The 144,179-nt window shown below is 40.2% G+C and overlaps 5 protein-coding genes, 2 long non-coding RNA genes, 1 other non-coding gene and 1 pseudogene across 12 annotated transcripts in view; all 9 read left to right on the forward strand.

The window, feature by feature from the left end:
• Nucleotides 1-14,074, forward strand: part of LOC131255249 (oligopeptide transporter 1-like) — a 25,404-nt pseudogene extending 11,330 nt beyond the window's left edge.
• Nucleotides 14,075-15,965: 1,891 nt separating this feature from the next.
• Nucleotides 15,966-18,526, forward strand: LOC131255250 (DNA polymerase delta catalytic subunit-like). Its single transcript, XM_058255942.1, has 4 exons — nt 15,966-16,034; nt 17,931-18,005; nt 18,098-18,187; nt 18,269-18,526. Exons 1-4 carry the CDS (start codon nt 15,966-15,968, stop codon nt 18,431-18,433), a joined length of 399 nt encoding a protein of 132 aa, XP_058111925.1. The 3' UTR covers nt 18,434-18,526.
• Nucleotides 18,527-42,779: 24,253 nt separating this feature from the next.
• Nucleotides 42,780-42,886, forward strand: LOC131257264 (small nucleolar RNA R71). Its single transcript, XR_009177272.1, has one exon. It is a non-coding gene; the product is annotated as a small nucleolar RNA R71 (small nucleolar RNA).
• Nucleotides 42,887-60,549: 17,663 nt separating this feature from the next.
• LOC131255874 (oligopeptide transporter 1-like) lies at nt 60,550-74,454 on the forward strand. The gene is made up of 7 exons (XM_058256775.1): nt 60,550-60,703; nt 63,935-64,377; nt 68,067-68,164; nt 69,723-70,295; nt 70,655-70,922; nt 72,343-72,525; nt 73,548-74,454. Exons 1-7 carry the CDS (start codon nt 60,634-60,636, stop codon nt 74,169-74,171), a joined length of 2,259 nt encoding a protein of 752 aa, XP_058112758.1. The 5' UTR covers nt 60,550-60,633; the 3' UTR covers nt 74,172-74,454.
• Nucleotides 74,455-79,142: 4,688 nt separating this feature from the next.
• On the forward strand, nt 79,143-81,109 carry LOC131255876 (pentatricopeptide repeat-containing protein At3g62890-like). The gene has a single exon (XM_058256777.1). It carries the CDS (start codon nt 79,181-79,183, stop codon nt 81,062-81,064), a length of 1,884 nt encoding a protein of 627 aa, XP_058112760.1. The 5' UTR covers nt 79,143-79,180; the 3' UTR covers nt 81,065-81,109.
• Nucleotides 81,110-83,424: 2,315 nt separating this feature from the next.
• Nucleotides 83,425-95,461, forward strand: LOC131255879 (uncharacterized). 5 transcript variants are annotated; one of them, XR_009176500.1, is made up of 11 exons: nt 83,425-85,732; nt 86,028-86,099; nt 86,442-86,765; nt 88,448-89,254; nt 89,406-89,454; nt 90,496-90,614; nt 91,173-91,248; nt 92,163-92,214; nt 92,295-92,784; nt 93,459-94,951; nt 95,169-95,461. It is a non-coding gene; the product is annotated as an uncharacterized LOC131255879 (long non-coding RNA). The 5 variants fall into 5 exon arrangements; XR_009176502.1 differs by having other exon boundaries at nt 88,448-89,225; nt 89,406-92,784; nt 93,500-93,593; nt 93,778-94,951; XR_009176501.1 differs by having other exon boundaries at nt 88,448-89,225; nt 89,406-92,784; nt 93,500-94,951.
• Nucleotides 95,462-95,501: 40 nt separating this feature from the next.
• LOC131255880 (uncharacterized) lies at nt 95,502-99,339 on the forward strand. The gene is made up of 5 exons (XR_009176504.1): nt 95,502-95,617; nt 95,744-95,907; nt 97,301-97,713; nt 98,005-98,166; nt 98,254-99,339. It is a non-coding gene; the product is annotated as an uncharacterized LOC131255880 (long non-coding RNA).
• A 25,778-nt stretch (nt 99,340-125,117) lies between these two features.
• On the forward strand, nt 125,118-128,685 carry LOC131255875 (receptor-like protein 7). The gene has a single exon (XM_058256776.1). It carries the CDS (start codon nt 125,126-125,128, stop codon nt 128,426-128,428), a length of 3,303 nt encoding a protein of 1,100 aa, XP_058112759.1. The 5' UTR covers nt 125,118-125,125; the 3' UTR covers nt 128,429-128,685.
• A 15,133-nt stretch (nt 128,686-143,818) lies between these two features.
• The window catches only part of LOC131255251 (receptor-like protein 6), a 2,031-nt gene continuing 1,670 nt past the window's right edge, over nt 143,819-144,179 (forward strand). The window contains exon 1 of the mRNA XM_058255943.1: nt 143,819-143,884. Coding sequence (XP_058111926.1) covers nt 143,819-143,884 — 66 coding nt within the window. The remainder of the gene's footprint in view (nt 143,885-144,179) is intronic.

Raw genomic sequence — 144,179 nt, forward strand, 5'->3', positions numbered from 1 at the left:
AACAAACTGGGTAAGTGCTATATATAATCAGATTTTTGATCTGGGACCGTCTTTCAATGATCCAAACCGTTTATAAAACAGCCCTCACTTTGGATGGAGGAGAGAAAAAAGATGAACCTCTTAGATTAGTATATTTCAACCCTTCAATTATTTGAATCTTTACCCTTAAAAACGAACCGCATTGTTAACTTTAAATAGTCAAAAGGTTGAAATATTTCATTGTGAGAGTTATTTTTGACGTCGTACATCTACAATGAGATCGATTGTATAAGTAGTTTGGATCATTGAAGATATTTTTTTAATGGCCGTAGCAATCATATGACACTGTTACTGTTATTGAATACCTTGATTTGATTTGGGTTATGGCCCAATTCAAAAAGTTGGCCATTGATTGATAGATAGCTCAGATCAATGACATTCGACACAGGTTAAGGTGTACGCATGATTCAATGTATATTTTTCTTTTTGAAGTACTTTTTCTATTTCAAGTTTCTTGAGACACTTTTGCCCAGCTAATGTTCGAATATCATGTGGACAGACACCTGCGCTAAACGTAATTACGGAGTTAATTATAGGGCACATGTACCCAGGCAGACCTCTTGCGAATGTGGCTTTCAAGACCTATGGCTACATAAGCATGTCACAGGCTATTCTGTTTCTCGGAGATTTCAAGCTAGGCCACTATATGAAGATCCCTCCAAAGTCTATGTTTTGGGCGCAGGTAATGGTTTTTATACTATGAAACCAAGTATTAGGGTTTGACTCACCTAGGGAAAAAAAACATAGTTCTAGAAGTATCTAGGCTCTCTCCTAGTCAATGGTTGTTATTTGACCAAATGGAAAATCATTTGGTTAAGGGTTATCTATGTAAAATTATCGTTGCTATAAAACTCATTGACTTGACTAAGGACTCAGACAAGTCAACTTGACTTGGCGGGTCGAGTTGAGTTGACTACATGAAGATTCCTCCAAAGTCTATGTAATTCATTCCCAAATCTAAGATTATTTTATTAGATTTGTTTAGGTAAAATCATGATTATAAAATCATTGAGTCGACTAAAGACCTAAGAAAGTCAACATGGCTTATCGGGTAAAGTCGAGTTGAGTTGACTACACGAAGATTTCTCCAGGGTCCATGTTCATTAATTCTCGAATCAATGGTTGTTATTTAACCATATTCAAGATTATTTGGTTAGATTTATCTAGGTAAAATCATAGTTGTAAAACTCATTGAGACCAGGACTTAGATGAGTCACCTTGACTCAGCAAGTAGAGTTGACTAGATGAATGTGGATCCAAAGTGCATATGTGCTACTTAAGTAGTGATTGCTACTTGGAAAAAGAAAAATTCACTATCTAGGTTCAAAATGTTAGTTACAAAAGTTACTGAGTTGACTCAGAACTCAGTTCAGTAGAGTTAATTTTATTTTTTTCTATGCAGTTGGCAGGCACGTTGGTTGCCTCGTCCAGCTACTTCGGCACATCATGGTGGCTCCTCACATCAATCGACAACATATGCAATCCGGCAGCATTGCCAGATGGGAGCCCTTGGACGTGCCCCGGCAATGACGTCTTCTACAATGCATCCATCATATGGGGTCTAGTGGGCCCACTAAGAATGTTCGGGCGCCTAGGCCTGTACTCGAAGATGAACTACTTCTTCCTGATCGGAGAGCTAGCGCCTGTGCCGGTGTGGTTCCTGGTGCGTATGTTCCCAGATGTGAAGTGGATCAAGCTCATCAACATGCCCATCATCATAGGGGCGACAGGGTCTATGCCTCCAGCTAGAGCAGTCAACTACATATGTTGGGGTGCTGTGGGCATCTTTTTCAACTTTGTGGTGTATAGAAAGTACAAGGCATGGTGGGCCAGGCACAACTATGTCTTATCAGCTGGGCTAGATGCTGGGGTTGCTTTCATGGCCATCCTTACGTATTTTGCCCTTCGGATCCAAGAAATCAATGGGATGGCCTGGTGGGGTTTGGATCTTGATGATCATTGCCCACTGGCCAAGTGCCCCACTGCCCCAGGGATAGTGGCTAAAGGGTGTCCTGTAATTCATTGAGATAGTGGCTAAAGGGTGTCCTGTAATTCATTGATAAACAGATAAACGTATGTTGTGTGACAATCTTATCTTATCACTGCTGTTGCTGTTGTTATTCATGTATAAAAGACTCCACGAATCGATTTGACTCATTGGGCCCTGAGACGAGTCACGACTGGACTGAGTTGGGGATGAATCAGCTAGAATCACTTCTGATGATGCAGGGATGGACGTGATGAGGTCGAGCACCGTCTTCCTCAATGATAACTACTCCGAATCCATGGAGTTTCTCTGGACTTCTCATGGAGTTTCCTCAAATATCCATGAGGAAAAGAAATAAATTCTAACATAAAAATCGAAAATAATTTGATTGATAATTGTCTAATGTGTATGTGTCCCTATTACACCATTAATAAAGAAAAAATTAAATCAAAATTCGTAATTACCAAAAATAGTAAAATTCTAACTCTAATCAAGATCCTAATTCTAGTAAAACTCTTATAAAATCTAATTTCTAAAATTAAAAATTCTAAATAAACTTTTGCTAGAAGAGTCCTAACATGATTACAAGTTTTTTTTTAAAAATAAAAAATAAAAAAAATCTAAAACTCTAAAAATAATAAAATATTACAAAATTCGGAATTACTAAGAACATTAATTTTTCTTTAAAATTTTGTTTTTGAGCTGACAGCGTATGTATTTTGGCAAAACGAACAGACACAACCCACGTTGTGGGTCCGTTCACCCTGGATGGCTCGTTATAGTAAAGATCGATAGGTTGTGTGTCCGGTAATAATAACCAGAGATCAAAAGTTATGGTCAATTTATGGTTCACCTTCTTTTGGTCATGCTTGGAATGTATATGTGCCACGTCCTGCATCAGCTTCCAAGTTCACTCATGTAAAAACTGGGTTGGGTGTGATTGAGTCTGATTTGACTTGTATAAGTCACAACAGGCTCATTCAAGTTTTAAAACCAGGTTGTTTTTGGAAATATACCACTCGATATATTTCATTTATAACCTTCTGTTAAATGTCCAACAAGCTGAGTATTTTTTGGTTAATGATACATCTAAACTGGTACCAATAATGTGGTATTTCTTTTGAATTACTTGTAGGTCATATATTTGTAGTCATTTCTACTTGCATGCTTATCATCCATCACACTTTAACAGATGGGGGTGTCAACAGACCTAGAGAAGGTTAGGGATTCAAAACCAACATTTGGCACTGGTGCCCGTGTGGCCCTTGGCCCACGCATTCCCCGGCCAGGATTGGGTCAGTCTCATCAACATGCCCATCATCTTTGAGGCCACCTCTGGCATGCCTTCAACAAGGACAGAACTTTCTGGCGTGGGGGACGGTGGGACTCTTCTTCAACATGTATGTGTACCGTAGGTTCAAAAGACGGTGGGCCAGGCACAACTACATGCATCCTATCAGCTGAATTGGATGCTGGGGTTGCTGTAATGGGCAAACTGACCTAGTTTGCTCTTCAAGTGCATGATATTAATAGGGTGAAATGGTGGGGTTCGGATTTGGATGACAACTGCCCCCTGGCCGACTGGATAGTGGTTGATGGGTGCCCGGCGGTTTGCTGAAATGTTCAAGGCATTGATGGATATTTGGATGGTTTAGATCTCGCGATGACATGCGAGATGCACGGTGATAGAGATGATGATTATTGGGATGGCCATGATGATTATTGGGATGGGCCATGGTACCATGTCAGTGTTCACATACCGTGATGGCAGTAATTTGTTTGGAGAAGGATTGATGAGGATGAAAATTAATATGAATCACTTCCCTGAATGAGAAGTCATTCCTATTTACTATAGATGAGGATGAATCTTGATCTTCGGCACATTCTATAATTTTAGGAACTTGTGATGGACGATAGGTTTTCTGTATGTACAGGTGAAAGGAACAAAACTTATATATTTGAAAGGAATGAGAGCTAGAGTTTAACCCATCACAGCTGCTCCACAGTTTCCACAATTAAAAATCATCCATCCAAAATTCCCTACTTATGTAGGATTAATTAGGAAAAATGTACCCCTTATTTATTTAAACTGACCACAAACTATATTGTTGGGAATGTCTCTAGGATTCTTTACATCTCACTTTTTCATCAGAACTATCTCTCTCTCATCTCTCGTAGTAGTTGTATTATATACAATTACTTCTCTATTTTATTCCTCTACCGCTTCTATCAAATTTTCTGTATTTGTCTTCATGTTATTTGAAAGAAATTAATGATAAAATTGGAATTGCTCTTGTACCTATTTCTTCACACGGTATCAGAGAAATCCTTCTGATTTAGGGGGTTTGAATGAAGCCATCGAGCAGCCTTTGCTCACTTCGCTGTTGCGTTCTGTGAGTAGTTCCTGCTCCACCTCGGCTCCCATTGCCGCTTCTAGCTGCAATCACCAACAACCTCTATGCTTCATACAAACTCCATGAAGGAGAATAATGTTTTTATCGCCGCCATCTTTGACCGCCACATGCACTAGCACTGGCCTTCCTTGATCGACCCAAATCATTGATGTCATCGCTGGAGCTTCTTCTTCATCTTCCGTCCATGTAGCCACCACCCAAGATTTCAACGCCAATCGATAACCATCTCTATCAAACGTACAGCACCCATCTACCATTGTTTCCAGTGCATGCCATCTCTATAAGCTTATGCCAAGTACACCATATTCGGTTTTTCTTCTCCATCACCGTTTGGCCACTAGGGCCTGTTCTGAACCCATCTCTATTAATTTTGGCAACCATATCTCCATTAAATTCAACAGTTCTGACATCCATTGCAGCACACCATCGCTACACTTGAAGATCTTAGTTTTTAAAACTAAGCTTTTGGCAACCGTTTAAGCTCATAAATTGCTTTCTTTAACTTGTATATTTACTATACTATAATCCCTCTCATAGAAATGTTCATGAGATAGTTTTATATATACTTTCTCGTGAAGATCTCTATATACATAAAAAATTAAAAAAATTAAAAAAATTTAAAAAATTTAAAAAAAATTTAAAAAAGAAGAAGAAGAAGAAGAAGAAGAAGAAGATTTTCTTTCATCTAATAGATATAAAGGCCACTCTCGGCTAGCTGTAATGGACAACAACATGCATGAAGAGCTTATCTTCGCCATAGGTGTGTAAAAGTTTCTTCATAATTAATACTAAGTTTGTATAAATCCTTTTGCAACCAATTTAGCCTTATACCTTTCAATAGTACCATTACTTTTGTATTTGATTTTCTATACCCATTTACAGTTGTTTTTTATTTTTCCCCTTTTGAGCAAGTACACTATTTTTCAAGTGTCATTTTTTATACAAAAGTTGTTATAATTCTTCATCTATCGCCTTCTTCCATTCATCTTGTGATTATGCCTCTACAAAGCTGTTAGATTCGACATGGGTGGAGATGGAGCCTAAGAAGGCTCGATGTTACTTAGAATATTTTTCAAGGAAAATATAAGATTAAATTGGATAAGTAACTTGATACAAAAAATCAGATACGTCAGTCGGAGGACGAATTACTTTTTCTACTTTTCGTAAGGCAATTGGGATATTAAAAGAAGATATACCTGGTATGAGAGCAGCTAACATAGAGGATGGATATTTATGAGAGGAACCCGAAGTCACAGAGACCATGCTTGTAGTTTCTTGTATATCTTGGTTATCTTGATTCTTAGATTGGATAGGATAAGCTGGCTCAAGCAAGTCATTCTCTGTTTGACCTTCATCTTTTACTTAGTTGTGACGTAAGATAGGTTGAATATATCCATAGAAGGATTTAAAGACCAATTACTATCTTTCACCCCCTCGTTAAAAAATTCTGGTGGTTTGTAATCTTTGAATTGAGTAGCATAGAACATTTTCAATGGACTGTATGTTTTTGGTAATATGAATTTTTCTTTTTATTTGATTAAAGCATTTGTATTCTTTTTATGAGATAAATAACTGGCGAAGATGCACTTTATTGTCATTCTTCAAATTTCTTCCAACTAGATTATGATATGTGAATACAACATACGCATCCAAACATAAGTGTGAGATGTTAGAACATTTTCCAATTAAAACTTGAAATGCACCTTTTCCATTTAGAACCACACTTAGCAGCCTGTAAATAACATAGCTAGCTGACACTAATGCATCTAGCCATAAGAAAATTGGAACATTTATTTGAAACATAAATGACCTTATAATTTCAAGTGGTAATTCTTACGTTCAGCCACTCCACTTTGTTGTCGAATATCTGGATAAGTCATCTGATGGATGATCCCATTATGTCTAAGGTAATCGTTCAACATTTTACTCATGTATTTTTATTTTTATTTTTCTGTTTAGGGTTGTCAATGGGTTAGGCTTGGGGTTGGTCTTGGCCCGGATTTTGAACTGTTTTGGACTGGGCATATTCAAAATTCAGATTTTGGCAAGCCCAAGCTCGGCCCGTTGACACTCCTACCTCTATTATCAGATATTAGAGTTCCAATATTGGCATCATACTAACTATCAATTATCTTATGAAATTCTTTAAACATTAAATATCTTTCCTTTAGATTTTAATATATAAATCCATAATGACCTTGAGAAGTCATCAATAAAGCTTGCAAAATACTTAAAACTAAATAAAGAATCTAGCAGTGCAGGGCCCATCTAAATGAATCAAACTAAAAGACTTGTCACAAAAAATTTCATTGGGCTGAAGGGGCACCTTGGTTTGTTTAGCATAATGGTAGATTTGATATTTATTAAAGGAAGAAGTAATAAATGCACATATACGATGTAGCATTCTATCTAATGAATGTCCGGGCCTCTAATACCAAATTTAATCTTGTTTTTATTTGTTTCATTGCTTAATAGAGTTCTTGTATCTCAACTCTACAAATATAATCCATTGTGTCACGCTCCAAACTCGGAAACCGGGATCACAAAATTCTCGATTGCCGAATCCAATGCCGACAACATCCGTAGTACCCTATTCTCGGCTCCTAGTATCCATACACCAGATTCCGATCCTGAGATCTTACAAGGAGGATTTTTTAGTACGAATTTTTTTTTTTATAATGGAGCATAACCACAAGTTTACCCAAATCACATAGGCAACATCATCATCACATATCCACTAATATAAATATTTGAGTACAATACTAAAAAGGGAAAGACATATTAAAATCAAAGCTCCAAAAGACCGGTGCATGCTCTAAGCTCAATGCTTCTTCAACCTATTGTCACCTGTACGCATCTATCGTGCATAAGCTTATAAAAAGCTTAGAGGGTGGTGTAAGTGTGTGTATGAGGAAAGTGTCAAACATACAATTATCAGAGTAAGCGAAAATATTGACAGGTTCATAAATCACACGATATCAGAGTAAGAAGAAATACTGACAAGATCAAGAATTATCAAAGTAAACAGATATATTGACAAGGTCACAAATCATACGATATCAGAGTAAGAAAAAATTACTGACAAGTCCATGAGTTGTACAATATCAGAGTACGCAATACAGATCAACTATGCAAATGAGGAGTCATAGAGAGCAAAATATCAGATGCCGAGGGTATAATGCAATATGTAAATCCTGCTAAATCTGTCTAGGTCATATAAGTATAGAAAACATAACAAACCAAAATGTTATATGCATGCGGATGCAATATGCGATGCAAATGAAGTGACCAAGCTGGAGTATGAGGTCGGGATGATAGTACGTAGTATCGCAGGCTATGTGGTCCATCACAAGGAACTTCTATCCAAACCAATCCCATACCTAAATTTGGATAGTCCGATTCAATGTGATAAACTCCTAGTCTCAGGTTAGTCGCGCGCCCAACCTAATTCCTGGCCATGCGAAGGTACACGTAACAAATAGTTACGCACCACCAGCCCGAGTGGATAGTGAATGCATGAGTGAATGAATGTGCAATTCCTGCTCAACAAGTCCACATATCAGTACGGTTCCTCTCTGGGATTATCACCGGGGTCTAGTACACTCCACACCACCTGTCGCCCCATCAAGCGCACAACTGGGTAAGTGGAAGAGACCTCACTATCCGCATGTCCAGTAGTCTGCCAGTACCTTCCAGTAGTCTGTCAATACCTATCCCAGCTCGTCGATAGCAGACCCGGCACTACAAGAAAGAGGGTTTTTAGCGACGAAACTTTTAGCGACGAAATTTTTTTTCGTCGCTAAAAGTGACTTTCAGCGACGAAATAAATTTTCGTCGCTAAAAGAGTATCTTTAGCAATGAAACTTTTAGCGACGAAAGTTTTCGTAGCTAAAAATCGTGGACGAGACTTTTAGCGACGAAAATATTCGTCGCTACAGGCTCCAAACATTTTTTGGACGATTACTTTTAGCTACGAAACTTTTCGTAGCTAAAAATCGTGTATGGGACTTTTAGCGACGAAACAGTTCGTCGCTAAAAGTAATTTCGTCTCTAAAACTTTAGTCGTTAAAAGTGTTGTGTATTCCAGGTTGAAAAAGGTGGCCTTAACTTTTAGCGACGAACCAAAACCGTCGCTAATAATTTTTTTTTAGCAATGAACATTTTCGTTACTGAAAGTAATTTCAAGAAGAGTTTTAGCGACGAATATTTTCGTCGCTAAAACATCTATCTCAGTTTGAAAATTTTGGCCCTGACTTTTAGCGACGAACCAAGACCGTCGCTAATAATATTTTGAGTGACGAAAAGGTTCACGAGTGAAAGGAGTTTCTAGAAGAGTTTTAGCGACGAATATTTTCGTCGCTAAAAAACAAAAATTTTGGCCCTGCCTTTTAATGACGAACCAAGACCGTCGCTAATAATTTTCCCTCTCTTTTAAAAATTTTCTCGCTAAGAGTTTTAGCAACGAATATTTTCGTCGCTAAAAGAGTTGTGAAAATCTTAGCCCTGACTAATAGCGACGAAAAATTGCGTCGCTAAAAGTAATTTCCCGCTTTTTTAAAAATTTTCCCGCTAAGAGTTTTAGCAACGAATATTTTCGTCGCTAAAAGAGTTGTGAAAATCTTAGCCCTGACTAATAGCGATAAAAAATTGCGTCGCTAAAAGTAATTTCCCGCTTTTTTAAAAATTTTCCCTCTAAGAGTTTTAGCAACGAATATTTTCGTTGCTAAAAAATAGAAATTTACTTTTACCGACGAAACTTTTCGGTGCTAAAAGTGTTTGGTATTTCCATTTTTGGCCCTGACTTTTAGTGACTTTTAGTGACTTTTAGCGACAAACCAAAACCGTCGCTAATAATACTTTTAGCGACGAAAATATTTGTCGCTAAAAGTAATGTTGCTTTTGAAGATAATATAGGAAATTTGAAATTTTTGAGAAAAAATTTATAATATGAGAAGTTTTTTGAGATTTTGAAAATAAAAATTCTAATTTGTATTTTAATTTTTTTGAAATATTTTATAATAAAAATGATATTTTATTAAAAGAGTAAAAAAATATACATTTTGGAAAAAATGTTATTTTTAAATGTAAATTGAAATTTATCTGTGAAAAATAAAATTACTAAATTATTAGGGAGATCCACTAATTGAACCTTTAATCAACTCTTTTTGGACAATTTAATCAGTTCAAATTGAACAGTAAATAACTTCAGATGTTTAAATCAAATTCACCAATTTCTCCCAAATTGGATCACCTGCCCTCAAATTTTGAAATCTAACGTTCAAATCCTTGAATTTGGTAGAAAAAAAATGAAGAATCAAGCATTTCTCACCTATTGGCACTAATTTGGTACGATTTGAACAAAAAAATGGAGCAAAATGCAAAAATATGACATTGAGAAAAACTTTGACAATGTTTGAGAAAAAACTTTGAAAACAAAATGATGTTTTTGGAAAAAAAATCAACATTTTGAAATTTTTGAGGAAAAAATTAAAACATAAGAAACTTTTTAAGATTATGAAACTAAACATTCAGAATTTGTATTTTTATTTTTATTTTTTGAAATATATTATAATAAAACATCATGGTGATCCATGGGTTTGCCATATCCCGGGATAAATTCATCGAGTTTGTTTGGCTCGTTTGGCATATCATGGGATTTTACCATCCCATCCCTCCTAATCCCTCTTAATCTGCTTGGCCAAACAGGCCCTGAATGTATTTGGTCTATCCATGTCATCCATCCATTTTTCTGTCTAATTTAAGGAGTTGAGCCCAAAAGATCAAGTGGATCATATCACTGGAAACAATGGAGATAATAATTTCCACCGTAAAAACCTTTCTAGGCCCCACAGTGATTTTATTTGTCATCCAACCTGTTCATAAGATCATACAGACATAGATGAAGTTAAAACACAAATATAAGCTTGATCCAAAACTTCCAGGGCTCCCAAGAATTTTTCAACTGTAGATGTTCAATTCAATTGTATCCTGTTGTGTGGTCCTTATGAACATTGGATATGCCTCATTTTTAGTCTCAATCCGAAAATTTATCTGTTAAAATTAACGGATGGAGAGGATAAAATACATAAATTATGGTGGACCTCACAGAGTTTACTCATAGTGAGTTACTCACTACGCAATCCGCTTCAATGGTAATAAGCTATATGGGCCAATAGAAGAGTTCAAAAATCAGGCAAATCTAAAATTCAAGTGGGCCACACGTCAGACAAAACGGGCAGGATGGAACATCCACCATTGGAAACTTGGCAGACATCGGGATGATATTTGTGCCCATGGTTTTATTTGTGTGGTGATAACCTTATTAACGGTTGAGATGGTGTATAAATATCATAATGGGTTCTAGGAAGTCTCAATGGTGGACGTTTCCATTCTCAGTATTTCACTCGGAGTGGCCTAACTTAGTTTTGAACCTGCCCGATTTTTAGACCCTATCCCATTACGAGCTTGAGAAAATCATGAACAAAGTGGTTTTGTTACTGCATTTCTGTGGGCCCACATAGCTTCTGGTCACAAGAACTTCCCATGATGCATTTCGTCATCCATCTCTTGGCATGCATTTTGCAGTGAGGATTTTGACAACTCACGGTGCCCCTTATCAGCATACATTGCTGGGGTGGGTTTTCAATATGTTTTGCTTCCTAAACTATTATCTCCCTGTTTTTGTTATAATCATGCCATAGATGCTATGGTAGCAATGCTTCATTGTTGATCCTAACCTATCATGCTTGGATTCGAATATGAGCCATTTGATCTTTAGTTCTCAATGTTCTAAATTTTCTGTCCTAGACAATCATTAGTTCAGCGAATGCTTCTTATTATACACTAGAATATGAACAATTTATTTCATCATCTAAGATGTATTTCGAGTTCTAAACCCATCCTCGATGGCTATGGTATGGTGGGCACCATTCTCTATCAAACCCTTATAGCAACTGGCGCAGGTATGGACGTGATGAGGTCGATCACTGTCTTCCTCAAAGTGGATAATTATTCCAATTCCATGAAGTTTTTCTATATTTTTCATAAAGATTCCTCGAATCCACAAGAAAAAATAGAAATAAATTCTAGTAAATTCAAAAATAGCTTAATTGATGATAAAAAAATGGAATTACATGGGTTTTTAATTGTCACTTGCACAATGTGATTCTTTACAATTATAAGCAAACCATGATAATCCTAACAAATGGATGAATCGAAATGTTGATTGGACCTATTTTTGTGTAAATGATCTTGACCGTCCATTTTTAATTCCATTTACCGAATGGTCAAATTCACTAAATCAGTGTGATATTTTCATGGTAGTTCTTGAAATATGGATTATACCTGATGAACCGTATTGATCAATGGTTTGGACTGTCTATGTTCTGAATAAAAATGGGTACACTATAACTAATTGTGTTCGTAGGCACCGGAGCATTTCTAAATAAATAAATAAAAGAGTCCTTGTGAAGCAACAATATTTATGGGAGATGTGTTGGTGTTCTCTCACATAAATTTTTTTTTTTAAAAAATTAGGGCTTGATACAAAAATGAGAGGTATATAAATCTCAGGTGGACCACACCACATGATAACAATAGTGATTGAATATCCACCATTAAAACCCTCCTAAGGTCCATTGTACTTTTTATTTGACATCAAATCTATTGATTAGGTCATACATGCCCGGATGATGAGAAAAAGAAATATCAGATTGATCCAAAAATGTATATGGCCCCCAAAAGTAACTTAATGGTCGACGCTCATTCAACACTGTTTCCTATAATGTGGTCCAGTTGAGATTGGGATATACCTCATTTTTTGTCTCATACCATAAAATGATATGGAAAAATAGATGGACGGCAGGGATGAAACACATACAACATCGTGGGGCCCACACAACACCGACAACCAGCCACGGGCGTTGGTGTCAGCGCGAGTAGAGAGAAGGAGATATACTCTCCTCTGTCTCTCACACTCTGTCTCCTCTCCCTCGCGCACCCTCTCTCTCTCTCTCGGTCTCTCACTCTGTCTCCTCTCCCTCGCGCACCCTCTCTCCCTCTCTCTCCCTCTCTCTCTCTCTCTCTCTCTCTCTCTCTCCGTCCCTCTCAACCGCGCCCTCTCTCTCTCTGTCTCTCTGTCGCTCTCTCTGTCTCTCTCGGTGCTCTCTCTCTCGCGCATCCTCTCTCTCTCTCTCTCTCTCTCTCTCTCTCTGACCGTTCTCACCGTTGACGAAAATCCCCAATTTCTGGATTTTGGGATTCGAAATCCCTAATTTCTGGATTTGGGATTCGAAATCCCTAATTTGCCTGTATGGGATTCGGATTTGAGGATTCAGAATCGAAAATCCCTGATTTTTTGATTTTTTGGGGATTCATATCTGAAAATCCCTAATTAACAGATTTATTTGGGATTCATATCTGAAGTGGACGCAATGTACTTTAATTTGATTCTTCAATAATATCTGTTGATCTGTGTTGCGTCATAATGAGTGGTGTACCTTAGCAAGCAATTTTTACCAAGGTGGTTTTATTCAATGCTAGCATGCTTTCAAAATTGTTTTTTTGTTTGTTAGCCTTTCCCCCCATTTACAGGTTCAAATCAATCTGTTGTATAATGACATTGGTTCTTTAGGTCTTTAAGAATATATTTTCCTTGAAACTGTGGCTATTTGGCACAAATAATTTTGAGCAAGAATCACATATGTCCAGCCTTTATTCATATTTCAGGTATATAGGTATGCTGTCTGATGTTCTGAAATCTCAACATGAGGAAGGGGAAGCTTACTTGTCTGAAATTGATGTTTGGCTTTCCTCCTTTTCTTTGCATATCTTCAGGTAAAAGATGATCTAGCTCCATTTGTTTGTGTGCCCGCACACATGCAGGAAGGAGTTAGAAGATGTGTTGTCTATAGATGATCTCGAAAGCCTTAAAAACTTGCCAATGGCTAGTTTTGAGTCAGAACTTTGGAAAGTAGTTGGCCAGAATCGTTTGCCTGAAACAGACAGAAGAAAGGTGATACTTCTTGTTTGATAACTGTCATTCTCATTTACATGCTATGTCGTATCCCATTAAGACTGAGAAGTCAATCTCAGCATTATTAACCTTGTGAGGATGTTCATTATGATTTTTGTTTTTGTGTATTTGCTAAGTTGTCCATTTCATTGTTCAAGTGAGCTTGCTTTGGAAGCTTGTTAAAGTTCCACATCCTGAAAATGTAAGAGCTCAGGAAGTGCTTGTGCTCTTCCTTCTGTCTACTGGAATCAAGAACCCAAGTGTTGAATTGGGTGCAAGCAGTTTGAAGTCGAAGAGTGCACTACACCAAAATCATAATCATTATTAAATTCTTTTTTTTTTTTTACAAACATCATGTCAGACTTCTTTTTTACTCTGTTCCATTTTTCTGTTTGATTTTTTATGTCCAGAGATACAGGTTCATCAACGAAAGAATTCCATTGATACATTGCTTGCCAAACAGGCTGTCCTTGTGGATATCTGTACTATGGAGGTTCAAGGGTGGACCTCACACCCCCCAAGTTCAATTGGATATGTTAGAATGGAAATATATAACCATAGTTTTTCTTTTCGATGTTTTCACAGCTGTACGGATCTACGGCACCATACAGTTATAAGTAGATGGTACTTCAGCAAATTGTCTCTAAATAATTGATATCAACTGAGTCCTCTTTTAGAGGTTGTATTTCAACCATAGCAGATCCTGTCAATAGGCTTAATATATAAAGACCCATGCATCTGTTATTCAAGAAACATGGTGGAAATCAAAGCCTTTGGTAGTATTAAATGACCATAAATATCAGTCAGGTGGTATTCCGTAGTTGCATATTTTGAGGAAAATGCTCAACCAGGTTCTTTAGAGATGGTTCAGGGAAGATCACTTTTTGTTTTCCAATAGGCTTTGTTGAGCTGTATGTATGGACTTCTGGAGTAGACTATGATGATATTTTGACTGAATTGAGTCAGTTTTCTTGTTTCCTTTCATAGATTTGATTTTCTATTGGCGTGATGGCTTTAGAGCCTCTTTGGTGCAATGCCTTAAGAGTTTTGTGGCACAATTCCACATATTTATCTTTTTATTTGTTGTTTTGTCATTACTGTTGGCTGTTGCTTCATGGTAGATTTGTAGTCAATGTCTAGTATGCAGCCTGAAATTCGGAGAAAAAACTCTGAAAAGATTCCTTTGCATGTAACTGTTAAAAAAAGATTCCTCTGCATATGAGATAAAAACAGAGAGGGGCTCCACTTCATCCAGTGTAGGGTATATGAAAGTGAAAAAACCAGACATTGGACATTAGAGAAGTAAACTTGCTTTATAGGGCCTTCTCTTGTAAATGGTTAGGTAAAATTTTGATCCTGTGTGAATGGTTGGGGCTACCAAGTATGTTGCGAGGAGAGTTTGGTACAGAAAAAACATTCGCCATCATATAATATTCTTCTGGAAGGCTGTTGGAAAAAATTATAATGATTTTTCTGCAAGTAATTTTTCCAACCTGCATTTCCCACCCCTGAACATTTCCCCAAGGAAGCCTTGAGAAGTGAATGAGATGTTCTATGGCATCTCCCATCAACATCTGCCTCATCAGATGATTGTCAAGCCCAACTTCTTTCCCTTCTGAGTCCCGATTAGAATACTCATAACCATGACAAATTGGAAAGCCATCCTTAGTAATTTCTCATTTCCATTGTATCATGATCCGATCATTATTGTTTTGTGCACATTGGCTTGTCTTTTGGACACCTTGTGATCTTTGCCGTGATGCAGGGTGGCAGACAAGGACTGGGGAGCTGATTTTAGGAAGCTGTCTGCTAGTGCAGCTCTTGTTGGCCTTACTTTATGGTTTGACCATATGCAGGCAAGTCTTCTTTCACTAGCTACATCACTAAGCTTTATTTATTGTCAAGGAAACCAGTGGTGGATGATGAAATGATTAAAATCATGCTTTCTTTAAACTAATGATATCTATCAGAACATCTTCTCTTGCATTGAGAATGGCCTTGACTTGATGCTTTTATCGTCCAGAATCATGTAGATCTTGCTCATCTGGATGATATTTTTTCCCCTTTAAATATCTTGGAGCTGATCTTTTGTGTTGCCTTGCAAACTTTACAGGTATCTTATTATTTTAACAATCCAGATGTCACAGAGTGATTTTCAAGGTTCCTCCTGCCCTGCAGATATGTTTTTTTTTTTAATCTCATACTGCAATACATCTTAAGTAGCAGTTGTTGCCAATGGAATGATATGCATGACTAGGACCCTATAATTATGATCATGATACCACTATGTGCAGGAAAAGGGTTTCAGCTCAGGTGATATCTTTATCAAAAGAGTTGTCGCCAAGGTAGGGGACTTTGTCGATGTGAGTTTCCCCTCCAGCTAATTTTTTTAAAATCACTTTCATTGATCAAGAATGATTCAATATGCATTTGATTCCATACTTCATTTTCTAATGCTAAGCAGCGGACATGCATGTGTTTTGCCTTTTGATAGGTTCGTGATGGAAAATTGATGGTGAATGGAGTAATCCAAGATGAAGATTTCATTTTAGAGCCACTTGAATATGAAATGGATCCTATGGTAAGTTCTCCTTTTGAACTTTGCAATATATATAACTTAAAACTTGGCAAGAATTTTCAGATTGTCTCAACGATTTTTTTTTTTTTTTTTTTATAAAAAGAGAGGAAGAAACTAGATCAGTTTTTGGTGTGTTGCTCATGGGAATTCAGGAAGCAATGGTTCTGTGCAGATTGGTTTTTTAAAAAGTGATGAGCTGAAATGCTTTGAAACTTTTGCTGACTTCTTGTAACTGATCCTTGACCTAACATGTATGATGACTGAAGCAATCATGCTGCTGAAATGCTTTGGAACTGTTGCTGATGTCTTGTAACAGATCCTTGACCTAACATGTATGATGGGCAAAGCAATCATACCACCTAAATGCGTTTAACTTATTTACTGTGAGTTGTATCCGGATTATGTGTAATGAGTAGTATTATGAGTTTTGACTAGGAATTATTTTGTTAATAGGCCTTTACTACATAACCGAGAGCAAATATTAGACACTGATTCGGAACTAGAGAGTTAAAAGAGGAGGAAGTTGATCATGGGATATGTATCATTCATTTAACAAAACTTTGCTTAGTTTTTCATGAACTCGTCCTTTTCTTGACTTTGTTTGAGAGTGATTCTATAGGCCACATGAAGTGATTTTTTTGCAGGTTCTTTGGGTGATTTGCTAATCAATCTGTTTGGTAAGATAACCTGCAAATCTATCAGTTGTGTCCACACCACTGTTTTGAATAGTGTCGTAGCGTAGCGTAGCTACGATGCTAAAGTTAGCAAATAGCGTAAATCCCTTGTGGCGTATGCTATAGGGGTCGCAGCCTATGTAGCGTCATAGTGTACACTAGGTTTTTTTGTATTTATTAATGATAATTATATTTTGTATTTAATACTTGATTTCTTTTCATACTTGTGACTTAGTACTCAAGAAAAAGAAGTACCATGGCATACCATAGCATTCACTCGAAACTAAACAGCCCCTAAAGTTTTTCTTATTTATATAATATGAATGGCGCGTTTCCTAATATTTTCTTGTTTACTCCAAACCTTTGCTTAGTTGTTCCATGTAATGGCTCAATAGGCCCCAAGGTTGAGGGTTTGAGTTGGTGCTAACACCATCAAAACTTATTTAATATGAATACAATCAACTAAAAACTTTGTAAAATTGTCATGCGATTCTTGCATAAAACATATCTAGATTCTAGACATGCAGGCCCATTTATAGAAACCCTCTTTATGAGCAGTTTGGATCCTTGAAATTGGAAACTAAAGATTTGAGTATAAATAAGTTTTAGTAAAATATTTCACTTTATAATTTACCAAAATCCACAATCTTGAAGGGCTAGTGGTTTGATGCTTCGACATAAAATAAGAAACCAATCTGTTCATGGTTCATGATATATGACTTGTGAGAGAAAATAGGAATAAATGGAATAAACCTGTAGTGGAAGACATGATCCATGTGACAATTGGAAGCTGAGGCAATTATTACACCATATCTTGATCAGCATGCCTGTAGATGTGTGGCATAGTCATTTCCTGAACTCAATCCATGTCAGGTAACTTCTTACATGTATCTGACCAAACTTAAACATGATAACTTTTTCCACATTCCTCTAACCCCAAAACAAGCATAAAACCAACTCCACTTTCTAATTTAGGAGATGCATGGATGAGAGGATCTCTACCCTATGCTTCCCATCTTAGTACTTCATGCTCATCTTCTTGCTCTTTTTTTAATATTGAAATTTGGTCTCTGATAAAGTACAGCTAATTGTTCTCATGATTTCGAATCAGTATTTATTTAAACAAATTGGATGTCATTCCTATCTTTGTTCTTACAGCAAGATGCATTTTTATTTTCTTTTATTGCATGCTCTTATTTTCTGCTTGTGTGGTTGTCATGAAAAGCGGGATGCTGCCACTGCTCCAAATGTTGGGGATCGTGTTCTGTATGTTATTATTAAAGCTGCAAAAGGTGCCAAGGTAGTTGGTTATGTGATGCTTGTTCTTTGTGAGTTGTTTTTTCCTGTGCTCATTGGTAACGCTTTCAAATCCACTGGTTCATAATGAAACAGGCTTATGAAAGGTCGGAGGATCCTATCTTCGTGCTAGAGAATAACATTCCAATTGATTCCCATTACTATCTCGAAAATCAAATTAGCAAGGTGTTATTTGGTATTTCCTTCAAGATTTACTTCACTACTTTCTTTGATTGACCTGGTTATTGAGTATTTTCCATGTTACAGCCGCTTTTGAGAATATTTGATCCCATTCTGAAGAATGCGGAAAAGGAACTTCTCCATGGCAGCCACACAAGATCAGTTTCCATTTCAATTCCTTCAAACAGCGGTATCATGAAATTTGCTAAGAAACAACTTTGTTGCATTGGCTGCAAAGCTCTAATCAGGTAAGTTTCCTACATTTGCTAAGTTATGGTCCTAGTGCATAATTGTCAATGTATCGTGTGTATGACATTCACCCCCTCCAATAGGTTGGTCCGGCCATGAAGATCACCTAGCACATAAATCGGGTATATCCACTCATCAGATGTGCCACACATGTACTTTGGATCGGCTGAGCGGTTGTCCATGTTTTTTGTGGTTTGGCCTACTTGATTATTTGATCAACCTGAAATTTGCATCAGGTGTTTTCATGGAGGTGCCAACCTTTTTGATTGGTTGGATGTTAGACACGCTTGAAACATTGAATCTTATGTGCTGGTTGGTCAATAACCAATAGTCCAACTAGTTGCACATGAGACCTCGTGTGTATCATCGTCATCATCATAGCCTTCCCTCAGGTATTTGGGTCAGCTTTGTGAATCTCATTTCACCAATCAATCCTAAGGCTCTATGCTATGCAACTGAACAAGCCTTCATATACTTCCTCACCACCTTGATCCAAGACCTTTTTAGGTCTTCCTGTCATATTCTTTTTGAGGCCTTTCAACTCCTATCATTATTCCTTGCTGGAGCTCTCTAGTCTTTGTTGCACATGACCGATCACCTCAACCTGCTCTAGATCATTTAATTTCTTATTGGAATTATTCTTATGCTGTTCCAATTAACTCATTTTTAATTCTATACTTTCGTCCCAAGCATAGCCAGTCAAGTAGCTGTCTTATGAAAATTTTCTAGTTTCATTGACATAGGAGCCGATCAATTTCCTTGTTTCATAGACATTCCCATGATGAAGGGCTTGATCCAAAATGACATAGGAGTCGGGAGGAACACTTGTTTCATAGACATCCACCGATGGATAAACGAACTTATATGTATTTATGCGTGAATGAATGTGATGTGGATAAGATTGTTTGTGTTTGGATGAATGTACTTTTATGTTTGGATGGATTTACTAGTTTGGGTTTATATGAATGTGAATGTGAATATGATGCATTATACTATATAACAGGTGTATATCAGGAAAAATATGATGAAATATATTATAACAGGTGTATATCAGGAAAAATAATTTTTTTGTGAAATTTTGTGCCGGAATATTGATTTTATAAAAGAGACTTTTAGCTACGAAATTTTTCGTAGGCAAAAGTTTTGTAAATATTACTAAAAGTGGAACGAATATTTTTTAGCAGCGAAAATTTTCGCTGCTAAAAGTCTTGTAAAGTTTTTTTAGCGACGAAAGTTTTCATCGCTAAAAGTGGACCGAATATTTTTGGCAGCGAAAATTTTCGCTGCTAAAAGTCTTGTAAAGTTTTTTTAGCGACGAAAATTTGCGTCGCTAAAAGTGGAATTTAAATTTTTGGCCGCGAAAATTTTCGCTGCTAAAAGCCTTATAAAGTTTTTTTAGCGACGAAAAGTTTCGTCGCTAAAAGTGGAACGTACATTTTTGGCAGCGAAAATTTTCGTTGCTAAAAGTCTTATGAAGTTCTTTTAGCGACAAAAATTTTCGTCGCTAAAAGTGGAACGTATATTTTTGACAGCGAAAATTTTCGCTACTAAAAGTCTTGTGAAGTTTTATTAGCAACGAAAATTTTCGTCGCTAAAAAGATTACCTTTGGCGGCGATTTAAATTTTTCGTCGATAAAACCTTTTTACGCCGGTGTTTTAGCGACGAATTTAGCGACGAAAATTTTCGTCGCTAAAACTTATTAGCTACGAAAGTTTGGCTTTTAGCGACGAAAATTTTCGTTGCTAAAAGTGGGATTTCTTGTAGTGCCCATTCCTCAATCTGGTCAAACTCAGCCTAGTTATGCCTACTCCCTCGGGCGGGTAAGGCCACAACCCCTTCCAACTGACCACGACACAGTGGGAGACGTGGCCTCCTGATATCCAGCACTTGGGCACTCATATATATCCACTTGGTCTCGACGTTGGGGCGTCTTTTGAAACCAAGAGGGTTTTAGGAATTTTCACCCAAAGCCATCTATGACAGCCCGATGCTCGAACCAAATATTTTTGGTGTCCCATTTGGCCATCCACGATATGCATGTAGAGGTTACGGACCTGATGTCGCTATGGCGTAAAGTAATCACAACACACAATGCAAGATGCATGAGTCATACAATCCAGTCATTCATCAATCCAGTGTATACCGTGCGCTCATATGAGATAACCTCCGCCTATCAGGGAGTCTCATAACAACTTGCTCAATGACATATGTAATGGTCAACCACATCTTATAACAAACATGCAGATGATGCGTATGGGCATGTATCATGATGCTATGCTGTCACATACTCATAATCGGTATCAATAACCGGCATCGATAATCAACCTCGACAATATGGACATTTAACCAACATTGCCCCCAAGGAATGACCCATATAGAGCCTAACATACAGTGGACTCATGGCCTCCCACAAGGGCCAAATATATAACACCATGGGCTTCACTCAAGAGCTTAATACACATCACGATGGGCCTCACTTATGGCCGGTCTCTACAGGAGGTTCCTTGTTGATTTTCCCTATATGTGGTGGCCCAATAACCTTGTTCAAGTTTCCATCTTCAGGTCTCTCTCTCTATCTCTCTCTCTCTCTCTCTCTCTCACAGAAATTCTTGTCCTCACATCTACGTTCACACATGCACAAATGAATCAGCTCATATACATGTCGCTCGCCCCTTGTGCCTCACCAAGGCCCCACGTTGGAAAATAAAATGGCATTGGTCAGTAATCCTCACTCTCCATATGAAGGTGTGAAATTCATACCATTGTTTTCAACCATCAGTTTAATGGAACTCAAAGATCTTTAGTAGCTGATCTTCACCATTCAACCAGCTCGTCGAAGCGGGACACCCTAGACCAACGGCCCTGATGGCACAAGGGACGATCAACAATGTTTGAACAAGCTTGACCAATGTTAGCAAACATCTACACACCCCCGCATACCAAACTTCATTTAAATCTCCACCGTTCATTGTAGGGCATTGCAGGATGTGGAAGTAAGGCCCAAGGGAAGTTTCACAAGGCTCCAGTTCTTCCTCATAGTCTTCATTTCAAGCTTCGCCTACTACGTTGTCCCTAACTATTTCTTCCAATCTATCACTGCCCTCTCATTCATCTGTTGGATCTGGCCCAGATCCGTCACAGCCCATCAGATCGGGTCTGCTTTAAATGGACTTGGTGTAGGATCCTTCGCCATTGATTGGTCCACCGTGGCAGGCTTCTTAGGAAGTCCTGTAGCCACCCCAGGATTCGCAATCATCAACATAATGATTGGATTTTTCATATTCCTTTAGGGCTTGTTTGGGCGGTGGGATTACAAGGGGTTAGGTGGGATGGGATTCAAAAAACATAATTATTACCTATGGCAGGAATTGTCCCCTGTGACCATGGAATAAGATTAATTCTATGCTTTGTTGGTAAAAGGTTAGTACATTGAATGCATGTACCCACCATCATGAGAAATTAATGAGATATTAATGAGAATAACACACGTGTTATATCTAAACCGTTCATTTGTTTTGTAACCTCATTTTATGGCATGGGCCTAAAAATGAGGTAGATCCAAAACTTATGTGGCCCCAAAGAAGTTTTCAACGGTAAGTATTCAATCCCTGTTGCTTTCTATGGTGGGGTCCACTTGAACTTTAGATTTACCTGATTTTTTGGCTCATGCTCTAAAATAATCTCAAAAAATGGGTGGACGGTGTGGATATAGCCCACACATCATGGTGGGACCTACACAGCTTGCTAAAATTTAGTGAAATTGGCACGGACCCAATGCAATTCCATCCGATCTACTTCCAAGTTTTTCCATTCTTCCCAAACATGGAGTGGAATTGGCACAGGACTAGATGAATCCCATCCCACCTAATCCCTTCTAATCCCACTGCCTAAACACGTTATATAGTAATCCCGATCGCGTACTGGACTAATTCATATCAGGCCAAGCGCTTCCCCATCATCTCACCGCACGTTTTCGGCTACGATGGGACACCTTACGACGTCTCTAAGGTTTTGAATTCTACAGCATTCAAATTCAATAGAGAAGGGTACGATGACTACAGCCAGGTCAACCTCAGCATCTTCTTCGTGTATTCCTACGGCCTGAGCTTTGCTACATTGGCAGCTACTCTCTCTCACGTTGCACTCTTCCATGAAGGTAATGTTGTGATTTTCTTTCTTCTTTAAATATTTTTATTAAGGTTCTTATATTTAGTTAAAGTTGGTTACTGACTCACATGCCATAGTGGTGCGTGTGAGATCTTGGCCATTTATTAGTGGACCACACTCTAAATGACGTGGCCCAAAGATCAGGAATATGGTCTCTGGTCTTTAGGTGGGTCACACTTGCACAGAAAATAAAATGGACCGTTAGAGAGAATGACACGCAGGAATGGACGTGATGATATCAATCACCCTTTTGCTCAAGGGGATAATTACGCTGAATATATGGAGCTTCTCTGGCCTCCTTAGATATTCTTCAAATCTATGAGTGAAAATAGATATAAATTCTAATAATTTTGAAAATAGATTGATTGATGATAAAAACGAAATTACAACCCTTTAAATAGTAATCTCTAACAAGAAGTTTCATAGTCAAACTCCAAGTCAAACTCCAACATTTCTACTAGCTAGACTTTATGGCTGTCGGCCAAAAATTTTAACTGTCCAATTTGGCTTAACCATGTTATTCTCTTAATTTTTCTAAGCACTTTTCATGTTAGGATCGACTCCTAAAGCTCGAAGTATCAAGAGTTATGAATAGTAAAATGAAATTAAAAAGGATTTTTGACTGTTGATCCGATGTAATCTTGCAAATCTAGCATACGCAACCCTTTTTTTTTTTTTCGAGGCAATGGCATAGGCAACCTGCCTGGCAAGTTGGTTGGCTAAAGTAGATTCTCCTGCACCAAAATCATATTTTGTACCTCGAATAACTCATTCCAGTATACACGATGTGCCTATTTTAGGGTTCCGATGGTACTAATCACTTTCTCCTCCTATTGGGCCTTCTCTGGTCCATCTTGGACATGACTCTACATCAGATAATGTACCAATTGCACATGATCAACATGTACTGCAAGGTGGGTGTTACATAATGAATGGCTTGGATCTACCATACCAATATCCTGTTTCCACGTGTGACATGCTACTCGGTTAGTAAAATGTAGCAAGGAATGGTGACTCATCTGAGTCCACGGTAACGTAAGTCAGTAGTTGGAATAAGCTTAAGTTGGATGAATCACCTCCTCGAGTGGCCGAGTCTTAAACCATGGAATGTAGTGATGCTGAACAGTCTTCGAGTGTCCATATTTGTGTGGTTTTTAATGCAATCAGCATCATCATATGAGGCTGGCCAACCATGATAGGCCCATGTGGCTTCTTGGATGGATGATCTGAACCATTGATCTGATTTGCTCGGCAGTGGATGGGCCAGGTATAACATTAACCAAACAGTTCCATCGATTGGATTTATGGCCCTTAAATGTCCACTTCCGATAGTGAACGATCTGTTGCTAGGATTGTCCCAGTAGTGTGAATTTACTCTTGACCGCCCATAAACAATATGGATAACTAGAACAGTGGTTTGGATTATCTAACCATCCATTTACATGGGCCCACTTGTACAAGAGGATCTGTTGCTGGGATTGCCCATTGGATTTATGTGGGTCCCACTTCTGCAGTTCCATCATTGGATTTACGGTCTTCAAATGTCCACTTGCAGTAGTGAAAGATCCAAGGATTGTGGTGTGAATTTATTGCAATCGCCTATAAACAACTTGGCCCACTAAAACAACGGTTTTCATCATCTAGCCATCCATTTTGTGGGCCCAACTTCTACGGGACGATCTGTCTCAAGGATTGTCAATCGGCTTTACGTGGGCCCCACTTCTTTAGTTCCATCACCGGCCCTCAAATGTCCACTTCAGGTAGTGAGCAATCAGTTGCTAGGATTGTCCTAATGGTGTGGATCAACTGCCCATAAACAGTATGGCCCTCTAGAAATTGCCGCACCTGATCTAACCTACCTGCCACACCTGATCCAACTCGTTGCTGACTCGACCCGACTCGGTTCCTCTGACTGGGTCGAACTCGGTCTGGGTTAGTCCAGGCCAGACACGGACTCGGATCGGGTTAGGTATGTGGGACTCGGTACCGAGTCGGGTCGAGTTCAGGAAAGATCTATTTCAAAACCGGATCAGGTCGGGTCAACCCTAACTCGGTCTGACTCGACTCGATGCCCATCTCTACCCATAAACAATATGGCCTACTAGAACAATGTTTTGGATCACATAACCAACCATTTATGTGGGGGGCCACTTCTACAGGATGATCTGGCGCCAAACGAAGGCGGCATTCCGTCATCAAATCGGTGATGTCCACACAAGGTTGATGAAGAAGAACTATGAAGTGGTCCCTCAGTGGTGGTTCTACGTGATATTGGTGGTGGTGGCATCCCTGGCCATCTTTGCTTGTGGAGGCTTTGATAAGCAGCTACAACTCCCTTACTGGGGAATCCTATTCGCCTGCGCATTAGCTTCGTTTTTCACCCTCCCTGTTGGTGTAATTACAGCTACAACAAATCAGGTAAATGCCATATATAATCAGCATTTTGATCTGGGGCTGTCTTTCAATGATCCAAACCGTTTAATCAATAGGCCTTACTTTGGATGGTGAATAGACAAAAGAATAAGCTCTTAGATCAAATGGACGTTTCTCGCTCATCCTTGAAGGATAGATGGTTGGGATCATTGAAAATGACTCCTATCCGATGGCTAAAGTTCTGATACACCCTATTGCAATAGGTGGGGATGTATTCTACCACACACACGTTGCCACATGGAAAACACATGCATGATCTGAGCAGTCCTTCAGGTGAAAACACATGCATAATACTTAGGGCCCGTTTGGCCGGGTGGATTGGAAGGGTTTGAATGGTATTAGGGTGGATGGCATGGATTTCTAGGTAATAATGGCGTTGTCAGTGGATTGTCTGGAGATCCATGGGATTGATATATCCCTGGATTGCTATATCCAGTCTGTTTGGCGCGCCCGGCCAATCCCGGTTTTAAACTTTCTCATCCGTTCTAATCCCTCAAACCAAACACGTCCCAGGCAAATTTGAAGGATTAGGGTGGATTTGATGGGATTTAAATGTAATGATGGTGATGTTAGCGGATTGTCTTGAGATACCTGGGATTGGGATCAGATCATCGACTCTGTTTGGCACGCCAGGCTAATCCCAGGATTTGACTTCCAATCCCTTCCAATACCATCCAATCCCTTCCAATCCAACCGGCCAAACGGGCCCTAAGTATTATGCTCGAGAAATCATGCCAGTTCACTAATCAGGTGGGCCACCGTGTATGAAAATGGACAGATAAAGCAAGTCTATTGTGATTTGGTTTATGGCCCAATCAAAGAAGTGGCCCATTAGATCAATGACATTGGATACGAGTAAAGAAGCACCCATGATTCAATGTATATTTTCTTTTATAAAGTATTATTTATTATTATTATTATTATTTTATTTTTTAAATGAGTCCTCTAGACACTTTTTCCCAGCTAACGTTTGAATATCTTGTGTACAGCAACCGGGGCTAAACGTAATTACAGAGCTAATCATAGGGTATATGTACCCAGGCAAGCCTCTTGCTAATGTAGCTTTCAAGACTGATGTAGAGTGGGTCGCAGACAATTACATGGCCAAGATGGATCAGAAAAGGCCCGGTCGACGACAGAAGTGATCCAAACCATCGAACCTTAAATCGGGCGTATCTTGCAATCCGGAATGAGTTATCTGACGTAAAATATATGATTTTGGGGTAGAACGAGCTACTGAAGCCAACCAACCCCGCTACGCCAGGTTGCGCAGCCCGGAATTGCGAAAAACCCCTGGATTAACGGTCGTTTCCCTGTTTTAATTTCGTTTTTACTATAAATAGTAAGTTTTAGTTTGATTATAACTCTTCATCCGTCGGGCTTTAGGAGTTGTGTCCAACGTGAAAAGAGCTTAGAATAATTAGGAGAACGGTTTGGTGAAGCCAAATAGGACACTTACTATTTTTGGCCGAAAACCTTGCGCACTAGTAGACATCACGACCGTCTATAAATAGTAAGTTTACTATTTATAGTAAGTCGCGGATTCTAAGAGTTTGAGTTGTAGTTTGCTTCTAATTTCTTTCCCATTGCTTGGTAGCCCTATTTAAAGGGTTGTGAACTCATTTTTATTGATCAATTAATCAATTTCGAATTTATTAGAATTTATTTCTATTTTCTGCTTTCTTTTCCTCGTGGATTCGAGAAGTCTCTGTGAGGAGTCCAGAGAAGCTCCGTGGATTCGGGGTAGTTATCCTCATCACGTTCATCCCTGCGTCAATGACCTATGGCTTTATAAGCATGCAACAGGCTATCATGTTTCTCCAAGATTTCAAGCTAGGCCACTACATGAAGATCCCTCCAAAGTCCATGTTTTGGGCGCAGGTAATGGTTTGTTTGTTTTTTTTTTTTTTTTTTTTTTTTTTTTTTTTTTTTTTACATGGGAAAAAAAATAAAAAAAGAACATAGTTTCACTGAGTTGAGTTATAAGGACTCGGAAGAGTACAACTCGTCTCAGCGGGTTGGTATAGGTTACCAACGGCAAAAAAGAACCATAGTTCTAAAACTTACTGAGTTGACTCAGAACTCAGAAGAGTCAACAAGTAGAGTTGAGTTGACTGATTAAATGAAGATTCCTCCAAAGCCCATGTTCATTGGTTAGTCAATCGTTGTTATTTGACCAAATTCAAGATCATCTGGTTAAGGGTTGTTTGGGTGAAGTCATAGTTCTAAAACTCATTGAGTCGACTCAGCACTCAGATGAGTCACCTTGACTCAACGAGTGGAGTTGACTACATGAATGTCACTCCAAAATCCATGTGCGCTCCTTAGCCTTAGCCAGTAGTTGTTACTTGAAAAGGAAGATTTGAAAATAATGGTTAGTGAGGAGTCTCAAACACAAGACCTCTCGATCTAATACTAATTTGGTGCAAGACAATTAACAACTTGCTCTAAAAGCCCAAATTAATAAGTTATGGTGAATTAATCCCTTTATCCCTTTATCTCATATCTTAGGCCCCACGTACTATGGGTTAGGACTTCAGCCGAACCCATAGGACATAGGGCCCTCTTCACATGGGTTGGCCAATCCGAGTGTGCCCTTGCATCTCACATGCCACCCCAATACTCGAGCACAGTATGAAAATGCTCCTGCATTATGGGTCCACCCACATCCTGCGTATGAATTCACCCTATTAGTTTCTAGTCGAGTCGGAGTTAAGCCGGCTCAATTGTTATTTTATTAAATCCATGAAATCTGTTATTTCCATAGATTCCCAATGTAAACTTCAGATACTTGTCTAGACAACACGGTAGGCACGAGTTAACTCAGTGACCAGAACTGAGTCATGTCATTCAAAGTGATTTCTAAGTCAAGGTCCCCAAGTTCATGTGTTCTCATACATTCACGGGCTTTTTTTTCTCTCGATGCAGCTGGCTGGCACGTTGGTCGCCTCATCGACCTACTTCGGCACGTCATGGTGGCTCCTCTCGAATATCAAAGATATCTGCAACCCAGCGAAGCTGCCAGAAGGGAGCCCTTGGACGTGCCCAGGCGACGATGTCTTCTATAATGCATCCATCATATGGGGTCTTGTAGGCCCACTACGAATGTTCGGGCGCCTAGGCCTGTATGCAAAGATGAACTATTTCTTCCTGATCGGCGCGTTGGCGCCTGTGCCAGTGTGGATCGATCCTGTCACGTAAGTTCCCTACAGTGAAATGGATCGGACTCATCAACATGCCCCCAGCTAGTGCAATCAATTACATACGTTGGGGTGTGGTGGGCATCTTTTTCAACATCGTGGTATATAGAAAGTATAAAGGGTGGTGGGTCAGGCACAACTATGTCCTATCAGCTGGGCTAGATGCTGGGGTTGCTTTCATGGGCGTCCTTGTTTATTTTGCTATTCAGTTCAAGAATATCAATGGAGTGTCTTGGTGGGGTTTGGAGCTTAATGATCATTGCCCACTGGCCAGTTGCCCCACTGCTCCAGGGATAGTGGTTGATGGGTGTCCTGTATTTCATTGAGATGTTTGAATGGATAGATAATCATATGCTGTTTGAAAATCTTATTGTTGTTTCTGTTGTTCCTGGTTAAAAGACTCGAAAGGCATTTTGTAATATACATTCCTTGTAAATCCACCCCCACCCCAATCTCTCTCTCTCTCTCTCTCTCTCTCTCTCTCTCTCTCTCTCTCTCTCTCTCTCTCCAACCAAACTAACTTGGCCTAGGCTCAGGCCTATGGTGATACCGGGTCAAGCCCCAACTCAGCTTGTTGACACCCTAGTGTTGACTCATGTTATGGAACTGGGGTTGGGTCCAACCCAGTCCAAGTTGACCCGGATGAGTTATGTTGGGGAAAAAAAATATAACAAGTCCTTGAGTCAACTTGAAGGTCAGAAGAGTCAGTAAAGCAATGGCTCGGACTCGTCGGGCGCCGAGTTCGGATAAAGCCCAAAGCCCTCAAACACTGAATGGAGAAACATAGCTCGGATCGTGAGGCACCTAGCCCGACAGTAGCCTGAATGTCCTGTGTAAGACCCGTATCCTAGCCCGTACTGTTCTGTCAACTCCCGCGATCCTTCCTGTCGAATTCCGGCAACCTGCGATCGATAATCGACATTTGCGCCCGACCCTAAGTCTTATCCTATAGATTTGAATCGGTTTAATCTGAGACTTGAATCATTGCGACCGCACCGTCGCCACGGTTCCAACGCCGCGACTCACGCACTGATGCGATACGCTGGCCGGAAGATATGGGCCGGCGTTTATTTCGAAGAAAACGCCGCGCGTTTGCAATTCCAAGAGAATCTCTACAACATATCAAATCAATCCCATCAATCACCTCATGTCAAGTACAAAGTAACCTATGCTTTCTTTCTCCACAAGTCAAGCAAATCCAAAAGTCAACCAATCCATCACCTCACCCATCACTCACATCCATCACCCATCTCCCATCACTTCTCTTTCACCACCCTCTCTCTCCTCTCTTTTTCCCTTCACAAATTCCAAGCAACCAAAATGAGCTCATGTCCAAGCCTTTCCATGGAGAGAAAAATGTGATTTGTGTGGCCCACCTTTTCATCCCAAAAATCCATCATCATAGCCCTTCATTTCTCATCCTCTCCATCAAAGTGAAGCACAAGGAGACCGACGTTCCAACGGACCGAGAAGATCGAACGGTGGGTGTTCATTAGGCTAGATTTTTCATGTTTTGATGATAGGCCAAGTGAGGCCTACCGATTGAAGGTATGCATCTCACTTTAGACCTTAGGTGTGGCCGATGGCCCACCTTGATGCTCATGATCATTCCATGATGGGGCCATTCTCCATGGACCTCATCATGATGTTTATTTTCTTGTATAAATAGGGTTATCTAGACCATTCATTTTGGTGGAGAAAGGATCTCCACCGTTGATTTTCAATTTGATGGGCTCACGTGTAATGGGACCCACTTGATGTATGATTGATTTTAAGGGAGGGCCCATAGTGTCGGGGTCCCTCCATCACACGCGTCCCACTCTATTTCTCTCTCTCTCTCTCTCTCTCTCTCTCTCTCTCTCTCTCTCTCTCTCTCTCTTTTCCTTTTGTGCGATGGTATAGTTGAGTGGCCCACTTGGATGTACCCCACTTTGATGTATGTATTTCCCATGCCATCCAACCCTTTTTTTTGGTGGCCCACGTCCATAGGTGGAGCCCACCTCAAATGTATGTACTATGCCGAAACTGTCCAGCGTCCGTTGAAAGGAAAACATAAATATTAGCCTTAGTTCAAGGCTATTTGGGTGGGCCGCTTGTGTAGGCCCCACCTTGATGTAAGTATTCAATCCACGCCGTCCATTCCCTTCCACGGCTCATTTTAGGCGTTGAGCCGAAAAATGATGTTAATCCGATTTTTCTAGTGGGCCATAACATAGAAAATATTGATTTTTACCATTAAAAATCCACTAGGACCAACCTTGAGCTAAAACATACTGGATATTGGACTCCTTTAGACGGTATCGGGCCATGGAATCCAGTGGCTGGGGTGAATTCAACTTAAGCGGGCCCCATGTATGGAAAACCGTGATAAAACACGATTTCAAAAAAAAAAAAAAAAACAACATGCAGCAACTGACGCTGCTGCTGTCAGAGGCGCAGGCAGCGCCTGTTGCTGCTGGCCGATGGCGAACGAGCAGGGACCCACAGTCTCAGCCGTGGGCGACTTCCTGAAGTTGGCCCCCTCCAAGGCTCAGACCCATCTGATGCTCAGGTGGCCCACATCACAGGAAACAGTGGGGTTGAACTCTCTGCCATTGAAACCCATTTTTGGGTCCACAGAAGTTTTGGATCAAGATGAAATTTATTTTTCCTATTCAACCAGGTCCATGCGACCTTCTTAACAGGTTGGATTGCAAGTAAACATTATGGTGGGCCCCATGTGGAGCCCACAGTGATGTATGTGTTTTATTCCCACCGTCTAGGCGGACGGTGGAGCCCATAGTAATGTATGTGTTTTATTAACACCGTCCACTGCCGTGGACGGTGGAACCCACCTTTAATGTATGTGTTTGATCATGCCGTCCAGCTATTTTGCTGACTGCTGGACGGAAAGTGGACCCCACCATGATGTATATGTTGCATCCAAACCATCTATCCATTTTGAAAGACCATTTTATGGCATGAGTTAAAGAATGAGGCAGATCTAAGTTCAAGTGGACCCCACCATTTTAAGTAGTGGTCAATGACGCCCACCGTTCAAAAACCTTTAAGGGCCATAGTAGCTTCCCATTAAGTTGCTATTTGTTTCCCACTTCATCTATCACTATGTTAATTTATGATTAGGTTAGATGGGAAACATATTTTATGGTGGGCCTTAGGAATTTTAAATGGTGAAATTCATTATCACCACTTATCTTGTGTATGGCCCATTTGATATGCATAGGGCCCAGTTGGGGCGGCCCATTTAATATAAATGGCCATGTTATTAGGCCCATCTTGATGTAATTGTGGCCCGTTGTTGAGGCCCACCTTGATATGGATATAAGGCCCATTGTGATGTATTCTAAGGCCCATGGGTTATGGCCCATTGCAATGTACTATTGGTGCGGCCCATTGATGTGGCCCACTTAATTATATAAGGCCCATATGATACGGCCCATTTGATGTATTTGAGGCCTATGGGTCAAGGCCCAATGAGATGTATATAGGTTCATTGCAATGTGTGATTCCTTCATGGTTTGTGTAATGATGTTTTATGGCGGGCCATACCTTGGGGGCAATGTTGGTTTGACGTCCATGTTGTAAGAATAATGTTGGTTAAATGTCCGCATTATAACTCTCCCTAGGGCCCATTGGTAAGCCCATATTTGTTGATGGTTCACCACTTTGTAACACGCTTAGTATATCTCCATGATTCATGCCCATATGCATCATATGTATGCTTGATATGAGGAATGTTTGATCATAGTATAAGCCGTTGGGCTGAGACATTTACGGGACTCCTTATGAGACGGAGTGCCCCACATGAGCGCGTGGTACGTGCGAGATTGCTGCATGACTGACGATTTGACTCATGCATTTCGCATTGTGTGTCGTGATTCACTGCACGCCCTAGCAACATCAGGGTCGTGGCCTCCACAGGCACATCGTGGATGGTCGTATCGGATACCGAAAATATTGGTTCTAGCATTGTGGGCACTTAGGATGTCCTTGGGTGAAAATCCTAAAACCTTTTTGGTACCAGGAGATACTCCAACGTCTAGACCGAGTAGATACATGAGCACCCGAGTGCCGAATACCAGTAGGTCACGTCTCCCACTGTGTCGTGGTCGGTTGGAAGGGGGTGTGGCCTTATCCGCCTGAGTGAGGGGGCTATAAGCTAGGCTGAGTTTGACCAGCTTACAAATGAGTCCGCTATCGATGAGCTAGGTAGGTATTGGAAGACTACTAGTCAAGCAGATAGTGTGGTCTCTTCCACTTGCTTGACTTTGCAGATAGGGAGGAGGCAGTCAGTGTGAGGTGTATTAGACTCCGATGATATCTAGAGAGGAACTGTACTGATATGTGTACTTGATGAGGACTGGCATGCTTGCTTTGCATCTCGCATATGACATAAGTCTCACATCACATGGCCTTGGTATGGCCGATAGCATTCATGCCTTACATCACATCGTTTTAGTATAGCTGATTGCATTCATGAACTTACCCGCATATTTCCGCATTACTCTGATATTGTACACTTGGCGCTTGCCTTGCGCACACACTTACACCACCCTCTAAGCTTTTGTAAGCTTATGCACGATAGATGCGTGCAGGTGGCGTTAGGTTGCAGCAGCATTGAGCTTGGAGCGTGCGGCCGAGCTTCTGGAGTTTCTTTTACTTTCATTATATTATATTTCTTTTTCATATGCATTGTACTTAAAGTTTTTAATATAGTGGATATGTGGTGATGTTGTTTTGTGATTTGGTTATGCTCCATTACAAAAAAAATCATACTGAAAATCCTCCTTGTAGGATCCCAGGATCGGAACCTGGCATATGGGCGCTAGGAGCTGAGAATGGGATACTACGGAGGCTGTCGGCACCGGATTCAGCGATCGAGAATTTTGTGAGCCCGGTTTCTGAGTTTGAGGCGTGACATCCTGAGCCATAAAAGCGAAACCTCTAAGAGAGGAGGTGCACCTCAAGGCTCAATCGAAGCCTCACAGAAGAAAGCCCGAACCAGCCTATGATTAGTCAGCCCTAAAGTCGCCCGAGCTTTAAGCCAACCCATAAATTGAGTCGATCAATAGTGGGCGGAGATTAGCCGTAAAACTTATCTCGGCACAACCATATTAAAGAGATAAGAGTTGGCTGAGTTGTATTGCTCCATATCCGGAAGTTACTTAATAAAACTCTGGATCTTCACTCGAGATTTTTGGGAGATAAACTAAGATCCCCGAAACTCTAGGAATATCAAGGATCACGGATCCTAAGATATTGAGATCTACTCTAATTGCGGAAGCCCTATGGGGTACGACACCATTATAAATAAGAACACCTTCATGGAGAAAGGTATGCGGAAACTCTCGCCCGAAAACCTTTATTCTAAGACCCAGATTCTAACTTAAGCATCAGAGGGTCCCCTGGTAAAGCCAGGGTCACCTTTCTCCTTCTTCCTGTGCAGGTTCAGGGGCCACAAAGGGGGCGAACCGAAAACATCATCAACAGTTTGGCGCTGTCTGTGGGAAATGAAACGAAAAGTCATTTCTCTCAAGCACTGAGTAATCTCCAATGGCGAGAACAAGGAGAACCGTCTAGAATGAACCTAGTAAGGTCCCTGTCACTGGACCACCGGCGACAAAGGGCCCACCTGGTACGAATGGGGCCCAAGGGGCCCAGAATCAATCGGATAATCGTCAAGGCTCTGCCACCCGTCAGGCAACCTCCATTTCGACCAGGGACACTCAACGGAATCGAGGAAATGGACGATTGGATAAGGAGGTCCAGGAACTTAGGACCGACATGAACTACATGAAGCAGATGCTGAAATAGATTCACAGCCAGCAGGTCTAGCTGCCTCAACAGGACGATGGTCGAATAAATGTCCCGCGACAGTTCGTCGACCCTCAACCCGTCGCCCCGCGAGTTGTTCCCCAGCAAAGTCAACATCAAGGTCCGGCTAAACCTGCACCCTCCCATATCTCCGGACCGCCCCGCTACCTGCCACCGATCTACGACACGAAATAGATCGGAGAAGACGCAGCAAGCCCTCGATTAAGGGTACGGTTGACAGCGACGAACCTTGGAAGGCTGAGCTCCAGGACCTAAGGAAGGAAATGAGGGATGAGATCGTAGATATGAAGCAAAGTAGCCAGGCCAGTCAAGTAGGGCCCGAAGCGAAGGCATCCCCGTTCACAGACGACATCATGCAAGCTCGATTATTAGAACGATTCTGCCTTCCTCAGATTACACCCTACATGGAAAGTTTTGATATTAATACTTGTCCATTTAGCTTGTACTTTAAACGATCTAGGCCCTAAATTGTAATTTGAGACTATCTATCGTTCACTCCCCAAGTATAGGGTTGTGATGTAGTAATAAACTCGGTAAGACCGAGGTCGAATCCACAGGGACTGATACCTGTACGTTATCTGAAACCAAGTAGAACTAGAACTATCCTAAGATGCAATCTAAATCAAATAAAATTTAAGGAATAATTGTGGAATAATTATCTAAAACTTAAGGAATTCAGAGGAAGGAAACTAGGGATTCAGAGGATCCACTTGTAGAGATCAGGGAGATCTTATGCCTGCATTAAGGATTATGGAATTCAAACTGAACTTACTTGATCTGGTTTTCAAGAGATGAAAGGTATATGAATTAGAATGGATTCCATCATCAAACCATGCCCAGGAGACAGAGCAAACAATAGAATTAAACTAATTACCAACCAATCATCAATGCATAAAAGTTAGGAAGGATACCGCCATTCGACCATGCCCATGGAACAATGATGAACAACAGGGCTTCCTGACTTTATAACATAAAAAAAAGGGAAAAAGAAAATATTCAAAGCTATTGCAGACCCGTTGTAATTTCAGTCACAACAGACCATTAAAGACTAAAGACATTCCTTCCATATTCCTAAAAACCAAATTCAGTCCATGAATTTACATTAAAAGCATAGAATAGAATCTCCCATCTCGCTACAGGCTTCACCTCTTAGCCCTAGCTAAGAGGTTTAGCCACACATAGGCATGATGCGGCTGGATTTAAAATAAAAAGAGAAAGAATAGAGGAAGAACCAAATCTCTCTCTCTCAGCTCATGTGCTCCACGTCCTCTTCTGCTGCTTCACCTCAGATTTGTCTTCTTTCCACCTACTGCCAGCAACTCTTTCTTCTTTTCTTTTTTTTTTTTTTCTTTTCTTTCCTCCTCCCGCTGCCTGACTTTCTCTCTCACGTTCCTCCCTTCTTTTTTTTTCCTCCGTCTCTTCTCTCTCCTTCATATAGGCTGATACAGCTGGCTGACTGTTCTCACGCCCAAGAGGACATGCCGTGTTGGAGTCGGATCCAACTTCAACTTCTTTACGCAGCCAAGAAGGCGTGCAGAAAATCGCCCACTTTCCTTGCTGATCAGCAAGCAATCCTCCCTATCTTGGTCAGATTTTCTGTCCCTACAAGATGGACGGTCTGGATTACCCATCCGATCACCGTTCAGATCATGTAACGGCCGGCAAAAACCGGGCAATGTCCGGCGCTAAAACAGGGCCTGCGAAAGGCTCTCACTGTGACGTTGGAGGGCTCAATACTGACAGTGATGGAAAAATCCACGCCGTCCATCGGTTTTCTCCCGAAATTTCGGTTGGGAAAGAACAGTTTCTGCCGTCCGTTGGTGCGACCCACTTGATCAATCTTACCACCGTTCATCCTGCGTTAAAATGTTTGAGATGCCATTGTCGCTGGTACTTTGAAATTCTTCCACCTAGGCCTTGGTAATATGGACCTATTTGGTCTAATGAACGGTCTAGATTGGTCCTTAGAGTCGTGATGGCGGCCCACTATAGAGAACCGCGATCCCTGTTTTCTTCCGCTGGAATGATTCGAATCGGAGAGGGAGAGCTTGGTCAAACGTGTTGCCGCGCACGGCTAGTGCACCCATGCCGTACATGTGCAATGCACATGTGGGTCCCACGCTGATGTATATGAGAGATCAGCTCCGACCAACCTGGTTGCCATTTAATTTAAACGGTTGACACCAAACTTGAAGTATTTCAAGATATCAGGCGGGCCCCAGATTGATAATTTGTGGGCTGATCTGTCCGTTGAGCCACTTTTATTGGGATCTGAGGGTTGAAATTTGATGTGTACGGTTAATTCATGGTCCTCAGGCTACGTATGAAGTTTCGACTTGATCAGATGGTGGGAACCCTATGATCTTGTATTCTGGACGTCTTTTGCCTGTTTAAGATGAGTAGCTGGACTTTCTCTGATCTCTGACGTGTGATTCTGTCGATCTTGGGTCTCTGGAGTCCGTCCCATGCTTTGGTGTCATTAGAGCGTTAAGTCCATGCTTTAAGCACCCTTTTCGGTCAAGGCTCGTACATACACTCTGCATTACAAACACGATTAATCAGGCCATTAAGCGGTATCATGCGTGTAATTCTATGCAACAACTGGGTCTGATATGCAATATTTGACCCTCAACACAACCCCCAACCAGCATTTTGCTAGTCCCGAGCAAAATATGCGAAAAGTAAGTTGAGAATTACAGAACAATTTCTATAAACTCGAGAGATTTATGAAAAACAATTCAGATATTCGAATTCTAAGATTCATGAATGTTGGCATTACTTTCTCTTAAAATCAAACTCACGGTACTTCATAATCAAGCTCAAATATTAATCCATTAATTAGAACGATTCTAAATATTGAATTCCATGGATGTATAGTCTAATCTCGACTTGTCAACATTAAGATTCACCTCGATATTTAAGGATATCATTGGTAACAACTAAGAGAATTCACGATAACCCAACTTGGCTTACACATTATCTTTTTATTCTTTTAATTTTTGATTTTTTTATTAGAAGTAACGCCAAGAAGAGGGATCAGATCCTCACCTATAGGGAGCAAACCTATGGTAAAGACTGTTCGCCCAACTCTTTTTCAAATATCATCCATGGGGAATCAAATCTACACCTGTAGGGAGCAAACCTATGGTGAAAAACCATTCGCCCAATCTTTTCAATTTCTCAGGTTGGTTCCTTTCAACCTTAGTGATCACCTAATTAATCCTTCAATATCGAATGAAACCTTAATGTGAAAGCGAGATGTGACATGTAAAATTATGATTCAATCAATGTTTAAAACTTCTAATCATGGATTAATAGTTCTAACTTAACTGTGAAATCTAACAAATAGTTGAATCCAAGAGTCATCAATTCCAACATCACTTATCTTAAAAAATTCTAAATCCAAGATGGCCGTCAAAATCGCTTCGAATTCATACGAAATTCTAGAAAAATTTAAAAATTTTCACAATTTCTGCTCAAGACTAAGAAAATACTGATTAGGAAACTTAATCTCCCACCCCCAACCTAAAATCTACATTGTCCTCAATGTAAAAGAAATAAGCATGCAATGCACATGGGACAAAATGAGTAAATGAGAAGTGATGGAAAGATAGTACCTGGATGATGCATAGAGAGACACTTTCCAAGAGATCACAGCATGGGCGTCGGTCAGCACGAGAGAAAAGGCAACAAAAATAACACAAAATAAAATCCTACTTATACCACTTTCGTAGGTGCTCTCGATTGCATTTAGCGTATGCAACAAGCCTTTAAACCCCTAGGTTACCCCTAGTGGACGAGTTGTAGTCTCGTGAGGGTTTGCAGTAATGTTACCCACAAACATTGAACTAATGAATGAGAAAAGTGAAATGGAATGAAAATTTGGGTTGCGTCCTAGGAGCGCTAAGTTTAACGTCTTCAACTAGACAAGAATGGACCATGAATTAATCAATCTTGATAACCTGGGTCCGCCAAATAAATTTCATCAACTAAGAGGTCAATCCTGGTAAACAGGATCAGTCAGAGGCATGGACATGTCCTCTGAATCAAATTTCTCGACAAATGGTTTCAATCGATGTCCATTGACTTTAAACTCCTTGCCATTGTCGGGATCTCTTATCTCAATGGCCCCATGCGGAAAAACAGTGACAACAATGTAAGGGCCGGTCCAACGAGATCGAAGCTTACGCGGAAAGAGATGTAATCGAGAATTGTACAAAAGGACCTTCTGACCAGGCGTGAATGATTTTCGCAAAATGTGTTGGTCATGAAATGCTTTCATCTTGTCCTTGTAAATTCTTGAATTATCGTACGCATCATTCCGGATTTCTTCAAGTTCATTCAATTGAAGTTTGCGTAGCGAGCCAGCGTTGTCCAGATTGAAATTAAGATTTTTGATCGCCCAGTACGCTTTATGTTCCAGCTCCACAGGCAAGTGACAAGCTTTCCCATAGACAAGTCTAAAGGGAGACATTCCAATAGGGGTTTTAAAGGCAGTACGGTATGCCCATAAGGCATCGGTCAATCGGATTGACCAATCCTTACGATCAGGGTTAACTGTTTTCTCCAAAATGTGTTTAATTTTCCTATTAGAAATCTCAGCTTGTCCACTTGTCTGTGGATGGTATGGGGTGCTCACCTTATGAGAGATACTGTATTTCTTCATTAAGCTCTTGAATGGTCTATTACAAAAGTGTGAGCCCCCATCACTAATGATGGCTCGAGGCGTTCCGAATCGAGAAAGGATAATTTCTTTTAGGAATTTAATGACCGTGCGATGGTCATTCTTTCAACACGGAATCGCTTCGGCCCATTTAGTGACATAATCCACGGCGAGCAAAATATACAGATTTCCAAACAATTGGGGGAATGGTCCCATGAAATCGATGCCCCAGCAATCAAATGCTTCAATGATAAGGATGGGATTCAAAGGCATCATATTTCGACGGGACAATGCCCCCAATTTCTGACAACGCTCACAAGCTTTGCAAAACTCATGAGTGTCCCTAAACATAGTGGGCCAGTAAAAGCCACACTGCAGAATCTTGGCCGTGGTCTTTTTAGCAGAAAAGTGACTACCATAAGCCTGTGAGTGACAGAAGGAGATGATGCTCTGATGCTCATCGTCTTGTACACATCTCCTTAGGATTTGGTCTGGGCAATATTTAAATAAGTAAGGATCATCCCAAAAAAAGTTGCGCACCTCGGTGAAAAATTTCTTCTTATCTTGCGCAGTCCACTGTGTCGGTATGGCACCTGTAGCAAGATAATTAGCAATATCAGCGAACCAAGGTGAATGGGAGACTCTGAACAGTTGTTCATCAGGGAACATGTCATTGATATGAGTCGTCTCAAGGGACTCAGAGGCATTAAGGCGAGAAAGGTGATCGGCCACTACGTTCTCTACTCCCTTTTTATCTTTAATTTCCAAATCAAATTCTTGGAGTAGAAGGATCCATCGTATCAAACGGGGCTTAAAATCATTCTTAGAGAAAAGATACTTAAGTGCCGCATGATCTGTGTAGATAATGATCTTGGATCTGATCAAGTAGGACCTAAATTTGTCCAAGGCGAACACTACAGCTAAGAGTTCCTTTTCCGTAGTCGAGTAGTTCACCTGGGCAGAATTTAAAGTTCTACTTGCGTAATGAATGACGTAGGGCCTCTTATCTTTTCTCTGGCCTAGGACTGCCGCAAGAGCATAATCAGAAGCGTCGCACATAAGCTCAAAAGGAAGGCTCCAGTCGGGTGGCTGCATGATAGGTGCAGTGGTTAACGTGCCCTTAAGCTTGGTGAAAGCTTCCTGGCATTGCTCAGTCCACTCATACGGAGCATCCTTTTGAAGAAGAGTGCATAAAGGACGAGAGAGGAGACTAAAGTCCTTTATGAATCGCCTGTAAAATCCTGGTGTGTCCTAAGAAGGATCGCACGTCTCTGATGTTCTTGGGTGGAGGTAGGTTAGAGATAAGATCAATTTTTGCCTTATCTACCTTGATTCCTTTAGACGAGATGATATGCCCAAGGACAATTCCCTTCTGAACCATGAAATGGCACTTCTCCCAATTAAGTACCAAGTTCTTTTCTTCACATCTTTTCAGCACACATTTAAGACTTTCCAAGCACTTGCTGAAAGATGGACCGTAAACAGAGAAATCATCCATAAAGACCTCTAGATATTGCCTCACCATATCAGAAAAGATACTAAGCATACATCGCTGAAAGGTGGCAGGGGCATTACATAGCCCGAATGGCATCCTTCGATAGGCAAAGGTGCCATAGGGACATGTAAATGTGGTCTTTTCCAGGTCTTCAGGGGCTATCTCTATCTGGTTGTAGCCCGAATACCCGTCAAGGAAACTGTAATAGGAATGACCAGCTAACCTTTCCAGGATCTAATTAATGAATGGTAAAGGAAAGTGGTCTTTCCTCGTGACGGTATTCAACTTCCTGTAGTCAATGCACATTCTCCAACCAGTAGTGACTCTAGTTGGCACGAGTTCATTATTAGCATTGGCTACGATGGTGATTCCGGACTTCTTAGGGACCACTTGAGTTGGGCTCACCCATTGACTATCAGATATAGGGTATATAATACCCACATCCAATAGTTTAAGAACCTCGGCCTTAACCACTTCTTTCATGTTTGGATTTAGTCTATGTTGTGGTTGCCGAGCGATTTTTGCATTATCCTTAAGATATATGTGGTGAGTACAAATCGAGGGATCGATTCCCTTGAGGTCCGCTATCGTCCATCCCAGGGCTCCTTTATGCTCAATGAGAGTAGATATGAGCATACTCTCCTATTCTTTCTCCAGGTGGGCAGAGATCACCACCGGGTATATCTCATCTTGACCTAAATAGGCATATTTCATATCAGAGGGTAAAGGTTTTAGGTCAAGCTTCGGCGGCTTGAGGTTAGACGGTAGAGGCACTACATCGGTTTGTGGTAATTCTTCAAATTGTGGCCTCCACTGGTTAACTTCAAGTACCGGTGCAGTATCAAGCAAGGCGCACGTCTCCCTAATCATGTAATCATCAAAATCATGGGAGTGGGCCAGGCACGTCTCCAGATGGTCGGAGGATAAGGTCAGAGGTGTCGTATCTTCCACGAAAGAGTCAATCATGTTAATGTCATGAAAATCGTCATCATCCTCTCAGTTGCTGCCGTTATTGAAAAAAAATGTTTGACTCCAATGTCAAATTTCCAAAAGACATAGTCATGACACCATTCCTGCAATTGATAATTGCATTTGACATGACAAGGAATGGGCGACCAAGAATGACGGGAATCTGAGTGCTCATGTTATTGATGGGTTCGGTGTCCAGGATGATAAAATCTACAGGGTAGTAAAATCTATCGACCTGGACTAACACATCCTCAATTATCCCTCTTGGTACACGAACAGAGCGATCAGCAAGTTGTAGTGTGGTTAGGGTGGGTTTTAATTCACCCAAACCTAACTGTTTGTATACCGAGTAGGGAATCAGATTGACGCTCGCTCCTAAGTCAAGAAGTGCGTGATCAATTCGGCGGTTCCCGATTACACATGATATGGTTGGGCTACCGGGATCCTTGAATTTCTGCGGCACGTCTTGCTTCAGGATGGCACTCACTTTCTCAGTCAAGAAGATTTTCTTTTGAATAATTTTTCGTCGTTTGGTCGTGCATAAGTCTTTCAGAAATTTGGCATATGAAGGTATCTGTTTAACGACATCAAGTAGAGGAATGTTGACTTTCACTTGTTTCAACACCTCTAGGATATCCTGAGAGTTAGAGAGAGGTTTTGGTGAAACCAACCGTTGGGGGAATGGAGCAACTGGCTTCTCTAGAAGTTCCGGTTCTACTTTTTGTGGGGCATCACTGGATCCATCATTGTTGTCCTCTTCTGGTTCTTGAGGCTTTTCGGGCCTAACCTGAAGAGTTTTATCAATGATCTTCCCACTCCTAAGAGTGGTGATGGATTTAGCATGCCCCATCTGATTTGAAGAGCTGGGATCATTAATCTCGTACTACGGTTTAGGATTGGGGAGAGGTTGTGTAGGAAGCATCCCCTTTTCTATAACCGTCATACGAGAATCTATCTTTTGCATAAAATCTGTAATTCCCCGCATTGCCTGAGCCAGCTCTTGTATGGGATTTTGAACCGGTTCCTCTTGAGGTTTCACTTGATTTGGATTTTGATTGAAGAAACCTGGAGGAGTAGCCGTCTGTCCATTCCTCCAACTAAAGTTTGGATGATTTTTCCAGCCAGGATTGTATGTATTGGAGTTAGGTCCAGTAAAAGGTCTTTGATAGTTGTTTACGGCATTGGCTTGTTCATTCAATACACCTCGAAAGGCAAGTATTGTAGGACAGTTTTCAGTTGTGTGAATGTTGCAATCACAGATGCCGCAAATAATTTCATTGACCTTATCCTTCTTTCCTTCCATGGCCTCAACTTTCCTTATGAGCGTAGTCACTTTACACTTGAGATCATCCTCTTCTTTCAAGAGATATAATCCACCTTTCTCCTTTAATTGAGTCGGCCTTGACGTGGTGTTCGACTTTGGGTAATAGTCCCAAGATTGTATTTTTTCAGCCAAACTGTCGAGGTAGTCCCATACCTCGTCGACATCTTTATTAATGAACTCTCCATTACACATCGTCTCGACCATTTGGCACATGGAAGATGTCAGTCCATCATAGAAAAAATTTGTAATGCGCCACATTTCAAATCCATGTTGTGGGCATGAACTGACCAAATCTTTGAACCTTTCCCAACATTGGAAGAATGTTTCATCTTCTTTTTGGGCAAAGTTCATGATTGCTTTTCTGAGGGTAATCGTTTTATGATGTGGGAAGAATTTTTTTATGAATTCCCTCTGCATGTCATTCCATGTGCCAATGGATCTAGGACGCAGTTAATGTAACCACGTCTTAGCTTTCTCTTTTAAGGAAAAAGGAAAGAGTTTCAGCCTAATTGTATCCTCAGATATATTAGGAAAACATAATGTAGCTATAATCTCATCGAACTCTTTCAAATGTAAATATGGACTCTCTGATTCAAGTCCATGGAATTTGGGAAGGAGTTGGATAACTCCCGGCTTGATGTCCATTTGTCCTATGTTTTCAGAAAAAATCATGCATGAGGGCATACTCACTCCTGCCGATTGTAGATAATCTCGTAAAGTACGAGGCGGGGGTGCCTGTTGCACCTCATTTTCATTCTCATCTTGGGTATCCTCCACCCTGGGTGGGAGTAGAGGAGGTTGGTCTTCAGCCATAACTTCACTTAACTCAGGGGATTTCGAGTGGTGTCTAGGCCTGCGATGGATAGTCAACCCCTCAACCAATCCTCCTTCAGTCAAGAGACGTCGAGTGTTGTCACGGGCCCACTTGGGCATGAAACACTCGCAGCCCTCAATCAAATTCAAAGCCTAATCCTAAGAAAGGAAAAGAAAGTCTAAAAAGAAAGAGAGGGAGAGTTGGAAAGGAATTACCAAATTGAAGCTCCTAAGTTAAGGACCTGCAAAATAAAAACAAAATAAGTTAGATTCTAAAAGAAGAGGAACAATCCTTTTAAAAGAAAGGTAGCAGTAAACTGATTTCTAAAAGAAAGTGGAAACTTTTAAAATAAATTATGAAAGTCCTAAACTAGAAAGTAAATTACTAAAGGAGAACTGAAAAATAGAAAGTAGAGAAGGAGTGTACCGAATTAGAGATTTCTATCTTAAAGGCCTACAAAATAAAAAGGTTAGTTTCTAAACAAAAATTCTAAAAATAAATTAGGAAACAAATTAGATTTTAAAAGAGTTAAAATTAGAAAGTTACTAAAATAAGAAATAGAAAGTTAATTTCTAAAAAGGGAAAGAAATAACCTAATTTCTAAAAATAAACTATTTCCTACAGAAGGGTGAATACTAGAAAATTTCTAAAATTTAAACCCTAATTCTAAAAATAGGAAAAAGTAGAGAGATTAGGAAGGAATTACCAATTGAGAAACTTATGTCAAAATCCTATAAAACAGGAAACAAGTTAGTTTTGAACTCAAATAGAAATAAATAAAACTAAGGTTAGTAAAATCTTAATCTTAAACTAATCCTAAAACCAATTAATTTCAGAGAATCGTAACCGTCAGTCCCCGGCAACGGCGCCAAAAACTTGTTCACTCCCCAAGTATAGGGTTATGATGTAGTAATAAACTCGATAAGACCGAGGTCGAATCCACAGGGACTGATACCTGTACGTTATCTGAAACCAAGTAGAACTAGAACTATCCTAAGATGCAATCTAAATCAAATAGAATTTAAGGAATAATTGTGGAATAATTATCTAAAACTTAAGGAATTCAGAGGAAGGAAACTAGGGATTCAGAGGATCCACTTGTAGAGATCAGGGAGATCTTATGCCTGCATTAAGGATTATGGAATTCAAACTGAACTTACTTGATCTGGTTTTCAAGAGATGAAAGGTATATGAATTAGAATGGATTCCATCATCAAACCATGCCCAGGAGACAGAGCAAACAACAGAATTAAACTAATTACCAACCAATCATCAATGCATAAAAGTTAGGAAGGATACCGCCATTCGACCATGCCCATGGAACAATGATGAACAACAGGGCTTCCTGACTTTATAACATAAAAAAAAGGGAAAAAGAAAATATTCAAAGCTATTGCAGACCCGTTGTAATTTCAGTCACAACAGACCATTAAAGACTAAAGACATTCCTTCCATATTCCTAAAAACCAAATTCAGTCCATGAATTTACATTAAAAGCATAGAATAGAATCTCCCATCTCGCTACAGGCTTCACCTCTTAGCCCTAGCTAAGAGGTTTAGCCACACATAGGCATGATGCAGCTGGATTTAAAATAAAAAGAGAAAGAATAGAGGAAGAACCAAATCTCTCTCTCTCAGCTCATGTGCTCCACGTCCTCTTCTGCTGCTTCACCTCAGATTTGTCTTCTTTCCACCTGCTGCCAGCAACTCTTTCTTCTTTTCTTTTCTTTTTTTTCTTTTCTTTCCTCCTCCCGCTGCCTGACTTTCTCTCTCACGTTCCTCCCTTCTTTTTTTTTTCCTCCGTCTCTTCTCTCTCCTTCATATAGGCTGATACAGCCGGCTGACTGTTCTCACGCCCAAGAGGACATGCCGTGTTGGAGTCGGATCCAACTTCAACTTCTTTACACAGCCAAGAAGGCGTGCAGAAAATCGCCCACTTTCCTTGCTGATCAGCAAGCAATCCTCCCTATCTTGGTCAGATTTTCTGTCCCTACAAGATGGACGGTCTGGATTACCCATCCGATCACCGTTCAGATCATCTAACGGCCCGCAAAAATCGGGCAATGTCCGGCGCTAAAACAGGGCCTGCGAAAGGCTCTCACTGTGACGTTGGAGGGCTCAATACTGACAGTGATGGAAAAATCCACGCCGTCCATCGGTTTTCTCCCGAAATTTCGGTTGGGAAAGAACGGTTTCTGCCGTCCGTTGGTGCGACCCACTTGATCAATCTTACCACCGTTCATCCTGCGTTAAAATGTTTGAGACGCCATTGTCGCTGGTACTTTGAAATTCTTCCACCTAGGCCTTGGTAATATGGACCTATTTGGTCTAATGAACGGTCTAGATTGGTCCTTAGAGTCGTGATTGCGGCCCACTACAGAGAACCGCGATCCCTGTTTTCTTCTGCTGGAATGATTCGAATCGGAGAGGGAGAGCTTGGTTAAACGTGTTGCCGTGCACGGCTAGTGCACCCATGCCGTACATGTGCAATGCACATGTGGGTCCCACGCTAATGTATATGAGAGATCAGCTCCGACCAACCTGGTTGCCATTTAATTTAAACGGTTGACACCAAACTTGAAGTATTTCAAGATATCAGGCGGGCCCCATATTGATAATTTGTGGGCTGATCTGTCCGTTGAGCCACTTTTATTGGGATCTGAGGGTTGAAATTTGATGTGTACGGTTAATTCATGGTCCTCAGGCTACGTATGAAGTTTCGACTTGATCAGATGGTGGGAACCCTATGATCTTGTATTCTGGACGTCTTTTGCCTGTTTAAGATGAGTGGCTGGACTTTCTCTGATCTCTGACGTGTGATTCTGTCGATCTTGGGTCTCTGGAGTCCGTCCCATGCTTTGGTGTCATTAGAGCGTTAAGTCCATGCTTTAAGCACCCTTTTCGGTCAAGGCTCGTACATACACTCTGCATTACAAACACGATTAATCAGGCCATTAAGTGGTATCATGTGTGTAATTCTATGCAACAACTGGGTCTGATATGCAATATTTGACCCTCAACACCTTCTCTCTCACGTGGCCGATGTGGCTCGGCTTTGGTTCAAACAATTGAAACCAAAGTCCATCAGCTCGTTCACCGAGCTCAGCGACGCATTCCTCACTAATTTCATCAGAGGGAAGAAAAAGTTGAAGTCATGCCCGCACTTAAATAATATAATCCAAAAAGAGAGAGAGTTACTTAAGGATTATATCAAGCGCATCAATTTCGAATCACTCCAAGTCCGGAAGCATTTGGACGAGACAGCCCTCAATTCTATCATGCAAGGAGTTAGAGATAGGTCGTTTCTTACATCCCTAGAAAAGAACCCGCCCACTACTCTGGCTGAATTTATGGCCTGGTCGGAGAAGTATGAAGACGCCGAAGATACCCGAATCCTGGGCGAGGCTGCTCAAAATGCAAAAACCTCGGCCAAAGAGCCAGCCAAAAAAGAAGTTAACTCGACCGGTGATAAAAAGTGAAAAGATGACCGATCTCGCGACGATCGCAGAACGAGCAAGCGGCCCGACCATAAGTTTTCAACGTACACTCTGCTCAACAAACCACAATGGCAAGTCCTGATGGAAATCAAGGGCGAAGATTCGTTAACTGGCCAGACAAACTCTGAAGTAATCCACACCAATGAAGTAAGAGTAAGTACTACCATTTCCATCGCGATCATAGACATAACACAAGTGACTGCTATAATCTAAAGCAGGAAATTGAGAGGCTTATCGGAGAGGGCCACCTCAGCGAACACGTCAACCTAGAAGCCAGAACCTCGAAAGAACGCCCGAATGATAACCTACCTACTGAGGATATCCGAACTATTATCAGTGGCCATCTGGGTGGAGGCGACTCAAATAACGCTCGTAAAAACGACGCGAGAAATGTTGGTTGTCCTGAGTCTAAAATTATGGTTCTAGCTTGGCCTACAAAGGAGAGAAAACTCAAAAAAATACAGTATAGCATTCATCGAAGCCGATGCAAGGGGCATTCATCACCCGCATGACGATGCTCTGGTCATTACTGTCACTATCGCCAACCGCCGAGTCTTCAGAGTCCTCGTCAACATAGGCTCATCTGCAAATGTACTGTTTATATAGGCATTCGACAAGATGGGTGTCGAACGTTTGGCTTTAAGACCTGTGAGTTGATCGGATTCTCGGGCGAACAGATTCTTCCCGAATGAGCGATTCAGCTCGCACTTACTACTGGGGATACGCCGAATCAAGCTACTGTCATGGTCAACTTTCTGATAGTCGATCAATCTTTGGTCTATAATGCGATCCTGGTCGACCTTCCCTCTGCTTCCTCCGAGCCATCGTTTCAACCTATCACCTTTCTATGAAGTTTTCGAGCGAGAGCGATGTCAGGATCATAAGAGGAGATCAACATGACACTCGACGATGCTACGCTACTGCTCTACAGGCACCTGCAGAAATTTTGACAATTGAAACCCTGGATCTGCACAACGAATCTCCCCGACACGGCCAGCCCATGAAGGACCTCATCCAGGTGCCATTGAAAGAGTCGGACATCTCGAAGATCATCCGGATTGGCTCATCCCTGGCAATGCCGTTAAAGGAGAAGCTGGTAGCCTTGCTCCATCGATACGTTGACATCTTTGCATGGACTCATGAAGACATGTCAGGCATTGACCCTTCATTCATGACTCATCGCCTTAATATTAACCCAACTTATAAGTCGATCCGTTAGAAATGGCGTGCACTCAGCCCCAAGAAGTACGCTGTAATCAAGGAAAAGGTTAGAAAACTCCTCCAAGCTAATTTCATTGAAGAAATATACTACCCCGAGTGGGTAGCCAACGTTGTGTTGGTCAAGAAGGCTAATGAGAAGTGGCGAGTCTGTATTGACTATACCAACTTAAACAAAGCCTGCCCTAAAGATAGTTTTCCCCTTCCTGGATCGATCAGTTGGTTGATAGTACCGCGTGGCATGAGTTACTTAGTTTTATGGATACTTACTCTGGTTATAATCAAATTGTAATGCATCAGTCTGATAAATAGAAAACTACCTTTGTTACTGAAAAAGGTCTTTATTATTACCAAGTGATGTCGTTTGAATTGAAAAATGCTGGAGCGACCTATCAAAGGTTGGTTAACAAAATGTTCGCCCGACTGATAGGACAAACAATGGAAGTCTATATCGATGACATACACGTTAAGAGCATTAAGGCGACCGACCATATAGCCGACCTAGAGAAAATGTTCCTCATCCTCCAAAAATATAAAATGAAGCTCAACCCGAGCAAATATGCATTTGGCGTAGGCTCGGGCAAATTCCTTGGGTTCTTGGTCAGCCAACGGGGAATCGAAGCTAATCTAGAGAAAATCAAGGCTTTGCTCGACATGGAATCCCCATAGACAATCAAAGATATTCAACGGTTGACTGGAAGGATAGCGGCCCTAAATCGCTTCGTATCCCAAGCTATCGACAAATGTCTCCCCTTCTTCAAACAATTGAAGAGTTGGCAAATTGTCGATTGGATAGAGGAATGCGAGATCGCCCTTTAGCAAGTTAAAGAGTATTTAGAATCGCCACCATTGCTTTCTAAGCCCGAGTCAGGCGAGCCTCTGTTGATTTATCTGGCAGTATCCGACGCAGCCGTAAGCTCGGCCCTGATCCACGAACATGAAGGCAGACAGTTTTCTGTTTACTACATTAGCAAGGCCCTCATCCTGGCAGAGATAAGATATCCGACCCTAGAAAAGTGGCCTTAGCACTAGTCATATCATCCCAACGCCTACGGCCATACTTTCAAGCTTATTCGATCATCGTTATTACCGACCAGCCTCTCCGCCAAGTACTATAGAAATCGGAGGCTTCAGGACAACTCACAAAATGGGCGATCGAACTCAGTGAATTCGACATCCATTACAAACCTAGGGTAGTAATTAAGGGACAAGTCATGGCAGACTTCATCGTCGAAGTCATAGTGCAAACAGAAATCTCTTCTACTGACCCAGGGACATCGTCTGATCAATCCCCGCCCACCCATCCCATCTGTTCTCTCTACGTGGATGGCTCATCCAATTCTAAGGCAAGCGGGGTAGGGGTAGTTTTGAAGACTCCCAATTACATGGTTATACAATATGCCTTGAGACTTAGATTTCAAGCCTCCAATAATACAGCAGAATACGAAGCTCTACTCCAGGACTCCAACTAGCAGCTAGCTTAGGAGTCACTCATTTAAACATGTACAGTGACTCCCAACTAGTCGTCAACTAGATAGCCGATATATATCAGGCTAAGAAGGAGAGGTTAAAAGCCTATCTGGCGAAAGGAAAAAAGCTGATCGCCAGATTCCACCAATGTTCTGTTACCCGAATCCCGATGGCCGAGAACGCCAAAGCTGACCTCCTAGCGAAGCTCGCCTCAACCGACGAAGACGACATCCCTAGGTCTGTTCCCATTAAATTCGTGGCCGAGCCAAGCGTCGAGGAAACCGATCCCTCGGCCTTACTCCCCAACAATTTTGAGCCATTTTGGGTCGATCCGATCATCAAATACCTTGAGACTGGCGTACTCCCTGAAGATAGAGCCTAAGCTCAATGACTGAAGAACCGCGCAGCATGCTACACCATGCTTAACGAAGTGCTGTATAAGAAAGGATACTACGCACCCCTCCTGCGATGCTTAAGGCCGAGTGAAGCTGACTATGCCCTGCGTGAAATTCATGAAGGCATTTGCAGTAATCACTCGGGAGGCCGATCCCTGGCTCACGAGGTTATTCGGCAAGGCTCTTACTGACTGACCATTCAGTAGGATGCTCGGAAGCTCGTTCAGAGTTGTGATAAATGCTAGAAGTTTTTCACTATCCCTCAATAGCCACCTGAAGAACTGACACTAATGGCTGGTCTTTGGCCTTTTGCCCAATGGGGAATCGACATCATCGGACCATTCCCTTTTAAGGAAGGGTCAGACTAAATTCGTCATTGTTGTCATGGATTATTTCACCAAGTAGGCCGAAGCTGAGCCCCGGCCAAGATAACCGAGCAGAAAATCACAGACTTCGTCTGGAAAAACATCGTCTGTCGATTTGGAATACCTCAGACCATTATTTCCGATAACGAGAGACAGTTCAAAAATAAGAAGTACCAGAAAATGTGTCAGAACCTTGGAATTAGGAACGTTTACTCGTCTCCGCGTCATCCACAGACGAACGGATAGGTTGAAGCCATTAATAAGTTATAAAGCAGTACCTTCAGACCAAGCTAGACCGAGCCAAAGGGGCATGGGCTGAAGAGCTTCCTAAAATTCTTTGGGCCTACCGAACTACGACTCAAACCGCAACAGGAGAAACTCCATTCTCTCTGGCTTATGGCTCGAAAGTAATTGTCCCTGTGGAGATCGGCCTACCTACTGCCCGAGTAAGTTCGTTCAATGAGCGAGACAACGAGGAGCTGCTGACTCTCAACCTCGACCTCCTTGACGAAATCAGGGAGTTGGCTCGTCTCTGAACAGCCGCCTATCAACAGATGATATCCTGATCCTACAACAATCGAGTCAAAGTCAGGCGATTCCGAGCAGGGGACTTAGTCCTACGAAAAACTTTTCAAAATACCAAGGAAAGTGATGCGAGAACACTGGGGCCCAATTGGGAGGGCCCTTACATAATTGCAAATATTGTCCAGCTAAGTACCTACCAACTAGAAGACCTAACAGGAAGCTCTTGCCCCATCCTTGGAATGCCGAGCATCTCAAAATATACTATCCCTAGCTTGGTCGAGGAGCAACCCACACTCGACTCATTAACACTTAGAAGAATCATGGAAAGAATGTAGAATGCGCAAATAAATAGCAAAAAATATCTATTCATTGATCAATAAAGTGTTACATTATCGGTTCAGTATTTATAATTGTATCGTATTGACAAATTGATAAATGCTCAATGCTCGAACATCAGTAAAGGACGATGCTCACCACTTTTGACATGCTCGGCCCCGAAGCTTGGTTTGCTTGAAGTACCTGAAGCAAATGTGGGGAGTAGAAAGGAATTTTGTTCCATCACACTAACTTCAAGGCTTGACCTCACCCGCCGCACCAGGAGCTAACCCAGAAGATGTTGATGGAGCTACATCAGGAGCTGATGGAGCCACATCAGGAGCAATAGTAGAGGCGTCATAAGTGTATGCCTCGGGATCTGCCTCGGCCCCACGACTAGACCTCGACTCGCCCTCATCGAAGTCGGACAAATGTAGATGGGGGAAGGCTTCTTTCATCACCTTGACGCACTCTACGTAGCCCTCTCGATAAACAAGGACTCACTCCTCCTCATAGGCTAAAGATGAGAAATACTCTTCCACCGCATCAACCTTCGCGGTCCTGAGAGCGGCCTTGGTCCCCGCCGCAAGCTCCTGAAGCCTCTTACAAGCCGAGGCACGCTCCATGGTGGCCTGCTCGAAGGTCACCCTGGCCTCTTCCAATCGCGAGGCCACACGGTCCCTTTCCGCCATGACCTTCTCAAGAGCAGCCTTTGCCTTTTTGAGCTGGCCCTCTACAATGACAACCTGAGACTCTGCAAATGATTGTCGAGCCTCCACTTCTGACCGCCGAGTCTCAGCATCCGACAGCCGAGCTTCCGCCTCTCCAGCACGCTTGGTCACAGCAGATACCTTGGCACAGGCCTTCAGCATGCAAGGGGCGAATAGCAAAAGAAGAAAAGCTTTTTAAAAAAAATACAGGAGAGTCTGAAGTAAGACGAGTAAGGGGAGTCACACTGTTACATCAAGCAATAGTGTCCCGACCCTACCGAGCGTGTCTTCCACGGAGGGCGACCCTAGAAGGCCGAAGAACTCTCTCGCAAACATTTGTCAGCTTGCCCACAGAAGGATCTCTTCAACCTTCTGACGGAAGACCATCCTCTCTTCCTCAGCTACTCCCTCCCTGAGCAGTCCCCTCTCCTTGGCCCTCGGGACAACAAGGGCCTCGGCCAGCTCTAGCTCGGGAGCCTCTCGAGGCTATTCAGAGGTCGTTGCTGCCACCTCCTTCGCTGCACCTGCCGTCGCCTCCGCCACCTCCGTACCTTCCTCGACCTTGATAACAGTCAGGGGAGTAAGAGGGGCGGTCCTCGCCAAGCCGTTCGAGACCGTCTTATGCCTCTTTGAGGCTCGGGAGCCAAAGCGAGGTGGAGGTCGAACCTGAGACAGAGGGCGAAGAGTGGACCGAGCCTCAGACATGTCTGCGTTCAAAGGACAAACATTAGTGTAATCGGATGTACAACCAAAAAAGAAAAATAAGAAAACCCTAAATCTCTCACCAGTCACAACGGAGTCAAGGCCTAACTCAAAAAGAAGCTCCGGTTGAAGAAGCCTCTTACAAGATCTCTTTTCCGGACTCAAGGCTCGGAAACTCTAAATCCGAGTCAGAGATCCCGAGTCAAGCTCCGGAGGATGCTTAGGTATCACTGAAAGGAAGAAAGAAGACGCATCAGTAATTCAATGGAAATTCGACTGAGTAAACGCAATAAGCTCAACGTCAACCCTACCAGAAAGTTCGAGGGACGAAGAGGCGGATAAGCCCTGTTTCTGCCGACTCCCATCGACCGAGGGCCCAAAACCACCTGTCCCTCTAGTGCTTGTTCGATGAAGGAGGGTCAATTATTAAAGGCCCACCGATATTCTGCCAATAGCAGAAAAAACCAGCCGGGATGCTGAGTGTATGCCCGCACTTGGTACAAGTGAAGAAACTCATTCACACTTAGCTCGGGCTACTGCATCTTGGCCCAGAGCACCACGTAACCGAACAATTCTCTCCACCCGTTCGGCACAACCTGTCCTAGGGCTATGCCTAGACTACCTAGTAGGTCCCGAGCAATCTTATGAAGCAGCAATCGGAGACCGCATTGTAGTGCGACATGGAAAATCACAACTGCCCCAGGAGGAGGCTGGTCGGGTAGCTCTCCTAATCGAGGGAGGATCAAAATGACCGAGTCTAGAATATGATATCCGGCCCAAATTTTGGATAGCTCCTTCGCTGTCATAATAGAAGGCATGGGCCCTTTGACCCGCCCTTCGGCACCAACTTCCTCCTCACCACCCTCCTCAGGGTCGAAGCGATCAGAGGAGCCTTTAACGCCCACATGCTTGGGAGGTGAGTCCAACGCCCTCACTGACGTTGCTGACCTCTCTGCTGAAGGGTCCAGTACTCTCTGTGAATGACGAAACAGGATGTCTGCCTCTCCAGCAACCTCCGCCAACAATGAGGGTGATTCCAAAGCCTCCCAAAAGCCGCTCGCTTCACCCTCACTGCTGTATTCTCCCTCCCTAAGGCTTGCGGGGCCTAATATTATTGAAAGAAAAGAAAGGAAGGAAGAAGGACCTCACCGAAAGAAGTCCAAGAGCGCCGAAAATAGTGAAGTAAAAGGCTCATGCTCGAGTCTGCAAGAGAAAGCGAGGAGATGGAGGGAGGAGTGAAAGAGGCGTGAAAATGGCGAAAGCGTGCATAGGGCGACCATTTTCATCCAGTTGGAAGATTTATGAACTCAACTGGATTTCGAGTCCCATCTTCATCCAGTTGGAAGATACATCACTAAAGCTCAATCTGAACTTCCTTTGATCTAGTTTTCAAAGAGATGAAAAGTATGAGAATTAGAGTTGATTCCATCACAAAACCATGCCCATGAGACAAAGCAAACAACAGAATTAGACCAATCCACAACCAGTCAGAAAGATGTATGAATGTTAAAAAGGATTTCATCATCCAACCATGTCCAAGGGGCAATGGTGAACAACTGGGCTTCCTAACATCACAATCAAAATAATGGAAAGGGAATAATTAAAACCATCGTGGATCTATTGTAATGTAAGTCACAACAAATCATTAAAAACTGTAAATATTCCTATTAATCAAACTACAATCAACATCAGTTCATAACATGAATCAAGGCTATAGATTCACTCCCATCACACCACAAGCTTCACCTCTTAGCCCTATCTAACAGGTTTAGCCCAACATGATCGGACTAGATCTCTCAAAAATCAACAGAAAAGCATTAAAAACAAGCTATTCTCCTCTCTCTCTCTCTCTCTCTCTCTCTCTCTCTCTCTCTCTCTCTTCCAAACTTCCCACCCGTAGGTTGAATGCCTCTTCTCTCTCTCACGTCTTCTTTTATAGGCTAATGGAGGCGGTGGAGAGGTCGGTTGCAAGGAACCGACCTTGCTTACGCACAATAGGTAGTGAGAATATGCGCAACGTGAGGTCGGTGGACAGCTATTTAACAGGTGCGCAACTGCTCCGCTGGAAGGCTTTTGATCTGGATTTGTCTCGGAGATCATTCCATCTGCACCATTCACATTGTTGGCTGTAGGCTGATCTCATGATGGATCATCTTTCTATCCCTAATAGTCCCAAGATTCGGTGTTCAATCACCAGACAAGTCTCTGTTTTTAACAGCAATTTGGCTCTGTTTTTAACAGCAAATTGGCTCCCAGCGTTTCTTGCATTCGATCTGTTCTCTCGAACGGTTTGGATCATTGATCATTGTTCCTGTCCCACTAAAATCTTCATGCAGAGCCTCTGTGAAATCCCCCTGCGAATCAACCTTACGCAGCTCGTTAGCTGGCTGCGTCTTGCGTTGCGTAACCGAAGAGGCAGGAATCCTGCTGGGATATTCAATGCACAAGGATGTTCCATCAAAAAGGGAGAATGTCCCTACGGTATATTTTTGATGGTCAATCAGATGGACGGTGTGGATTTTTCATAGGGGTCCTGATGGTGGCCCACAACGTCCCTCAAACAGACGGCTTCCTGTTAATGTCGCAGTGCAGAGGGTAACTTCGGCTGAATATTGCATGTGTACCTGCTTACTGTTTCTCCTGAAATTGCTTGGGTTAGAACGGATTCGTCTAGGGTACCTGATGGACGGTTTGGATTAGACGTATGGTCCATGATGGTGGGCCCACAACGTCCGCACGGAGGACATGCGTTCGCATTCGCAGCAACCGAAAACGGAAGGTGCCATTTTTGAACGGAAGTCGGGTCAGCGTATGCTGACCAACTCCCTTTGGTTCGGTGCTGCTCGAGAGCTTGTGCATGATGCGCATGTTCCCTCCAAGATGGGACCCATTGAGATGTATTTGGGGATATCCATTCTGTTCATCCATTTTTTCACCTCATATAATGGGTTGAGACCACATTTGAAGCATATCCAGATATTAGGTGGGCCCCAGGTTGATGATTCATGAGATAATCTAACCAATGGGACACTTCTACAGGGATCCAAGAAAATTTGATTTGTACAGTTTATTTATGGTCCTCAGGCCATATATGAATTTTTGAGTCGAATGGATGGTGGAAACCCTGCGATCTTGCATTCTGGTTGAATTTCAAGCCTCTTTAACATGACAAACTGGATTTCCTCGAATACCGGGCGTGTAAATTCTTTGATCTTGGTCTCCTAGAGTTTGTCCCTTACCTTAGTAATTTATGAGTGTCAAATTCATACTTTTAATACCCTTTTTCAGTCCAGACTCCTAAGTACACCTTGCGTCACAAACACGATTAAAATAGAGCATTAAACAGTATCATGATCGTAAAATCGGATAATAACTGGGGTCTAATATACAATATTTGACCATGAACACTCTTCATAATCGATGACTAGATAGATAACTGATGTACATACATGCGGTCTTAATATATAGGTTTATCAAATGCCTGGGGTCATAAGGCATTCAATTTTATTTGAGCCAAATTGGCTCTAGCATGTCCATGAATTTGAGCAAGGCATATTCCATCCAATTTGTTCAAAAAATTGCCCTAGCATGATGAATGGATACAAAATATTAGACCAATCCAAAACAAAGGGAGGGGCTGGTCTAATTTCATGGCTGGTAGACTGGCTGTGTTTCAACATTGAGGTCATGGATTCGAGTGGGGGGTATATTATTTGTTTGAACATTGAAATCATGAGTTCAAGAGCCCATATGTTTTTAAAAAATAAAGTAATTGAGAACGTGATGCCACCATTAAAATCCTCCACATTGTGTGTCTCAGCATTAAGATCATGGGTTCTGATGCCTGTGTGGGGTTGGGGTGGGACTAGGAGAGGAGCCTACCATTAAAATCTTCTATGTTATTCGTTTCAACATTGAAATCATGGGTTCAAGTGCCCATATGTTTTAAAAAATAAAGTAGTTGAGAAGTGGATGCCCACCATTAATATCTTCCACATAGTGTGTTTCAACATTGAGATCATGGTTCCAGTGCTCATGCGAGATGGGGTTGAGTGGGTGCCTGTGTTTTTATTTAAGTACCTAAGACGAGGATGCCCACCATTACCATCTTCAATATTGTGTTTGGGGCACACCATGTTTAGTATATCCCTCCCAATCTATTCAATCTATTCATGAGATGCACCCTGCTATGATTAATCGATGCATTAACATTGAGGCCATCCAAAATCTCAGGCAGTCCATACTACATAAGGGTGCACATTGAACCGGTAGAACCGTGAAACCAGACTGGAACCGACCAAACGATCCGGTTTGGTCCGATTCTACAGTGCATCAGTTCCGGTTCTAGTTCCAAAAATTAAAGAACCGTTTAGCTCGGTTTAGTTCCAATTTGGGGATATGTAGAACCGAACCGAACCGTGGATCCAATCCGTGGAACCGAACCTGAAACCATGAGTTTACAATATATTTTAGTTGTATATATTGACTCATGATTTATGGTTTACAATGCACCTTTTGATTGTTTTCATAAATGTATTTTTCACACCGTATACAATATCTAAACCATTCATCAAATGGATCACAATGCGATGGACATGGGCTAAATTATAAAATAGAACATGCAATTGGGTTAGATTATAAAAAGCCCAGAACCGTGGAACCGATCCGGAACAAAACCAGTTTTCACGGTCCGGTTCCGGTTCGGTTCTAAGGTGCTACGGTCCGGTTCCGGTTCCAAAAATCCTAGAACCGTAAGGAACGGTTCGGTTCCGATTTCACCCCAGAACCAGACCGAACCGAACCACGTGCACCCCTAATACTACATGATTTTAGTGGGTTTAGAAATGATCTGAGTCAGAGATTGGCCTAACTTTTTGCCTCCAGATAGAACCTCGCGGGGCATAAGTTGATGAATGGAGTGGATGTCATTCACAAATAAGAGTGGACTTTCACTTACCTCTATTTTCCTTTGTAATATTTTTGGGCGTAAGCCCCCTTAGCTGGTAATAAAATTGACTTCTTACCTTCTCTAAAAATAAGGTTGCCTTGTCCAAAAACTCAATTTCCTTTCTGGTATTAGATTAGGTGACACAGCTGAAATATTCCATTTTTCTAAAATGGACCGTGATAGCGTCCCTTATGCCCATTCAGATTGCAATCAAACCTCAATGTCATCAAATGTGGTACACCAAACATGCACCGTAGTTGGACTCACATATGGGTGGGCCACACCCTCCACCTTCTATTATCCCTGGGCCCACCACAATCAAAACCATAGACAAATACACTCACACTTTGGGGTTTATTCCAAAAAACAGGCGCACCTGTTTTATGCAGCAGGTAAAATACCCAACTTTGTGGGCCACACCATGTTGTATGTGTAAAATCTACTCCGTCCATCTTTATCCATTCTCCATGGTAGACTCTGAAAACAAAATTCAAACAGATCCGCCACTCAGGTAGGCCACACCACAGACAACAAAGAGGATAAGTGGACAACCATAGGTTTGTTTGTTGGGACATAATGGTGTATATCTCTCATCAAACCCGTTACTCAGGTGTAACTCACCACCACGAAGAGAAGATTTTAAAAATAAATAAATAAAATCAGTCTGATAAGAAACTCATCCAAGGTAGGACCGTTGAATTGGCGCAGCTTCCACCGTTCTCACCATTGAAGTAATGCTTCTCACCCTGATGGATAGAGATCTTGAGTGTTCTAGGCAGGCACTGTGTAAAACTCGTGTTGCACGCCATTTCGGTCCCTCCCATTTCCAGCTTTGATAACTGAGTCACATGATCTAAACCGTTAGAATACTGTATTCTAGTCCGTTAACAGACGATATTGCAAGATCTCTTTACATTGAATATAAAAACCACCACTCTCAGAGCTCCTTTGTATTGAAAGTGGACTGGACTGGACTGTATTTATCTTCATTCTGAAAATTTTATTTTTTAAAAAAAGCTACATAATTAATGTGGAATTGACATTTCGGTGCCTTTTCCAAAAAGCTACCTAATTAATCTAAATAATTATGATTCCACTACTTTCTGTTAGAAGTCTTTAATGCTGATGGTTGGGCCTCTTTGGTGAGCCCTACCATAATGTTTATTAAAATTCACCCATGCGTCATCTCATATTAGGCCAGGGACTCGAAAGTCTCCCCGCCAATGATTTAGGTGGAGAATTAAATTGGAAATAATATAAAATGCAAATATCACCCTTCAAATTATTTCCCTTGATATGACCCACCTAAATCAGGGATGGGGCTAATTTGCAAGTTACAAGTTCAAATTTTAGTATGGCACATTTAGTGGTTGGATTGGATTTCATATATTCATCACAGTGGACTTATAAAAATAAAGGATACATATTTCTCTTCCAACTATTTTCTTTGGTGTGGCCCACCTGAATCACGAGTCAACCTGATCTTTTAGATCTAGACCTAAATTGAAGCTATGCATCTGATGGTCAGAGTGGATTTTACATACACATTATGGTGGGCCCCACCAAAAAGAAGTCCCAGACCTCCTTGGGCAACTGCAGTGATTACTTAGAAAAAGGCTGGGTTTTAGAGTACCTTACTCTTGATTTTGACATGTCCTCAATTGTTGTTTATGTAACATCCACTTCAACAATTAAATATTTAGTCTCCTATTAAGAGTGTAGAAATAAAATTAAGCTGAAATGTGATTCTCATGGGCCCAATGAAAGAAAATAGTAGGGAGAGAGACATCGAACATTAGTTCTTATAGGGTTCGCTATGATAATTATACAAAATCAACTCCAAACATCAGATTTTAAAAAAAAAAAAAAAAAAAAAATTATCCTTCAGCCCAAAAACCATATCTACCCATGATTCGCATAGGCCGTACTAATGGAAACAATTTAAAGGGTGAGTTTGCACTACATTGTTTCCGATCATGTGGTCTATCTGAAATCACAAATGGAGGTGATTTTTGAGGCCTTCGCTTAACATGAGATAACACACCTGATGGTCGGGGTAGATTTTACATAAACATTACGTTGGGCCACCCCAAGCAGCTCACCCATTTGCTCCTGCACCCACCCAGCCAGGATTAAAGCATTGCATGGGAAGGTAGGGGATGGGTTATTATAATTAATGAGGTTGCCTTTTCAAAACATTAAAAACAAAAAAATAAAAAATAAAAAGCACTTGAATGTAAATTTATATTATGTAGGCAGTCCCTTTTATAAAATTTCTTTCATTTTTTAACCGTCCACTTCTGCAATACGGTCAGGATTGTCTTACCTACCTTGGGTAATGGGCCATCGAAGCAGCGTGACCGTACCATGGACCCCACTTGTCACAACCGAAAACCCAAGTAAACACTGAAAACGCGCGCGAGGATACTACATTTCCTCCTTTAACGGATATCGATTCAAGTGGTCCTGCGGACCTCCATATTGTTTGGTGTGTGTTTGCCACCGTTTACGAAATCGTGTAAGCATCGTCCACCGTCCACGATCCATAAAATCCAAAGTTATGTTACATGCCATGGTGGATTATCACAGCTTGTATATCAAGAGGACCTTTCTAACCGTCTGATTTCACTTGCTAAATTTGTGCAGTTGTTCATTTAACTTTTAACCGTCCATTTAATGGCCATGATCCGCCCATGGGCCATGATGATATTTTCGCAATCTGAATTGTACCCGTTGAGATGTTCACGCTTCCATTTTGTAAATGCAAGACTGTAGTTCAGTAATCCAAACCGTTGAAAAAACTAGCCTCAATGGATAATCCTGACCCTTTAATTTTTAGCCAGAAAATACAAGCACCGTCTACACTAAGAAATGAAGATCATAAAGCTACTATAAATAGGATCTCAAAATATGGGAGAGCTTTTGGGCCATCCACAGTGGATTATATCATATCAATGGCTCAGATCACTGAAACATTGGCGTCAGTTGTAGAAATTAAAAACTCAAGCCTAGTAGTGTCCACATCCTTCTCTTTGGCCTCCTGGATAAAGCTATTACAACTCCCGTCCGTCTATCGGCTAAAAAATCACTATCCAATAAATATCATCACATTCGAGGAGAGCTGTAACCTCTCTCTCTCTCTCTCTCTCTCTCTCATATGGCTGGTCCGGATGCCGGCAACATGACGTCAGATAAGTTGCAGCCTGACACTCCGGCGACAAAATCCGGTAATCTCTCTCTCTCTCTCTCTCTCTCTCCTTCTTCTTCCTTTCTCTCGCTCTCAATCATCTACACCTCCCCATGCATCTGCATGTCTCCCCAAACACAATCATCCATCTCTCTCTCTCTCTCTCTCTCTCTCTCTCTCTCTCTCTCTCTCTCTCTCTCTCTCTCCTTCTTCTTCTTCCTTTCTCTCGCTCTCAATCATCTACACCTCCCCATGCATCTGCATGTCTCCCCAAACACAATCATCTCTCTCTCTCTCTCTCTCTCTCTCTCTCTCTCTCTCTCTCTCTCAATACAATTGTCTACAATTCTCTCATCTGAGCCGTTGAAAAAGTGGACCATACCATGAAGATCACCTGGAACGAAAATTGTAGCAATCGATTCATCAAATGTCCCACCTGATGAATGAACCATCATGATTGTGATCTTTATGATTCCAACCACCTTTTCCAAGCTCAGTTCTTAAAAAAAAATAAAAATATGACACGTCAGCAGGATATGAAGCCGCTGTATCTTTAGTTAGTATACACTGATGTATACTATCATCTTCCATGCCTTTCACGTCGTTTGGTGGGATAAACTAATACAGTGCTGGCGGCGAGAAACTGTATAATAGCCTTGCTGTTTTCAGTTTATGCAAGTGAATTCCTTTCTTCCGTTATCCAAACCGTTGATATTGTGGGTTCCACTGTAGATAGTCTATAGGTATAAAATCACATAGACTTAAAAGTTATATACCTTTGAATAAGTGGCTATTAAAATATCGGTGAGAAAAGGAAATACAACAACGGTCCGAATTTAACCAATAAAAGTTCAAATATTATATAGCTAGGATCTTCCAATTTGTATGGTTTTTGTACATGGGACATCTAAGGTGAGTCCCATCGTTTCAACGGTTTGGATCGCTGAACCATGGCCCAACTTATACATACTGTAAAATCTCGCGGCCCCAGCATCACATACTACCTCACAATAACATATTAGCAAGATTAGCTAATCGCACGAAAACGCTTGCGTGGTTTGCAATGGAAGAAAGTGACGCGAATTGCACGATGCCCTGCCGAGAGGAAGTTTCTATTGTTGGAAGCTATGTGTGCCCATAGAGATGGATGTGACAAATCCACTCCGTCCATTAGTTTCTCGAGATCATAATAGGACTTAAGTTCAAAAATAAGGTAGATACAAGATTCAGGTTGGACACATGACAGGAAACAGTTAAAATGAAAACGTCCACCGTTGAAAACTTTCTGGAGAAAACCATGATGTTTATATGCCATCCAAACCGTTCGTAAGCTACTACCGTTGGGATAAACAAGAGGCACAAAAACGTTATCCTGATCCAAAATTTCCATGGCCCCTCGAAGTTTTCAATGGCTTCAATTCAATATCCGTTGTTTTGTGTGGCGTGTTAGACCTGAGTTTTGAATCTACCTGTGTTTTGAGTCGGTGTCCTCTAGTGAGAGATTGAGGAACTGATGGACAAAGTACTTTCTCACGGGCATCTGTGGGCCACACAGGAGCTTCCTGTGAGGGAGGTGGGCGGGCATAGGCTATCTGCCCAAGAATAAGAATCATGCATTAGGTGGGCCCCAGATGGTATATTATTCGGCGGGTGCATTCATGAGGCAGGCCACACGTGAACATTGATTGTGGAGAAGTGGCTTTTTTAAGCCCCTGCATTCATATACGAAGTGGCCCACACTGCTCGACCTCATGGGGAGTTCCCATGAGCTCGACCTTATAGAACCTTTTCCCTGTATATTGAGAGGGAGAGGGTCAGGCTCACCTTGCGCACCTATGCATGCGGGCACCTCTGCACACGTGTTATGGGGGATCTAATTTGAATGGTCCATGTGTTGCAGAATATGATAAAATTCCGAGGGACAAATTTTCATCCTGATCTAAAATTTTGGTGGGCTATATCAAAGAGAAATGCAAATCAAGGGAGGAAACTATTTTCATTTTTCATGGCCCACCAAAGTTTTGGATCAAAGTATAAATTGAGAACGGGGGGTTTCATGAGGTGCTGCTTCACGTGGACCGTTTAAATTTTGAAGTCACGTCACGTACGATGAGTTCTCAAAAAAGTTCACACGAGTTTCATGCAAACTAGTACGGAGCTGAGAATATATATATATATATATATATATATATATATATATATATATATATATATATATATATACACACACACACGCTCTTAGGTGGGCCACACCACATACAACATATGAGAGGGGTTACTCTCCGGTAAAACATTCATAATCAATTATTGGGCCCATTGAGATGTGGTTCATAAATTCAACCCATCCATTGTGTGTGTCCCACTTGGATGAGGGGTCCAACTAAGTTTCAGGTGCATCCAAAACTTAAGTGGGTCCCACCAAATGCTTTTATATATTTTAAGCATTTCTTCACACGGTTTTAGATGGTATGGCCCACCTAAGTTCCATTGGCAATATTTGGGATATCCCCTGACCTAAAAAGGACCCATCAAAGGCATATTCGACACAAGTCACGGTGGGGCCCACACTGCTCGACCTCCCATGAGGTCGACCTTGTATTACCATTTTCTATATATATATATATATATATATATATATATATATATATATATATATATATATATATATATATAAAAGGTCTCAAGTTCAATTGGTTGGACCACAAGTTCAAGTCCACCCGGTGGTTTACTTCTAACCTATTAAGTGAATGTAAAATCTAACCCTTTCAATATGTTGGTCCCACCATGTTGATCACTGGTTACAAAAATCAAGTCTATATACTCATCAGGTGGGCCACACCATTGAAAAAATATGTTCCAATTGATAAACAATAAAAATACAAGTTTAGCACACTCAATAAATGTTAGTGGCCCATTTTTACAGAAGATGATCCTCACAATCGGGCGAATCCATTGGACGGGTTAGATGTAGCAAACACACGAAAGATTGGAAGTTATCCAAAGGGTGGACTGTTAGCTTACAATCCAACCGGTTGGACTTTAAACCTTCTCATAACAAAGCAAAAGAAAATCCTCTCTGCATTGTTTTCGAACTTTGTGGCCAACCAACAGATTTTTCATCTGCAAATCCAGGCCCACCAAATTTACAGTTGTGATGACACACGTGTGGTAGGTTTTCACATTTAATTACAATTAGCAAATCTCTAACAAGAATTACATTAAAAATCTAACATGTTTTCTTCACTGATTTCAAAAAAATGTTCATCTACAGAACTAGAATTAAACGATTCTCCAATCGAGCAAGTCCGGCTTACGGTCTCTACAACCGACGATCCAACGCTGCCGGCCTTAACATTCCGAACATGGGTTCTGGGCCTTATTTCATGTGCCACGCTGGCATTTTTAAACCAATTTTTCGGATACCGTCAAAATGCGCTCTATGTATCGTCAGTATCGGCCCAGATCGCGGTCCTCCCGATCGGACGGCTGATGGCAGCCACCCTCCCTACAAAACCCATCAGAGTTCCAATGACTAGATGGACGGTTGTGCTGAATCCGGGCCCATTCAACTTAAAAGAGCATGTGCTTATTACAATCTTTGCAAACTCAGGCTCTAATTCGGTTTATGCCGTTGGTATTATTACAATAGTGAAAGCTTTCTACCGTAGGAAACTCAATCCGCTGGCAGCAATGTTGCTGACACAGACTACACAGGTGAGTCTTTTTATTTGGTAGAGTATGATCATCCATGCACATGCATGATGCGATAATTCATGTGGTATACATGTATGAAAAATCCAGACCGTTGAGATGGTGGCTGGAACTTTAGATGGATCATTTTTAGGGCTGGTAATGGATATGCATTTCTCCAAAAGCTGTCATATCCAATCCAAGAAAATCCTATATGAATATGAGATATTTAACCTATTCAAAACCTCTATCCTTGATTATCCAATTACTGGATGGGATTTTCATACCTACCTGAGTCATGGATTGGGCTGATTGTCATATCCAATCCAAGAAAATCCTATATGAATAATTGGATTGGATTTTCATACCTCCCCGAGTCATGGATTGGGCTGATTGTCATATCCAATCCAAGAAAATCCTGTATGAATATGAGTTTTTTAACCTATTCAAAACCTTTTTACTTGATTATCCAATTATTGGATGGGATTTTCATAGCTGCCTGGGTCATGGATTTGGCTGGTTGTGGGCAGTGGATGTATAGTGGATGGTTTGCATGATAATTAGAGTGGATGTCATGAAGACATCATGGTAAGCCTACAAGATCATGACTAGAGCTATGCATGGGACGACCCAACTCGGTAAACTTGACTTGTCCGACTCATTTAGATCTGATTCGATTTGAACAAAGTGGCTAAGTCGATTTGAATTGAATTGACTTCATTCAATACGAACTCAAACCGAGTCAGGTTCGAGTCACCCAGTAACTCGACTTGAAATCCAACTCAGTACGGCTCCACTCAATCCGAAACTCAACTCGCACATATATATATATTAAAAGGAATTGAGATATGATGTTTCATATTTGAGATGTCACGTAACCGATGGAGAAGTTACAATTCTAGCAAGTGAATCTAGGTTTTGAGTTATGATTTCAGCCGTGGATATCCATTGCACTTGATCCGACTCGGTGCTAACTCGATCTGGATTAGTCCATACCAAACCTAGACTCGGATCCAGTCAAGCATGCCGGACTCGGTACCGAGTTAGGTCGAGTTCGGATTAACATATTTCAAAACCGGATCAAGTTGGATCAGCCTTGACACAGTCGGACTCGACTTGAAGCCCAGCTCTAATCATGACATTTCATTGTAGTCTTTTTTTTTAACCCACGGATATTCAAAATGATGGGCCATCTACGGTGGGACTCACTATTTAAGCAGTTTGGATTGGAGTGCATGTGTGGCACGTGCACCCGCATGCCCGTGCATGGATGGTCATGGTTTACCGGGCAGTGAGAAAGTGTTTTTATTTTAGATTTTCCTTGTTTTTTCTACTTGTTGACTGAGACAGGTGTGTCACACTGGGAGATTGTTTTCGCTGGTGGGGTCCACATGAGTGCATGCTTTTATGATTGGAACGGTACATCTGATGCGTTCAATGTGGAATGGCTATGGTCCAAGATGTGGACCGTTGACGTCTTTCATCAATTGGCGAGTCTGTGTTAATTTTGGACGGTATCCCCATCTCTAGTGGTCCCCACTCCCCACCAGTTGGACCGTTCAGATCATCTGGACCATGAAGCCATGTGGACCTCAAATTGCTGCATGGGCGGGAATTTAGATCATTAAAAAGTTACCGAGAACTTAGTGAAGAAAAAATAAACAAAAAAACAAAGGTGGGTCCCACTAATGAACGTGCCTCTCTATCTGTTTTGTCTTTATCTTACGTATGGTGTCAGAAAACCTACACTAGCACGAAAAATGACAATATCTTATCTGTTTCTCGGAATTCGGACTGATGTAGGTACATACATACAGTGGGAGGCGGCTTCGGTGGATCTCTTACTGTGGGGCCCACTCGTGAACGTGCCTATCCGTATGACCTTGATATATGTGTCTTACATCTACGCCATTGGAAAATAGTAGTGATTGAATGTCCGCCGTTTGATTAGGTCATACAGACCTGAATGAAGGAAAAAAGAAAATACAAATATCAGTTTCATGTAACACTTTTGTGGCCCTTAAAGAAGTTTTTAATGGTAGACGTTCAATCAACACTGTTGTCTGTAATGTTGTCCACTTGAGGTTTGGATCTGCTTAATTTTTGGGCTCATGCGGTAAAATTATCTAGAAAAATGGTTGGACGGAGTGGATGAAACACATATATTATTGTAGGGCTCACAGAGCACTGGCCACTAGCTTCAGGACTTACCATTTGATAGGGTCCTGCTCAAAGATCTGAAACCGTTTATGTGCTGTGCTGCACCTTGGACAGAAGATAACCAAAGGAATTTTCAGAGTTACTTATTATTTCAACCCAATGGATAATACTTAAAGAATTAAAGGCTCAAATATGACCGTTGAAAGAGTAAATCTCCCATCTAATGTGTGGTCCATTATATAAACGGTTTGGATAATTGAAAGATGCAGAGTATAAAATCTGGAGTTATACTCTCGAGGTAGCCTATTGAAATACGTCACAATGTATTCTAGCAAACCTTTCACGTGACTGTGTCAGGACTCAACTCTAGCCATGATTTGGCTACTCGCGAGAGTAGCTATTCTAGAGACCACCCCCGAGATCCGGTTCATTCATCATGTGGGGCCCACGATGATTGTCTTCCGGTAAAGAAATCATGCCAGTTCAACCCTCAGGGCGACCGCACTCGGGTTTCTGTAAACGGAGGGTTAGAAAATATCGAACAGTCTAAAGAGAGCTGTCCATGCTTTCTAGCTGCATCGGTTCACTTGGAAAGTTCAATCGATCAATCGGAACCATTCATTAAGTTCCGAACACTGATTACCTGCTACCACATAAAAATTACACTGATTGGATGATCCAATTAAAGTTTAGGATGATCCAATTAAAGTTTATATTATGAAGAGAATTTCTAAATTATACCAACCCGACCCAACCCAACTCAGACGATCCAAATATGAAGAATAAGTACACAAGTTGGTTTTGGATACTGTTACTTTAGACCCAACTGAGATTGGGCCATGATTTTAATGGATTGAGCATGGGTTGGATCTAGATGAAGACAATCCACACCTAACAAGTTTATCTAGATTTTGTGTTTGGGTTGGGTGTGGTAGGGAGCATGCTATAGTGTACCAGTGCCATCTTAATCTTTAGATGGTATTGGCTAGATGTGTGGCCCATGTGATGTATTTATGCCATCCAACCCATCCATAACATATTTCACAGAAAAACCCTAGTACCCAAAAACCGGCTGATCCATATCATGTTGAACATGTTGAAAGGAGGAACTACCGTTGATTAAAGTGGTGGGCCTACCATGTTGTTCATCAAGGCAAGATGAAGGGTCATGCCAGAAAGGGAGGAAAAAAAAAACAGGGCTGTTTTACATCTTATGAATACCCCTGTGAAATTCAACGGTGGGTGTTCACTCCCAACTAGTTCCCTTTGCTTTGGCCACTTTAATTTTGGATTTAGCTGATTATTGGTTCTCCAAGCTTTTCTGAGGTGAGACATTTGATGGATGGATTGGATGGTGTGAATACATCATGTGGTCCCCACATCTGATCGGTACCACTTTGAGGTTGTATCACTGACACTAGGGCACGCCCCTACTTGGAGTCTAATGACCCGTCAGGTAGCAACCCAAGTTGGTTCTGTTGCTGAAAGTGATGCATGGGTGAGAACTGATGTTTTTGTTTACATGTTTTGCATGCATTGATTGAAATTTATAGATGTTGGGATATGGATGGGCTGGATTATTTAGGAAATACCTTGTGGATTCTCCCTACATGTGGTGGCCTTCAAACCTTGTTCAAGTATCACTATTTAGGTACTCTCTCTCTCTCTCTCTCTCTCTCTCTCTCTCTCTCAATATCAAGCTTATCAGGGACCACATATCGCGTGATCTGTGTCTAGAAATTTTCTCTTGGGAATTGGTTCTCACACAAGAACTTGTGAGAACCCTTTGAGAACTCATCTCACCTGACATGTGAAATAAATCCAAACCGTCCACTGGATGTGTCACCTCATGAAACTTCTAAAACCCAAAAGTCAACCTTATCAAAAAATTAGATGGGCATATTAAAGCGGGTGGGTATTCCCAGCCTTGATTTTTGCCAAGGCCCACCTGAGTTGAAAATAACATGTGTTTGTCCTACCCTTCATCCAAGCCAGATAAAGGACCTGCATGGCCTAGATTGCACATATACATAATGTGAAATGAGTTCTCAAAGAGTTTTCATGAGAATCGGTTCTAGAAAAATAAAAAAAATAAAAAAAAAAATTCTCTATATATGTACACAAACTAGGGTATACAAGAGACGGAGGATCCGTATAAGATCTTTATGTGTGTGTGTGTGTGTGTGTGTGTGTGTGTGTGTGTGAGAGAGAGAGAGAGGTCGACCTCATGGGAAGTTCCCATGAGGTCGAGCTGTCTGGGCCCCACCGTGATGTGTCAAACATCAACACCGTACATTTGATGGGTCCCCTTTAGTTTATGGGATATCTCAAAAATCAACTATATACAAAACTTAGGTGGGCCATACCATCTAAAACTGTGAAGACATGCTTGATATATATATATATATATATATGTGTGTGTGTGTGTGAGATTTTAACAGATATACATGCATCATTCAATATGTAAATATAAATACTTATCCCGAACTCTAGCAACCATATTACACAACATGGAGTACATTCACCTGTGCTAAAGGTTGGGAGCCATCTCCAAAATTAAGCCGATCTACTAAACTATCAAGATCAATGAACAGCCTATGATTTGACCCAATGTTCAGGTGTAGCCCACTTGGCAGGTGGAATGGCTTGATTTCTGTATATTGGGCGACCTTTGTGGTGGGGTCCACCTTTTACACAACTCAGATGTCCTACACATGTCCCATGTTGGCAGGAAATAAGATGTGGAATGATAAGCTGAATACAATATTGTCACTGTATCTGATCACTCCTCATCACTAGGAAATGCCTTATCTAACATCCCAAGTGCTGTAAATGGGCCAGGCTTATGTTGTCTTTGGCTGGGACTTGTTAACGCAAATTATGGATTTACGATTTTTGTAAAATAATAAAGAAATCGAAATGTTAATGACATGCTGAAGCATGTGTGATCATGTTGTCCTTAAAGCGTTATGCGCCCATTCTCAAAGTAATCGAGAATACTGATAGGTTGCATCCACATATAAGACTATTTCCAAAACACCGAAAACCCAATTTTTTCAAGCAAACATTTTTTTTATATACATATATAATTTTTATTTAAAATATATTTTAATCATTATTTTCACAACAGGACTTCCAACAATTTGGCCATGGTGGTTTTATGAATCCATTAATCTGATGTTTACCATGACTTCTTTTAATATTTGTAGGGCATTGCATGAAGTGGAAATGCGACCCAAGGGCGGACAAACAAGGCTACAGTTCTTCTTGATGGTCTTGATCACAAGCTTCGCTTATTACATTATCCCTAACTATTTATTTCCATCCATAACTGCCCTCTCATTCATCTGTTGGATATGGAAGGATTCCATCACAGCCCAACAGATTGGCTCCGGTCTTCATGGGCTTGGAATTGGCTCATTTGGGTTCGATTGGTCGACTGTAGCTGGATTCTTAGGAAGTCCCTTAGCAACCCCTGCATTCGCCATTGTTAACATAATGGTTGGATTCTTCTTCTACGCCTATGTACTTATCCCCTTCGCTTATTGGACTAACTTATTTGAAGCGAAGCGGTTCCCAATCTTCTCTTCCCATGGCTTCGATGCCAATGGTCAAACTTATAATACTTCACGGGTTTTAGATGAGAAGAACTTTAAATTTGACAGCCAAGGGTATGAGAGCTACAGCAAAATTCATCTAAGTATCTTCTTCGTCTTTGCGTATGGCTTGAATTTTGCAACTCTAACAGCGACCCTTTCGCATGTAGCCCTCTTCCATGGAAGGTACGTATTAAACCATTATTAACTATAATATGAAAACTATTAATTTGTTTATTTCACTAAGAATAATAAGAATTATAATTCTTATACATTTGTTATGTTTTAAAACTTAGAATAGATACACATCTAACTTTATATGTACAATGTGTTATATCCTTTGAATATGTAATGCCAGCCGTTGGCTTCATTCCTGTAAAATGTTTATTTCTTTGTACATACATGATGACCGACTTGATAAAGATATTAGGAATGTTGAAGGGGAAATAGGGATTTTTATCATGACCTATAAATTGAAGTCACTGTGTGATATTGCTAACCATATTAATTAAATTTGCCTCTTCTTCTTTTTTCTTTGGTTCTAGGACAATTCTACAGCTCTGGCGTCAGACGATGACAACAGCCCGTGATCAAGTGAGTGATATTCACACAAGATTGATGAAGAAGAACTACGAAGTAGTTCCTCAATGGTGGTTTTATGCCATCTTAATTTCAATGATCGCTCTCGCCACCTTGGCTTGCCAAGGTTTCGACAAGCAACTACAGCTCCCATTGTGGGGGATCTTCCTCGCATGTGCCCTGGCTCTATTTTTCACCCTGCCCATTGGGATTATAACAGCTACTACAAACCAGGTAAGCATGTTATCAGAAAAGAGGTTTGCTACCATTAATCATAAGGCAGTAAAAAAATAGGATTAGATAATGGTGCCAACGGTAGAACCGTTATACATTATGGTGACATAACGACCTAATGCAGGGATGAACCTGATGAGGTCCATCAGTATCTTCCTCAAGGGGATAACTAGAAATAAATTCTAAGAAATTCGAAGATTGATTGATATATGATAAAAACCTTAGATGTAGTTTCAAAATTAAACTCCAACTCTTTAAAAATCGTGAGATATGACTATTTTAAAGTTCTAACGTTCTGAATCACTTTCGCTTTCGATCGGGCTTTCTCTTGTCTATCTTGGATATGAAAGTATCCGTGACCCACTCTACATATGAAAAAAAAAAGACATGTAACAACTGTCAAGTCTCTCAATTTCAGAGAAAGAAAATAAGAACTAAAAATTTACCATAAGAGTGGTGTGATATTGTAATGGTAACTACAGGACTATTTTCATTATTGAATACCTTTGATTGATCACCCTGGTCGACCGCCTCATGTGTTGTGCTACATGGTGATCCACAACATTCATCTACTATGTCTGATGGTGGGTGGGCCATATGTAAATAAATCCTGATTAGAGATCTTGACCATCTATAAAAAGGATGGTTAGAAACAATGGTTCACATTTCAATGCATTTGTACGAATGGTGAGGATCTTGTGCATGAGGATTTTTGGATGTGACCCCTCCATGTGGGTCCCAGTCTTGATCACATTGTGCTGAGATTGGGGAGAAAGCAGCAAATAGCATTTCATCTGGGCCTGAGATTCTCTTCGGGCCCAATGATGGGCTTGGAGGTTATCTCAGGCCCAGCATTTCATCACCATCGTGCTTTGCCCCTGCTGCATGAAAAGGAGGTATCGACCAAATTAAGGGTATTTTGGTAATTTAAATCATCATTTTCATATCCTGGGTGATTACATATACGGTAACATATGGTAATTGCTGTACATTCAAACCGTGTGGGCTCATCCATGATGTATATATTAAATCCAAACCGTGAATCTGTTGATTCTCTTCATCTTCACCGTGTATTCAAAGAATAATCCTAATCCAAGATCATGTGGGACACACCACATGAAGCAACTTACGACCACATCTGAAACCGATATATTCACGAGGTTTCGAACATCTATTTTTTTAATGGCCTTATCTTAGATATGGAGACCCATCTAATGGACGGTTTGGATGGCACTCATGCATCAAAGTAGGCACCTGACACGTACGTACCATACATTCAAACGTATGGAATCATTCATTCCCCTTCTAGCACTTCACTCCTCTCCACACGTGCATTACACGTGCCGTGTCTACTATTTTTAGTATCGGATATTTTTGTGGCCCACTTTCTGGATTGATGGTGTAAATGTGTGGCTTGCAGCAACCGGGGCTAAACGTGATAACGGAGCTGGTAATCGGGTATCTATACCCGGGTAGGCCACTTGCTAATGTGGTTTTCAAGACATATGGATATATAAGCATGACACAGGCTATCATGTTTCTTGGGGATTTCAAGCTGGGCCACTACATGAAGATTCCTCCAAAATCTATGTTCGTTGTACAGGTAAAAATAAATAAATAAATAATAACTATTAAAGATCCCATCAAGGAATTCTACGGTCCTGATCGTTTTGATAGTGGAGTTTCCGATGTGAATGGACCAAATCATGCATTTTGGGCCACTAATTTTCTTCTCCTTTTTTACTATTCCAAGTGAATTCTGGACCATTCATTAAGTGGGCCCCACAGAGAAGAACAAAAATCATGCTGGTCATACTTCAGCTGGCCTATAGATGTAGTGCCCACGGCCAGCCTGATATTTTGCTAGGCAAATCCACTGCGGGGCCCAACTGATGGACGGCTCTAATCTTTCACACATGTGCGGTGCTGGCGCACGGATTAGCTACTGATAGGTTGGGTAGCGAGACTGGCTACTGAAGTGACGTCATCAAGTTTTGTGGGCCCCACCATGATATATGTGTCATATCCACACCGTCCATCCATTTGGATAGAAGGTTTTAAAGCATAAACCAAAGAATGAGGTAGATACGAAGCTGAAGTGGACCCCACCACAGAAAACAGTGGGGAGAGTGGTGCCCACCGTTGAAACCTTCCTAAGGTCCACCATGATGTTTATTTTAGATCCAACCTGTTCATAAGATAACACAGATATGAAATAAGGGAGAATACAAATATCGACTTCATCTAAAACTTTTGTGGCCGTTAGAAGTTTTTAATGGTGGGCGTCACTCTCCCCACTGTTTTCTGTGGTGGAGTCAACTTAAGCTTTTGATCTTATTCATTCTTTAGCTAATGCCCTAAATTGATTTCTAAAAATGGATGGACGGTGTGGATACAAAACCTTCATTATGGTGGGGCCCACAGAACTTAGTGACGTCACTTCAGGAGCGAGTCTCGCTAATCAACCTTTCAGTAGATAATCCGCGTCCATCACTCCTCTATTATAAATGTCAAAACAGGGATGTGGTCCACCTACACACGTGCACACGTACTCCACAATCACTCTAACACGTGTTAAAAAAACACAATCAGAACCCTTAATCATGTTTCCTTCTGCATGATTAGTTGGTGGGTACGGTCGTCGCATCCTCAGTCTACTTCGGCACGACATGGTGGCTGCTAACGACCGTCGATCACATATGCGATCCAGCCAATCTCCCTGAAGGAAGCCCGTGGACGTGCCCCGGCGATGACGTGTTCTACAATGCATCCATCATCTGGGGCCTGGTGGGCCCACTTCGCATGTTCGGCCGTCTGGGCATCTACCCAAAGATGAACTACTTCTTCCTCATTGGACTGCTGGCACCAGTACCCGTGTGGCTGATGGCCCAAGCATTCCCCGGTCGGGATTGGATCAGGCTCATCAACATGCCCATCATCTTTGGGGCCACATCCGGCATGCCCCCAACAAGGGCTGTGAACTTTCTAGCGTGGGGGACGGTGGGCCTCTTCTTCAACGTGTATGTGTACCGTAGATTCAAAGGATGGTGGGCCAGGCACAACTACATACTATCAGCTGGTTTGGATGCTGGGGTTGCTTTCATGGGCATATTGACTTACTTTGCTCTTCAAGTGCAGGATATTAATGGGATGAAATGGTGGGGTTTGGATTTGGATGATCATTGCCCCCTGGCCCACTGCCCTACGGCTAAGGGGATAGTGGTTGATGGGTGCCCAACCGTTCAGTAAAATGTTCAGGGCATTGATGGATATTTGGACGGTTTGGATCTCATGATGATATGCCAAGCAGGGTGATGGGGATCATGGTTGTTGGGATGGGCCATGATCTTATACAAGGAACTGGACTGTACATTGAGTGGGGCCCACAATGATGGGCCGTGGACTCTGACTTGATCAAGCCGGATGCAGTTCAGCACCATGAATTAGCATTGAAAATATGATGTTTTATGGGATTGTAGGATAAAATGTATGAATGTTAGATTAATTAAATATTGGATAGCTTTTTGTGTGATTCGTAATTTAAAAAACTTTTGGGTGTGATTTCTAATTTAAAATTCCATAAATTAAAAAAGCTTTTGGTGTGATTCCTAATTTAAACATTTATAAAATTAAGAAACATGCATTCTGTTATGAGTCTAATGTACTAAGAAAGCCTTCTTAGTATAAAAATAAATCCCAAGCTACTTGGGATTATTTTTAAATATATGTAATTTTAAAAGGTTTGTTATAAAATAAAGAAATAAGTACTTTATTATTTTTATTAATAATCATTGCAAATATATTCATGTACATCCTTTAAAATCTAAGGATGAAGCACTTTTTAAGCTTGTAATTTTTAAAACTAAAGTAAAAAATAAATAAATAAACAAAAATAAATAAATTCAAAGCTTTTAAAAATAACAAAGGTGGAAAATATACCTCTAAAAACTTTGATTATTCCTATGAATCAAATGGAATAATTCATAAGATTATTGCTCCTGATACTCCTTAATAAAATATAGTAGAGAAAAAAAAAAATAGACATTAATTAATTTAGTGGATGACATATTGTTTAATTTTGGTCTTCCTCTTACCATCTGAGGTTAAGTTCTTTATTTTCCATCTTATATTCTCAATAAATTTCTTATTAGTGCATTTAAGATAACTACTTATGAATTATGAAAATATTGAAAATCAAATATTAATTAATTTAGAGTTTAATGAGGTTGAAAGCTGTCTTTACTATAAAGTATTTCAAAACTTATGATTTTTGGTTTGTTTATATGTAGATGATCTTCTGATCTTTAATATAAATGTAGAAGTCATTAATGAGGCTAAAATATTTTTATCTTCTCGATTTGATATGAAAGACTTGGAGGGGCCGTTGTCATTTTAGGGATTAAAATTGTTTAGAGTAAAACTCTTATAACATCAACCTAATTCCATTACATATTAAAAAAAAAATGTTGAGAAAATGTAACCACTTTAAAAGTAAAACCTATATATACTCCTTATGACCACAATAGAAAGCTAGAACAAAATATTAGTGAAAATATATCTCAAGTACTACAATATGTTCATGTCATTGACAATTTGACTTATGCTATCAATTGCAATAGACCTAATATCACATTTGTTGTGAGTAAGTTGAGTAGATATTCAAGTAATGAACATTAGAATGCTATTTATAAGGTTTTAATGTATGTTAAAAGGACTTAAGATTTTAGTCTTCATTAATAAATGTCCCATGATGAAATTCAATGGTATAATGATGCTGATTGGAATTTACAGATAGCTAATTCTTGATCTACTAATAATTAGATTTTCACCATAAACCTACATAGCTCATTCTACAACGGAATTAGAACTCATTGCTTTGGAAATAACTAGAGAGGAATTAAATTAGATAAAAACATAGTATACCATTTAGGTGAAACCGTTATCACCAATATCTATTCATTGTGATAATTTAGTTGAGAAGAGCTAATAACAAATATTATAATGATAAAATCAGACATATCTATCTAAAGCATAATTATGTAAGGCAATTATTAAAGAACGGTGTAATAACTTTAGACTTTATAAGATTCAATAAAAATCTAAGGGATCCATCAACCAAAGTTGTAGCTAGGAAAAAAGTAGAAAAAATATTGAAGAAAATAGAACTTAAGTCCAAAAACAAATTAATAACTGAAAATGACAACTCAATGTTAGGACTGAAAATTTTAAGAATTATATTCAATGAAAAAAAATAAATTTTCATATGATTCCTAATTGAAATGCATTGAAAAATATCTTTAAGTTATTTTGTATGTGTAAGTAATGCAATTCTTTACAATTGATTAACTTGGGGTATATCTCTTAATGATTTTATAACCTTTTGTTTAAGCTAACATGACAATTATTACAAAGATACCCTTAGTAAATTTACCTATATGAGTATGGAAGTTAAGTTGATTCCCATAAAATTTGGACAAATGTTCTAAAGTGCTCATAAAATCAGGATATTGCACATAGTAACATGCAGCCCTGAATATATTGTAAACACTGAAACCATTATGTGTGTCTTAAGTATAGTATATATTAAAGAAATTTAGTTTTAGACTTAGTTCACTAATTTTTCTTATAGTTAAAATACATTTACGTAAGATTCAAAATAATTCGTTACAAGTTATGGAAAAAGTTGTCCTGATCGAACGTTGGATCTGATAAAAAAAAACTAGTGGGTCTAAATCCAAAATTGGGATCTATGTAGCATGTATGGGTCCAAAAATTTGACGCTAATCACTAAATGGAATAGGCATGGATCCTTTCACAACCTAATCATGATTAAGTTTTTAATGAGATCAACTTGGGTCGTGTTAAAAATGAATCCAACCAAACTCAACCATGAACCAAGAAAAAATAGTTAATTTTGTTTCTTTTCTTTCTTTCTTTCCTTTTTTTTTTTTTTGCTATACGATACAATGATTCATCATCCTTTCCTTAAACATGGTCACCCATCCACTTCTTGTGATGATATGGATCATGCAAGATGGAAAATATATCAAAAAACGCTCTATTTGAATTACCTTAACCATTTGAATTTACTTGTTGCATTTGAACACGTGGCCATCTTATTTTTTTAACATCAAAATTTATAGCCACCACTAATTGAATAGTGCAGAACTTTATTTGTGAAAACAAAATTGTAATTGATGTACCTAACCCTAATTCTACTCACCTAATTAACGGGTCAGGGCTAGTCTAGACCTAGTAGATTAAATTAATGGGTTAGCTATTTTTATTTATTTATTTATTATTATTATTATTATTATTTTACTTTGACCAAACCCAAACCTAACCCGAATTTTAATGGGGTGGGTCTGAAAATTCGACCCTATTTTCAAATGGGTTGGTTCCGGGCCCCCCTTGACTCGACCTGGCCCAACCCAATGTCAACCCTAATTGTAACAATATCTAGCCTGCACACCTTAGTCATTTTTCTCTTTATCAACTTGAATCATTGCAATTCATTTCAATTGACATCCAAATGTGTCAGAGATGAGACCAAGCAAAAAATATTTTGCAAATCCTCCAATTGAGTAGAGAAAATAGTCATTGGACTCTTGTTAGAGCAAATTGACTATTGCATTTCATTTCCATTCAGAATCCAAACACACTCCCCAAAGATGAGACTAAATAATAACCATTTAAGGCCTATCGGGTCACACCTTTGAAAGGCAGCATTTAACACCTAAATGTCATTTCGAACCAAACCTGACTTGTGTTGCGCCTTTGGATGCACTTTTGCAAACCCCCATTTGATCTCCTACTATGAAAATAGGCCCTAAATAGCCTACTCGCCGTAAACCAGTCTGATTAAGGAGAATTCCTTTTACATAAGTTGCATCCAAATGGGCCCTTAGTCAATTCTCTACAAGGAGACCACCTTTTCCAAAATACTTATTGCAGTTCATTACCATTGTGCATCCAAATGTGTTCCACAAAGATTAGACCGCATCCTCCTGGAAAGCATTAGGGTGTGTTTGGCACCAATGAAATAAGTTTTAGTACTTGTGGGATTTTGTTAAACACATTTTTTCTCTTTCTAAGCATTGAAAATCGCATAAGCACTTGTGGGATGCATACCAATACTTAATTTGAGCTAAAGAATTATAGGCCTGAAATTTCAGCAAAATGGGTTTTCTGTGAAGTGGAGTTTGATGAACGGTTCAGATTTTTGAACACAAGGCACATATGAACACAAGTAGAGAAAGTCACTCTCATCCTCACTAACTACTTTCTTTTTTACGATTAAAAAATAAAAATAAAAATAGGTCCTGAGGCTTTCCCAACAAATGACTATCTCCCCAGAGGTTAGTGAGTCGCTGAGTCTTTAGTGATGAGACCGAACTTTTACAATTTAATCAATTCTGGAGTAAACCATTAAGATCCTTACTTAAACAAGCTTTTTGTAAATATTTATTGTAATTGATTTTAGGGGTCCTTTGGCATCCTCGATTCGGGGGGCTTTGATGGGATTTCAAATCCCCCCAGCATATTTGGCACCGGAAAGTAACCGGGGTTTTAGATGTAAAGGATTTTGAATCCCCCCAAAGCAGGTTTGAAATCAAATGTATACGTGTGAATTACATCTAAAATCATTCCAAAAGTTGCATATGTAACGTGTGTCAATGAGCTACCTATTCATCAGTGCACATGGCTGACTAATGATATTTCAAAACAATCAAAGTATCAATTGCATCTCTGTAATTACTTTAATAAAATAATATCTACCCTTCAAACATTACCCATGTAAATCAACAGTTAAAAATTGTTAGTTATTTGGATGTGAACCTATTCTTGTGGCCCACTCAAAACTTGGAATTTCATCATTTTTAAGCAAAGTATGTATTTCAACGGTCTTATTACGATAATTGCATAAAATATTATATTTTTACACTAATTAAATATATTAAAGTTGATTTAGTAATTAAATTCGAACCTTGTGAATATATTATACATAGCTACTTTTAGATAACAGGGGATTCTGAATCCAATGAGCCAAACACAATGGAAGGATTCCAAATCCAGGGATCTGAATCCAAGAGCTTCCAAATCCACGCTCCCAAACAGAGCATCCAAACGCGGTCCCTAAAGATCAGATCCATCTGTAGCCACTAGTCAATTCTCCATAAGAGCAGGGGTAAAATAGTCTTTACAGCCCTATTTAAAAAAACCTTTTTCAACCATCCGTTGGCAAAACAGCCGTTATCATGCTTCCCTCTCTATCTTCCCTCCAACACCCTCCCTTTCAGAAGCCCCACCAAAATCAACCCAACCCTCAAATCCAACCGTCCGATCTCCTCCACAGCTTCACCACCCCATTCCAACTCAAGCAAATCCATGCCCACATCATCAAAACCAACAACTCCATCTCGACCCTCCCTCTCCAGAGAGTGGCCCACGTCTGTGGCCTGTCACGATCATCCTTTGATTACGCCCGTCAGATCATTCATTGCGTCAAAATTCCGGAGATTATTCTGTGGAATTCTTGCTTAAAGAGTCTCGCAGAAGGAGATTCCCCTGAGGATACCGTCCATCTCTTCTACAGACTGCGACAGGTCGATCTCTTGCCTGATACTTTCACCTGTTCTTTTGTACTCAAGGCCTGCTCACGTATACCGTCCCTCTCGGATGGGCGGATTGTACACGGATTTGTTGAGAAGCTTGGGTTCCGAACAGATCTGTTCTTGCAAAACACGATTATTCACATGTATGCTTGTTGTGGAGTTCTGGATGATGCACGCCTCTTGTTTGAGAAAATGCCGCAGCGAGATGTTGTGAGTTGGAATATCTTGATTACACAGTTTACAAAGCAGGGGGAGATGGGGACTGCAAAGGAGTTGTTTGATGAAATGCCGGAGAGGAGTGTGACCTCTTGGACTGCGATGATTGCTGGGTATGTCCAGTGTGGGAATCCTGCAGAGTCGATCCGTCTCTTTGGTGAGATGGAAGAGGCAGGCGCCAGACCGAATGAGGTAACTGTTGTAGCCGTTCTGGCAGCTTGTGCAGATCTGGGAGCATTGGACCTTGGGAAGAGGGTTCATGAGTATTCCGATCAATGTGGATTTCAAAGAAATGTGCGCATTTGTAACACTCTAATTGATATGTATATCAAATGCGGGTGTCTGGAAATCACGCAAAAAGTCTTCAACAAAATGGAAGAAAGAACGGTTGTGTCATGGTCTGCCATGATCGGAGGGCTTGCCATGCATGGAAAGGGCAAGGAGGCTCTAGAGCTCTTTTCAAAGATGAGCAGAATAGGCATTCGGCCGAACAGTGTCACCTTCATCGGACTCTTACATGCGTGCAGTCACATGGGGTTAGTAGAGGATGGGCGCCAGTATTTTGCCACCATGACTAAGGACTATGGGATAATTCCCCAGATCGAGCACTACGGATGCATGGTCGATCTCCTCAGTCGTGCAGGGCTTCTGCAGGAGGCCCATGAGTTCATTAAGAACATGGCAATCAAGCCCAATGGAGTCGTTTGGGGGGCTCTCCTTGGTGGTTGTAGAGTTCACAAGGACATCGAGATGGGTGAAGAGGTGATCGAGCATCTTCAAGAATTAGATCCACTCAATGACGGATATTATGTAGTTCTATCAAACATCTATGCAGAAGCAGGCCGATGGGAAGACGCAGCCAAAGTGAGAAGATTGATGAGAGTTCGTGGTGTGAAGAAGACACCCGGGTGGAGTTCAATAACAATAGATGGTGTGGTCCATGAGTTTGTGGCTGGGGATAGCACTCATCCCCAAGCCGAGGAAATCTATGAGAAATGGGAGGAGTTGCTAGAACAGTTGAAGCTAAGAGGGTATGTTCCGGACACTTCAGTGGTCTTGCTCGACATGGATGAGAATGAAAAGGAGCATGTTCTATATCGGCATAGTGAGAAATTAGCGGTCGTTTTCGCACTAATGAACACGCCTCCAAAAACACCAATCAGAATCATGAAGAACCTTCGGGTCTGCAGCGATTGCCATGCTGCTTTGAAATTGATATCCAATATTGCAGATCGGCAGATAGTCGTCCGTGACCGGAATCGGTTCCATTGTTTCAAGGATGGTTTGTGTTCTTGTAGAGATTATTGGTAGCATTTCAAATTTTCAAATTGCAAATGAAGGTATTCTTATGAAGAAGAGCTTCACCTCAAATCCACACATACGGGGACGAAATGATCTTTGCCAATAAAGCACCTGTGTGTGTCAATCGTCACCGTCCAACTCACGAGCTGCCTCTCCAAAGGGCGCAGTCCAAACATCGCACCAATTGCGATGGTGGTCATGAAAATATGAGCATTGAAGGAATGAAAGTTCAACTAATGCTGTTTGGGGGCTTATAGACGTCGAAGAGGCAGTGACCATGGATTGGATAGTTCAGATCTATGGGCATGTGCAATAATCAAATGGTGGAGATAATCCATGTCATCCTGGCCAGGTTCTTTTAGTAGAGCAGAATTGTTGGCATATAAAAACTAGGAAGGAGGTCTTTGCCAGTTAGATGGCCAGGCCTTTGGTGGTAGAAGGCGACTCCAGTAATGTGAAGCATGCCCCAAAAAACTCTGCTCAGGCAATCTCGACCATCTGATTAGCAGCCATCAAATGGACAAACAATATTGCCACCCCAAATGCTCCACTTCCAAATCTTGATCGCCGAAATTACAGAACCGACGTTCATCCGTTTCGCAACAATATCCAACCAAATTAGGATCTGGAAGACATCCAAACACCATACTGTTATAAGAGAGCCTGATGCCTGGTTCCTTTCATTTCAATTCTCATTTAAGAGGAATTATATGATTCTTTAGGCTTCCAGTTTGTACATGTGGAGCCCATGTTTCCATGATCCAGACCGTTGGTCTGAAGTGACAGGCCAATGCGGACCATGCCCAAAAATCAATACTCGTATCGGACAATCCACCGGTCGCCTTTTTAACTTGAATGTGGATAGCTGATGTACCCATTTTTAAATAGAGAAGCTAGGATTGAGCTGTTGAGTAGATTTTTGGGGCATGGCCCATCCAACCTGTTGCAAACACTCACATGGTCTCAATCACTGACCCAGGCCCCATTTGTGCATATCCATCAGATAGTTCTTGTCACCTTAAAATAGTAAAACACATTCACATCTAATCAATTATAATAAACTTATGCAACTTTTCGGATTTTTTAATGCGGGGTTTTTAGTTATAACAGATAATAATACCCCCCTTAAAACCCAAAAATCCCACAACTGATTCAAGCTGATCGGATTATTTCCATGATTATTCAAAACAGATTTTAAGCTATGAGAAAGAACACACCAAAAACAAGATTTTATTGGATTGGATTGTTTTCCAAAATTTGGGTTTTGTTTACATGACAATAGAATTTATGATGCATGAAAATCAAGATACGAGGAGACCCCTCAGCATGTAGCAGGCGAATGTTTGCTCCCCGACCTACCAAGACTCCCTGTGAGAGTTGGACATCGAATCCTCTTCTCCCCATGCATGCCAACACTACACCAAAAATGCTATTTAGGAACAGTAATGTTTTTAGTTCTGGGACATTTTAAGACCGTTCCAAATTTGGAGCAGTTTTTAAGGTGTTCCCAAGCAAAAAAAAAAAAAAAAAAAACCCTATTTCCATTGCAGCTGCACCCAATCTCTCTCTCCCCACTCCCTCACTCCTTCAGTCCCTCCCTCTCGATCTCTCTCCCGCTCCCTCACTCCCTCTCTATCGATCTCTCTCCCTCTCCCTCACTCCCTCCCTCTCGATCTCTCTCCCTATCTCTCTCCCGCTCCCTCACTCCCGATCTGCCTCCCTCTCGATCTCTCTCCCTCTCTTTCTTGCTCCCTCACTCCCACCCTCTCTATCTCTCTCCCTCTCTCTTCCGCTCCCTCACTCCCGATCTCTGTCCCTCTCGATCTCTGCAGCTGCAGAAGATCGCAGATCGATCGACCTTCACTCCATCCACTTGTTTCCGAGCAGATTTTCTGTCGTTCCACCGCCTCTGAGGCAAGGAATCTTCGATCTCAGTTTCCATTTTCATGAAATATGGTTTCGATTCTCGATCTCGTATCCCATTTTGGAGGTTAGTTTTGCTGAGATTTATTTTCCAGTTTGGTTTGGTGATTTTCGTATTAATATCTGCATATCTAGTGTTATACCGCCTCTGAGACGTCTCCGAGCTGTTCTGTTTCTGAATAAGAGTTGCTCAGGCTGATTCAGAGTGGTATGGGTTGTTGGTGATAAGGCTGGGCTCATGGTGAAGGGAGTGTCTGTATGCTGCTACAATTCTCTCCTTGCTCTTCCAGATTGGTTGTTCACAAATGTAGTGGTTTTGGTGATCTGCTAGGAGCTGATTGCATTATGATGCAGCTGGTATCTCATCAAGATAGCACGGTTCTTGTTACTGTCGCAGGATACAGGTTATGAAGCTGAGTGCGAATTCTTTTCCGGGCTACCTACAGATAATTATCCTTTCTAGGCTTGATTTGGGATATTTATATGCATGGAAAGGAATTTGGTTTTAGGGCTTCATCGACAAGTCGCTGTTCTTTTCTTTGCATAGATCTGGCCACTCATTCATTTGCATAGATCCCATGTAATGGGCTAGGCCTTCACAAGTCTCATCATGATTTGGGTGATCTCTTGTTTTGGTTAATTAATATCTGTTAGATTGGCATGGTGTTTGTATGGTAGCCCATTACATGCAGGTGTCTAGATCAATGTACTAGACAGTCCAAATGCAACCAGTCCGGGTCCTGTAATAATTACATTACAAAAGGCCTGAAGGAAGTGGATTGCATCCTGTAATCAATGTATTAGACAGTCCAAATGCACCCAAAACCAAGTCTGACTTAGACTACGAATGTCCCTTGAGTTGGGTAATATCAAGTTGTGTCCGTGAGTTCTAAAACTATGCACATTGAAGCCACTGAAGATTGGAAGGTGGACTGAAGAATGCCATAGCTTGGGTCTCTAAAACTGTCCAAATGTTTTGCATTCTGTGAGAAATTGAAGGTGCACTCTGTGTTTGAGAAAATGTCTCACATGCTCTAACTCAGCTCGAACTGGCCCGAGTTGCTGACCGAATTGAGCCGAGCTGGCCAGTCAGACTCGAGGACCGAACTGAGCTGGCCAATCTTGTGTTTGAATCTCACCCTAGTTGTTGCTGGTGGTAGTGTTCTTGCTCTTATTGTCAATGTGGCTACTTGTACTACTGTTAGGAGATAGAAACATGGGCAAAGAAACAAATCGAACCTGTCCTACGTCCATGCATTCAACACCCTTGTAGCTACGATAAACCCATCCCAAGAAACAACTAAGGAAAGAAGCATGCTCACCATCTCCTTGTAGCCACCCAATGCATGTTTCTTCTTCAAAGCATCAATGATTTCCACAGCATAGAGGAAAGGCATGTTGGGCATTCCTGAAATCAAACAGAGAACATTAATACTCACAAATATATTATGGAGGTTTGCTAATTCTAGACAAGGGCACATATGGAAATATGAAACACAGGTGTGAGATAGCTTTCTGTAAGATTGGAAATAATGCGTATACCTTCTGCCTAAAAAATCAGACAATTTCACTCTTCAGGTGGGTCACAACATACAAAGTAAATTGATGATTGAACTTGTTTTTCCTCTAGCCATTCATTTGTCTTGATATGTCGTGGCCAACCTGAGGTGTAGGATTGCCTGATTGAATCCAGAAGATCTAAACAATGTATCTCACCTAATGGAATGCTCAAATCATAGACATATTACAATGTAGACATGTTCCCGAGTGTGGATGTGTGCGGCTCCCACACATATTGTTGAATTACCAAACCTCTTGTATTATGTATAGAAAACATATCTAGTCAATTGAATTTGAGGTCCGTTACTTGAGCCATTCATGTTTCACATACAAAAGGATGGTCAAGACAATCCATCTGATCAGGCCTGTAGCAGATCAAGGATTATGCTTACATCATATTGGTAGGACAAACCTATCCATCTAATTGGTGGGGTGTTCATAGTTCAAACAGGTGTTAAAAAAGAAAATATCATCAACATGAGCATGTATAGAAAAACATGATGGTATTCGGGAATGTAGTAGCCGTTGTATGGCTTGCAACAGATATGGCAGGAACATGAAGCTTGCAGAAGCAGTGCACCTATACTTCATGGTTCCCAAGATTTTCCAATACAGTTCTCATGGACTGGTACAGAGTGCCCTTTCTTCAATCCAATCTGATCCTTTTTTTCTTCGGAAAACATTACCAATTAGTCACTTAAACCTTTTTGTAATCTCATTTCTATGACCCGTAAATGCTTCTAACATCTTAAACTGCAACTAGACCTCTTTCTTGCTCCCTTCTTCATGTGTCTTTCTAAAATTCAAGTATAAATGTCGTTGATAGAGTACTTCACGGAAGTTCCATTATGTGTTCAGCCCCACTATTCACAGCAAATGTGCATCATCATTGGGACCATTGGCCCGAAAGTCATGGTGATTGAATAATCCTAACCATTTGATCATTTGCAAGTTTGAAACATTAAATTTGGATTGCTGCGCATTCTTAGCTCATCTTTTTGTCAATATCCATTTGCAGCCTACTAAGCAGGTATGACTCATCCACAAGTGAGCAACTAGGACGATGGCTGTTCTTGAAATACACATGCTGCAAGCAGGCTACATGTGCCAGAATGGAAAATGCGTCTGAGATCCAACCCGTCCAACCAGCAAGTCCCACCACCTGTGCCTAAGCCAAAAAGCAGGCCACTCCATGTAAATTTTTTGTTTATTTTTTTAAAGGCCCACTCCATTTTTTTTTACCACACATACAGAGAAATTCATTTAAGGAGGCAACCAGGAATCTCAAACTGATGCAGTTTTGTGCACTATAGACATCCATTGTAGTGTGTAGGGTCCATTTGTAAAGCAGAAAGTTGAAATGAAAAAAATACATGTTCATTGCAACAAACCCAAACATACACTACATATTTTTTCCATTTTGAATTTGATTTTTTTTAATGATATGTTTCTTAGACATGTTCTTATGCATGTCGCATTCTCTTGTAAGGTTTTGATCATCACATCCTATTGATCAACATTGCGCAAAAGATGATTATGAATTGATCACCTGCCAGCAACGGTATGTCCGTACCACAACTTATTGTTCCCTAACATATTTCCTGCCAACATGCCACTTATGTAGGAAATCAGTACTACAAAAAACTATAGGCCCACAAAATAACAAGTTTAGGGGATCCCACAAAATCACCATTAAGAATTAATCTTTAATCCCAATTTTGGCAGGCTCCATTCCTTCTCCCATGTGATTCATATAATAAACCATTACCAAACAATCTATTTTTGAAAAAAAAAAAACTCGTAGAGATGCCAAACAACCTCTTAGTATAATTTTGAGATAGGGGTTAAAACTTGTAGAGATGCCAAACAACCTCTTGCTAACTCAAAATTTACGTTCTTACAGTCCGAGCACTTCAAGGCCTGTGGAGGAATGACTTGGTGGCATTAAAGGGATCATGCCCAAATTGTGGGCAGGAGATTGATTGCCATTAATCTCAAATTATGCAGTTTAGAACTTCTACAAGCTCGCCTTTCAATATTCTTCCTAACTATATGCTCAGTCAGCTTTGCTGCACAAACATCATGGAACTCTCCCTTCCAATACAAAAGTTGTTTTTCTTCCTTGCAAGTCTTTGCATCCGTTTGGGCAGAACAAACCAGTCAATCACCTCATAAAGCAGATAGCCATGTGTGTGAGTGCACCCTGGAATTTTGTACTAAGGTGGAGGTAGGAAACTACTACTTTAAACCTATGCAGTTATGCACCATAATCTGCACATTGCACATGTACTGCCTTCTCCTTTAATGCTTCTGTATTGTTATGTTCAGGCAGTCGATATCCATTCTACTATTAAAAGTGAAAACTATTTTTAAGATTATTATTTTTGTATTTCTTTCCAGACTTTTGCATGACCAAACTACACTTGCCATGGTGAAAATGCCCCACGCTCCCATGTTGCAAATTTGTAGGATCTATATGCAGTTACTAAAACCGGAAGTTTGCTGCATTGTATCGACGTAGTGTCTGGAATTATCAAATCATGCAGGAACAAGTGCAAATTTGGGACCTGTATCATCTTTCTATCTGGTTAGAAGCAAAGTTAGATTTTTTCGCCTAAGAAATTAGGCCATTTCACTCCTCAGTGATCGGACAATTAACCACTAGGGCTGATTCTGATGGTTTACAAGAGTGGGGTTTTTCGTGCATCCGCTTCTTCTCAGTCATGGGTGAGGGTCTGTTAAATTTATTTTTAACCCCTTTTTGGGCATATAATGAATGATCTATTATTATTATGGTGGGTAAGAAGCATGTGCCTTTTATGGATTGTCAAAATGATAATAATTATGATGGGAGAGTCTGAAAAACCTATGTTCTAAAATGAACCATTGATAACGATTTAAGAAGGCATGACAAAACAGTTCATGTTACTTGAGTGCAATGCAGCTGACATATACATTTTAGGGATGGTAAAAATGATGATAATTATGAATGAAGAATCAGAAAACCTTAGGGGCCTGTTTGGTTTCTGCAAAAATAATAATAATAATAATAATAATCCTCGCAATTACCAAAAATGTTGTTTTTCATTTCCCAAAAGCCCCACTTTTCTAGGAATTTTATTACCCAGCTTTAGCTGGGAAATACAACAACCAAAAGCCTCGCTCTCTTGAGTAATATCCTAGAAATAAGATGAGTATTTTTGGAATCAAATCTTGAGTGACTTCATTCAAAACTTGTAAGATTTTTCTGCATGCATAAATATGATCGTTCAAATGTGCATATGTTTTGAAAGAATTTGTTTCATGTGAACCCAATCCTAAGATATCTATATATATATATATATATATATATATATATATATATATATATATATATATATATCTCGCTTATCTTTTGAACCATTCAAATAGAGTGTTAAACTCTTGATCTTTGATCCAAATGGCATGAGAAATGAACTGGCATTGTTACCGGACCCACTTTAGATTTTGATAGGTCAACATTCAAAATTCAGATTGATTTAACAATCTTTACCTCTGATTAATGAGCATTTGTTTGGTGGCTTCGGACCATTGGTTGTTCTCATTCAACAAAACAACCCCATTTTACATGAGGCTTGTACATATGGGGCTTGTACAACACTATCATAGATCTTTTCCTTCAGTTTTGACTACTATATTCCCTTTTCTTGTCTTTGATGTTAATTGATTTAAAAATAAATAAAAATAAATAAAATTGCCTTGTTTAATCAACCATTTGGAGTTGCAAAGTCAGAAATTGTGCATTTGTGCATGATTTTTTGTGCTTGAATATTTTATTTATGCTTGCTTAAATATGCTTGTTTGGTTGCAAATGTTGATTTTGAAACGTTGTCTTGATTGGAGACCTGATCTTTTGGTGTTCCATTGCAGAGGAACATGATACAAGAGGCAATAACCTTCTTATTGGATGTTTTGAAGCCAAATTTACCGGAACATGCTTACCTCCAAACCAAGGTTATCATTTTTAGTAGATTAACTTGGTATTTTCTTTCTTTTCTTTCAATTTTGTTCAGGTCTATAATGTCAAATCTGTAATAATTGATAGCCCTATTAGGAATCCAGATATCCCAGACTATATGAAGCCATTCAGATAGTTTGGATAAAAATTTCATATTGTAAAACAACATTCCTAATTATCTAATTTTAGTTTATATGGAGAATTCATCTCTATGACAGTGTTTGTAACTTTATATGGCATATCAAATCTTGTCATTTGTCATTTTAGTTCTAAAAATTCAATCTCTCATTTAAGCATGCTCAGTTTGAAAATAAATACTCAGGTTTACTCTTGTTTTCATGTTGTTGTTGTCATGTTTACAAGTTGCTCTGGGCACTGTATTTCTGATGAAAATCAGCCTCTTAGTTCTTTTCACCTGTTTCCTCTGTTTTCCTTGAGGAATTTATTAACTCGTAGAAGCCCACTTTGTTGTTCTGTCATTTACCTTGTAAGTGTCAAATATCTAGATGCTGGCATGGCAGGAAGAAGTAGAACGGGCACGCATAGGTCAAAGAGATGCAGAGAGCAAACTTTCTTCGTTGGAGGCAAGTTTCTTAGTTCTTAGGCAAACATTTCCAGATTATATATTTCTTGAAACTGGAAGATTGTGGAAGCAAGATCATCAAGTCTTTCATTCTGCAAGAACCAACGGTATATAACTTGGAGAGTTGCTGTTATCAGTATAGTTTGTTAATTTGCAATTTAAACAATTCATGCCGTGGGTCTCGTTCTAATGTTTTTATTCATGTTCAAATAAATCAGACTTATGCCGTAATTTACAGAAGCAGGACAATTTATCTTGCTTAGAATCTCCATTGTTATACTTGGCAGGCTGAGGTGCAGAAAATGAGGGTTGAGATGGCTGGAAACATACTATGAGGTAATGCTTCTTGTTACTTATAGCCTTCTATACATGCTTCATTTTCTAAGAAATGCTCCTTTACATTCCTAATTGTAGCATCCATGCATGTTGTATGTCACTTTGAACATGCTAGGTGCCTATGTAATAGTGTACGATCATGCTTAAAACTCTAAATTTGTATGTTGTGGCCCACATGAGTCTTGAAATGTCCTGATTTCTGGGAAATCCACACGAGGATGTTCCCTCCACATCAAGTAAAGCTCCCTGTAACTGGTAGCCGTATGAAAGTCTGAATGACACGGAAGCATTTCTGTTTTCTTCTCTAGAGGAAAACCTTGATCCTCTGCCAGAGCATGTTGAGTGATGTGAAGGCACTTCAAGTTATAACTCACTTAAAACTGTTGTAACTTAAAACTGCATGCATGTAGTTTGAATGTTCTTTAAATATCTTTTATATGATATTTCTCTGTCTGATTAGTTGACACTTTCCCATGTACCCAGATGCTTAGTGTATAAGTGTAACTGCCATACACAACTCACCATGAAGATCTCCTTAGCTGACGCAATAAGCTTGACATTGATGTGGAAGACTATCAGATGGTTGAAAACATAAGTGCAACCAATGGTCCAGATGCGTTGACCAATCAGATGGCTTGGATTGTTCATTCACATGGTGTCACCCATCCACAGTCCACACCTATTCATCTGAACAGTGTTGGAATTAATACTTGTTGGACCGATTGTGCCAGGGTACTCAGCTAACAGGCTGGTTCATAGTTACCTAATTCATTGGAGGGAAACTTCCCTTGCTTGACATGTCTACTTTCTTCTTTAGGGTGTACCAAATTTGTCCACTTTCCTAATGGTTTCTTGTGCACAATACCATTGTAAATGGCCCTATACATGTTAGGTTGGCCTACATTTCGGCTTAGGTATTTTATGAATACAAATGGATATTTCCATTGTCTGGCTGATCTTGTTCATATTCAGTGTTGATTCACTCATCAATATTTGTGTTCTTCAGTACATTTAAAATGATATGTCTACTTTCTTCTTTAGGGCGTACCAGATCGAGTTAACGATGAGGTTTTTTTGCCATGTCAAAAGCTCTGAACTTCATCAACTCAGATGAGCTTTCCATGCAGTGCATTCTGATTGCTTTGAACTGTTTTCTTCAGGTTTGTTATTGTTTTCTTTAAATTATTTCATCAGTGTTGTATCATTAAGTTTAAATTAGGGCACCATGAGGTCATTGGAATTTGGAATGTACTCGAAGCAAGGGATAACTGATGCAACAAAAAGAGCTTTGCTAATACCACATGCATGTACAAGGCGGCTCATGTACACACCAACACATGGGACAGCGGGGAAGATACATGTAGCATCCACACCAACAGCAAGTCCCACTTTGTAGATGTTCTCATCCAAAAATAGGTATGATCCATTCAGTAGGTGAGCCACAGTATTAAATGTTGGACATGTTAGGAAATTTCAGGCTTCTTCTGAGCAATCATTTGTTTCAAAAACTGTGGCCCACCTGACTTGTGGACTGGCCTGATTCTTTGGCAAGGGCATCTACATGGTGATGCCCCTTTAATCAACGGATGGATTAGATGACATATCAATGTGCCATGCCAACGCTTGTAGTGTGTAACTGAGCCACCTTGTTTGACAATTGATACCCCAATACGAGAAAAAGGGCTAATCTATGTTTCCTTTCCTGATATGCATATCAGCATAGGTTTGACAAGGATATTTGGCTTCCATGGAGGTTGTTGTTCTATCAGGGAAATTGTGCGTGTAGGCTATTTGGTTGGTGAATTTTACTCTTTGTTTTATATGGGAATTTAAATTCACTTCTTCTTGTATCCTGTTCTGCTTCTGCTTATTTTATATAGGTTGGTTTTGTTAAGAACAATGCTTCTGAGCTTTTTGTTACCTTTCTAGAGTAGGCAGTCCATCCATTCTGTAGTTGCATGGTCAGGAAGTCTATCCGCCCTGTCTCAGTCATCTCACTTGTACTTGGAAGGTGCTGGTGAAAAATTCCCCATCATCCATTAACACCCACCAGTACCAAGTCCTTTTAACATCATTCCACTGTACTTGTGTCCATGTGTAATAGTGATCTGGACAATCCATCTTCCAGCCCCAACCATGGATGGGCAAGGCCCAAAAATTTCACTGATGGGTTGATATTGACTATCTGATTGCTGGGCTGTAACTGGAAGGCCTCAACATAGATGGACTAAAATGGCCTCATAGAATGCACTGCTACTCGTACATATGCAGCCTCATTCAATCATATCCGCGCTTCAGTTTACATACACCTGACTTGACTGCAGATGCAGGTTGAAACCAGCAGTCCTTGTTCTTGCAGCTGTAATTGTTCGAATGCATGCCTGGCTCCTTTAATAAAACTTCAAAAAAAAAAATGTTTGCATGCATGCGTATGAAACTACATACATAAATGCATACTTAGAATGTGGATGTATATAGAAGCTTTAAGCTGAAGAGCTAACTTGTAATGAATGCGGGTTGAACCCAAGCACACACTCACTGCACCAAAAATCCTGATTAGGCACGGCCACACTTTTGGTTTACAAAGGGATTAAAGCCGTACCTAATTAGGAACAATTTTAAACCTTTTTAATTGTACTTAGATTTTATTCCCATCCTTTCTTTAAAAAAATCACCCCTAAAAGCTCTCTTCTTCCGCGATTTTTCAGTGCGTGAACGAGGATTTCAAATCCCTAAGCTCGCTTCTTCTGCGATTTTCCGGTGTGTAAACAAGGATTTCAATCCCTTTTATTTTTTCCAAACACTATATAGGAGTTTGACAATACCTGTTTGCGATCAAGGGCGACTGCCTTGAGCATGAACTCCATGCCATCGTCAAAGGTGATATTTCTCCAGCAGGTGGTTCAGGCTCTCATTGCCATCCACTTTTTTGCCGATTGGAATGACAGATCAGCGTCGTCATTTGGCGAAAGAGGGGTTTTTGAAACCCTAGCATGGTAGGAAGCGTGGAAGCAGCGTACGCTCGATGGAGCAGGGGTGGAAGTCGAGACTGGGAGCAACCGTAGAAGATGGTGGCCAAAGGTCTTGAATGAGGATTTGAGCAAGCCACGTCATAGGATGACGGATTTAATGGCTGCCTGAGGCACATGGTTCACTGATTTCTGAGGGTTGCCAGATTTAATGGAGGATCGAAGATAGAAGCCAACGAAGAAGAAGGCCCTGTGATTTTGCGATCTGCGACGGTGGTGGACTGACAATCGGAGCAGAACTCTGCTCTTTGTTATTGTAGGTGTGGGTGAAGGCCCTGTTCTTGTGGTGGACTCGTGTGAGGTTAGCTATTGCTACTTCCTTTTCCATTGTTTATTATAGCAAGTTCATCACACTTAAGAGGATTAAAAAGATTGTGTAGAAAAAGGAACGAAATCATATCTAGGCCTCACATATTCTGATAATTTTTTATTTTCATTAGCAATAAAGAAATTTGATTGAAAAAATAAAAGGGGAGAAGCAATTTTCCATTACTGCAATGGAAAACTGTCTCCAACCACAAATGATGACTTGTGGATCTTTAGCAAGAGAATCTGCTAAAGAATTGGTATATCTAGGAACAATAGAAAATACAGTGGGTGCAACTTCCGCTTTCAAAATGATCTCAACAAATATAAATGCGTTTCCAAGGAGCACAACACTTTGATCATTTTCTTCTTGCCAATAAACCTGTCGATATGTCTGCAATGTCAGGGCTGTCTTGTTTGCAGTTGGTTGTATAATAAGTTCTATTTTTTGCCTGCTTTAGTTCGAATTCATAGATCAAATTTGTGCAGTTTGTCATCCAGGCCATTTCTCACAAAGACACAAAGTGCAAATGAACACTTGAACATTGACCAGAAACCTAATACTTCTTGCAAACTTAATTCTTCACATATGTTCTGGTTCCTTCTACTATGCCGTACTAGTTTCTTCACTGTTTGCATTAAGATTTGACTCTTGCCATTTTCTTCCAGGTAATTCCATTTTGTATGTTTCCCTTTTTCCTTGACAGCAGAAGAGGTGGTGAAAACATTCCAACAGCCTTGATATCTGATGAAGGATTGATTTTGTCTCACTCAACTGCTGACGAAGAAGCCACAGATTTGCAAGTTCATTCCTCTCTATATCTCTCCTACTGTTTTGGTGTTTTACAAACATTGTTTTTTATTTTTCAATTCTCTGACAGAGGCAAATAAATTGTTTCTTTTCCATTTTTTTTTCCCATTAGGTCAGTTTTGTTAGTTTCAAAATATTTGTTTTGAGAAAAGGCTAAACCATTCTCTGATGTTTCAGGGCTGCAGGTCCAGAGGATACTGATGCTTCTAGCACATCAGATTATTTTTCTTCTGATACAGAACAGTCTGATATTTCCAAAGAGAAATACAAGTTTCAGGAATCCACTGGACAGCCCGATATTTTCGATGTATCAGAACCAGGAGATTTGTCAGCATCAGGGTTGTTTTCATGTTTTGAAAATCGAAGCATATTGAGAAGCCTCTGGCAAGTGAAACACTACAGGGCATGGAGTGTGTTCCTGAAGTGAGTTGTGATAGAATGGATACAGACCCACATCATGAGGATTTAGAGTTGACTCAAGTCTCCTTGACACTTCAGTCAGAGGCATCAAAATGGTGTAGAAAGTTGGAAACTTCAGATGCAAATTATTTATTTGGTACATGTTGGCCACTTGGAGGTCTTCTGAATAATCCTTTTTCTTCTGTTGGAGGATACACAGGTGAGATGCGTGCTCATCTTACTAATGGTAGCCAAAAGGTGAATGATAGGAATGTGGAAATCTCGACGAGAGAAGATTCAAATTTTGGTAAAGAGTCTGGCTCTGGCAATTCTAATATGGAGCCAGTCATGAAAAAGATGAAGTCAATAATCCTAAGTTTGAAAATTCATCAACTGAGTCATGGAACCTACGGCATATGAACAAACTTCTAAGCATGAACCCCATGTTGACAAAAAATGGCTGGTTTCACAGATGCACGATTCAAGAGATAAAAATCATGTGCCTCGTAAAAATTCTTCCTTTCCACACTTTGATTTCTCATCAGTGGAGGATCCGTATAAGGCATGTGGGGGAAAGGTTGGATGCCAGCTTTGATCATGGATTTCAAGTTGAACATCCTGTGTCTATGGTCTCTGTTGTTTCTGCCCTAGAGGAAATTAATAAAGATCTTGATGAACGATGCCATGATGATGACGGCACTCCATTTGATCAGATAGGTCAATCAGTTGTATCTTCTCCTGCATATTCATCAAGAAATTCAAAGGAAATCCTGCAGGAAAAGGATCTTTCAACAAGAACTTCTGGTGGAGCTAAGTGGGAGAGTTTGTTGAGCTATTCCAGTAAATATGTTGTATTTGATGCTGGAGGTCTTGGGGATAATTCAGTAGCTGGGTTTGAGATACCACTTGATGTCATTGTTGATAAATGCATTGTGCAGGAAATCTTCCTTCAGTATCCTGGCAATTGTCATCTTTATTTGCAAAGAAAGCACCCAACTCTCTTCTTTTTCCTCTCCTTCTGAATAAATTGATTTCACCTTGCCAAAATTAGGGCTCTTATCTGTAAACAGTGCTCCTTCTTGGAAAGCGTAGAGTTTGCACATGCCATTTTATCATGTCTTCCATTTCTTCCTTCTTGTTTTTTTTTTTTTTTCCCTGAACTATGTCAGATATAAGTATGTGAGTGACTTCACCATTAAGTTGCTTGAGGAAGGATTTGATCTTCAAGGACATCTTTCGGCTTTGCAACATTACCATTTTATGGAATTAGCAGACTGGGCGGATTCATTCATTATGTCTCTTTGGCGTCATGTATGCTCTTCCCTGTCAATATCATTTCTATCATTTCTATCATTAAGTTACTCATTATCTCTTCTGAAATATTGGATTGACATATCTGGGCCATTTTTGATTCCATTGATTTCATTTCTTCCAACCAGAAATGGCATGTTTCTTAGGCCGACCAGAGAGTATCAGAAGTACAAAGTTCCTTGACTTTGCAGTACGTTCCTTGATTTGGCACTGCAAAGGTCCTCATGTGAGAGTGACCAATACGAGGAAAGGTTATTTGTATCCATGAAAGGACAAGGCATGATGCTCCCACCAACTTCTGCCGGTGGTATATTTCTCTTACCTTTTTGACAGTTTTTTCAGCATAAGTTTAATGCATTTTATGGTTACTGACTAACTGTCCTTTGTGTTGTTCTCTCATTGTAATTGAGCTTTTATTATGTCATCATTGCAGGTGTCCATGCCTTTGATTTTATCACTTTGGGTTACAGAGTAGATTGGCCAGTCAGCATTGTCTTGACCATAGATGCACTTAAACTATACGCTGACATTTTCAGTTTTCTGACTCAAGTTAAGCTGGCTGTTTTTTCACTCACTGATATATGGCGCTTGCTGAAGGTATGCAGCTTTAGTTATTTGTCTACAGTCATCCTGTTTTTCTTTGATTGCTAATTGCTATATCACTCTACTTCATTGTACTAGTCGGCTGCGTGTTTATATTTGTTTTCCCATTTTTCTTCTTTCTCCCACTTTGACACATCAATGTTTTCTTCTCTTCAAAACTAGTATTTTCTCTGGAATTTTTGAAAATCTCTTTAACACTCATCATCTGAATCTCTGTTTTTGTGCATGTATGTGGGTGGGTGTGTGCATTGACATGACTCTCCATATGCATCTAATGAACTCTTGTTCTTTTCATTTTCTGTGTTTATGTGTCTACATGCACTTGTAAATCCATTTTCCATTTCGACCTGGATAGCCTTAGATTAAAAGCTTTTTAGCTTTTATGATTCTTTTACTTGATCTCTAATAATCTCTCTTTTTCCCTTTTTGACAAGTATATGCACAAGTTTTGTTATCTTAAAGCTTCAAAGAAAATTTTTATTATTTTAAAATATTTCTCAAACAAATGTTTCCAAGTTGACTTTGTATCCCATTTAAGTTCGACTTTAGATTCTAAATAACTAGTCGGGCTAGAGTATGAAACACAAGTCTAGAGTTTTTCTTGGGGAATTGATGCAAATGGATAAATTCTGGGCCGATTCTAGTCATGATCTTCTGCAGATTTAGATCTGAAATTGCTGTGAAAGCAATCACAAGAAAGTGCAAAAGAAAATATCTAAGATTGTGGGAGTTATCCCAACAATCCACTAGCCCAAGACTAGTAATCACTCAGGCTCAGACACTCCCTTCTACCAACTGACAGAACACCTGTTTCCACATACCTGATCAATCAGGGGCCTTTGATTCAATGGGTGGACTGCAAAAACCAATTGGATCATTGAATTAGGTCCAAACATCTCTTCTATTCATTGGTATGATCTTTGCTGTAGCTTCAATGCTTCAGATCCTCAAGGTGCTTTTGATTACTCAAAGTAGAATCTCACACTACAAAATCTAGTTGTGCCACACTCCTTTAATCTACTCTCTTCCTTGGTCTTCTTCTCCTTGGACTCTCCTTTGGAATTCAAGCAATTTCTCTCGATTTCTATCTTTTTTTCTCTCTAAACTGCAACATCATTTCATTATTTTAAATTTTGAAAAATTCAAGGCCATTTGCTTGGGAAATTAAAGAATCAAAAGGGAATTAAAAAGAGGTTTATTTATTTATTTAAGAATGCACTAAGAAGGGTATTGGCAAGAAATGTTGTAAAAATCTCAGTCATAGGATGCAAGGACAAGATTGTAATTGCTTACTCTAAGGATAAGATTTGTTAAAGAGAGGAATCTTCTTGGAAAGTACTACATGGGGGTTCTTGGGATTTTTATTTTTATTTTTTGGTTTTTCCAGGTTTTTCTTTTTGAAGATTGAATATTACTAAAGCCCAGTCCTTGATGTCCCCGACGACCAACCCGAAAACTCTTGAGGGCAAAAGATATTGTTGAAGGTTTGGAGATTCCTTTCTTTCCAATTTTCCTCCACAGAACGACCATAACCACCAGGCTCCAAAGAACTTTGAAGTCACTGCCAGCTCCACCCCCGTGCCAAGCACACATGAGATCCGATAATGAACTAGGCATGACCCATGGCATATGGAATTTGCCTAGGATAATGGACCAAATGACAGAAACACAAGGGCAATGGAGAAAAAGTTGATTAATGGCTTCCCTGATGCCACAATAGAGAATGCAAACATTAGGGAGGATCATTCCCCTGCACTGAAGTTTGTCCACCATGAGGCAGCAAAACTTTTCAAGGGAAAGGTAAATCGTGGAATTTACAATTAAAGAAGGTGTTTCTAGTTTTTTAAAATTTATTTCCATTTTTAACTTTGTTAGATCAGGTCAACCTGGAACCTATCCTTTGGAATCCTGAGTTAATTCAGACAGGTCAATGGAACCCTGATCCGATAAATTTGCAGCTTGGAATTGGTGCTTGACGCGCGGAAAACTGAGTCAACTCAGCTGAGTTCCAATTGATTGCCATGTTTTTTAATTGCTTATGGTAGCTTTTTAGTGCCTTTAAGAAAATCTAATAGGATATATCTGTGTCAGTGCCATCCTACTTTCCAAAACTGAACCTATAAGCACCAACCCTGTCATTTGTGATGGTTTCTGGTTCTGTTGCAGCTCATCTTTGTATATGTGGAAATGGACAATGTGGATGTTGGGAAACCAGTTTCAGATTACCTTGGTGTGACTGGAGATGGTCCGAAGGTAATTTTCCTTCTCCCTTACATCTAATGGTCACAGGATCAAGATACAAGAAATGAGCATTCTCTAATGGTTGTCATATGCATACAGGTTCTAGCATACACAGGAAAAGACGACTCCAAGAAGTGTATTCTCAATGGCGAAGTGACTTTGGAAAATGTTAAGGTTGGATATGAGATCTCATGCAACAAGGAATTATAAGTAGGTGGGTCCCATCATATGGAAGAACCAACAAAATTTTGAGGCCAACTTAATGAACGGTTTAGATATTACCCTATAGCTAGTAGACCAACCGGGACAGAAACATTAAGAATAGTGGGACTCATAAATCTAAAAAGGAAATGGAAAGTGTTGGTCGACCGACTCTAAAAATAGACCGTCGCAGCTACCAGATGAAAATGCATGGCTGTGTCAAAGCAGGAGAGTTGGAGAGAGAAAAAGATTCTAATTTGTCTCCGAAGACGGTCTAATTTGGATTGGACCCTCTCTAGCTATAGTATCCGGTCAGGAGTCGGGTTAGGATAGAGTTTATGCTTCATACTGGGGAAGGCCACCCATTCCATTTTAAGAAGTGGTTGTGGAAGAGAAGTTATTCGAGGTCTAGAGGAAAGGAAGGAGAAATATATTCTAGATTTGTGACAGGATGAAGAGGAAATTTTTTTTTTCATATTGATCCAAAACTTCTGTGAATCCCAAAAGGGTTTCAAATGGAAGACGTTCAATCCTCCACTGCTTTTTTCAGTGTGGTCCATTTGATCATTATATTTGTTTTATTTTTCATTTCAAGCCCTATGACGAGATCAAAAAATGTATGGACAGTTTGGATATAGCACATACCTCATGATGGAACCCACAGAACTTACATCAATACACCAACTATATAGCTGGTGTGTGGTACACCAGCCAATCTAAGGGAAGCGGATTGGCCAGTGTAACTCACACCAGCTGTGGAGCTGCTGTATTGACATCAGCAAGTTCCGTGGGTCTGATCACGAGGTATGTGTCTTGAGACGAAAAATAAGACAAATCTAACTATCAGGTGGACCACACTGCAAAAAGCAGTGGGGGGATTGAACATCTACCATTGAAACCCTTTTTGGGGTCACAGAAGTTTTGGATCAATATGAAATTTGTTTTTCCTCTTAATTCAGGTCTTTGTAACCTTATGAACCGATTGGATGGAAAATATACGTTATGGATCTATATGAAATTTGTTTTTCCTCTTAATTCAGGTCTTTATGACCTTATGAACAGATTGGATGGAAAATATATGTTATGGTGGGCCCTACCAATTTTTTAACGGTGAAAATCATTACCTCTGCTGCTATTTTTGGTGTGGTCCAGATGATCTTTGGATATGATTCATTTTTTGTATAATGCTCTAAAATGATCTCTGAAAATAGATGAACGGTGGAGATATAATAAATACATCACTGTGGGTCCCATGTAACTTTGATCTCCTTTGAACCGTTGGTACAACTCAGAGCTCGAGGACCGTCAGTGCTCGTCTTTGCACAACACGTACCTACAGCAGCTATATAGCTGGTGTGTGGAACACCAGCCAATCCGCTTCGGAAGAGCCTTTTATTATCAGTATTTTTAAATGTGAGGTTTTCATCATTTATAACATGGCATAAGTTTCAAGCTGTACATGTAAGGGCCATTTAATATATAGTCAAGATGCTCTTATATGGGTACAAGTATATATATTAAACATCTACAAGTGAACCACCATTTGGACGGTCTGGATAACCCTCCATCATTGCCACTAGTGATATGAACCTGTCACCACCATTTTACATCATATCCAAAACTAACACGTTCAGTTGCTTTATATAGGAATTTGGCTAGTGACGCTGCCACTTGCTCTATGGGCCCCACTATGATGTATGTGTTTTATCCACTCCATCCACTCATTTTTATATAATTTTAGGAATATATCCCAAAAATGAGACAGATCTAAATATCAAGTGGACCACACCACTAGAAAACAATACTGATTGAATGTCCATCATTGAAAACCTCCTGGGACCCACTCTAATGTTGCATCCAACCCGTTAATTAGGTTATACAAACATGGATGAAGTAAAAAATGAATCTCAGCTTGATCCAAAACTTTTGTGAGCCCCAATAAGTTTTTAATGGTGTATTTCCAATGTGGTCCACTTGAGATTTGGATCTAAGTCATTTTTTGGCTCACTGCATAAAATGATTAGGAAAAATGGATGGATGGAGTGGATGAAACGCATGTATTATGATGGGCCCGTAGAGCACAGTCTATAATCAATGAGTAGTGGCATGCTGACTAGCCAATCCACATCCTGGCTAGTGACACTGCCACTAGACAGGTGGATGGTGGCCGGTGCTCTGTGGGCCTTACCATGATGTATGTATTTTATCCAAGCCGCTCATCCATTTCTTAAGATCATTTAAGTATTGACGTAAAAAATGAGTTAGATCTAAATATCAGGTGGACCACACCATAGAAAAAAGTAGTGACTAAATGTCCACCATTAAAAACCTTTATTTTGCCGACGGTTAATTGTAGTGGGAGTCAAGGAAGGACCAAACATGAGAACTTCAATGGACAAGGACGAATAGGGAATCAAATTGTTAGGCTGAATGGAGTCACTGAGACGAGTAGGGACTTGCTCAAGCATGTCCAAGCTAGGATTTTCATAGCAGCATATTCAGGTTCAATTTTGCAATCCTTCGAAGAGGAAGCCATGAAGAAAGCCGACTGGAGGAAAGAAGTATGAATGAAGTCAGTAGAGATTGTGAAAGAATAGTTGTAAATGAAAATGTAATCATATAAAAGCAAATCAAAATATCAGGTTTAACTCTGCATTAAAACTAATAATTATGCTAGGAAATTTTTGACGCTCGTATTAATGTGCATGATGGTAGAACACGAACCCTGTGTCGCCACGTGTCACATGTTTGAACGGCCGTTAAAACTAGAATGTTAAATATCCCATCGCATCTATCGATACGAAGGAATGTGCGGGTCATCTCAAAAACTTATAAAAGGAGTACACGATGAAAAGCTCGAGACCCATACCTTTATCTTAGCCTGTATCTTAGCATAATTTAGTCTTAGTATAGATTGCTACTGTCCAGCGCCATCACTACAGTATTGTAGAATTAGATTAAACATCCACAACCCTAAGTTGCTAGATCCCGTCAACAAGTTTTTACTTGGGCGATCACCTTTTCTGGTCACATCTTGTCGACCATCCTTCTAGATTATCTGTTCTCACTAATGAATTAATTAAGTATAATTCTTTTGTCTCTAGTTATTTTTACTTGTTGATTGTAATGAGCCACATTTACATAATTAATAAAAATTGGCATTATTTAGATTATTTTAGTTTATTTGTTTATCTTTAATCTTTTAGGGAATATATATTGCTCACAAGCAGTAATGGAAAAATAAGTCCTTAAATACAAGTAAAAAAGAATCCATCAGGAAGGACTCACCCCTACCCTATCACAAATTGTCATATCGTTGTTACAACCGATGGCCAACTTGACAGCAAGATTTCTGAATCTGGTCTTACGTAGTTATGTCAACATAAGTGTCACCAACGTTCAATCAAACATTGAGTTAAGTATGACTCTGGCATGCCGACACCTCATAATCACACAAGAAATCTGAATATAAGTCCACGATCACATTTATGACCTTATCTTTGATTGAATTGTGCAACTTACAATGGGCCCATTGATGTAAAGTTCATATATTCCCAATGTACATTCATGTAGAGGCATTTATGGTGCACAACAAAGTGGAGCCCACTTTCCCTTTATCCATGATATAATGTGGAAGTATGGCTTAATTAGACTTTCTTGACGGATGTGATGAATCCCTTGTTATTTCTATATTATTGAATTAACATATCATCTATGCATCAATAATGAAGATTTAATGCTTTAATCTTAAAAGCATATTTAATTAGGAAGACATTTCCATTGCTACAATTTCGCCGAGAAGAGATCTTAGTCTTTCATACCTTACACCTTTAGGAGAACCTTCAATGGAACAAAGGTTTTTTTCTCATATGTGGATGAGGGGACTAAGACTTGCATATATAAGAAAGAGTGCTAGAGAAGCTTACCTATCACACTTCTCTCCTCTAAGGTCTCCCCATCGTAGATTTTCATATTCGACTTAAAAACCGTGTATAGGGACCGCGGTTCAAGCGACCCACCGCAAACCTATTTGTAATTATCACAACTGTAGTGAGGCCCATTAAATCGCTCAATCTGAATAATCTAACAGTAAGATCTAATCCGCTGATCATGTGTGGCCTACCTAATGGAGTCTTACATTCTCCCACTTGAGTTACACTGATCTCTGAAAAACCAGAATATTTTATTTTATTTGTGAAAATATTTTATAAAATACATTTGTTTTAAAAGTTCCTAATGGACGCCCTATTAAATTTCAAAACACTACTGTTGGATAATTATGAGCAACGCTTGTCAAATCCGGTCCATCGAGACCATTGATACTGAATCATGATAGTCAACATAATATTTATACTTTTCGAAGTGCGATAAATCATAGTCACGAATATTGTTATGGGTAAAAATGGACTGGCCACTAAGAAGAGACCAAATCGGACATACATCAACAACACGAGGAGGTCAGCCAATACCAGTCATGACCGAGGAGCTCCTCAACGGCTAAAGAAGAGCACTCTGTCGTACTTCGTTGAACGATCCCGAGCTCCTCCAAAGTCCCATCAATTTCTGAGCTACTACTCAGAACATCTCCTAGTAAAGGCCCACGAAGTACGATCCCACGTTGTACGACAAAATGAAGAGGATTTTCATCCCCGATATCTCGTTCATATTCTGCTAAGGAAAGGAGATTGGTCTCAATGCTTCGGATACGACTCCCAAAGGCAAGTCAGCAGGTCGATAACCTACTAAATGCCAAGGGAAAACTCAACTACAACTCGTTGGAGAATCCGGGTAGGCAAAACCCCTCTTGGAAACGATCGTCCACCTCGGACTCTTACCACACACTTCTATTAGTTTCGATCTAATTCCAACCGTACCTACTTGAGATCCTAGCCGAGGATCTTGAAAGACGACTGCAATACGGATTTACTCGAGATCTCAGCCGAGGATCTCAGATATACCCACAACATGTTTAGGATATGAATTCCTCTACAATACGTTCCTACTAAACATGGAAATTATCCTCTACGCCACCGCCCCTCTTCAATTATAAATAAAAGCACCTCCAACGGTGAAAGGTACACACAACTCCTTGCCAAAAACAGGAGACCCGTATAAAAAAATTCTAGATGTAATGACCTTCACGACCGGCCAAAACCCTAACCGCATCATTACTTGTCCATGCGCTGACACCCATCTCTACCACCATCCACCAACCAAACGACGTAATCAAGCGTCGTCACCATGCCCCAGCCTCGATCGAGCTCTCCATTACTGAATCTGAAACTATGTATGCTAGCAATGGGATCACCATTAACGGCTACGACAATCGTCAATCAAAAGATGGATTTTTGCCATTATTGGTGGTTGTCGAACTTGACGCTGGAAGTGGAGAGGGGGAATGGGCCAAGGGCGGGCGGTCGTCCCTTTCGTTGATGGCCATGGCTGTCTAATCTCATAAACAGGGTTGCCGCCTTGCTGTGCCCCTCATGTTTTTAAAGCTTAATGAGGCTGACAATTGCTACTACAACCCCTTGCCCACACGATAGTCGACGCAAACGGGGCAGAGAAGATGGATCTAAATGGGGTTTTCACCCCTGTTTTTGTTGCTACCACTAACGGAGGTGGATTCCACCATTAATCACGATCATGAGTTGTGCTCTGGAAGAGAGACGGTGGGTTGCCAAAACTTGCACCTTTAGGAGAATCGTAAATGGAACTAGTGTTTTTTCTCATTTGTGGGTGAGGGGACCAATATATATACATACAAGAAAGAAAGAGGGCTAAAGAAGCTTACCCATTACACTTCTCTCCACTAGGGTCTTCAGACCATAGGTTTCCATATCCGGCTTAATAATCATGTATAGGGACCATCGTTCAAGCGTCCCGCCCCAAACTTATTTACAATGGTCACAACTGTAATGAAACTCATTGAATCGCTGAATCTGAATAATCAAATAGTCATAACTAAACCACATGATCACATGTGGCCCACCTAATGGAGTCTTGGACCCTATTTCCAAATATTGATTTTCTGATTACATCAATGAGTATCATTTGTGATATCTAGTGGTCCACTTTTCATCTCTATCTTACAAAATTAAACCATTGATCCAAGAGGAGCACTTCCTAAGCAAACATGCGTCACAGCACATATGCGTGACTTTGACTGTGGCCATTGGATGTAGGGCAAACGCACTTTAATTTCCAGATGCTGTCGGAATTCTCAGTAAAACAACTCAACAATGCATTGAAAATTAGGTACTATTAAAAAGAAAATAATTCTGAATACTGTTGCTTAATGTAGCATTGGCTCCAGAATACCAAAGATGGTTGGTTACAGCTGTAGAAAAGTCACCGAAGATGGTTGGTTATAGCTGTATGATAGTAATGGATGGTGAGGGGAAATTTAGAAAAATCCACACTAAATATTTCAAGTCAAGCAAGCAACAACTTTCAGCCCGTCAAGCACGTTATGCCAATATATTCAAACAACGGGTCTTATGGACTCCTCTTTTTTTTTTCTTGGCCAATGACTGCCCTCTTCTTTTCTTTTATCACTGGGTTCATGAATTATATATAGTTAGCAAACAGTATGAGTTATAAAGTAGACTCGCAAAGTTTCAGAATTACCGTATCCCATACGGCAAGGAATTGTAAGCAGGTGGGTCCCAATTAAATATTTAAGCTAATTAATTGATGGAGCAGTTGAGTTTTGGAGTGTTTGAACATGGCCCACTTGAGAAGGTAATGTTTTTTTTGGAAAAGGTTATGTTCATGGTGAGAACCTCACCCTCAACTAATAAATGTACCAAATCTCTTAAATGTGTCCGATAATGTTGCATGTGTTGAAGCCCCTATTTTTCCCACGTATATGTTGATAAGTTAACCCAGTCAGATTTCTTCATCATTGTTATCAACTGATCAGGATCGAATTGCACAACGGAGCTATTAGATCCAAATTTAGTTTGATTCGGTGCATTAATGCGTCTTGTCAGGTCCAGTTTCTCATAAGAGGGTTTGGATTATAATCAGGTTGGAAACGGAATGGGACTTAAATTCAGGTGCACCACGCTGCAGGAAATAGTGAGAATAGAAAAATCCACCAACATGATATTTACATGCCTTTCAAATATAAAGGATATTACTGCTGGAATAAACTGTAGGCACAAATATCATTATGATTTAAAAAAAAAAAAACTTTCGCGGCCCTGTAAAGTTTCAAAAGGTGCGCATTCAATCCTCATAGTTTCTTGTGGCATCATCCACCAGAGTTTTGGATATACTTGATTCTTGAACTCCTGTTCTATTGTTAGCTTCGAAAAATGATGGATAGAGTTGGATATCTTATGCGTATCTCCATAGGCCTCATGTAGCTTCCAACCACAGGAACTTCCCATGGGTAGGGGCACAGGAAATTGGTGCCCAGAGAGAGATGAAAGGTGTCGTAATAAAAAGCTTTGTGGGGCCTATTGTGAAGTTTGTGTTATAGTCACTCGGTTGCTCAAGCTCATGTTAGCTAGTACATTTGCTTAATAATAGAAGGATTCAAAACTCATGTGGGTCTGCTATAAGAAACAGTTAAATTGAATGCCAACCATTGAAACCTTCTTCGGCTACAAAAGTTGTGGATATGCTATTTTTCCCCCTCATTTATCTGGAAATCACCATATTAATGAGTTGGATGGCATATAATCATCAAGTGGGCCCAAAATGGTTTCAATGGTAAGCGTTTTTATCCATATTGTTCCCGATAGTGTGGTCCACTTGAGGTTTAGATTCACCTCATTTTTGGCATCATGACACATAACATGGGAAGGAGAAATTGATAGCTGGAGTGGATGCCACATAGACATCATGGTGAGCTTTATAGAGCTTTTGTTTATACAGCTCCTTCTAACACATGTTGTAGCCGGTGAAGGGCTAGGCGCAAGGAAACTTGTCCAGAGTTGTCCATTAAAACCCTCAACCTCTGTGGGCCGCACCATGATCTATATGTAAACCCTTTCGGTTCGTAAGGTGAGAGCTTTAATTGAAACAATATACAAAATGCGAACTTGATAGAGAACTTAAAGCCACACCAACTTGAACAATGTAAAATTACTCCTAAAACGTTCAAGCAGTGTGCTGTGCTTGAGTTTTGGCTCATGTTGATTTTTTTCTCCATCCAAAATGATCGGCATTGTATCTCCATTGTTCCTTATAGTGTGGCCCACCTAATTGTGGATTTGACTGATTGTAAGTGCTAAAATGATTAAAGCACTTTAGTTGTCAAATTTTGTATAGTCAAAACAACTTCACAAGAGATCTTCAAGACCAGTCCAAGATCAATAAAATATCACGCTCAAGATCAAGAGAAGATTAAGCTCGAGACTAGTACATTCGTAAGAGAAGATCTAGCTAAAGATCACCTAATATTCAAAAATAAATCAAGCTTGAAATTCAAGATGAAGTCCGTAATCAAGTTCAAGACAAAGAAGTTCAGATATTTCACATATCTTAGGTAGTATAAAACCCTAGAAAGGCCTTAGGTTTAGGTGCTTTCAAAAATTATTTAAATTGGGTCTTTATATTTATGTTCGCTTGGAATTCGACCAGCCTAAGGTCTAGTTTAACTAATCTGATTTTTCTCAGCCAGTCCAAGTTAAGCAAAACCATTTTTTGGTTGCAAATTCGACTGGTTGAATTTTTGGTTCGACTAGTCGAAGCTTGAACTTTGACTAGCCCGAGAAAATTTGGCTCCAAGTCCAGCAACTAAATCATTTTGGATTTTAGGATCTTCGACCAGCTGGTCCTCAAGTTAGTCGAAGTTTGGATAGATATTATCTCGAGTGATCTGAAATCTGTTAAACAGAATCCGGTCTGCTTGGGCTAGTCGAAGACTACCTTGGGATAGTCGAAGATTCAACTTCTTTACTTATAAATTGAGTTCCTCTCCCAGTCCGAAATATCAATTATTATTATCAAAACTCTTCTGTAAGAGATAGAGAAGTTCTGCTTATTAGCAAGCTATTCGAACAGTATTTATAAATTTTATTTGTAGCTTTTGTTTAATTCCCTTAATCTCAGATCTTTCCATTCTGATTCTAAAGAGAGTAAATTATACTCTTCTTTTGAGATTTAAGGGAATTAACTCAACTAGTCATTGGTTTGAACTTAATTAAAATCAATAGAACCATGGACCCCTTTCTTTCTGCCTGAACATCAAACAATCGATATTCAAGAAAGCGGTTCTTCGACGATAGCTTCTGATACATCTTCTACAATGAAGATAAGTATACCTTCAAGTATTTATTTGATTTTTCTGAGATAGCCAGAAAATCTCAGTGTAAGTTTTGTCTGAGATAGCCTAAAAATCTCAGTGAGGGGTTCGATTGTGGCCCGGTAAAATCACAAGAATTGTATTAGGTTTTAAGGTGACCCTAAGAAAACCTTTTTCATAGTGAAAGCGAAGATTACATAGAGAGTAATTTTGGGAGTGGAGTAGGTGTGGCTATTTTAGAACAATTGTTAACACACCGGACTACTATAATTCTTTGACTTATGTGGTGAATGATTTTATTTTTATGTGGTAAATGGCTATCATTTATTTTATGTTAAAATGGTGAATGATTGTAATATTTATTTTTATTTACTTTTACAAAGTTTGGGGTTTTAATTTTAAAGAAATTCGTGAAATAAGGTTGTCCTACAAATAATTTAGAATCTCAATACTTATGCAATTGAAATCTCCGATTTATTTATTATTTAGCACTTTATTCGATTATTTGGCATAGTCCTATTCACACCCCATCTAAGACTTCTTAAGCTATCCTTTTCAAGTGGTATCGGAGCGGGTTGTTCTTTTTTTTTTTTTTTTTTTTTTGGATTAATCTCCTTGAGTTAGATCTTGAGCTTTATTATGTCAAATTTTGATAGTTCGTCTATTACCAGGTTACCTCTTTTTTATGGCTCTAATTATTCATACTGGAAGCCAAAATGAGGATTTTTCTCAAATCCTTAGATGAAAATATATGTCATTTAAAAATCTTGACTTTAACAAGGATAAAAAGCTTAGATCTAAAGCCAAGAATTCTTGAACCGTCAATTTTAGCATGTTATGGACCCTAGCAGTGTATACTTGCTTCTTATTTCATGACTCTAGTAAATATTGAAGACCATAATTTTTAATTATTTTAACATATGTAAAATAAGAAAAATTATCCATGTATATTAAACCATGATATTTGAGTATGGCTCATGGTATTATATAAGTTTTTTTTTTTTACTTGGAAATTATTTTTTCCATGATCTTTATAATAAAAACTTCATTTCAATATAATAGTTGGATATAGAAACTTTTGGTATGTCCCACACAATCATAACATGTACACACTCGATTAATACACTCTACTTCACATGAATGCGTGTGTATAATAATTGGTGCACCGCCTCTTCTACGAACACTTGTGATTTTCCTACAATTAAATATGGTCATTTTAATCAAGAAATCGTTTTTTACAAGAAGGTATGAGGTATAAATAATCTAATCATGCACTTAGATCAAGAAGATTGTACTTGTGGGACCCACATCTCCATAACACATGCGCACATATTGTTTGCACTCTCATCCACCCTGAAACCTCTCACCCTTAATATGAGAGTTATATGCACTTAACATGTGTTTATCACATGTTACATGTCTATATACATTAATGTATGAGGGCTTTGACTCATTTATATAAGGCATGCCAAACCACTTCTCGTACACACTCATAGAGAGAGGGAAAGAGAAAGAAATTAAAAAAAAATTATATGAGCTTACCTTCTGATCCAAACCGTTTATCAAGTGAGTGCTCTAATACTAATCTCTTAGATATTTTAGATCTAATTTAAGTGGATCCCACATAGTGTAAAACTGAGATTAATCATCAGCTAACCATGAGGTTAGCATGTGTGAGCCTCACACATTGTCATGTAGGCAACAATGTGGTACCCCACACATTGCCTCACGTGGGCAAATGCATGGGCCCCATGTGTAGACATAAGGAATTGTAAAGGTTGGCCCCACCATTCTATAAGATTTTGTACGTATGAATTTTTTTCATCTAGATTTGAATATTTATTTATTTATTTTTAAAATTTTTTAAAATATAAATGAATTATTTGGTTGCAAGATCTCATTATTAGAATTATAGTGGGCCAACATAAAAGAAAATTAACATCTCTCTAAAAGCAGGCCCCACCACAAGATCATTTATGTCATATTAAATTATTTGTGTTGTTCATATCTTATATTGTGTTATACTTCTTTAAGTAAAAAATTCATTATAAACATTTAGTGTAAAAGTAGGCCCCATATAAAATTAACCGTATCTTTAGAAATTTTATTCATTAAATATAAATATGGATTGAAGACCTTATAAATATAGATCAAGATTATTAAATTTAGGAAAAAGATTATAATAATGATCTGTACCGTTAAATCAACGATCAGGTCCAATTCAACCGTTGATCAAAGGTTTAAAAAATCAATTAAGAGATTAGATTTAAGAAAATTAAAAATCTACTTGATCTAATGTTATACCGGATCATCTGATCAAATATCAATCAGGGCCATTGGCCACATTTGTGGAAAATAAATTATTAGATTGGATGGATCTAAACATCCAATTGTCTTTAACGTAGATCTTGATTATAAGTCAAGCTTAACAAAGATTAATACCTTTGATTTATGGTTAGAAACATGGTAAATTAACTTGATTGACCGATTTAATGGAGTAATGTAAGAGTCTTAAGATCTTACTCATTTTTTCAAGTGTTTTAAGAAAATGAATACTAAGGAAGAAATTAACTTCATCCTTGTATTCTAGCCATGACTAAAAAATTGTAATTTTTTATGTATCGTAGACCTGATCGAGTGCAATCATCAAATCCATGAAGAAATGATTAAAATATCAAAATGATCGAATAAGGAATGGACGTTATAGGTAAGTAGTCATTGTCATAAATGAATTTGTCCGCATGCATTACATAGCATTACATGCTTACTCCTTAACTTTTATAATATGTTCAAATCTGTTTAAGTAGGCAACTACCTTGTATTTGATGTGTCTTTCTAAGAACACAAAACAACTTGAGGATCGAGTTATACCTTAAATTATTAGGCAGAGTTCCCAATGGAACCCGAGTTGGTACCAATAGGGCCTCCTCTTTGGACTACGGTTGAGGCTGAGGAAGAAGTTTGACCATCTGTAGAGTTAGCCACTCATTGTCAGACTATACAATTACACATGGTACGTGAGATACCTAAAGCTAGTATTCACACAGGATGTGAGTAAACTCGTGTTAGGCTCATATAGATCTTGGTCGGACAAGTGTTGGCAGACCGAACGTTGTGCGTGGTTATAACAATGATTGTTTAGTAAAGAAATTGTTTATGTGGTAATGTGGCATACTAAGATTCTTGTATATGCACTTGTATCATGCATATGTTGTGAATCATGCGTACAACTACTTGCTAGGCTGTTAGCTCATTTTGTTGATTGAAAAACCATCCAGGATAGGGAAATGAATTGAAGTCTCTGCGTGTGAAGTGATGAGTTTGAGAGGCGTAAACTTGGAGATTTGCTGCGATAATAAAGAATTTTTCATTTTATATTTATTTCTTTTAAATAATGATGAATGAACTAGTCCTGGATATTAGCCATTAGATAATTGATACTTTTGACTAGATCTATGATGATTAATTAAGTTTACTATTAGTGATGATTATTATGTTTATATGTATAATATTATCTCCTCCCCCCATCGACTTACACCCTTGTCTCGGCAACTAAGTCAAGTGAACTCAGGTTTCCAAAGCCGTAATGTGACACACCATCTACATAACTTTCTACGTTAACATGAATAAATTGATAGGGGTTCAATAAGCATAACTCGCACCTCATCAATCATTTGCTTTCTTTTCACGTGTGGGGTCCACATTTTGATACATAGAAGTTTTTCCATAGTCACCATTTGCACATCTTTATACACTACCATGAATAAATTGATATGGGGTGTGAGGTGCATGACTCGCTACTTGTCAATCATTTGCCTCTCTTTTCACTTGTGGGTTCCACATTTTGATAAATGGAGGCTTTTCCATAGTCACCATTTGCACAACTTTCTACACTAGTATGAATAAATTGATAGGGGTTCGACATACGTGACTTGCTACTTGTCAATCTTTTGCCTCTCTTTTCACGTATAAGGTCCACATTTTGATAGATGGAACTTTTTCCATGATCACCATTTGCACAGCTTTGTATGCTAGCATGAATAAATTGATAAGGGGCTCGGCATGCATGACTTTTTAATCGTCAATCTTTTGCCTCTCTTTTCACGTGTGGGGTCCACATATTGATAAATGGAGGTTTTTCCATAGTCACCATTTGCACAGCTTTTTACACTAGCATAAATAAATTGATAGAGGGATCGACGTGCATGACTTACTACTTGTCAATCCTTTGCCTCTTTTTTTATGTCTGGGGTCCACATTTTGATAGATGGAGGTTTTTCCATTATCACCATTTACACAATTTTCTACACTAGCATGAATAAATTGATAGGGGGTCGACATGCATGACTCGCTATTCGTCAATCCTTTGCCTCTCTTTTCATGTAGGGGACCAACATTTTGATAAATGGACTTTCAATGGTCACCATCTGCATAACTTTCTATGCTACCTAGCGTGAATAAATCGATATGAGGTTCAATGTACATGGCTTACTTCTCTTCTATCCTTTGCCTCTCTTTTCACATGTGAGGTCCATATTTTGATAGATTGAAATTTTTCTTTGGGCATCATCCGCGCAGCATCCTACTCTAGCATGAATAAATTCATAGAGGGTTCCACATGCATGACTCAGTTATCGTCAATCCTCCTTTGCTCTCTTTTCACATAACATGCCTTTAAAAGAGTAGCTTTAATGTCTATGCTCATGCTAGAGACATCCTTTTCAATGCCTATCCTATGTGACCCTTTCCAAGGCTACTCACATGAGTAGAATTATAGGTCCCATTATCTCTAGGTCATTAAGATATGATCAATTCATTAGGTAAGCTTCACCATGTAAAAACTGCAACCTGAATTTTACATCAGATGGATCATGTGGTGGGCAGTTTTTTGTCTTGAAACAAAAAAGTGTAACCATATAAGAGCATTCCATGCAATCAGTTTCTCTATTTGTTCTTTTCTTTTTGTTATTATTATTATTTTATTCACATTACCTGTCATGCATTGATCATGTAATGAATACAAATGGGGGGAACATTTGAAGTGGTAGAAGTGTTTAATGTTGTAAAACAGATGTCTTAAATCTTGGTCACCGAGATGCCCAATTAGTTGAAGGTCCCTTCGACTGGTCGAAGCCTGCTCGACTCGAAGTCCAACAACAAGTGGTTTGGGATTTCCGGGACGCTTGAACAATTGAGGGACAAGCTCGACGAATCGAAGGGGTCCTTCGACCAGTCAGAGCCCTGTCTCGACTAGTCGAAAGTTACTCAGACTATGCGGGCTGCGTAAATTTGAGGCAGTTTCCGGACTATTCCAAGTTAGTACATAAGTGGAGTTTCCTAAACTATAAATAGGGGTCCCTAGGGCCTTTCTAATAAGTGGTAAGGCTTTATAAAGGTATTCTAAGGGTTCATAAAAGGGTTTTAGGGTTTCTAAAGGGTATAGCAAGGGTGAGATTCGAGGTTGTTCGATTCGGGTAAGACCTTTCTCTTTGTAATTTCTATTTTCATAGTGGAATTCTATCTCTTTGTACCATAATTTTTTCCCAAAAGGGTTTTCCATGTTAAATCTTTGTATTTTCTTGTGTTTGCTTATGCCATTGGATTGTTATCCTAAATTCATATCTGTGTGATTCCGCAAACCAAAACCCAACAAGTGGTATCAGAGCTATCATTGGGGCACAGATCTGAATCTGCAAGATTAGCAATAATGAGAAGCACTAGGTATGAGATTGAGGAGTACTTGGGGAAAAATAACTTTGAGTTATGAAAGATCAAGATGATCAATTCCTTAATCAAGCAAGGTGAAGATGGTGCTCTTGAGGAGTGAAAGTCTACTATAACTGAAGATGATTGAAATATTCTTGATAAGAAAGTCTTATCATCGATCTGTTTATGTCTCGCGGATAAAGTTCTCTATAATGTCATGAGAGAGAAAACTGCGGCTAAGTTATGGGAGAAGTTAGAGGATGTCTATGCGAAAAAAATCCTCTGAAAATCGCCTACACTTGAAGCAGCAGTGGTATAACTTCAAGATGGCAGAGGGTGGAGATCTGGAGGTTCACATTAGCAACTTTCATAAATTGGTTTGCAAATTGCTCAACATGAAAGAAATAATGAAAGATGAAGAACAAGCATGTATTTTGCTAAATTCTCTTCCAGCGTCGTATGAGTCATTCATGGACACAATGTACACCATGAATAAAACCCTGAGTGTCGATACTGTTATCTTAGCCCTTCAAGGGAAGGCCATGAAAAAGCTTAACGACGACATGGGGACATCTTCCAATGCACTGATTACGAGGGATAAGAATTCTGAGCAAGGTAGAAGATCTTCAAGGTCAAGATTTAGGTCCATGGGCAAAGGCAAAGTTAAGTTAAAGTGTTGAAATTGTGGGATGGGAGGACATGTGAAGAAGGATTGTACAAATTCTAAATCTAAGAGAGATAAATCTGAGGCTTCATACAGGGAGGCCAATGTTGCCAAGTCAGATGGATCGAGTAAATGTGATGGTGATGTTTTGTTTGTGTCTACGATTAGACACTTTTACGATGATCGTAAGGACGAGTGGATTCTACACATAGGGACATCTTTTCACATGACTCTTCATCGGAGTTGGTTCGCCAGCTATAGGGAGTGCGATGGTAGACAGGTGTTTATGGACAATGCCATTACTTGTAATGTTGTAGCTGTTGGTACGGTGCGCATCAAGATGTTTGATGGGACAAAGTATACCCTGACTGATGTGAGGCACGTTCCTAACATGAAGAAGAATTTGATTTCTCTTGGTGTACTTGAAGCAATGGGCTGCAAGTTCACAAGTATTAATGGTGCTCTTAAAGTATCTAAGGAGGCACGAGTAATCATGAAAGCGCGCAACAACTCAATAATGTTTATGGGTTGATCGGGAGCACTTCAAAAGGTGGAGTTGTAGTGGCTGTAGAGAATTCCACCTCTGCACGTGTGTGGCATGTTGGGCATGACCACATGAGTGGGCAGGGCAGGAAGGCTGAGACGCGTGGACAAGGATACAAAATAGGTGGAGCAGTCACCTGTGAGAAGAATCACACAACATAATCGCAGGATATCGGCAAGGTACATGGACGACTCTAATATCACAAGGGATCCGTCTTCTATTCAAATGGCTCTAGGTGAACCTAGTGCTGAGAAGTGAAATGTGACTATGTGATGGACTCATTATATAAGATCGACACATGGGAACTAATGAAGCTTTCAGTGGGTCAGGAAGCGGTTTGATACAAGTGGATCTTTAGGAGGACACAACATAGATACAGAGCAGGGTTGATAGCGAAGGATTATGTTCAGAGAGAAGGGATTGGCTTCTCAGAGATATTCACGTAGACGGTATAGCAGGTGTCTATTAGATCCGTGATTGGCGCTGGTTGGCCAATGCGATCTCGAGCTGTAACACCCCGTGTTTTCAGGACCCGAGTATATGACTCGTTTTCCAAAAACCTGAGTGTTAACTTTAAAGGGTGGTCAAATTCAAGTATATTTTTTTTCAACTATCAAATAAAGCAGATGAGCATAAAATGGACAAATAAGCATAAAGGAAAAATTACAATTACATTTAGAATATACAAGAGGTTGCTCATAATGACTTATGCAAACCAATGTCTCAACGTTAACAATTACAAGATTTATATACATGAGAAATATAAAAGAAAATATATAAACGAAAGCCACAAGATCACACAACTTCCTTGACAAGTACAACCACGCATCCTTGACCATCATAATGGCTCTTCATTAGTCTAAAGTTGCATATCACTTAAGCCACCTGTACTACTTGTACGGTTGTATATTTGATGGATGAGTGGCCAACTCAGTGTGAATTTTCTTCAAGATTACACACTGCCGCATTAGGTAAGCACAATTATAAAGCAAAACATACAAAATAATACATGATGTAGGTCTTATTAGATGCATGGATGCGTGAATACAATCATCGCTCCAGGAATGCTCATTCGTGTGGACAGTGGGCTAGTCAGCCATGCAATCATCGACCTGGAAAAATCATCCAGTCGGAATAATAGATCGATAGTCGGTGGTTTGAGAGCTAGCGAAACGATACCCCGATGATCTTAAGGGCACGTGCTACAACATCCAGAATTAGTCACCCGTCATTACCAATATGTCATGGATGCATGATTAGTTAAACCATTATTAGTTCAGTTATAATCAGCCAATTTCAATAAGTTCAAGGTCACTACGGGGGCTCGTTACCAGCGTAGGCCGATAGTTCGGGCATACATACCATACCACCATCCCTGGCTCATGAGACTACTACCTTAGGATGTTTAATGGAAACCCATCGAGCCAATCATATTACAATATATGGGGCTTACCATCATATGGTTACATGATATAAAATATCAAATCCATATAAGGAAAATACCCAAAACAAAGCCGGATAGGGTGATATTAAAACAAGCCATATAAGGTAATATCAAAATAAGCCACATAGGGTGAGTATCAAAACCATGTGATAAAAGAACATCCTTGAAAACCACTTAGACACAACAAGCCTGGATGGTAGGCCCACATCAATGATCCATTTAAACCACCACTCAATAACCACTAGATCGAAGGTCCATTGCAATCACCATCAATCGAGTCACATCCCAAGTATGGGTGTACATTTATAAATAGAGACTTCCCGCTAATGTACTAGTTTAAATCCCAAAAGTAATCCGCAAGTAATCCAATAGCATGAATTAAATATATAGGATAAACATTAAGCATGTGATGTAACAACTCAATTCCAACAATTAACACATATGGTTAAAGAATGGAGATATCATTTATAAATTAAAATAAAACTATAACTTAAGCTAATGGAAAAATAGAAAGCTCAAGGGGAAGAAATCATCACCTGATGAACCGAATCACCTTCTAGTGTCGCTAAGTGTTTGCGACCTTAGAAATGAATCCTATCACGAATTATAAATTTGTATGGTTAGATCTGAGTTTCATATATTATCTACGGTCAGGATCATGACCTATGGCTTGGGTCACCTAGATTTAAAGTTTTATCCATTAATCGAACCTTAGACTTTGGTTTAGAGTTTGAAATTTAACCCATATAAATAATTTATAATAATATTATAATGAAGTAAAAATAACCAATAACTGTCTATTAATACTAACAACGCTAATCCTATTATCAATAACCTACGATGACAAAATAGAAATAACATGATGAATGTTAATATCTAATATCTATAATAACTAATACTAGCAAAATTAACCTACCAATGGTTAACCACATTAAATAATTGTAATACTTATAGTAACACTAATGATGATAATAAATACTAAGATCTACTATTAAGGATAATATTTAAGAGAGTTAAATAAAATCCTACTGCTTACTAACTACAATTTTGTTTATAATAACTAGGTTGAGCACAAATAATCTACCATTGGCTAATCATATCTAGGGTTGCTAGGAAATATGTATGCTTCTTAGGATTGAGCCCTGTCCTGGGCCACAAATTCGCAGATCCAAGCCACGTACTCTATTCATGGTTATGGTCATGGCTTAGGATTGGAATGTCTTTATTAGGGTGGTTGATTCAGGTATTTAGATTGAGGTCTTTTCAGGACTACTCTATTTTGGATTAGTTGGATGTGCAATATTCATTGGAGGTGTATAGATTGCTTATCCACTTGAATGTGGTGGTTGTTGTGGGTCCACTTGCTGGGTTTATCCTTGCAATAGGTATGAACTTGGTGAGCTATCGGGTCATACTATATAGGTAACGAGTTAACTCGCCCCGAGTATTTGATCATCTATACAAAAGTTAGGTTGCTGAGGTGATCCGCCCTAAGCCGGTACAAGCTGAACCACAAACCGATACACCCACCTAGTTGCGCTACATTGAACTCATACCGAGATCAAGTTGCTCGGCCAAGTCAACTCAGTTAAGGCTTATTGTTGAAGCCGAGTTCCAGTCATCGAGCCATAGCCTGATCCTGGAGGATCCATGGCTATTGCTGATTCAAGGGTGGGCTTATTGAAACAAAAACTTGAAGACTACCGAGTTGACTCGACTCGTTGTAACGGTCCCGACCCGATGGCGATCTGACGTTGTTGCATAACTACCCGATGATTCTGGAACTCGCAATATGCACCTGGATGATGCCTGAAGGTATTCCTCGGAGGGAGGTGGGTGGACTCGGCGCCGTCTACACCAGCTGCAGTTAGGCCAGCTTGAGCCTCAAGTCACGGGCCGAGTCTAACTCGATCTTAATTGAATGGCAGTGGGAGTCAGCTGGATCCCAGGGCTCGACTCGGATAGCACCACCCCATTAAATTTGGGGAAGGATAGTTGAGCAAGCTCGGCAGGCCCTGCTCACACAAACAGCGAACCCTGACCCGACCCGATTCGAGTTGTCAGGGTCAGCTCGGTGCATTGCTCGATAGGCCTCTCTCTCTCTCTCTCTCTCTCTCTCTCTCTCTCTCTCTCTCTCTCTCTCATCCCCTCCTCTATCTTCTTTTGTTGGAGCTCCTGCAAGGCCTGGAGAAGACCCGAACCAACAGAGCCGGTCCGACTCGAACTGAGCCCGAGTGGGAGTGCGGCAGCGACACCCACCACAAGCAATGACTACTCAGTTTTCTCCTTTTCTTTATTTCTTTCAACTAATGGTCGGAAGGACCTTCGCTTTGTTGGACGTAGGCTAGTGGGACCCACTGGTGAGCAATCACTAGTGGGTGGCTTCTTCCGACCTTTTCCATTCGGTTGAGATTTCAAATTCAATTTTGAATTTGATTTTGGATAGGAGATTGGGAGAAGACTGGATAATCTGGTCTCATCTCATCTTCTTCCTTTCCTATAAAAAGGGATAACTTTTCTCTCGTAAGAGGCATTGAATCATACGAAATACCGAGAGTATATAAAGAGATATAGTGTGCACTATAATATGTCCATTTTGGTTTGTCCTTGGGACGATCTAATCCATAAATCGCAATCCAGGGCCACTTATACCATAGGATCAGAGGTGTGAATAGATCCATCTGCTCCAGTAGTAGATAGGCGGGCCGTTGGAGCATCAATCTTCTGCTTTGTGAGGGTTCCAAAACTCGTGTAGACCATCAGATCTTGAGGGCTCACCTTCCGCGCTTCCCAACATGCTTGGCAGTAGTAGCTCTCATCTGAGCAAAGCTAGCCCCGATTCGTCACGGCCTAGGGCGGATTGGTTGAAGGAGAAAGAGATGGCCGTTAATGGCGTCTCGAAAACCACGCTCCTTCCCTCCAATCCAACCCTTTAGGAAGGTTTACACAGACCCTAGGAAGCTTATAGGTAAGGATTTTCGAAGCTTGGGAGAGCTTCAGGCGGTGGGTTTCGGTTTGGAAAGGGAACAGCCGTTTTTGGGAAAAACCTGCAGTTGGTGCGGTCTCTCTCTATTTGCAAGAAACCCTAGCTTCGTGGGGCTAGGATTGATCTAGAACGGACGGCTGGGATTGTAAAGGGGAGATTTTTCACGCGGATTGCCCTTGTGGCAAGGAGAACAGTTTCCTTTTTTGGAAACGTTGGTTTTTCTCAGCCCGTAACCGACTGGATTTGTGGTCACACACGTGCTCTTCCTTCTGTGATTTTTTATCAGCCTCACGACGCTCACACAATGGATGGTTCGGATCATGCACGTGGGTACGATGGTGGGCCACATTCGCAGCAGACGGACGCCCTCTGTTTTTAAAAAAATGCCCGCAGGCGGGAGCAGAAAAGAGAGAATGCTCTCTTTATTTGGAAATTTTCGGTCAACACGGTCTGACTGTATTGACAGATCTGGTGCACCTCGAGTGCACGTTTGCTACGCACGCACACTGCCCTGTAATGGGTCTCACAGGGGTAGTGGGGCTAATCGACACCGTCCATTCCATTTGGAAGTTGACATGCAGGGTCCAGGATCAATGGTCAGGCCGGTGAAATGCCTAGGTGGGGCCCACAACTTGATTTGAGCCCTATTTATGGATTTCCCATCGATCTAGTGGTCATATCTTCCTGAGATTGAACATCAACGGTTAAAACGGTCCAAGGGACCATTTAAGCTAGAATCAATGGTTAGATTTGGGGTCATATAACTCCATACGCATTTATAGTATTAAGTATCATTATTACTATATTTATAATAACCTTATTATTTCTATTATTGTTATTATTATTTTGAAATATTTCTTCTACTTTCCTCTAATTCATATGTGGGGGCCACAAATGATTTAATTATAACCCCTGGTGGTTAACTATAAGCTTTGAAATGCCACAGTCTGAGTAGTTTCGAATCGTTGATCCTCATCAATCCAATGCTTGGTACTAATTATAGATTAATTGGTCGGTGGATTTATGAGTTTGGTCCCACCCTGTGGGTTATTAGGACTAATTGTAATTGTTAAGTGATGTATTACTTGATGGAGTCTCGAAGAATAGATTTCTCAATTCAAGTATCGAGATTCATGTTGGACAGTTGAGTTAGGTTATACACCTTAGCTTAAGACAAAATTTGACTTGATTTATCCTTGCGATAAGACGAATACCGCAAGTCTCAACTTACAGTTTAGATCATGGATTGGAGTTGCAACCTTACCCTAACCGATCAAGGGTCGATCCAAGGTGGATTGACTTTAGACCCTACAGACGCATTGTGGATTGCCCTAGCTCGAATCCAAAAGGTTAAAAGCCATTAGGGTCTAGGGCGGGTTAAACTAAGCTCTTACGGGCCAATCATCGCCACGGTCCACATCAAATGGTTAAGATGGACAGATCGCAAACGGTTGAATGATGATGTGTAATATAGGCTACATGTGCTTCCACACGTGTTCATGCTAAATTTGACTTAAATAATAGCACCCGAGTATTGAAAAATATGGGGTATTACACGAGCTGGAAAGACGGATGTGGAGTCCGCACTTCTATATGGGAAATTGGAAGAGCAGATCTATATGGAGCAACCAAAGAGCTTCGAAGTTTAAAGGAGCTGAGAAAAAAGTTTGCAGGATGTCGTGGCACGACTTATCACCTAGGCAGTGGTTTGATTCCTTCATGGTGAGTCAGGAATTATTGTATGATATGTATATCGCCAATTATGACATGCCTGAAATCAATATACTAAAGACTCGGTTAAATGGGACATTCAGGATAAAAGATCGGGGGACTGCAAAAATGGTTCTTAACATTGAGACTGAAAGAGGAGTAGGCTTTGGTTATCTCAAGCAGAATACCTTAGGTAGGTATTGATCAAGTATGTGATGGACCAAGCAAAGTTAGTAAGCGTTCCCTACGCGTCTCTCATCAAGTTTTCCTCAGAACATGTCCCAAAATAGATGAGGAAAAGCAGAATATGTTTCATGAACCTTATTCGAATGCGGTTGGCAGTACATGTCATGGTCTGTATTAAACCAGTCATTTCACAAGTTATCAGTACTCTTGTAAGCAAATACCCCTGCAAGCAATATTGGGTGGCGGTGAGATGGTACAGAAAACTACATCTTAACTTTTAAGAAGATAAGGGCAAAGTTAGAAGGGTATGTGGATTCAGATTAAGCAGGCAATGTGGATTTCAGGAAGTCGACTTTAGGTTACTCGTTTGTATTAGCAGGTGGAGCAATTATTTGGATGTCCATGTTATCCGATAGGTGCTTGAGTATGCACTGGAGAAGATTCACACTAGCGTGAATCCGGAAGACATAATCACCATGGTCGTACCCGCAGAGAAGTTCAAGTTCTATGCAACTTCTCTGAGCTTGACGATGGCATAAAAGAAGGACGGAGTGTGCATGAAAAGTTATGATGTAATGTAGAGATAACAGAAGAAGTTAAGAAGCTACACAATTAAAAATTAAAGACATGGTTGATATTGTTGTAAAACAGATGTCTTAAATCTTGTTCACCGATATGCTCGACTAGTCGAGGGACTGGCTCGACTAGTCGAAGGTCCCTTCGACTGGTCGAAGCCTGCTCGACTTGAAGTCCAGCAACAAGTGGTTTGAGATTTCCGAGAAACTTGACCAGTCGAGGGACAGGCTCGGCCAGTCGAAGCCCTGGCTCGACTAATCAAAGGTTATACAGACCGCGCGTGGACTACGTAAATTTGAGGCGGTTTCCGGACTATTCTAAGTCGATACGTAAGCGGAGTTTCCTAAACTATAAATAGAGGTCCCTAAGGCCTTTCTAATAAGTGTTAAGGCTTTTTAAAGGTATTTTAAGGGTTCGTAAAAGGGTTTTAGGATTTCTAAAGAATGTAGCAAGGGTGAGATTCGAGGTTGCTCGAATCGGGTAAGACCTTTCTCTTTGTAATTTCTATTTTCATAGTAGAATTGTCCCTTTGTGCCGTGGTTTTTTCCTGAAAGGGTTTTCCACATTAAACCTTTGTGTTCTCTTATATTTGCTTTGTGCCATTAGATTGCTATCCTAAATCCATATCCGTGTAATTCCACAAACCAAATCCTAACAATTAAGGCCCACATTTTGTCAAAATCCACCTCCATAACTCAATTTTTATTTGAGTCGTACCTCTATATAGATGTATGTAGGATGAGATTGCCTTTATTACACTTAGGCTCAAGCCTTAGTCATCAAATAACCAAATTTGAGATTAACCGTTTAAGCAGTTGCGGAAATCGGTTGGCTTTAATATTTAAAGCTTTTAAAAAATAGAAACAGATTTCCCAAATTGGTTTCGGTAAGATATAGTGTCCCAAATGTGGTAGTTCACCTCTACGTGCATCTTAGATGTGATCAGTACCAATGTTCTCATTTTCCTTATAAAAAGCTATGATCTCATTATCATATTTTATTTGTGATTCTTATAATTGACTAGTGGATTTTCATATGATCCATTAAAACTTTGATTTTCATTGTTTGAATTCATATTTATACATAATCAGACGGAGTAGATGCCAAACAGGCTTGCCTGTAGACCTCACAAACCTTTTTTTTGCAGACCCACTTAGAATATAGTGCATGTCACTGCCCACTGTGACATACATTCTGAGATGACCTGATGATCTAAACTCTCCAAAATTTCACTGTTACGGTAAATGACCTACCATGATATAATCAGGCTTCATTGATGATCCTGACATTTGATTTTTAGGGTTGCATGTTGGCCATTGAAAACTCTCTATTTATCTTCAGAGTTCTTCCATGGAATGTGATGGTTGGAATCACCCTATTTAGTATAATTTTGACATATAAACATGATTGTTTATCTAGACTATCCAAATCATGTTCCTGATGCAGATGGAGGAGTTTCACTGATCAATTGGCCCCAAGGAATAATGGCCTTTTAAAAATTATCTCTACACAATTTACGAAGCAATTGAGCTTCGCACGTAGAGTAGTAGATTTTGATTGCGTAATGAGTAAACTCTATAATACACTGTGATGCATGCGTTGTATCTATGCCGTCCATCCATTTTATCAGCTCATTTTTGGGAAAGAACCCAAAACTTAAGAACATGCGAAGCTCAAGCCGACCACACCACATGAAAAAGTAGGAATAATGACACCCATCATTTAAACCTTTATAGAACCCATGGTGATGTTTATTTGCCATCCAAATATCAGGTTGATCGAAAACTTTAATGGCCCCAAGAAATTTTCATAAGATAAGCATTCAATTCTCACTTTCATGTGGTGTAGTCTACTTGAGCTTTGGATGTGATTCAATTTTGGCCTCATGACTTAAAATGACCGGAAAAACGGATGAATGGTGTAGATAAGAAACATTCGGTGTAGATAAGAAACATACGTCAACCGTGAGGTGGATGGGACTAGTGACAACTGGGCCTACTGTGATGTATATGACTACATCCATGCCGTCAATCCATATTGAAAGCTCATTTCAAGGTATGATTCAAAAAATAAAGCAAATCCAAATCTCAGGTGGACAAAGTGGTAATAGACTATTAAACATTTCCCCTGTGCCACAGAAGTTTTGAATCAAGCTTATATTTGTAGGGTCTTGACGTTATTAACAGGTTGGATGGGAAATAAAATACAAAGTAAATTGAAATTTATTTTTACATGGCCATTCATTTATTTTGCCATGATGTGTCTCACCTAGGGGTGCACACGGGTTGGTTTAGTCCGGTTATGGGGTAAAACTGGAACCGAACCGTTCCTAACGGTTCTAGGATATTCGGAACCGGAACCGGACCATTGGCACCCTAGAATTGAACCGGAACTGAACCGTTAAAACCGGTTTGGTTCCAGATTGGTTCCACGGTTCTGGGCTTTTTATAATCCAGCCCAATTGCATGTTTAATTTTATTATCTAGCCCATGTCCATCTATGTTGTGGTCCATTTGATGAATGGTTTAGATATTGTATAAGGTGTGCAAAAATATATTTATGAAAATAATTAAATGATGCATTATAAACCATAAATCATGAGTCAAATATAGAAACAATCAAGGGGTTCTTGGTTTGGTTCCAAGTTCGGTTAAGGTTCGGTTCCACAGTTCGGTTCTACAAATCAGATCCACGGTTTGGTTCTATGGATCGGTTCACAGTTCAGTTTGGTTTGGTTCTACATACCCCAAAACCGAGAACCGAACGGATGTAACCGGTTCTTTGATTTTTGGAACCGGAATAGGAACCGGTGCACTCTAGAATCGGACCAAACCGGACCGTTTGGTTGGTTTCAGTCCGGTTCCACGGTTCAATGTGTACCTCTAGTCTCACCTAAGGTGTGAATTTAGGTGGTTTCTATGCCCGAAGATTTAAACATTGGAGCACATCTGATGGAATTACCCTGCGTGAGTGAGAAAACAGGAACACGTGTGAGATTAGAGACGCTGTAATTGTGTTGATGCCTTGTTTCAAAAACTCAAGCCCATATTGTCCGTCCCCTTAGTTCTTCTTTCTTCGCTGTATGATCATCTAAGATGTCCAACGTCAGATCTATGGCTGGGATGATATCAAAAGGCTGTACAAATTGAAAAAATATGGAACCTAAAGTAAAGTGCCCAAATAACCGATCTAGATGGCTAGCTGAAAAGGCCAAATCGATTCGTAAACATTGCCGGCCCCACCATCCACAGATTAGAGAATCTGAGCCGTAGATTGATGTAGAACAGTTATCTGGTTCACCGATTGGATGAGCTTTATTAGATAACATGGTTCAATCCATTAGAACAGGGAGGATGGTATGGTTTCATCAGTGGTGGGGGCCATCGCAGAAAGTCCGGATAAATCCATGATGGACCGCAACTAAAAAAATAGCAAAACAGGAAATGAACAAAATTATGAAATAAAAAGCAAAACATAAAAAAATAATAATAATAATAAAGAACCGAAGGAAAAAAAAATAAATAAATAAAAGACTTCAGCAACTGTACTGACTGCGTGATGAGTGGTCCTCATCTCTCGCACATGTGCATCTTTTTATTGGGCAACGAAGTAGAAAGCACCCTCCCTCTTGCCTATATAATGCGTCCCCCACCTATTCTCTTCCTGCACCATCACAAGTCTCCCAACCAAATCAAATGGATCGCCTCCACGTCTCCTCTCTTACTAATAAACTCTTTCCATTTCCAATCTTCCTCTCCATTCTCCCTTCCTCATTTAGCTTTCTCTTATTATCTTCACTCCTTTTATCTTCTTCTTTTGTCTTTGCCACTGTCAATAACAGTAAGGCCTTGTCAATTCAACACCAATGCATTGAAGATCACTTCTCTACTTTGCTCCAATTGAAACAGGGCTTTTACTTCTACAACACCACTACACTCTCCTCTTGGAATCCTGATAACAGGGATGGCTGTTCTTGGGAAGGCATCACGTGCGATGGTGCCACTGGTCACGTGACCAGTCTCGACCTCAGCGAGCTCAGCATTTCCGGTCGGATTGATTTTGTAAGCCTCTTTCGTCTTCAGAGCCTGCAGAGGCTCAACCTCGCTTACAATTACTTCCATCACTCTCCAATTCCTACCGGGTTTGAATATCTCACCAGTTTGACCCATCTCAACCTCTCTTCTTTGCATTTTTATGGCCAAATCCCGCTGGAAATCTCCCGCTTGACCACTTTGGTGTCCCTCGATCTATCTTTCAATCGTAATTTTGTCAATCGTTCCTACTCTGAATACCTGAAACTCGAAAACCCAAGCATTGGAGCATTCGTCCAAAATCTGTCCAGTCTGAGAGAACTCCATCTCGATTTGGTAAGCATTTCAGCGCAGGGTAGTGAGTGGGGCCTGGCGTTATCCTCGGCACTCCCTCTTCTCCGCAAGTTGAGCTTGAGCTATTGTGGTCTATCAGGCCCCATCAATCCTTCCCTTTCCAAGCTCCATTTCCTATCTGAACTCCACCTCAGTGGAAACAATCTCTCTTCAGCCATACCTAAGAGTATTTTCAGGCTGCCAAACCTACAAACCCTGAATGTAGGATACAATCCACTTCTGACGGGTGAAATCCCTCCAAACAATTCTCTCCTGGAGTTGTCCCTATCCGACACTGGATTTTGTAGCAACCTAAGGGATTCATTCAGTAATTCCAAACTGCTGACAGTGATCCGGCTTAGAGATTGCAAACTAGCCGGCCAATTGCCAGCATGGCTTGTAAAGCTCCAGAAACTCATGTATTTGGATCTTTCAAACAATGGTTTCAGCGGACCATTGCCATCATGGCTTGTGAATCTGGACAAACTCGTGGGTTTGGATCTTTCATCCAATAATCTCAGCGGTCCAATCCCCTCTTCCTATGGCAACAAGTTTCAAAATCTTCAATGGTTCGTCGTTTCCGACAATTCGCTTAGTGGGACCATCCCATCATCATTGTTTTCACTCCCATCATTACGAGGGCTGTATCTTGGAGAGAACCAATTTAGTGGTCAACTTGGTGAGTTCCACAACCCATCCTCTTCTCTGCTAGAGACAATCGTATTGTATAACAACAAGGTGGAGGGGCCTATTCCGATGTCCATCTTTGAACTCACAAAGCTTCAATACCTCTCTCTTTCATCAAACAATTTCAGTGGGACCATTCCATCATCATTGTTTTCACTTCCATCATTACAATTCTTGGATTTCTCAAAAAACCAATTGAGTGGTCAACTTAGCGAGTTCCACAACCCATCCTCTTCTCTGCTAGAGACAATCTACTTGAATAACAACAAGTTGGAGGGGCCTATTCCAATGTCCATCTTTGAACTCACAAAGCTTCAATACCTCTCTCTTTCATCAAACAATTTCAGTGGTGACGTGGACCTTGGCTTATTCCAAAACCTTAAGAACCTTTGGGACCTGAATCTATCAGATAACAACTTCTCAGTCCATGATGGCAGAAGCAATTCAACCTCCATGTCCTTTCCTCAAATTCAATATTTGCACTTAGGATCTTGTAACATTACTAAATTTCCAAACATCCTGAGAAACCAAGAGAGGATTTACTCTTTGGATCTTTCCAACAACAGAATTAATAGTGAAATACCAAAGTGGATATGGAAAGTTGGAAATGGGAGTTTGTATTTTTTGAATCTTTCTCATAATGCTTTGGAGGGTTTAGAGTTACCTTTTCCTCATCTTTCCTTAAGTTCATTGAAATATCTTGACTTGAGCTTTAACAAGCTAGAAGGCTCAATCCCGATCCCACCACCATCCACCATTATCTATTCACTTGCAACCAATCATTTTAGTGGAGAAGTTCCCTCGCATATTTGCAATTGTACTTCCTTACAATTTCTCGATCTGTCTGACAACCGCTTCAATGGTTTGATTCCACTTTGCTTGGGTGAAATCAATGATGTCCTCACTGTTTTAAATCTCGGAGGAAATGCATTTCGTGGAACCTTGATTCAAACATTTAAAGAGGGTTGCAATCTAAAAACACTTGATCTGAATGGAAATCAATTGGAAGGGCAAGTGTCAAAGTCTTTGGCCAAGTGCAAGATGTTGGAGGTGTTAAACCTTGGAAACAATCAAATACATGACACATTCCCTTTTTGGTTGGAAAATTTGTCTCAGTTGCGTGTTCTCAGCCTGAGATCCAACAAATTTCATGGCAATGTTGGACACCCACTGACAAATCTTACTTTTCCAACATTACAAATCTTCGACATATCTTCCAATAGCTTCACAGGAAGCTTGCCATCAAATATGTTCAAGAGTTGGAAGGTAATGAAGGAGGACATATCCCAACCTATGGTCCTTGGAAAAAAGTTAAGAAATGGGATGTACTATCAAGACAAAGTGACTCTGGTATGGAAAGGGCTACAAATGGAAGTGGTAAAGATCCTTATTGCCTTCACCTCAATAGATCTTTCAAATAACGAATTTCACAGAGGAATTCCAGAATCAATTGGGGATCTAAAGTCATTGGTTGAGCTCAATATGTCCCACAACCATTTCACAGGCCGAATTCCAACATCATTTGGGAACATGAAGGCTCTTGAGTCATTAGATATGTCACAGAATAATTTGTCAGGTGAGATCCCATTGCAGCTAAACAAGTTAACGTTCCTTGCAGTGTTGAACCTTTCACACAACCTCCTTGTAGGAAGCATACCTAAAGGTCAACAATTCGATACGTTCACAAATGAATCTTTTCTAGGAAACTTGGAATTATGTGGCCCTCCACTATCGAAGAAATGCAAAGACATTGAGGCTTTACTACCACCGGCACAATCAGAAAGCAAATATGATTGGAAACTCATGGCAATTGGGTTTGGAGTTGGATATGGAGTAGGAATGGGTGTTCTCTTTTGGACTCTAACACTTTGGACAAAGGGACATAGAGAATACAATAAATTTATTGATAAGATGCTTTTGTCGATTTTTTCTTCTGCTTGCATTTGATGTAATTCAGCCATGATAAGAGAATTGGAGCCAAGCTTGCTCCCCCATCAAGTGGAGGAGTAGGGGCTGTGGACTTTGTTGGTAGGAGAGGCCGGTTGAAGCTCTTCAGGGTGGGGTAGGCTTTTTCTTTTCTCGTCTTGTGTTTGCTTACACTGATATTTGATAGGTGAGGCCCGTTTTCCTTTTGTGGAGCCCACCTGTTATCTATGGATTGTACACCCTATGTTCATATATACAAAAATAGAGTGTTTAAAAAAATAAAAATAAAAAAACGAGAGAGAGAGAGTTGGATCTCCACTTATTGGCAATTGTGATATTTTCCCCTATAAGGGCTTAAAAAAACAAATGTAAATGTCATGTCAAACCATAAAGATCTGAATACAGAGATACCTCCGGAGCCACATAATTCAGCGTCCCGCAAGTAGCATGCAATAGCCCATCCTCCTGAAAAATCCAAGAATCATATCATTACACTTCCAAACTTCCATTTGGATACTACAAAATAATAATCCCTACAGGAATGACAATATTAGTGATATCACATGCTTTTGAATATTCTTGGATGCCATCTCATCACCACCACATCCACCAACATGGCACATGGGTCTGACATGCATGTTTTTTCAGCCATCATTTGTTTCATTAACCCGTGGCCCACCAAATCAGTGTACCAGTCTGACTTTTGGGCATGGCCATCAACATAGTGGGACCCACCTGACAGGCAGCTTGGACCTTGCGCATGTGTTACACATTAGCAGATGTTATGTCATGTAGGTGAGCTGCCTTGCCCACGTGTGGGCTTGGCAAACCTCATGTTTCTAGATTTCATTGTCTGTATAGAACAACGAAAACTCACCCAATGCACTAGTGACCCACATGCATGTCAATCCACACCGGGACCCATTGTGGATATAGAAAATCCACAAAAATCAAACTGATCAGATGATTTTAACCATTTAACACAAGCTATCGACTTTGAAACTACAGACTACTTTCTTTTTAACCATCCATTTGATGGACATTAACTGGATGATGGAAATTACATGATCTTTTTAACCATCCATTTGATGGACACCACTTCATTAGAAATGCCCTAAAATACATATCCTAACTTGTTGTGGCAAGGCACTCAGACCAAAATCAGAGATCTTAAGATTGCCGTCCTCCTCGAGTGGTGTATTCTCTAACTGCACAAATTCAATTACAATAATTCAAATCTTGATTTCATCAAATTGGTAAATTTCCTCAATAAGATATTTAGGGTGTATTCGGGCATCAGACATATAAATATTCCATTTTAGATATGTATTGCGCTAGTCTGATTACACAGTCATGCGAAGGGCATGCCTACAACAAACCAAGAATTAGGAGGCGGAGAATTAATGTGCAGCAGATCCACCCCATCCATCAGGTGCACCACCACATTATTACTATGGATCCTAAAGATCAGTCCAATCCATGACTTAGTTGAGCCACACTATAAGGATTGGTGTAAAATATTTCATGAAAATTCTAAATTCACATGGTTTGGCCCACATGAGTATTGGAGTGTCCTGATTCTCAGGGAACCCTTCATCCTAGTGGGGTGCGCCAAATGAATGGATTGGATGACATATCCACACCACGGTAGACCCTACACAATTTGGACAATGTTATAATTGACGCAAATTGCCTGCAACTCATGAACGTGGCCCATGATGAAGCATTGTGAGTGCTTGTCAAATGTGGGGCCCGCAGTAAAAAGAAAAAATATCCCCTCATTTAAAATGATGATTTTGCCCTTTCATTACTACCCGCATCTAATACACACACGGCACTTTTTCATTGAGACACGTCAAGGGAACAGGAATCCCCTACCACCCCATTCACGTCCGGCTTTAATGGTGGGACTTCCCATCACAACTCTTCCCCATGGTGCAGCCCACTGGAGTACTGGGTCGGCCTGAAATTTGAGCCCCAGTCCAAACAAAAGGGGGCACACCTGATGGATGGGATTAAATCCTCTTATCCACATCAGGGAATAACATGCCCCCACATGACTACGAGTGATCAGGCAAGCATTTTTAATTAGATAGAATCTTGATTTCCAGAAATTTAACAGCCAAACATAGCCTTAGTAACAACATAAAAAACATAAAAACAACCATTACCTTCGAATCTCTATGGTATACTCCCTTACTGTGGCAATAATCTACTGCATTTATCAGCTGCTGAAAGTACTTCCTTGGCTCTTCTTCTCTGATCAGCTTTCCCAACTTGCCCTGCAACTCTCACAAAAGTACACTTATGACACTCCATTAAAAGCAATGAAATTAATTTCAATTGAATGAATTTAGATTAAAGAGACCAAGAAAACAAACAAATTCCAACCATTCAAAAAGGCCAAGGTAGTCAATATCTTTTTAAAGTGGTCCACCAAAAATAAATAAAAGGGACCACCCATGAGCCCACAGTAGATTGACACTCCACGCAAGTGATGCATGTACCACCAAATCATCGAACTTGGACCATTCACTATGCTCGCCCCACTATTCATGGGCCACCATAAAAATAAAATACACACACTGGTAGGGCCGCACACGAACCGAGTTAGCTCGGTTAGCTCGCTCGACTCGATTCGCCTCGGTTCGAAACTGAGTTCAAGCCAAGTCGAGCTGATTTTTTTAGCTTAAAAAAATTTCGAACCAAGTTCGAGCTTGCCCGAGCTCAACTCGACTTGGATTGAACCCCAACTCGAATCGAATGAGTTTGGTGACTCGGTTACTTTGATATTGATTTGTTTACTAAGTGTTTAATGAAATGACTCAACAAAGTGTCGGCTGGTAATAAGGAAGGTATGTATATGAAACAAATACCTTTTTTTCTTGATTTTGATGTTGCCTACAAGGTGTTTGATGAAATACCTGTAAACTGTTACTGTTGTTATACATACAGTAAGATATTGAAAGTGCACTCCATGTGTTTATGAAAATGTCGCACAGGCTTGATCTTAGCTCGAACTGGCCTAAGCTGCTGACCGAACCAAGCTGAGTTGGCCAGTCAGGTTCGAGGACTGAACTGGGGTCAGCTAGTGGCCGAGCTAAGTCGAGCTATGCCAAGCTCAACTCGGTTTGACTTGTGTACACCACTACACACTGGTAGGAGTATGCTAACCTTGCACACATTGGCCTCCCTTTTCATAACCATCAGTTTTCTAAGCCCATATCAGTATGGTTGTGGTCAAATAGATATGTTATCCCAAGTAGACTCTACCAAATGTAATATTCATATTAATTACGTTGTTGATCTTCCGGATGATATGGCAATCTCACAGACTTTCAACGTTGCGGACCTGACCGAGTATCATGAACCAAAGCAGGATGAGAACTCAAGGACAAGTTCTTTTGAAGTAGAGGGGACTGACGTAGAGCGGGTCACGGACAATTTTATGGCCGAGATAGATCAGAAAAGACCCGGTGGACGATAGAAGTGATCCGGACCGTCAGACCTTAAATTGGGCGTATCTCGCAATTCAAAATGAGTTATTCGACGTACCATATATGATTTTGGGGTACGACGAGATACTTTAGCCACTCAACCCTGCTATGCTAGGTTGTGCATATTGAATTTGTGAAATACCACCAGATCAGCGATCGAATTCCCATTTTATTTTCGTTTTTACTATTTATAGTAAGTTTTAGTTTAAGTATAACTCTTCATCCGTTGGCCTTTAGGAGTCGCGCCCAACATGAAAAGTGCTTAGAATAATTAGGAGAACGTCGTGGTTCGGCCAAATAGGACACTTACTATTTTTGGCCGAAAACCTCGCACATTAGTAGGCATCATGGCCGTCTATAAATAGTAAGTTTACTGTTTATAGTTAGTTGCGAATTCTAAGAGTTTTAGTTGGAGTTTGATTCCGAAACTTCTCTGATGGCTTAGTATCCCCATTTAAAGGATCATGAACTCATTTATTTCATTCATCAATCAAATTACGAATTTTATAGAATTTATTTCTATTTACTTGCTTTTTCCGTATGGATTCGAGAAGTCTTTGTGAGGAGTTCAGAGAAGCTTCGTAGATTCGAAGTAATTATTCTTGAAGAAGGTGGTGATCGACCTCATCACGTTCATCCCTACATCAAGAGCCCACTTCACCTTGTATCCATGATGTAATGTGGAAGCTAGGCTTAGGCCTTTTAGATGGATGGGATTAACTTTACTCTATTTCTAAACACTGATAATCAAACATGAACGGGTATCATTGGTCATGATCATTCAAGGAAGGCAGCATCAAGTGTACCATTTCCCATCTCTATCTTATAAATGCCATAGTCCATTTTTCTTCAAATGGAACACTTCCACATGCAACACTGTGCATATACATGCGTGACTTTGATAGCACTGGCCATTAGATGTGGGTCCCAACATGCTTTAATTTTCAAATGCTCTTAAAATTCCTAACACAACAATCTCACCAGGTCAAGCCTGCAGGTCAAGCACGTGGTACCGGTCTGACTTTTGGGCATGGCCATCAACATAGTGGGACCCACCTGACAGGCAGCTTGGACCTTGCGCATGTGTTACACATTAGCAGATGTTATGTCGTGTAGGTGAGCTGCCTTGTACCCAGGTGTGGGCTTGGCAAACCTCATGTTTCTAGATTTCATTGTCTGTATAGAACGGCGGAAACTCACCCAGTGCACTAGTGACCCACATGCATGTCAATCCACACCGTCCAAATCATGGGACCCATTGTGGATAGAGAAAATCCACAAAAATCAATTTGATCAGATGATCTTAACCATTTAACACAAGCTATTGACTTTGAGACTACAGACTACTTTGTTTTTAACCATCCATTTGATGGACACTAACTGCACATGATCTTTTTAACCATCCATTTGAGCCATAGATCTGGATTTCGGGGAGAAACCCTCTGTGATTTGGGGAAGAAACCCTCTGTTTCACTAGTGGATTTTCACTAGACGGGTGATGGTTGCATAGCCACAAGGAAGATAGTTGCACGACCACAGAGAGAGAGAGAGAGAGAGAGAGAGAGACTTTCGGTAGGTTATTGCAGGGGAGGAGAGAAGAGAGGAGAGGGTTTTGGTAGAAAAGAGGTGGGAGAAGAAGGCGCGATGGATTTGGAAGAAGGCGCGCGTTTTGGACATTTGGGGATAGGGCGCCGTTTTGGATTCGGGGTTAGGGCACGCGTTTTGGGTTTTTTTTTTTTTAATTTCAAATCAGCGGTGGTGGCCCGTTTTGTACACGGGCGGCCACGTAAAAACGCCCCTCGTTTCATCTACAGTGGCGGTTTGTTGTGGCCGCCTGTGATAAAAGCGCCCCTAATAACTATATTTTTTGTAGTGTGTTCTGCTTATGCCTACAACAGTAGTGGGTGTTTTATATGGAATGGAGAGAAAAGGCCCGATCGACAACAGAAGTGATCCGAACCGTCGGACCTTAAATCGGGCGTATCTTGCAATCCGGAATGAGTTACGTGATGTCAAATATATGATCTTAGGGTAGAACGAGCTACTTTAGCCAACCAACCCCGCTACACCGGGTTGCACAACCTGGAATTGCGAAAAACTCCTAAATCGACGGTCGTTTCCTTGTTTTAATTTCCTTTTTACTATAAATAGTAAGTTTTAGTTTGATTATAACTCTTCATCCGTCAGGCTTTAGGAGTTGCCTCCAACATGAAAAGAGCTTAGAATAATTAGGAGAACAGCTTGGTGAAGCCAAATAGGACACTTACTATTTTTGGCCGAAAACCTTACGCACTAGTAGACATCACAACCGTCTATAAATAGTAAGTTTACTATTTATAGTAAGTCGTGAATTCTAAGAGTTTTAGTTGTAGTTTGATTCTGATTTCTTTCCCATTGCTTGGTACCCCTATTTAAAGGGTTGTGAACTTGTTTTTATTCTTTTATTAATCAATTTTGAATTTTATAGAATTTATTTTCTATTTTGCTTGCTTTCTTTCTCGTGGATTCGAGAAGTATCGAAATCACATGATCTTTTTAACCATCCATTTGATGGAGACACCACTTCATTAGAAATGCTCTAAAATACCTACCCTAACTTGTTGGGGCAAGGCACTCAAACCAAAATCTGAGACCTTAAGATTGTCGTCCAGGTCGAGTAGGAGATTCTCTAACTGCACAAATTCAATTACAATAATTCAAACCTTGATTTCATCAAATTGGTAAATTTCCTCAATAAGATATTTAGGGTGTGTTCAGGCCTATCAGACATACAAAAATTCCATATTAGATATGCAGTGCACTAGTCTTATTACATGTAGTCATACGAAGGGCATGCCTACAAGCTACTACTAACCAAGTGGGGGAGAATGTGCATCAGATCCACCCCATCCATCAGGTGCGCCACCTGCCTCACCACAGTTTCACCATGAATCCTAAAGATCAGTCCAATCCAAGACTTAGGTGGGCCACACCATAGTGAGTGGTTTAACTAAAAACTCTAAATTCCCGTGGTGTGGTCCACATGAGTATGAGAGTATCCTGTTTCGGGGAACCCATCATCCTAGTGGTGTGTGTCATATGAATGGATTGGATGATGTATCCACACCACAGTGGACCCTACACATAATTTGGACCATATTAATTGACGCAAATTGCCTGCAACTCATGACGTGTCCCATGATAAAGTGTTGTGAGCGCTTGTCAAATGTGGGGCCCACAGTGAAAAGAAAACAGATTCCCTTATGTAAATTGATGATTTTGCCCTTTTCACTACCGCTCACATCTAATAGACTAATACCGGCACACACGGCACTTTTTCATTGAGCAACGTCAAGGGAACAAGAATCCCCTGCAACCCCATTCGTATCCGGTTTTAATGGTGGGACTTCCCATCTCAACTATTCCCCATGGTGCAGCCCACTGGAGTACTGGGTCGGCCTGAAATTTGGGCCCCGGTCCAAACAAAAGATGGCACACCTGATGAATGGGATGAAATCCTCTTATCCACATCAGGGAATAACATGCCCCCACATGACTACAAGTGATCAGGCAAACATTTTTAATTAGATAGAATCTTGATTTCCAAAAATTTAACAGCCAAACATAGCATTAGTAACAACATAAAAAGCATAAAAACGACCGTTTCCTTCAAATCTCTATGGCATACTCCCTTACTGTGGCAATAATCTGCTGCATTTATCAGCCGCTGAAAGTACTTCCTAGCCTCTTCTTCTCTCAGCTTTCCCTGCTTAGCCCGCAACTCTCACGAAAGTACACTTATGCCACTCCATTAAAAGCAACGAAATTAAATTCAATTGAATGAATTTAGATTAAAGAGACCAAGAAAACAAGCAAATTCCAACCATTCAAAAAGGCCAAGGCAGTCAATACCTTTTTAAATGGTCCACCATAAATAAATAAAAGGGACCACCCATGAGCCCACAGTAGATTGACACTCCACGCAAGCAATGCATGTACCATCAAATCATCGAACCGGACCATTCGCTATGTTCTCCCCACTATTCATGGGCCACCATAAAAATAAAATACACACAAACTGGTAGGGCTGTACACAAACCGAGTTAGCTCCGTTAGCTCACTCGGCTCGACTCGAAAAAGCTCGATTCGACTCGGTTCAAAACTGAGTTCGAGCCGAGTCGAGCTGATTTTTTTAGCTCGAAAAATTTCGAACCGAGTTCGAGCTTGCCCGAACTCAACTCGACTCGGATCAAACCAGTTTGGTGACTCAGTTACTTTGATATTGATTTGCTCACCAAGTGTTTGATGAAATGACTAAACTCGGCTAGTGGTAAGGAAGGTATGTATATGAAACAAATACCTTTTTTTCTTGATTTTGATGTTACCTACAAGGTGTTTGATGAAACACCTATAAACAGCTGTTGTTGTTTTACAAGCTCGATCTTGGCTCGAACTAGCCTAAGCTGCTGACCGAACTGAGCCAAGCCAAGTTCGAGCTGGGGTCAGCTAGTGGCGGAGCTGAGTCGAGCTGTGCCAAGCTCAACTTAGTTTAACTTGTGTACACCACTAGTAGGAGTATTCTAACCTTGCACGCATAGGCCTCTCTTTTCATAACCATCGGTTTTCTAAGCCCACATCAGTATGATTGTGGTCATCTGATCAAATAGACATGTTATCCCATGTAGACTCTTCCAAATGTAATATTCATATTGATTTTGTTATAGATCTTTCGGATGAAATGGCGATCTTACGAACTTTCAACGTCGCGGACCTAACCGAGTATCAAGAACTAAAGCAGGACGAGTTCTTTTAAGTGGAAGGGACTGATGTAGAGAGGGTCGTGGACAATTTCATGGCCAAGATGGATCAAAAAAGGCCCGGTCGATGACAGAAGTGATCCGGACCGTTAGACCTTAAACTGGGCATATCTCACAATCCGGAATGAGTTATTCGGGTAGGACGAGCTACTTTAGCCACCCAACCTTGCTATGTTGGGTTGCGCACACCAAATTTGCAAAATATCTCCATATCAACGGTCGAATTCCCATTTTATTTTCATTTTTACTATTTATAGTAAGTTTTATTTTTCAATATAACTCTTCATCCGTTGGACTTTAGGAGTTGTGCCCAACATGAAAAGTGCTTAGAATAATTAGGAGATCATCGTGGTTCAGCCAAATAGGACACTTACTATTTTTGGCCGCAAACCTTGCCTACTAGTAGACATCACAACCGTCTATAAATAGTAAGTTGACTCTTTATAGTAAGTTGCGAATTCTAGGAGTTTTAGTTGGAGTTTGATTCCGAAACTTCTCTCTGGCTTAGTATCCCTATTTAAAGGGTTGTGAACTTGTTTATTTTATTCATCAATCAAATTATGAATTTTATAGAATTTATTTCTATTTTTTTGCTTGTTCCTCGTGAATTTGAGAAGTCTGTATGAGGAGTACAGAGAAGCTTTGTGGATTCGAAGTAGTTATCCTTGAGGAAGGCGGTGATCGACCTCATCACATTCATCCCTGCGTCAGGGGCCCACTTCACCTTGTATCCATGATGTAATGTGGAAGTTGGGCTTAGGCCTTTTAGATGGATGGGATTAACTTTGCTCTATTTCTAAACACTGATAATCAACTGGCTACATGAATGGGTATCATTGGTTGTGATCATTCAAGGAAGGCAGCATCAAGTGTCCCATTTCGCATCTCTTTTTCTTCTTTTTTTTAAATAAATGCCATCAGTCCATTTTTCTTCAAATGGAACACTTCCACATGCAACATGGCACATATACATGCATGACTTTGACAGTAGCCATTAGATGTGGGTTCCAAGATGCTTTAATTTTCAAATGCTGTTGGATTTCGTAGAACAACAATCTCACCAGGTCAAGCCATCAGGTCAAGCACGTGGTACCATTTATTTATGCGAAAGAGTCCTTGCAATTATTTTATTTTATTTTTAAATTTTTTTATTATTACTAGAGTTTATAAATTATAGTTAGCAAACAGTACGAGTTACAAAATAGGATGACAAAGTGTCACAATTACCTGATCTGGTGTGGCAATGGATTATAAGATGGGTGGGCAATTGATCTAGATAATTTACAATTAACTAACAGCTTTGAAAGATACACATCAGTGTTCCCACAAAAACCAATGGTTTGCATCTCATCCCCATTGTTTCCTGTGATGTGACCCACTTTGAATTGTAGATTTGGTTGGTTTTTTGTCCCATGCCCCAAATCCAAGACTTAAACTAGTGGACAGGAGTGGATGTTATAACTTTGGGTGCAGATTAAGTACTACCCTTGCTATTCCGGGCTCAGGACAGGCGAAAGCTCCAAGAAGCTATCAAGGTGCCACATTATGTTTGGATTTTATCCACACCATCCATCCATTTTCTCATATTATTTTAGATTATTAGCCTAAAAATAAGATATTTCTCCTCTTCAATTCAACAGTTATGGTAGCCAAAGCGTTGTCGTGTGGGTCTTTCAAATCCTTCGTACTTCTATATTCTTGCAACCATTCATCTTCTTTGGACCTCCATTCTACTTTTGGCCTTCTTAACAGCACCCTATCTTTCCACTCGACTGATTTTCTCTAGATTGGACTTCCCGGAAAAATGTATTTACAAAACTGGACAAAGAACTCCCATAAGCCTCACCCATGCAAACAATGCAAAAATTCGTCGGAAACTTCTTTGAGTTCAAACCATGTGTTGTGCCTGGGTTTTGGATTAGGTTGTTTTTGAACCCTGGTTTTCATCTGCTCATTTAATGAGAGAAGACTCAAAGGAGGTAATTGGTCTGGGTGATTTACAATTGACTAGCACCTTTGATGAAAGATACACATCAAAGTGTCTCCACACACAAATCTATAGTTGGTATCCAATTTCCCTTGTTTCCTGTGATGAGGTCCACTTGAGTTATGGATCTAGTTGGTTTTTCCTCCGTGGGACCCAAATCCAGCACATAACCTAATGGACAGAGTGGATGTTACATATATAACATAATGGCCCCACAAAGCTTTAAGAGTCACATGTGTAAATTACACGAGTCACTTATCAAAGTAGCCACCATTTTTCCAGATGCTTTACCTTACAAGTCGTATAAATTACAGGAGCCACTCATCAGAGTAGTCACCATTTTTCCAAATGCCTTGTATTACAAGTCAGGTCAACAGAGTAGTCACCATCTTATAGATGTCTTACCTCACAAGCAACAAGGCCGGTCTAACCAGATATTGACATGAAAATGAAAGACTGATAGAATTGATCACCGGTCTCCACACTTTTAGGCAGGTGTGCCCATTTCATTATTAGGATGGGCATATTCTTTAAGGCAATGCATTTGCACGGTCAGGATTGCTGGATCAGCTGCTCAATCTCTTTAGCCATGGAAAGGTACTTACATTCATTAGCCACTTTATGGGCCCCACTTTTATATTAACTTTTCAAGTTACTATTTTGGCCTGATGGTCATGAAAGAATTTTAAATTATTAACATATTGAACCACTCACCACCTCATAAACTCTATTATCTTCCCCTCCACTATTGAGTCTTCAAGTTGCAAAGATGTCTTTTTCATCATTTAATCCAAGTCTGCTTTAAGTCGGTCATGATAGTGTGAATGCTATTAAGGTAAGGACCATATTAAAAAGTATCTAACATCCATTTATCACATTGTGGGCTACTCTTTTTTCTTGTTGTATTGTGTGTTTTGTGTTCACATTACTAATCCTAAGGCTAGATAAGAGGCTTGTGTCGAGTTGGCAGCCAAATCAAACTTCCACAACTTCTATCATAAATCCCCATTAGCTCTTTAAATTATTACCTCCTTTTGGGAAGAAAAAGATCGTACAAAGCACAATCAGTAAAATGTATTAAGCAAAACACGGGCTAGAATTTTTAATCCACGCCTAACCTTAGCTCCTAAGGAGAAGCTTAGCTCCCATAAACAAAGAGGACTAGGCTTAAACTTATTATGTATTTGGGTTGTGAGGCCATGCTGAATCATATATCAAGCTTAATTATTGTATATAGTATGTGTTTATAACTATGTTTGGTGTAGAATATTATAACCACCATCTTAAATAGGTTATTGCTCAAATTAGACTCATCCAACAATCCTAATCATCTGATTCGTGCCTTCAAATGGACCACCGAAAGGAATCTTGTGTGTGACTTTGGATTGTTAAATTGACATGCTAATCCCCTAAATGTTGCTTCCAATTGGATTATTGACATTGTCCACAACATGTCCATCAATCCAACTATTAACATTAGTTAATCAAATTGAGTTTTGGTTATGTTCCATACAAAATGCGGCCAAGTAATTGGATGGTCCAGATCAAGTGCATCTCTTATATGCTATAGAAAGTATTGAATTTTCATGTGTGGTTCATTTACCATTAACTACATTGGTTGAAAATAAGTATTATGTTTTATTTTAATTCGGTCAAGAACACCTTTATTTGAGATGTCTGCAACTAGAGCCTTCTAAACTATGCCTCGTGTGAAATGATCATCTCTACCTTTTTTTAGTGTCTCTGTACAAGTTCGGCTAAAAATCTATTGTGACTTGTCCCCACTACAAAGCAGAATGAGAACTCGAGGACGAGTTCTTTTGAAGTAGAGGGGACTAATGTAAAGTGGGTCGTGGACAGTTTTATGGCCAAGATGGATCAGAAAAGGCCCAGTTGACGAAAGAAGTGATCCGGACTGTTAGACCTTAAATCGGGCATATCTCACAATCCGGAATAAGTCATTCGACATACCATATATGATTTTGGGGCAGGACAAGCTACTTTAGCCACCCAACCCACTACGCCAGGTTGCGCACACTGAATTTGCAAAATACACGGTCGAATTCCCGTTTTATTTTCGTTTTTTCTATTTATAATAAATTTTAGTTTCAGTATGACTCTTCATCCGTTGGGCTTTAGGGGAGTTGCACCCAACATGAAAAGTACTTAGAATAATTAGTAGAACGTCGTGGTTTGGCCAAATAGGATACTTACTATTTTTGGCCGAACCGAAAACCTTGCGCGCTAGTAGACATCATGACCGTCGATAAATAGTAAGTTTACTATTTATAGTAAGTTGTGAATTCTAGGAGTTTTAGTTGGAGTTTGAATCCAAAACTTCTCCCATGTCTTAGTATCCCTATTTAAAGGGTTGTGAACTTGTTTATTTCATTCATCAATCAAATTACAAATTTTATAGAATTATTTCTATTTTCTTACTTTTTCCTCAAAGCTTCAAGAAGTCTCTGTGAGGAATTCAGAGAAGCTCTGTGGATTCAGAGTAGTTATCCTTGAGGAAGATGTATTCGACCTCATCACGTTCATCCCTGCGTCAACTAGCATGAATAAATTGATAGGGGTTTCGACGTACATGACTTGCTACTCGTCAATCATTTGCCTCTCTTTTCACGTGTGGGGTTTACATTTTAATAAATGGAGGTTTTTCCATGGTCACCATTTGCACAGCTTTTTACACTAGAATGAATAAATTGATAAGGGGTCGACATGCATGATTTGTTATTCATCAATCCTTTGTCTCTCTTTTCCTATAGGGGTCCACATTTTGATAGATGATCTTTCAATGGTCACCATCAACATAGTTTTCTACGCTATCTAGCATGAATAAATCGATATAGGGTTCAATGTACATGACCTACTTCTTGTCTATACTTTGCCTTAGATGAAGATTTTTCCTTAGGCACCATCCGCACAGCTTCCTACTCTAGTATGAATAAGTTGAAACAGGGTTCAACATGCATGGCTCACTTGTTAATCCTCATTTGCTCTCTTTTCACGTTACATGCCTTTGGAAGAGTGGCTTTAAAGTCTATGCTTATGCTAGAGATGTCCTTTTCAATACTTGTCCTATGTGACCCTTTCTAAGGCTACTCACGCAAGTATAACTATAGGTCCCATTATCCCTAGGTCGGCAAGATGTGATCCATTCATTCCATAAGCTTCACCGTGTAGAAACTGGAGTCTGAATTTTACATCAGATGGATCATGTGATGGAGAGTTTTATTGTCTTGAAAAAAAAAAGTGTAACCATAGAGAGCCTTCTATGTAATCAGTTTCTTTCTTTTTTCTTTTCTTTTTGTCATTATTATTATTATCTTATTCACATCACCTGCCATGCATTGTTGCAGCGAATACAAATGGGGTAACATTTTAAGATGGTAGAAGTGTTTGAGGCCCACATTTTGTCAAAATCCATCAATTTTATTTCAGTCGTACCTCTATACAGAAGTATATAGGATGAGATTGCCTATGTTACACTTAGGCTCGAGTCTTAGTCATCAAATAGCAACTGTAGGATTAAATCCAGATTTGAGATTAACCGTTTAAAGCGCGCAGTCGCTAAAATCAGTTAGTTTTGATATTTAAAGCTTTACAAAAGAACAAAAAAAAGAAATAGATTTCCCACATGGGTGTTGGTAAGATAGTGTCCCATATGTGGTGGTTCATCTCTACTTGCATTTTAGATGTGATCAGAACTAGTAGTGGGATTTCACCACTTATGAGTTTCGAACCCAAGACCTCATGTTGAAACTCCTAAGAGTTTACCACTCGCGCAAGCACTCAAAGTCTACCACTCGGATCTCATGTTGGATTAATATTTATACACAATCATTCATATTCATACACAATCACCAGTTCAACAAACTTATCTTAAGATGGCCCATCACATAAAAAAGTGGGGAGAGTGATACCTACCAATAAAAACTTCTAAGGGTCACAAAAGTTATCAACTAAACTGATAGTTGTGTTTACCCTTCTTTCATGTCTACGTTAATGCATTAACAGGTTGGGTCTCAAATAAACATCACGGTGGACATTAGGAAGGTTTCAACTGTGAGCCTCACTCTCCCAGCTGTTTTCTGTAGTGGGTCCACTCCAGCTTTGGATTCACCCCATTCTTTGAATCATGCCCTAAAATGATCTCTCCAAAATGGATGGACGGTATGGATACAACACATGCATCATGGTGTTGCTCACAAAACTTTGGCAACGTCACTTTAGCAGCTAGTCTTGCTACTCAGCCACAGAGTTGCAAGTGCAAATATGAAACATGGTGTGAGATCTGAGCATTCAATGACGCTGGAACTTCTCCCTATAGAATCAGACAATGTGGGGAGCGGATTAGGTGAGCCCCGAATCCACCGCGAGATGGGTGGGACTCGGGGCCTACTATGATGTGCGTGACTACATCCATGCCATCCATCCGTATTGAAATCTCATTTTAGGGCATGATAATAAAAAAATGAAGCAAATCCAAATCTCAGGTGGACAGAGTGGTAATCGACTATTAAAAAAATTTTGCGGGACACAGAAGTTTTGGATCAAACTCATATTCGTAGGGTCTCTTCAACCAACCAGATCTTTGTGGCTTTATTAACAGGTTGGATGGGAAATAAAATACAAAGTAAATTGAAATTTATTCTTACATGGCTATTCATTTATTTTGCCATGATGTGTCTCACCTAAGGTGTGAATTTAGGTGGTTTCTATGCCAGCAGATTTAAACATTGGAGCACATCTGATGGAATTACCCTGCGTGCGTGACAAAACAGGAACACGTGTGAGATTAGAGACGCTGTAATTGTGTTGATGCCTTGTTTCAAAAACTCGAGCCCATATTGTCCGTCCCCTTCATTTCTTCTTTCTTCGCTGTACGATCATCTAAGAGGTCCAACGTTAGATCTATGGCTGGGATGATATCAAAAGGCTGTACAAATTGAAAAAATATGGAACCTAAAGTAAAGTGCCCAAATAACCAATCTAGATGGCTGAAAAGGCCAAATCGATTCGTAAACATTGCCGGCCCCACCATCCAGAGATTAGAGAATCTGAGCCGTAGATTGATGTAGACCAGTTATCTGGTTCACCGATTGTATGAGCCTTATAAGATAACATGGTTCAATCCATCAGATTTGGGAGGATGGTCTGGTTTCATCAGTGGTGGGGCCCATCGCAGAAGGTCTGGATCAATCCATGATGGACCGCAACTAAAAAAATAGCAAAACAGGAAATGAACAAAATTATGAAATAAAAAAGCAAAACATAAAAAATAATAATAATAATAATAAAGGACGAAGGAAATAAAAAAATAAAAATAAAATACCTTAGCAACGGTACTGACCGCGTAATGAGTGGTCCTCATCTCTCACACGTGTGCATCTTTTTATTGGGCAGAGAAGTGAAAACCCCCCCTCCCCCTCGCCTATATAATTCTTCCCCGCCTATTGTCTTCATACACCATCACAAATACTCCA

Source organism: Magnolia sinica, chromosome 9, assembly GCF_029962835.1.
Source record: "Magnolia sinica isolate HGM2019 chromosome 9, MsV1, whole genome shotgun sequence".
Taxonomy (NCBI): domain Eukaryota; kingdom Viridiplantae; phylum Streptophyta; class Magnoliopsida; order Magnoliales; family Magnoliaceae; genus Magnolia; species Magnolia sinica.

Excerpts from the sequence above, each read along its gene's own strand:
- LOC131255250 (XM_058255942.1), top strand. The coding sequence starts at position 15,966 with ATGGTGAATGGAGTAATCCAAGATGAAGATTTCATTTTAGAGCCACTT. Across the intron at positions 16,035-17,930 it reads AATATGAAATGGATCCTATG|CGGGATGCTGCCACTGCTCC; the intron begins GTAAGTTCTCCT and ends TGTCATGAAAAG. Across the intron at positions 18,006-18,097 it reads AAGCTGCAAAAGGTGCCAAG|GCTTATGAAAGGTCGGAGGA; the intron begins GTAGTTGGTTAT and ends ATAATGAAACAG.
- LOC131255876 (XM_058256777.1), top strand. The coding sequence starts at position 79,181 with ATGCTTCCCTCTCTATCTTCCCTCCAACACCCTCCCTTTCAGAAGCCC.
- LOC131255874 (XM_058256775.1), top strand. The coding sequence starts at position 60,634 with ATGGCTGGTCCGGATGCCGGCAACATGACGTCAGATAAGTTGCAGCCT. Across the intron at positions 70,923-72,342 it reads TAACAGCTACTACAAACCAG|CAACCGGGGCTAAACGTGAT; the intron begins GTAAGCATGTTA and ends TGTGGCTTGCAG. Across the intron at positions 72,526-73,547 it reads AATCTATGTTCGTTGTACAG|TTGGTGGGTACGGTCGTCGC; the intron begins GTAAAAATAAAT and ends CTGCATGATTAG.
- LOC131255875 (XM_058256776.1), top strand. The coding sequence starts at position 125,126 with ATGGATCGCCTCCACGTCTCCTCTCTTACTAATAAACTCTTTCCATTT.